The sequence below is a fragment of the Synchiropus splendidus genome, chromosome 1 (assembly GCF_027744825.2).
Source record: "Synchiropus splendidus isolate RoL2022-P1 chromosome 1, RoL_Sspl_1.0, whole genome shotgun sequence".
NCBI classification, from domain to species: domain Eukaryota; kingdom Metazoa; phylum Chordata; class Actinopteri; order Syngnathiformes; family Callionymidae; genus Synchiropus; species Synchiropus splendidus.
In genome coordinates, this window is record NC_071334.1 from 60,998,073 (window position 1) to 61,105,407 (window position 107,335).

The 107,335-nt window shown below is 42.9% G+C and overlaps 6 protein-coding genes across 12 annotated transcripts; 2 read left to right on the forward strand and 4 right to left on the reverse strand.

Annotated features, from left to right (window-relative positions):
- The first annotated feature begins 7,370 nt into the window (after window positions 1-7,370).
- Window positions 7,371-11,534, forward strand: adra1ab (adrenoceptor alpha 1Ab). Its single transcript, XM_053885584.1, has 2 exons — window positions 7,371-8,256; window positions 11,065-11,534. Exons 1-2 carry the CDS (start codon window positions 7,371-7,373, stop codon window positions 11,532-11,534), a joined length of 1,356 nt encoding a protein of 451 aa, XP_053741559.1.
- Window positions 11,535-21,578: 10,044 nt separating this feature from the next.
- On the reverse strand, window positions 21,579-40,990 carry dpysl2b (dihydropyrimidinase like 2b). 2 transcript variants are annotated; one of them, XM_053868899.1, is made up of 14 exons: window positions 40,521-40,990; window positions 29,319-29,407; window positions 29,058-29,242; window positions 27,585-27,749; window positions 27,436-27,497; window positions 26,910-26,990; window positions 26,466-26,534; window positions 26,180-26,300; window positions 25,946-26,102; window positions 25,743-25,884; window positions 24,818-24,988; window positions 23,688-23,867; window positions 23,448-23,613; window positions 21,579-23,368 (listed from the first exon to the last, which is right to left on the reverse strand). In XM_053868899.1, the coding sequence occupies exons 1-14, from the start codon at window positions 40,773-40,775 to the stop codon at window positions 23,277-23,279; spliced, it is 1,935 nt and encodes a 644-aa protein (XP_053724874.1). In that variant the 5' UTR covers window positions 40,776-40,990; the 3' UTR covers window positions 21,579-23,276. The 2 variants fall into 2 exon arrangements, with proteins under 2 accessions (XP_053724874.1, XP_053724883.1); XM_053868908.1 differs by lacking the exon at window positions 40,521-40,990 and adding an exon at window positions 36,588-38,370.
- A 2,790-nt stretch (window positions 40,991-43,780) lies between these two features.
- On the reverse strand, window positions 43,781-49,875 carry bnip3lb (BCL2 interacting protein 3 like b). Its single transcript, XM_053873092.1, has 6 exons — window positions 49,627-49,875; window positions 47,545-47,779; window positions 46,015-46,093; window positions 45,541-45,644; window positions 45,206-45,355; window positions 43,781-44,776 (listed from the first exon to the last, which is right to left on the reverse strand). The coding sequence occupies exons 1-6, from the start codon at window positions 49,676-49,678 to the stop codon at window positions 44,728-44,730; spliced, it is 669 nt and encodes a 222-aa protein (XP_053729067.1). The 5' UTR covers window positions 49,679-49,875; the 3' UTR covers window positions 43,781-44,727.
- A 390-nt stretch (window positions 49,876-50,265) lies between these two features.
- Window positions 50,266-58,263, reverse strand: ppp2r2ab (protein phosphatase 2, regulatory subunit B, alpha b). Its single transcript, XM_053853536.1, has 10 exons — window positions 58,037-58,263; window positions 56,517-56,585; window positions 55,100-55,197; window positions 54,837-55,002; window positions 53,447-53,559; window positions 53,011-53,188; window positions 52,493-52,657; window positions 52,219-52,388; window positions 51,832-51,923; window positions 50,266-51,639 (listed from the first exon to the last, which is right to left on the reverse strand). Exons 1-10 carry the CDS (start codon window positions 58,041-58,043, stop codon window positions 51,360-51,362), a joined length of 1,338 nt encoding a protein of 445 aa, XP_053709511.1. The 5' UTR covers window positions 58,044-58,263; the 3' UTR covers window positions 50,266-51,359.
- A 767-nt stretch (window positions 58,264-59,030) lies between these two features.
- Window positions 59,031-72,587, forward strand: gsna (gelsolin a). Of its 5 annotated transcripts, none has more exons than XM_053861339.1 (17): window positions 59,031-59,191; window positions 65,356-65,556; window positions 66,237-66,391; window positions 67,097-67,258; window positions 67,330-67,479; window positions 67,548-67,637; window positions 67,720-67,852; window positions 68,052-68,356; window positions 68,567-68,700; window positions 68,823-68,913; window positions 69,066-69,092; window positions 69,885-70,055; window positions 70,131-70,305; window positions 71,494-71,615; window positions 71,676-71,753; window positions 71,831-71,891; window positions 72,055-72,587. In XM_053861339.1, the coding sequence occupies exons 2-17, from the start codon at window positions 65,361-65,363 to the stop codon at window positions 72,222-72,224; spliced, it is 2,220 nt and encodes a 739-aa protein (XP_053717314.1). In that variant the 5' UTR covers window positions 59,031-59,191; window positions 65,356-65,360; the 3' UTR covers window positions 72,225-72,587. The 5 variants fall into 5 exon arrangements, with proteins under 5 accessions (XP_053717314.1, XP_053717323.1, XP_053717333.1 ...); XM_053861348.1 differs by having other exon boundaries at window positions 59,083-59,239; XM_053861358.1 differs by having other exon boundaries at window positions 59,133-59,290.
- On the reverse strand, window positions 72,570-85,627 carry stom (stomatin). 2 transcript variants are annotated; one of them, XM_053861370.1, is made up of 8 exons: window positions 85,457-85,627; window positions 83,523-83,555; window positions 81,420-81,529; window positions 80,854-80,926; window positions 76,164-76,246; window positions 75,899-76,102; window positions 75,052-75,186; window positions 72,570-74,987 (listed from the first exon to the last, which is right to left on the reverse strand). In XM_053861370.1, exons 1-8 carry the CDS (start codon window positions 85,506-85,508, stop codon window positions 74,799-74,801), a joined length of 879 nt encoding a protein of 292 aa, XP_053717345.1. In that variant the 5' UTR covers window positions 85,509-85,627; the 3' UTR covers window positions 72,570-74,798. The 2 variants fall into 2 exon arrangements, with proteins under 2 accessions (XP_053717345.1, XP_053717355.1); XM_053861380.1 differs by lacking the exon at window positions 83,523-83,555 and having other exon boundaries at window positions 85,457-85,626.
- Window positions 85,628-107,335: the final 21,708 nt, after the last annotated feature.

A 107,335-nucleotide genomic window follows, 5' to 3' on the forward strand; every position in this document is an offset into this window, starting at 1 on the left:
CACCTTGGTCGGCCTGATAGGTTTCCCCGTCAAATGAAAACTGAGAGAAAGAGAGTTTCAGAGGGATCGAGCCGCATCTACAGTAGCTGCAGTTGATCTCTTATTGAATTCCACCTCAAGATTGAATTATCTAAACAACCTGAATGCAGTGTCAATAAGAAGTTGCAGTGATATACACAAACTTTGATAATTATTTACACCATAAAGGAGTTCTACATTTGCAGTACTAATAATTTTTGCTTTGAGGAATTTGCCCTGAGGTTTGGATAAATCAGACTATCTCAATATGCTGTTTAATAAACCACCTGCAAAAACAAATGCATTATTCAGCGCTATTTTATGTTTTATTTATTTATTTTTTGTAAAAAGATATTTACCTTCCATTGTAAATCGCAAAAGAGTATGGTTGCAGATAATGCACACAATGTAGTAACTCATATCACACCAAAAAGCGTCAACTGATAAATCTTTATTTAATACGGAAACATAAATTCAAAGTGCCATCCACAAGTGACTTACATGGTCAGAGCACAGAACATCCCCAACATGTCAGCAAAGCAAGGAAGTCATGTGGTAGTCAAGACCACCCAACCAGAGACCAATTCAAGACCAAGACCGACCCATACAGAGATGAGAAGTTGAAGACTAAGTCTTCAAAGACGAAAGTCAAAGTCAAAGCCAAGCCCAATGAGGGGGAGACCAAGACTGAGACCAAACTGAATGCAGAATACATAACTCCATTAGTCATACAGTCACATACATTGATTTCTTATTCCAAAGAAACAGTAGTCATTTCTTTCAAAGGAAATCAAGAACTGGAATCTGGCCATTGGACCAAACAGGTAGCTAATTCTGCGTACGGTTTGGTGTCAGTCTTTGTTTTGGACTTGGGGTGCGTTCCAATTCCTTCACTAATCCTCAACCTCATCCCTCTAAAATGAGCGTTCTCCCAAAGAGCAAGGACTGTCCCAATTCTTAGACAGTTAAATGGAGGTACGTATCCTCCTTGTAGGGTTAAAGACTGAGCACTGAGGTTGAGGCTAAAGGAAGGAATTGGAATTCACCCAATGAGTTACACTACCTGGGAGTAACTCTAACTTCAGGGATGAAGAATCAAGTGCTTGAGAAAGAGTAACCAGAACTCAGACTTGATACAAACTTGACAAAGAGTCATGTAGAAGCATAAAATGTGGGCTAGTTTAAGAAAGAAGAGTTTTAGCTTTTAAGCATGGGGTAGCTATAAAGTGGGGGAAATGGAAAGAGGCAAGTAAGAGCTTTAAAGAATCCTAACATCAACTCTAAAATAAACAGGAACTTTGAAACTGTAATGTTTCTCGCTGATGTCGAGACAAGAGCTCAGCAACATTTGAAAGGGAGATCAAATGTGAACCCAAGACCAAAACAATGAGTGTTGCACAGTACTTGAGGACTTGACACCGAAGAATTTATATTGCTAGTATGCTGGCTCAGGGAAACGTTTTTCGAAATACTTCTCAAATAACTCAAAACATTTTTCACTCTCAAGACAAAACATATCGCGAAAGTGCAATGTTTCTGCTAAACTTCTAAATGAGTTGCTTGTTTCAGCTGACACCTCACTACTGTGTGTGCTTGATCAGTTGGAACAAAAAGCTGCAGCACCCTGAACCTTTGGGGAACAGTTTGAACACCCCTGATTTAGGGTACCACCCCAAAAACCATATGACGGTGTTGGTAATAGCTAACATCATACCCATAATGCCCGTCGTATTGAACTTTCTCCTGGCTTGCGTCCACAACAGTGCAGGGAGGCATTTCCTATACAATGCCATAAATGCCATGTCGCTGTTTGTTCAGGTCTCAAACCCCCAGATTTGAAGAGGCAAATGCCCTTGCTAGAGCAGGCATCTTGTCACTTCACAGCAGGAGCAGGTTTCGGCACGGTCCATGCACATCATGAATGCAAATAAAGATGAGGAGGCAGTCTGCAGAGGGGCAATTTGAAAGGTCGTTTGGCACACGTACACTACTTCATCATTTTGTCACATCACTGCTCTGACCCCCACCCTTGGAAAATGTGGCGCTGAACATGCCCCCTTGTGAAATCGTCCTCATCGGTGGTAATGCATGAATGAAACATCAAGTGATATGCACCAGATAAGTCTTATATCATAAATCAAGCTTCCGCCAGCTTCAGGGAAATTAAATTCTCTGTTAGCCATTTGCTAAATCGTGGGGGCCATTTTAACGTCGCTGCTGTCTGTTGTCTGGGCATCACCGAAGCACTCCATGACCCGTTGGGATGATAAAATGGGACCATAAGATGTTAGAAAGAGGGTTATACAAATTACGAGTCGTGTTATTTGAGTTGTCCTCAGTTCTCAGTTTAACATACTGGAAAACTAAACTACTATATTATCGCTTTGCTTGAGGATTTCTGTTGTCTGTCTATTGACTTTCCTTGGCCTTGACGTTCGCAGTATTGATTCACTGTCACACATCCAAACTGAACCCCGTCCGCTCAGGCTAAACAGAAGATCGTACCTGAGGTGTGGGCGGGTAATGTTGCGATTCAAGTCCCTATTTTGCCTCAGGCATCATGGTCTCTGGATTATGTAAAGAGCCTAATATGATCTTTAACACGGAATGAGCATGAATGACTTAAAATGCTAGATGGACGAATACAAATGCAGCAGATCAAAATCTAATGACTAGAAAACAAAGAAAAATAAGAAAACATCTGATAGCTGGAAATCATGCCGATTTTGTGTTTAAACCAATTACTGTAAACTAAAAAAAAAAAACTTAAAATGTTATTTACGTTCCTCATTCAATGGAATTGTATTATTTGCACTCAGTGAATACATACATACTCAATGACAATCATATAAATATTTAGACCGTCTCTCAATTTGTAAACTTTAGTAAATAAGTCTCTTGTAATGTCACCAATTGCATACATTAATGGCAATAAATATTAAGTTAACCGTTTTCAAAGGTTCACATAAATGTGATTAATAAAGAACAAAAAAAGAATAAAATAGACTGCGATTAATCTCATTTAAAACTATATCACATCACAAGTTATAAGGTGTTTATGACCCGGTCCTGTGCTAATAAATATAGACTTCATGAATTTAATTGTTCAGTTGTGTCAAAACCACGTATAAATGGTGGACGTTTCTGGTGAATAACTGAGCGACGGAACCCTTGGACTCAGTAGAAATGCCTTTCTGTATCTCAAGCTGCAGATGGAAGACACTTATGAAGTGAATCTAATCTGGTTCCTGGCAGTCGCCTCACCTCACAGGGAACCTCATTACATCGGAATAGGACATTTAAATATCACTGCATTCTGCAACGCTGCTGCAGCCATTCCCACTATACCATCTGCTTATTTCAGTCCTGACCCCAGTCACTGAGGCAGAAATCCCAACGCTGGTGTTTATTCAGGTGAATTCAGCTCTGCCTCGTGGTGGGATGTGCACTGCGCTCGAGCCTCTGATCAAACACATTTGACGAGTGTGACTCGGCTCTATCTCTGCTGGGTTTTCATGCGTTGACATCCAAGATCTCAGACACATACTCCGAGCACATACAGAGACTATTGGAGGTCTGAGCTCTCCCCGCTGTTGTGCAGTGCCCTCCCCCTGGATTAATTCATGTCGTGCCATCCGCTTGTGGAGCTGGAACTCAGGCAGCCAGCTCCTGCAGAATGTTTGCTCTTCAAAATAAATCATATCTCCTTGAATTTATCCCTGGATTTCCTGCATGGCTAGCTAGGCTCCTCATATACATAATTTCTGTTCGCCCACAGGAGTCATCATTCTCTCTGCAGTGTCCTTGTTCCTACCTCGGTGGGTTGTTTTGCTCTCCTCTTCTTTGTCCAAAATAATGTTTTTTTTGTTTCGTTTTTTTTTTTTTAACAAAATCCAATTTTTAATCACGGCTTGATAATGGCTCATTTATCCCCAGAATGATACTTTTGGGTTTGAATTTCTCTCCTGAATCAGACTCCAGATATCGCTGTAATGATACCAGGAGGGGGGGAGTCTTTGCCGTTTTTCTCCCAAGTGATCAAAACCAATTGGATGCGACGTTTTATTTCATTCCAGCTGGCGTGTGATCAGCTGCCAAATATTGATGTGACACAAACAGATGCATGCAGGGAGGAAAATACAAACCAAAATATCACACTGCGTGAATCATGCCAAATTTGTTAATTGTCAAGTTGGAGCTTTTGTTTGGATCCAGGAACATCAAGCACCACTTAGAACATCAGACAGCAAAGTGTGCCAATTACATCCAGGTTGAGACGTGCAATTCCAACATGAAAAAACTGTGAACGCCGTTCAGGCTTTCAGTTAGGGGGGGTGTGTCTGAGGGTCCTGAGGGAACCCTGAACTGCAACGCAGGACAAAATGAATGCCCAGTTTTTCTCAGCAGGACGCCCTAAATGTCCATTTATGCTTGTATGATGCTCTGCTCGTAGTGTCATCACACTGGTTTCCATGAAAAAGGCTCAGTAATTTTCCGAATATGATTGGAATTTGCCGATTGTCTAACTGGAGGAGTATTTTGGCATTTTTCTTTTGGCACGAAGGTCGCTCACGCAGAGCGGTGCTGTTCACTGCACAGCACACAGCGCTTGCCAAATGTGAGCAAAATAGCTTGATAGGGATCAAAATTCCAGTAGTTCTATACACACACACACCACACTCTCCGCAACTGTCACACGCCGGTGTCGGCTGTCAAACACCGCGCTGTCACAGTCTCGTCATGTTCATGAATGCAAGTCCAATGCAGCGAGTGCACTGTGTGTTTATCAAATTTATTGTGAGATGCAGAATTGTCATGGTGGAGATTGTTTTTGGCAGTGTATTGTGTATGATAAGTTATCGCCCATCCCTAACTAGTACCGAAGGACCTTTGCACTCAGACACCACCATACAACTCCCACACAGCTTCAGGCCCGTTTACAAGATGTATGGGGCAAAGTGTCTTGGAATAAAGTGCAACAAAAAACAAATAAAATAAAATAAAATAAAATAAATAGAATAACATAACAACAAGGCTGTTCACGAATTTAACAGTCTGATGGCCGAGGGGAAGAAGCTGTTCCTGTGACGGGAGGTTCTGGTCTGGATGGACCGTAGCCTCCTGCCAGAGGGAAGAGGAACAAACAGTCCATGTCCAGGGTGAGAAGGGTTGGCTCTGATCCGACCTGCACGTCCCTGGGTCCTGGAGACATACAGGTCCTGAAGAGGTGGCAGGCTGCAACCGATCACCTTCTCAGCAGAACGTACGATGCGCTGCAGTCAGCTCAGCGCTGTCGAGATGGCGCTGTTGTACCAGACGGTGATAGAGGAGGTGAGGATGGACTGGATGATGGCCGTGTAGAACTCCACCAGCAACTTCGTTGGCAGTCGTAGTTTCCGTAGCTGCCTCAGAAAGAACATTCTCTGCTGGGCTGCTTCCTGATGAGGGACCTGATGGTTGGCTCCCATTTGAGGTCCTCAGTGATGGTGGTTCCTAGGAAGCAGAAGGAGTCTACAATAGGAATGGGTGAACCAGCCAACATGAGAGGGGACAGAGGAGCTGTTACTCTCCTGAAGTCTATGACCATCTCCACTGTCTTCTGGGCGTTGAGTTCCAGGTTGTTGTGGCTGCACCAGGACACCAGCCGCTCCACCTCCCTCCTGTAAGCCGACTCATCTCCATCTGAGATGAGCCCGATGATGGTGGTGTCATCCGCAAACTTGATCAGCTTCACGGACTCGTGGCTGGAGGTGCAGCAGTTAGTGTACAGAGAGAAGAGCCATGGAGAGAGAACACAGCCCTGAGGAGACCCGATGTTGAGGGTCCGAGTGTCGGAGACAGTCGTCCCCAGCCGCACACGCTGACTTCGGCTGGTCAGGAAGTCTGTAATCCATCTGCAGAGGGAGTCAGGCACGTCCAGCTGGCGAAGCTTGTCTTCAAGCAGAGCTGGAAGAAACAGGATCCTGGCATAGGTTCCTGGGCAGTCCAGATGCTCCAGAACGAAATGAAGGGCCTGGTTCACTGTATCGTCCACAGATTTGTTGGCTCTGTAGGCAAACTGCAATGAGTCCAGGTGAGAAGCAGTGATAGATTTCAGGTGAGAGAGAACCAGGCGCTCAAAGGACTTCATGACCACAGACGTCAGTGCCACCGGTCTGTATCCACAGCACACACCCAAATGTCTGTTCATGGGGATCCATCATGCCAGAATCGTCACAGCTCCTCTACAGGAAGTCTGAGAGCCTCACATGGTGTGGTCAGCATTGTTCCCTGAGCTGAGCCCCATAGAGCACATCTGGTACCACCTGAAGCAGATAAAAGAGAAACAAAATAAACAGACAGTTTTGAAATGATACCACGGGTAAACACTGTAACTAGTGGGGATGACCCACTGAGCTTGATAGGACTAAAGTACCCAGAATGTAAAGGTTCCCAACGTCAGGTGGCTGTAGCTGGTCATCAGGACAAACCACAGGCCCCATGGCAAAATGGTTCTCAATAAAATGGGCCTGGGTCACAACAAAAGCAATGTCTGTGACTCCACCAATAAAGTGTTTTCATGTGAGATGAGTTGGCACGAGAAGCAAGAACCGAAAGGCTGTCTTTTTTTTATCACGGCTGGATCAAAGTTTTTGAATGGCATGCCCGGAAACTTTTGACTTTCAATAAATTTGTCCTTCACCCTGCACCCTGCCGATATCCAGCTGTCAATCATGTTCTACATAGAAATTTTACAATGTGCCCTTGATGTTGTATGCCAGCATCAGTCTTCTTCCAACTGATCGTGGAAAGATAAAGTATAGTTTTCACTTGATCATAATAGTAACGGAAATGTAAAAAAAACAAACATTTCAAACAGAGGCCAACAGATTCCTTCACATTTCTAAGAACAAAATAAAAATCTTAATAATGGCTGAATATTAGATCTTTGCCATCTGTAATATCTGAAGTCATTTTGCGCATTCATATCTGTGAAGGTCATTAAATACGTCATTTCTCTCCTCTGTGAACAGGTTGAAGAGGTTGATAGCTGCCTTCAATGGTGCAGGTCATCGACCACCATCCAGCCATGGCGCTCCAAAAATGAATATTTGTCAGTGCTAATGGACTCTGGGATATACTGAGGAGCACATCATGGTAGCTACTTTCTGCCTAAAGGTGACAGTGTGCCACAGAGCCCGAGCTAAAACTAAGTGATCGCTGATGCGCTGGCGTCTGTACATTAGCTGCAGCAAGAGCCTGCACGGGATGGAAAACTGTTGTCACCTGCTGGAGGAGCAGAAGAGAGAGGAATGAGACATGAAGATGTGGAAAGACGGTCCTTCGCCTGGTCGCTGTCTTCTAATGAGACCATGAATGATTTTGACACCCTGGAGAGCTGTCACAACTGCAGCTCCGTCAGCCTCCCACAGGTGGACATAGTGAAGGCAGTGGCTTTGGGAATAGTGCTGCTGGTATTTGCTGTGTTTGGAGTCCTTGGCAACATCCTGGTTATTTTGTCTGTTTTGTTACATCGCCACTGGCGATCGGTGACACATTACTTCATCGCCAACCTGGCAGCGGCAGACCTTCTGCTCAGCTCTGCAGTCTTGCCTTTCTCTGCCACCTCTGAAGCTCTGGGCAGGTGGGTGTTTGGACGGGTCTTCTGTGGGGTCTGGGCTGCGCTGGACGTCCTCTGCTGCACCGCCTCCATCCTCAGCCTGTGTGTGATCTCTATTGACCGATATCTGGCGGTCAGCTATCCTTTGCGCTACCCTGCCATGGCCACTGGGCGACGAGGCCTGACGGCAGTTGCTGCTTTATGGGGTCTCTCCGCTGCCATATCCGTAGGTCCTCTCTTTGGTTGGAGGGAGCCGGAACCCGAAGATGAAACTGTGTGCCGCATTACTGAGGAGCCAGGCTACGCTTTGTTTTCGGCGCTAGGATCTTTCTACATTCCCCTGGTCATCATCCTGGCCATGTACTGTCGAGTGTATCACGTGGCCAAGAGAGAAACAAAGTCTCGGAACAGAGGCAGCAAAGACGATACTGAAGGGGTGATGCTCCGAATTCACAGAGGAAACAATGTTTCTGAAGGTACATCGGAAGGCAAGAAGGACAATGAGCCAAGACGTAAAGGTCTCTCCCTGCTAAAGCTGTTGAAGTTCTCAAGAGAGGAAAAAGCGGCAAAGACCCTCGGCATTGTCGTCGGGTGTTTCATCCTGTGCTGGCTCCCTTTCTTTCTGGTGTTGCCCATCGGTAAGTGCCCTGGCTTAATGCACCACGCAAAGACAAGACATGAACGTGAATGACATGAACGTGAATGACATGAACGTTGAATGTTATGGTTTACTACTCTGCCTGAATGTGGGAGACAAAGGAGAAAAAGACAGAAAATCTAAATATAGCATAGCAATATGGTACCAATTCCTAAACCGAAAATGCACCAGACCAAACCTACCAAAATGAAATTTCTGTGCACCAATACACCCCTATCACTCATTCATTGTGATAGAAATATTACTTTTGAACCACATACCTGTTCATTTTGCTGGCAAAAGCACAGTTTTTTCAACAGAATATGAAAAAGGATCAGCATCAAATGTTTTTTTTTAATCCTGTCGAACATCGAGTTGACCGGTTGAAGAGCAGAGACATTTTTGTCCGACATTCTTCAAGATCAGTTTTTAGCAAGTGTTTGTACCTGTCCCAGAAAGTTGTCAATCACACTGAATAAATCCTTAAAGGGACAGAGGGAGGATGGAGGAAGTCAATAACAATGATCGGCGCCTGTTAGAAGTCACAACGATGAGCGGACATTGATAGATGTGGCACAGGAAAAACAGTTTATTCAGCTAGGATACAAGAAGTGTTGGAAATGATCCACAGCTGTGGAGAACAAATTGAGGGGGAATAAAAGGCTGTGCGTGCAGTGGCAGCATTTAACAGATCTTCCAGTCAGGCCAAATATAGACACATTAGTCATGCATTGCAGTTACATTTAAACTGTGCCAAGATCCCTGTTTCTAATTTTCACATTTGGATGATTTTCATCTGACAATACAGCATGGATCCATTGTTTTCTTTTCTTTTTCAATTAAACCCCAAAATAGCTCCTACTGAGATTTCCATCAGCTGCCTAGCTGATTTTTGGATGAAGCTTACATCCTCATGTTTATTAAGCTTTTTGGGTTATATATGAATGTATATATATATATAACATGTATAGATATATATATATATATATATATATATATATATATATATATATATATATATATATATGTTGAAATGAGTCAGTGGCACTGAGTCTGAATAATTTCCATATTAGCGTATGTGATGATGTGTTTTGTCTCTAAACATTAGCGTGGTCCGCCGCTCACCCCCCACTGTGCCTCAACGCCACTGGAGTTTCTCAGAAGGAATGAAGGAATTCAATTACCAGGCCCGAAATAGCGCAAATAAAACATCACATTGGAGTCAAATGAGCTTCTAGTGTGGGATGAAATTGAATGAACCAGAGCTTCGCTGTGCTTCTATGAATGCTATTATAGATAACAAACATGAGGCTTAATGGGCTGTAATGCTCAGACCCTCTGGAGTCGGTCGCTATTTTGTAAGTTCCGCATTTCAATGGTGACAGACCTTCATGGCTCACAGAGCACAGCTCATCCTCAATGAAGGACTGACAAATTTGAATCGGCACTTATATTCCAGACTGTCGCTAATGTTTCAAAGAGAAGATAAAACATCCTGAATGTCAGTCCAGTTATTCCAGAGGACAATATATATATATATATATACACAGTGGTACCTCAGTTCTCGACCATAATCCCTTCCAGACGGCCGTTCGAGAAGGGATTTGTTTTGTTCCAAGTCTTAAAGCAGGCTTTTGTAGGAGTGAATGTAGAGTGTGTGCTGCAGGTGGCTGTTCCTCTATGTGTGTGGCCGCTGCATGTGGGAGGGGTTGCCGAGTGAGTGATGTCTCTCCAGAAGTGAAGAGGTGCCCGGTGCGTGTCCAGCTCTGAATGTGCGCTTCTGTGCAGTTTGGCTGTGACAAAGTCATAAACCAAGTAACTTAGCTCTGTCCCAGACTCGCCTCATCCCTGTCCCAGCTCCAGCCCACAACAGGACATCAAACCCTGGAGTGAGCGCTCCAGCCTCGGAGGTGTGGAGAGCGAGCACCTCCCCTGTGACACTCTACCACGGTCCTGTGCGGAGACAGGAAAGGTTTTACAGCTCAATATCAGAATCAGAATCAGAATTTTATTTATTGCCATGGTCAGTGGGGAGCCCACCAACTAGAAAGTGTTGTCAGAAAAAAGTGCTGAGAGAAAATAATATATATAAATAATTAAAATAAAATATATAAATAAATAAAATAACAACAAGGCTGTTCACCAATTCAACAGTCTGACGGCCGAGGGGAAGAAGCTGTTCCTGTGACGGGAGGTTCTGGTCTGGATGGACCGTAGCCTCCTGCCAGAGGGCAGAGGAACAAACAGTCCATGTCCAGGGTGAGAAGGGTCGGCTCTGATCCGACCTGCACGTCTCTGGGCCCTGGAGACATACAGGTCCTGAAGAGGTGGCAGGTTGCAACTGATCACCTTCTCAGCAGAACGTACGATGCGCTGCAGTCGGCTCTTGTCCCTAAGGGTGGCGCTGTTGTACCAGACAGTGATAGAGGAGGTGAGGATGGACTGGATGATGGCCGTGTAGAAGTCCACCAGCATCTTCGTCGGCAGTCGTAGTTTTTGTAGCTACCTCAGGAAGAACAGTCAGTAAATGTAGCTAACAGAACACGTCTGCTCCCGCCTTCAGAAATATATTTTTGTGTTTATATTGTGTTTTTGTGTAGCCAGTCACCAGCTAGACACTGAAAACCAGACTGTTGGTATTCTGTGATAAGAGCTGATGACTTCACCCCACCAGAGAGGACTCTGCGTGCGAGCATCCACTGCCGAAATTTCAAGTTTACATTTTGAGCGGAGCCGAATGGTGTTTTCCAAGAACGGCACAGGGGACCATCCGCAGCCTGAATTTGCTCAACCTTTCTCTGTTTTCTAGGCTCCATCTTCCCCTCCTGCAAGCCATCAGAGACTGTCTTTAAGATCACCTTCTGGCTGGGTTACCTCAACAGCTGCATCAACCCCATCATCTACTCCTGCTTCAGCCAGGAGTTCAAGAAAGCTTTTCAGAACGTGCTGCACGGACGGTGCTTGAGAACTGTGTCACCACCAGCTATCAAACTGCAAGGACAGCAAACCGGCCATTCCACACGCGCCAGTCCCGCTCTCAACAACCCCACCCCAAATCATGGCCCCGATTCCTGGTGGGGCTGCTGTACGTCACTAACAACTTCATCGACATCTGTGGCAGAAGCAGCTCAATCTCAGAGGCCGGAAACTCAGGGGCAGCGAATGCTGAAGACCTGGTGTTTTTCAGCAAGAACAACGCAGGAAGGAAAGGAACCCTCCAACTATGGCTCAACAAAAGTCTTACACCTTTCACTGGGCATGAGTGGGGAGGCAGTTTGAAGAATGTGAGAGCACCTGCATAGGTGCAGACTGGCAGGAGAGATTTGTAACCTGCGTACTTCAGTTGTAAAGATTCTCAACGCCGTTGAGAAGATTATCAGCAATGCTTTGCAGCCATCAAGGACCCGGAGGGTTTTAGAATAGTGACTCAAAAGTGACACCATCAGTGTCTTTTCACATTAGCAAGAGATTGGGATTTCTGGCTTCATAAAATGCAGTGCCCACGTTTTCTCAAAAAGGAAAAAAAGCATGCCACAAATGGCCACTTTTAAAGAAACACACTTGTTCATTTTTAAGCTTTGATTGTGCGAGTGCTTAAAAGCGGCATAATTGCTTGAACTGTCACGGTTAAATGTGTTGAATATAATCAAGGCTTGGTTCGCTCAAATCACTTAAAAAAAGGCAGGCTGTTCACTCAGTTTGCTCTATTCCACAAGTGCATGAAAAGTGAAATCAGTGAAAACCAGAGGAGGTCCTTTGTTACCAAGTAGGTCGATGAAAAACCAAAATATTTTGCACTTTCTGTGGCTCTTTTGACTCTCCTCCAACCTGTTTCCATATTTATATATATATATATATATATATATATATATATATATATATATATATATATATATATATATATATATATATATATCAATGGCTCATCAGTTGATACATGATGAGCCATTGCTCTTCGGTGTAAGTATGAGAGCAGGTTCATGAGTAGGTTCAAGACTCACAGTTGTCAGAGCATTAAGGATCAGACAGTGCAGAGTCGGACCACAGTCGCCGCCACAATGGTGAATAATGATATAAAGCAAAATATTTCTGTACTGCTTTGATACGTTCCTCTTCATTCACGTGTGGTTGAAACCCATGGATACTGTCGGCTTCACAGCCCGTGACAAGTGAAGGTTCCGGCACAGCGGCGATATGTGCTCTGCAGAGTACCGACGACGCCAATGGTTGCCAGACTTTCAACTTGTCCTCCGCTCTTTAACTTTGCTTCACACACTTCTTATGACGCTCTTCATCTTTTGGTTAGAAGAACAGGCCTACTGTACATGCTCCCTGGCACCGGTAGCATATCCTTGCAACAGTATTTGCTCTCTGATATTGAAGCTAAAACACGTTTACATCCATTCTAGTACACAGGACCTGACTCTAGTGACGTCATTTAGTTTGGCATTGAAATTCAACAGGAGTCTCTTGACAACGTATGCTCATTCATGCTGCATATATATGCATAGTTACAGAGGCACGTCGGTGACTCTTTGAGTGAATGCTCATGAAATCCTGTCCCATGGACAGGCAGGTGAAACTCTCTATGGCGCTGACACAACTAACAGGTGGGGAGCTGGATCAACCAATAGGATGGATGAATGAGATGCCACGTGTGTACGTCAATGTGTCTTCATAATGTTTGTCGCACTGAAGAAAAAACAAGAATTAAACTCATGGTAGCTTCAAGCTGGTGTCCATTGAGTGCTACTGTATGGAAAGGGATGCTGGTGTTCCTGTGTTGTGGCTGCCTTTGTTATTGGTGGTTATGGTTATGGTTATGGTTAAATTACCAAAGCAGTGTTGAGTTCGTCAGCAGCTTGACCACAGCAGTGATCTTTACAACAATGAACACTCCATCAACGATGGCCACGAGTCACAATTTCAGTCAGAGAGAATGTCACAGGGAGGACGTGTCACTGTGCAGTTATTAAGGAGTAGCCTGAGTATCTTTCATCAGCTCCATTAGAGAGCTTCTTTCAATTAGCTGCCGGCTCCCAAGTGAAATCTCCAGCTCTCTGGCGGAGGACTGACACCGTCTTTCTTCAACGCACAAATTCCCTTCGATGAAGTTGTAATTACTGCAGCTTTAAACCTCTTATTTTCCAGAACCAACATTTACTGCTGGCCCCTTTATAAAACCCTGCCACAATACATTCATATCAAAGCTTTCGTATCAAAGCTTCCCCTGCATTTTCATAGATATTTCATTCGGAGAAGAAACAAGAACGTTTCAAGAGGCGAGCTCATTCTCGCACGTTTTTACATTACAAAACGCAGTCGAAGCTTGACGCATGTTGAGAGCAAAACGCTAACTAAAATAATTCCTCCTCCCTGGAGGAAGCATCAATAAACATCCGCGAATAAACACAATTATAAATAAATTCCTTGAACGCTTGTCGACGACAAAGATTGCGTAACTGAAAGCGCCCTCCGCGATGTTTAACATTTCAGCTTTAACTGTGGCGTCGTGTTTTCACTCGGGTGGATGCTTGGACTCTTGTAAACTCCCCTACACTCGGACTTTATATCATGGACGATATAAAGCTGTCGCAGGTAGCTAATAAACACACTGCCTTTTATTTGGAAAGTGAGCAACAGAAGGCAGAAAGACACTGCAAGGACCCAAGAGAAGGTGGGTGGGCTGTATTTTGGTGGAATAGATGAGTCAGCACTAGTCATATGAAGAAGAAACTGGAGTACAGAGCCTCAGAGCCTCTTTGTATGGTATTGTATTTTATATATATATATATATATATATATATATATATATATATATATATATATATATATATATATATATATATATATATATTCTTTTTTGCATCATAGCTAAATGCTACTTGAATTTGACAGCATGCTGGGTTTCATCAAGTTTTGCAAATCGTCGAAAATGTCTGTGGTTCCAGATGGCAATGCGAAACTCCAACAAAATTGAATCACTTAGTCCTTCATTGACATTTCTTGAATTTCACTTCCAAGCCAGCAAAAACAAGAGCTTCTTGGAAGAGTGCATCCAGCATCCTGACGCTGATCATCTTTAATCCTGTCTCTTCTTTCAGCCAAGTTGGATTGGTAACTATTAGATCTGAAATCCTCAAAGTATGCCTTGCCTTTGTAGTTTTGGGAAGTTAGACTTTTTTTTTCTTTTTTATACATCTTCAGTTAGCGCTTAGTCCTGTCCAGGGTTGCGGGGAGTGTCGGAGCCTATCAGAGCGGTCATTGGGAAACAGGCAGGAACACACCCTGGACAAGTTGTAGACCTCAGTCATGACAGGAAAATGAATTGCCTTTATGCTGCACAATCGCTTTACATAATACGAAAAGTCAAAAAAAAATAAATTCACTAAAATGTAGACAGCAGAGCTGCAACACATTGTATTCTCCCTGAAATCCATCAAATAGCAACCACTGGACAGTTAAATGAACTACTGCCTAGCAGAGTTTTGCATCACAAAGAAGACCAACATACCATAATTTCCATACTATAAGCCACTATTTTTTTTCTCGTGGTCTGAACCCTGAGGTACATGCAACGACATAGCTAATACATGGATTTTTACAGGGTTAAGAGCGTCATGCTGCCAAAACATAGAGCCTTGTCACATCCATCAGATGAAATCACAGACGTTCTATTGACTTTAAAGCGCTCAAAATGCGCCAACAGAGTCGATCTGCTACATCACTTCCACTTGAAGCACCTTAGTTCCACATATCGACTGGCGAAGGTCATGTGTTGAAGTGGTCCAGTCCAAGTCTGTGCACTGTTACACCCCTAGATGCAACTTAGAAGGCTGACTGCAACATCAACATTGGACTGTATGGATTCCAAGGTTGATTTTGTAGATTCTATGTGGACTCTATGTGGAAATATGTTCGCCTGGATGTATGCAAGGACAGCAGTAGGACACATGGACTGTGACAATGATGGAAGCTATCATCCCTAAATACATTTATATTTATGGCTCATGTTCCCAAAGAGCCAGGAGGCCGTGTCTTCTTCCATCATCTCACATATCAGTAACAAACCAGGGATGTATGAAGAGGCTGTTCAGTATGCTGATCTCATGTCTGTGCTTCAAATCAGCATCTGTCATCGTCCGGCAAACACTGCTCTGATGAATGGAGTCATTCCGAGTCTAACTTTGTGCTCATCACTTGACTTTGGGAAGTGGAGTTTCATCAGACAAGGAGCTGATGAATCATGATTCAGCAGAAGGCGGGACGCGTAACCACCCAAAAGGACTTCACAGCGCTAGCTGGCTGCAGAGCTGTAATGGAAAGTGGCGGGGACAAACTCAGAGTCTCATCATGTCAGACTTGAATGTGTCTGCATCTGTTTGCTTATCCATCAACCTGTTGGCTCCAGATCAATCTCCCGGCTCATGGTGTTTTCTAACATGATCATACATCGACCAAAATTGGTTTTTTGTTGACAAAATCAAGTTTAAATCAGGTTCCCTCCCTCCGTCTGAAGAGGCCTGGAAGCGCTAACTTCTGACTGTGGCGGAAGATAGAAAGAGCGTGTGTGGAGGGGCGTGATGTCACGTCCGCAACACTGTTACTCCGCTGTTGGTGTTCTGAATAATGTCCAACGCCACAGCTAACACGTCCACATCTCGCGACTGGGTCGCTGGGCTTCAACACAAAGCAGGCGTGTCTCACTGCACAGAGCGTCCGTGAGATCAGCTGAAAACAGTCAAACAAAAGAAACATGTTACTCTTCTTGATCTATTAAAAGTCCTCTCATGTGAACCAGCGGAAACACACACTTCCCCCCCTTGGCATTTCAGATGATTAAAGCGCAATGTGTGCGCGGACTAGAAATGACTGTTGTTAATGTTGGCAGCCTCAATTATAAATTAATTAAAGCTCCAAGCGGGGGAAGCGCTAATTCCATGTAAGATGCATTTAATTGTCTGTCAGTGAACATTTGCTTTAATCACTTTTGGCCGCTACAGAGGGGTTTAAGAAATCCCCTCCCGTCTCCACTACCTTCCGAGCTTTCAGTTATGCTCCGGTGACGCGCGCAAAGCTGCTCTGTCTGCCCACAGTCATTTTCAACACGCAAATGGTAGTTTCATCTGCTTGTAATATTCTCAGCAGTGAGGTTGTCATCTTTGTTTCTGTCTCCTCTTTCAGCTGAGTGTGGTTTTATTTGACCTGTACGCCAGGGGGCGGGCCGGAGCCCAGCCCAGCTTCTCAGGGCAGGAGCCACCCCGGACAGGTCACATGACGTTGCTTGTAACTGAGCCTTCCATCTACTGAAAAACATGCACAGAAGCGAAGTTCACGCTATTCTTCATGTCACCGTCTTCATGTTTGCCAGGTAATGCGCGCACATTATTCAAATGCAAATGGGTTCATTTGCAGTTCATTCTTATCATAATCATTTACTCGCATTCACTCGTCTGCTTAACCACACCACCAGAGTAGTCCGTCTCCTTCTGAAATATTCAGGGAAAAACAATGAAATAATTAACCTTTTTTACATATTCATAGATATTTACAAAACCAACACACACACGACGTGAGTCATGTTAATGTTGTGATTATGTTCATAGCAAAAACAAGAAGGCAGTGTTCACAAAAGCTGTTCTCTTGCATGCCTTGTCCGATAGTCGCAATTTCTTGATAAAGCCATGCACCCTTTGCTCCAGCTAAATTCACTGGATGAAGATGAAACATGTTTGTGTCTGTTGGCGTATTGATTCAAATTTCTTCCTGTTGACGTTTTGGGAAGCCATCTTGAATTGCATGCTCGGTATGGTGAATGGTGCGAGGAAATTCCCGAGCATAACCGTTCCAACTGCCCCCCGAAGCATCACCCGACGTTGGATTTTCAACGGTGGGAGAATTCTCAATCGCAATCCAAAATGGCTTCCCTTAGTTAAAAAATGAGACAAACTATTTACTTTTCATCCAGTGGATTTTCCTGTTGCAAACGGAATATATTTATTGAGAAGTTACTTATGTTCGGACAATCCAAGCCTGAGCTTAGCTTTTGTCGCCAGCTTCTTTTCAGACGTTGGCAAATGGAACGCACTGAACATGGCTGTGACGTCTTTCCCAGCTTGGACTTCCAACTCCAGCAGCAGAAGATTCAAACTTGGACATCCTGCATTGAATGATGACGTCACAGAAGGGCATAACTAGGAACTCTCACCCTTTGACGGTAGCACAAAAGCGCTTTGTAGCTCATCGTTTCAGCTTGCCCTGACGGGTACGGATCACTTACTACCGAGTATGTTAACAAAAACACAAATTCAATATCAACAAATTGTTTTCTCACCTGTGAATTGTGATATACAATATATAAATGGAATGAAATATGAATATAAATGAAATATATGGATACGACTTTGCTCTCAAGTTACCAGACATCGAACTGTAGCACATGAGAGAACATGCGTGTCGAGATCCAGCACCTGAAAGAATCAAAACATTTTACAATTACATTTAAAAGCAGACCTTAATAGCAAATCACCATTATCTATCATGTCTGTGGGGCATGTTTTTCTATTATTCATTGAACAGAAAAATCCACTCTCCTGTTTTTAGCTCATCGATTGCACAGCAACAGTTCTGGGATGATAAACTTGGTCTGTCAATATCAGTTGTAGCTAGATGTGAATCACACTGTTACTGTGCGGTTTAACTTTTTGTTTCATTGTGTTCTTATAAACAATCTGAATCGTGCAAAAATGGTATCATGCAAAAACCTTTTCCCCCCCAAGTCCACTGCCAAAAACAGTGGCAGGGCATGATGAACATATGACAATAGGACGAATACATTTTGCTATTTATGTAGATCATGTGCATTGCCATCAAAGTGATAAATATTTCAGTGTCAAAACAATATATTCTTTAACAGATTTTCTGAAAAGCTTAGGTGAAATAACTGATCCTGGGAGCAAGTAATCCTCCACCTCACAGATCAGGTCGTTCATTCTGAGCACTCACTCGTAAATCAAGATAAAGCGCCACACAGTCTTGACTGACAGTCCATCATTCTGGGCCCTGTATGTTGACTTTCACCTCTTAAATTGAGCATCTTTTTCTAATAGCCAGTCATCAGCAGGGTGGCAGCATCAGCTCAATATGTAAACTGTAACAGGTCCAGTTGTCTTCATCATTTCCCCCCCACCGCTCAGGGATGTTAGCTATTCAGTCCATCACCTCCTCTTCTCAGGGACGAGTTTGTAAACTGAAAAGATGAGTCTTCACAAGAGCAATTTCTGTCATTTTAGTCTTCAAGTCGAGCGAACAATACCTCCAGTTATGATTCGGAGTGAATACACTTAGCGTGTGTTCGCCACAAACTGGAGCTATTATAGGGTTCGTAGTAACAAAAACATCAGCCTAATCCCAGCGGTTGAACTGTTGTTTTTCGGAGCAATTTTATTTGTTGTTTGATTTATAGATCATGATTGCAGTCTCCGTATGAAAGACTGCAATGAGCCACCTGAGTGAGTGACAGCAGCATGAATCCCCTCGAGTGAAGGGCTGTCTCCTTCATCCAAAGTTAATCATGAACTCACTTTAAAAGCTTCCGCTTGGTGAAAGTAAACAGGCCGCCTCATACTCCCGAGGTGACCCCTCCTCTGCTCACCGCACCACCACACGCTCCCGCTGTTTGAACCTGTCGGCAGGAAGTAAAAGCCGATTCCCTGTCATGGCCTCTTTTATATATATATATATAGAGAGAGAGAGAGATATTCTCTGTCTTCTTCACTCACTTTCTGTGTCTCAGTTTTCTTCACATCTCCGCTAACTAATGAGCGTCTGTCTGCTGCTCACAGAGTCTCCGGCTCAAAGCCTTTTGTCCCTCCACCACCTCACTACATGTCTGAATATTTCACATTTGTTTATGGTCTTTGTCTCGGTTCTGCCACTGATTTTAAAGTGGTCTGTTCATCATCACATCAGCAAATAAGCCAACAATAGTCATCCATGTTTTGACCAGCTGTTGGTTTGTTTACTATATATATATATATATATATATAGTCCATCACATCCTGTCCACCTCCTTTTGTAAACTGAAAAGTTAAGTCTTTACTTCACTATATATATATATATATATATATATATATATATATATATATATATATATATATATATATATATATATATATATATATATATATATGTTGTTATATGTTTATATATATATATATAAACATCATTATTATTGTTGTTATTGTTTCGTTTGTACTATTTCATTTTCCTACAATAACCACTAATCATGCCATGACAGACAGATGGCGGCAACATATTTAATTACCATAGAAATACAATTTTTAGTTGGAGTCGATCTACTTTCGAGTGGCACTTGAGGTACAGTATTATGTATCAAGGCTGCCACCTAGTGCACCAAACTCTCATATATGCCGCACAGAGTTGAAGTAACTCGAGCTCATATAAGCGTTTAGTCAAACATGACAAACATGATTTTTTGATTAAAAAAACAAACAAAATAAATGGCTTTTTAAGTGCGTTTTGAAAGTAAATATGAGTCGTTTTAAGGTTTATCCATGAAAGGAAATGTCCATGACTTGCCAGTCAAGTGAGACTTTGGTTTGATGCTTTATATTTGCCTCGCATGTTTATACTAAAGAATATGATTTCTGTTACAGCTACATGTGCTTGGGGGAGGTGTCCATTGCTGCATGTGTGTGCTGGCTCTCCTCTCCACTGACCATGTGGATTACACACATATATTACATTTTGTGTGTGTGTGTGTGTGTGTGTGTGTGTGTGTGTGTGTGTGTGTGTGTGTGTGTGTGTGTGTGTGTGTGTGTGTGTGTGTGTGTGTGTGTGTGTGTGTGTGTGTGTGTGTGTGTGTGTGTGTGTGTGTGTGTGTGTGTGTGTGTGTGTGTGTGTGTAAAAGTAGTGTATTCTAATTGGGTTTAGGTTTGGTTCAGAGTCCCGGGTCGGTCATGTGTGTGTGGATGGTTAAATTCAGGGTGAGAGGCTGGGGAAAGGGTTATGTCACTGAGAGGTCCTGACAAAAATAGTAAAACAAACATGCGCGCGTGTGTGTGTTTGGTCTGCTTACAGACGCACGGACATGTTTCCAATAGCAACTACCAACTTGACAAATATTACACTATGAAATAAACGGAAAGTTTTGTAAGTAATTGTGGATGTCACTATAGCAACAGGCTAAAAAAGTTGTCACCAGAATGTCACTGAAGTTCTTTTAAAACGTGCAAAACCCTGTAAGGGGCTACGCTGTTGGTTTGAATGGCAGATGACGGCGACACAGCTGGTCAGGCCTTCTCCATGTGAGAACTGTTGGTTTGAATCGCAGATGAAGGCAGCATTCACTTGACTGGAGCATCTTAATTCATCTGCCCTATTATTCATGTGAGATGTAGTGACAGGCAAACATAGTAATTCCCCACCATTCATTTTGGTTTCTTCTGTATCAGTGCGTCTGATCAAATCTGATACGCTCTGGCCTTCCTTTAGGATTAATTTGATCCTTGCAGAGCGTCATCGTTGCTTTTATACGTGGATTATGACTTCAGTCTGGATTGAGCAGAAAGAATTGTTTCCTCTCATGTGATCCTAGTATTAAAGAGAGTCTGCTGTCTCAGAGAAAAGAGCTTCGCTAGCAGCATATTAGTGTTATGAAGTCATGTTGCCATTGAAAACAAGTAGAAGAATGGATCTAAACGTAGGAAAATGCTGAGTTTCAGTCAATGCTTTGTTCATGAGTAGCTTGACTGAAGTGGACCTGCGCTCACAGGCAAAACCATCTGCTACAACATGTTGCATGAGCTTCTTCTGCAACTGGGCCATAGAGAGTTGACTCTTTTGTCACCCTTTCTGTTCTTCTTGCTGAGGACAGAATGTCTCTACGAGTCTGGTTTGATGATCTCAAGGTCTCACCTCCTCTACAGTGAATCTGAGAGCATAGTTCTCCATTGGAATATGGTAAATCCTTCAAGTTAACTCCACACATTGGTACCAAGGGCCAGAATAGCTAAGAGATGACAGAAAAAATCTGACTTAGGACACAAAGACCTGATTTTTTTTTTTTTTTTGACAATTCTGATTCTGGTTCTGATTCAGACATGCATGACTCAAGTCGTGTTCTTGCTCCTGTCTTCAAGTGGCACAGTTTGGTCATAACTAACCTCCCAAATATGTTCCATAGCAACACGTTGAAGAAGAACATGGAAAGGTTTACATGGAAGTCAGAGAGCGCTGCCAGTGGAGGGAAGAAAAAGGAAGCCAGTGGTGGAGGCCAATAAACTCATACAGACACTCACATGGAGTCAGTTGCTCAGTTTAATGAGAACCAGATCATGCACAACAACTCAAAAAAAAAAAAAAAAAAGTAGGCATCACTGCTCGGGAGCAGCCTCCCAAACACATCAACACTAGCCACACGTACATCAGCGCGTGTCTACTCTCAAGCATAAATCCACAGTGCTCACTGGCGTCTACAGACCGACACTAAAAGCAGTTAGACAGCAAGATTTAAAATCCCTAAAGAACATTTAGACACATTGAGCATTCGTTCTCTTTACTGGGGCTCTACCTGCAGAAGAAGCCCGAGGAAAATCTGGCACCTTTGAATCGGTTTATCCTGGTTATCTTACACCACTTTTTTTTATTATTTTTTATTTTACATCCTTCACTTCACCGCAATTGGAACGACAAAAGCAAACTAACAGTAAAGCTACAGTTAGTCCAGGCACATAATAAGCAGAAAGGAATGTCAATGAGTAGAAAACATGTGAGAGGGAGATGACATTCTAGGAACGTAAATGCACTGGTGTGTCAGAAGCTTTTTAAGAGAATTTTGGACTGAAGACAAGGTAACTACGGAGCTGCATAGTGAAGGACTACTGTGTGTAAGTAAGGCAAAGAGTATGACAGCCACTCTTCATTCCCTCCAACAGCTGAGGTATAAGCTCCACAATCTCCACTTCCCTGCCAACTCTCAAGCCCTGAGTCAGCCGCCGAAGATGGAATGCCACTTTTGTATCTCACCGTAAGTGCAAATGAGCCCATGAATGCCTTTGTTTGGTGTTGCAGATTTGTCACGATTAAGGCCGCAAACATGGTGCAAAATGGAATGAGCTCTCAAGTGAACCCAGATGTGAAAATGGCCAGTCAAAAAAAATTACTATTAGGTAGATTTCGGCACCTTGGCACCACAAAATATCATTTTTATTAGTTAAGACAAGTTTGCCCGGGTCACTGGGGTTCTGAAACCATTGCCAGTACCTCTGTCATCGGCCAATTTAATCCATTAGATATTTTTTAAATGATCTTTAACGCTAGAACAGAGCAAGGGTCTCTTTGGTTATAGTCACAGTCCATGAGAATAGTGTGTATTTCCATGACAATATACTTCCAGATTTTGAACGCTGTGGCTTGTCCACATGTCAATGTTAAACCAGGAGAGCCAGTAATGGGCTTTGGTGCTAGATATTTTCACAGCTGGAGCATCACTGGCGAGCAGGTCTTTTGAGTGACACACAGGAAAGAGGAAAGAGAGGAAGCCATTGAAACGCAACTTCATATGAATCATTAATGACCAACAGCAGTAAGAAAGATAATATATTCAGGTGAACTGAGGAGGACCGTGTTCTAAAAAAATGCACAACAAGGAACGTTGGCTTGCGCCTGTGAGACAAGACAAAAAGAAACAATGTCAAATAAAGTACCAACTTTTGTTCACTGTATTATTCAGTCTGGTCTCAAACAACATCCAAACAAACTTGGCGAGCAGGGAAAACAGTATAAAAAATTAAAACAATGACATCAAAAGTGCTCAAACAAGAAGTTTTCTGTTTTTTTAGGGGCAGATTTTTCTTTTTTTTTTTTTTCATTTCTATCCGTGTCCTCGAAGTTGGGGTGGAAAAGAGTTGCAGGAAGCAGCCGGGGCGGAGGTGAAAGGTCAAGGATGGCCTCTGAGGGACGCTGCTCCTACCGCGCTTCCAGTCCTCCAGGAAGATTCTAACCCAGGCTGGTGATATTAGCCCTGCCACCAGGTGGCGCCACAATGCGCTGGGTGTTCCTGCGTGGAATGTTGTCATCGACCTGAGCGCCTGAGGGAGAGATTGGACCGGATCAGTACACAGATCTCTCAGACCAATCATCCGGGTGTGAACCTGAGGACTGACTTACCTGAGAGGCTGAAGCCCGACTGGTGCAGGTTGCGAACTGGTTGCCCCGCCTGCTTGGCAGGGGAGGTCTTCGCAGATGAGGCAGGTGTCATGGCTTTAGGGGTGACTGACACCTCACAAACAGGCCCATCATAGAGACCTCTGGGGACACCTCTCAGCTCAGCCAACTGTGTGATGGACAGCAAAAATACTTGTAGTCGTAGCAAGTATAATAAGACAACACACACAACAGTTAGCGTACCCTGCTGCGGGCCTTTATCCTTTTGTAAACGTAGTCGGGGAACGGTTTGCGGGCCACAAATCGTCCGGAGCCCTCACTGGCATGGATGGTCCCTTCCTCCAGGACGAGCTTGCCCTGGCTGATGACCACCAGGGGGCCACCACGCACCTCCACACCTTCAAAGATGTTGTACTCCACACTCTGCAGGTAAAACACACGACATGCAGAGACTCACACTTATGCTGGTTTGCAGCATATAAACATATGATCCAACAGACGTCTCATGATAGTGAATCAGCTGCAGGACTGAATGACTGTGTCACTTGACGTAAAATATCAAAGGTGAGGTTAAAAAAAATCAGTTATGGAGGAGAAACAGAGCAGCTCCAGCACAGAGCTACTGGCCCCTGACCTGAAACGGTTTCGCTTTAAACTCTGTTTGTCCACTTGGAGATCAGTCAAATCGGAACTGAGCCACAGATCTGTTGACTCACACCATCTGGAGTTCATGTGAGCAGCCGCCCTGTCAAACTGCCAGAGTTTATGAAATGATGTTCGCTGATGAAGAGCTTAGCAGATTGAAAGTGTTTTCACTGAAAAGATTATGGTTTGGGACAACAACTCACATGTCTGTGTTCAGTTTTCAGGACCAAATGAAAGATGCGGCTAGAAAGTGTGTGCGTGTGAGCGTGTGTGTAAAGCTGCGCTCTCAGGGTGAGGTCATGAATGAGATCACAGAGAGGACCAACAGTACGGACACACGTGTACACACACTCTCCCAGTGACTACATTCTGGTGTTTCTATCAGTGCAGGGCTGAGGAAATGTGCGAAGCAAACACAGCAACAGATCAGTCAGATGATACACACATCCACATGCTCACAATGAGATGCGGTCAGAACGGTCAGAGATGACAGGTTCCACTTCTCGCACAGATCTTAACTATGAAATCACTCACAAGAATGTGTGAGAACCAAGCCCAGTTCAGCCATCGGATAATAAACACCTAGTACAGTACGACTAGGCCAGTCACACGGTAGTCACACAGCAACACTACAGTTAGGTAAACAGGATTCAAAACACTGCCTCTTACTCTCTTGGTAACTGAGATTTGAACTCATTTTTTCCAAATGATGATCTTGGTTTAGTTACCGAATTATGGGTCTTGGCTGAGATGATCTTTGTGACGTCGGGGTCCCACAGCACCAGGTCAGCATCTGAGCCCACAGCAATGCGCCCCTTGCGGGGGTACAGGTTGAAGATCTTGGCGGCGTTGGTGCTGGTCACAGCTACAAACTGGTTCTCATCCATCTTACCAGTCACCTGACAACAACAGGCAGATGTTAGGACAAGACAGGCAGAAGTCTCACTGTGATGTGACTCAAATGTTGTGGATCCAATTCTCATGACTCACAACTAAACATACCAGACACCGTAAAGCTTTGATGCGGAACAACTTTTCTCCGTTTAATTTTTTTTTGTCATGTGGGATGTGGATCCTTTCATAAAGTCTTAAAAAAACATTGAAAAGGACCAGAACTGAGTGAACTAAGCGAAGCATGTTGCAAATCAAATGCTTCCGCGTCACAGTTAATATTAGAAAGCACAAACCTCCGCATCCTCAACACAATCTCCCAATGACAAAGTGTCCCTTACAAAATTCCTGGACCCAATATTTTACATGAACGTATCAAATCTATAGCATTTTGTCTGCTACTGCGTGGTAAAAGGGACCCCAATGATGGGGGAGGAAAAGGAATAAATAAATACAAGTTTTTCAGGTTAAAAAAAAAAGATCTTTTTTCTTATTTGTGTAAACTAGTGCTGTAAAACTTTTACTGTGATGCTTCTGGACAAATTCAGTACCAACAAAGTTCGATCTCATCTCATATCTTGATATCTGACAGAAGAAACATCCCCTCCAAAATCTAAATGAAGTACGCCAAACCTGAATAACAGGTATAGAACAGAGCATCCATGAACAAGTCTGGCTCTCTCTGGCAGTAGACTTAAACTACACTGAAAGCTCTTATTTTGTTTGCGTAGAGTTTGCTGCTTTCGTAAACAGTGTACATACCACACACTTGTCCCAGATGATCGACATCCTCTCCTCTGTGCCATTGACACCTTCAGGAATCAAAGTGAAATCATCTTTACCCACGGCACGCTGGGCAGTGTTGAACGGACAGTGGGCGCTTCCTGTCACCTGCAGGTCGCCGCTGTGAGAGCAACGACAGGATTAGTGCGACGTTTTGTGATGAGCGGAGTGACCCTTCTCACCAGGAGAGGAGAGAGTTGAGATAGTCCGGCGTGGTCGGGTCAGGACTCAGAGGCGGTGAGGTGACATAGGCCGCAGCTTTAGCCCAGTTTTTGCTCCAGTAGTGCGAGCCATCCGTCCCCAGACTGGCAGCGATGGGCTCGCCATAGACGACTGTGCCTAAAGGTCCAGGGACATTTCAACCTCATCACAATGCTGCATGGGCTTCCAGGTGAATCTGTGTTTTGAAATCTCACCCTTCTTCCTGGCCTGAGCGATGACATCAGCTGCACTCTTGCTCATCACCTTGGTGACGTAGAGCGGACAGTTGGTCTGATTGGCCACAGTCACCGAGCGGTTCACAGCCTCTGCTTCCACCTGGGAAAGTAACAAGTCAGTCACAACCCAACAATCTCCATTTTCATTCTGATGCACCTCACTTGGCACTCAGATAGTTATCAAGCAAGCAACAACAGGAACGTAAGATTAGAAGGATTCTGCAGCAGGAGAATGAAGTCCGGCTGTTCAACAGCAGAAACAAACCTCCTCAGGACGACTCAGCACGTGGCCCTCAGGTCCAGTTATGCCCTGCTCCAGCATCCGACGCTGCTCCTAAACAACACACATTTGAACGCAAATAAAATGTTAAAGCCAAAACACGATGGCAGCGCAATCATCCCATATTATGTAATAAGGAACATTCTTGTCAACATCTACCCTTTAACTACTGCTCCTGGTGCTTTTTTTCTTTTGACAAATATTGTTTTTTTATTGTTAGATTTTACCAAATTAATTGATCATATTTTGATATTTTTCCATATTTGTAATGTTATTTGGATTTCTTTGACACATTTTATTGTTTTAATATTTCTGATACAATTTATATTTTTTTAATGAATGTTTTTTATTACATTTAGATTAATTTCATATTGTTTTGCCATCTTGAAAATTTGCTCCACCATTTAGATCAACAAGTTTGTCACCAACCTCGGCTACAATGTCTCCATTCTCGGCGTGGACTTGAGCAATGGCCCCCAGATCTCGGATCACACTGAAAACCTCGTAAATCTGCAGGTATACAAAGTAAATGTAAGTACTCCTTGTTATTGACAGCAACAGTACAGCATCATATTCTGTTGGACATTTGGTTGTTTGACATTTTGTTAGAGAACTACACCCCCTAGTGGACGTATCGCGTCATAACACTTTCACCAATGTAACATGCAGCTGAATTAACTCATTCACTGTCGACATTTACGACTAAAACTTTTGTCGTAGAAAAACATATTTTACTACATAACAATGATATATCATTGAATCCAGCAACAATTGAGACAGCGACACATATATCGGCCTGTGCATAAAATATTCCAGCTCTTCACGATTCACCCCAATCATGTGACTAAACCCCTCTATGTAGCAGCTAAACCATACGTCAGTTAAGAGTCAGGTGATACCACCCTATATTACTGAGCCAAAACCAGCATGAAACTGTCGCATCGTCGGATCCTACCTGAGCATCAGTCAGCTGAAACAGATCCTTGTACGCCAGATACACCATGAACGAGTTGATGCCTGAAAATGAATACAGTTAATAGATTTGTAGTACTCTGTTGTGACACAAACAGGGATTGTTTTGTGTTTAGGTTGGTCGACTCGTACCATGATCTTTGACCAGCGTCTCCATTTCTTCCTGAATGCCTTTGTGCCACTCGGTGATGTCCATGTGCAGCGAGTAGTCGCAGCAGGACTTGCTGTCGGCCCACTCGCGCCACTGCTCCAAGGCAGAGATGAGGCTCACCCCTGGTTCTGGGACCACGTGGTCGACTGGGTTCAAACACAGATGTCGAAACACAAGAAGTCATAAATAGATGAAAACAAATCTGGCGCTGATTAATCAAATTACAGAGATTATATATAAGACCTATTGCAGTGTCGTCGATTTTTGGGTGAGGATGGATTTATGTCCATGACTTGTAGCAAGTAAACTAAAGTAAGAGTGAAGTGTACATGTGTGTAGACTTTGATTACACAAGGAATATTGTTGCAAGTGTGTTTTGAAGAGAAGACAAAAGTCATGTAATATCAGAATAAATCATGAATATAAACATACCAGTTTAGGATATTACAATAATGTGTGAAGATTCAAGAAAACAGGTTTATGTAATAGAAACACAAATGATTAAAAAAAGAAACATAAGTAAATTCACCAAATTCAACAGATATTTTCAAATTCATTGTAATTTAAATTAAAAGTATTATGTTTGAACCGTAAACCTGATGGTCATTATTGAAGCAGTATTGAGATGGGTCTCAGTCTTGTCTCGGTATCGACCGTGTTCAGATCTTGGACCTGGACACAGGTCCAGACTGGGACTCTGGATTGCTTTCTTTTTTTGTTGGGACCACATTTTTGTTAAATTTTCCAAGATCAAATGGCAGCTATGAAATTTGGAAAAACAGCCGGTTCACACCACGTGCTGTGTCATGTCATATTTCCCTGTTGTGTGCTTTTGTTCATTGTGTCACATTTTAAATAAAAACACCATTTAAAAAATAAATAAATGTCCAAAAATGAACAAGATTGTGTTTCTGGCCCTAAGGGTGACCACAACTATGAGCACACAGCCCCTAAAATTGCAGCGCTCAGCACTGAGGAGAGGGAGTTTGTTTGGTTGCCAGTCAAGGGAGTGTTTATTTATTTTTAGAATGCATTACCGCCACTAAACTAATGACCATCCCAACATCAAGTTGCTGTGGAGTAGTCACATTGCTGGAGATAAATTGAAACAAATGAGTGTTTTATCTGTCCAGTTCTGTAGAATCGCTTTTTTAATTTTTTTTCTTTGTTTTATTTATATAAATAAAACAAAGGGTAGTGTATAAAAGGCCCAAATAATAATTAATGTATAATATAATTTTAATGAGAGCAAACATAAAAATGTGACGCACCTGGCATATTTATGAAAACAACATGAGTTAATACAAATATAACAATAAAGTAATAAATGAATAAAATTTAATTTAAGCTTAAATTTAAAAAGCCATTTCAGGTTTCAATATGGCATTATTCAAGATAAATAGCTGGTAGTTAGACACCAAAATTGTGGTTGGAAGCTACGTTGATGGTCTTACTTATCATGGTGGTGCCTCCTGCCAGCGCTGCCTTGGTTCCCTGGTAGAAGTCATCGGCGGAGGTCATTCCTCGATCGGGCATCTGGAAGCGAGTGTGGACATCTATCCCGCCTGGCATCAGCATGCGGCCATGAGCATCGATGGTCTTCACCCCGCCAGGAACAATAAGGTTCTCCCCAATTTGTCTGAGGAAACAACATCATATCATAACACGCAACAAGAGGTTTTTTATTTTTCAACCTAAAATAGGAAGTCACTTACTTGATGACTCCATCCTCCATGTAAATGTCAGCAGAGAAGGACTGGTCATCGTTCACAATCTTGGCCCCTTTGATCAGGAGTCGGTCGCTCTGGAAAACCATTGAGAGCTGAGTCAGATGACAGGTGAGGGGGATTACAGTTCCATGAGGACGCAGTGTAGGAATGAGACACTGTCAGAGACAGTGTCCAACTTGGCAAGGACCAACGCTGCGTAAGACAGGTTGCCATGGGAAATGTCAGAAAAATATTTAGCAGATGAATAACATCAAGAACATAGGAAACTAAAGCTCATGATAGGGAAGTGTCCTCCTCAGATGGGATTAATATTTCAATAGATTTTGGAGTCTTTGTCAAGGTTTTCCAATTCTCATGCCAGACCAATCTTTTATCATGCTGTTTCCAAGGTTATTTTAGCTCACGAAAACGAAAGGAAAAATTTTAATTTTAGACCATTTTCAAAGAAATGGAATAGAAATGAAAAGGCTCGTTTTTTTGTCAAGACGTTTGACCTGACCTGACAACGCTGACTATCACAATGGTGGAAGTTGAGATAAAGCGTCATCTTGGCAAAATTTAGAATACTTAAAAAATGCTTTCAAATTAAACTGAGTTTTATTTGTGACCTACCTTTAGTCTTGTCCCAATACCCCACACTGAAGGGGGAAAAAACTAAAACTAATAAAAACTAGCCAACCCACTCTAAAACAAATTAAAAGTAACTGAATTTGAAAGTCAAAATTTCTAAACAAAATCTAATGAAGAATCCAAAACAATTACAACCTTGACTGCTCCACAACAATCATCATGCTGAATGTGTTTCCATTGTTAATTATTTTGGTGCTGCATTTACGTTTATACCAACCATTAACCAACAAGGTAAAGCTCAAGTTTTGCCCTACCAGTCTAAATAAAGATTTGTAATGTCAGCCATTTGCATGTCTATATCAGGTGAGTATATTTCACAGTCAATTTCACAGTATTTCAGTGAAATTAAGGTGGGAATCCACAGTAAAACAGCCTAGTCTAAAGAAGACCCCTGTCTCCCACAGCAGTGTGGAACCTGTCCCTACAGCAGTGGTTCTTAACCTTGTTGGAGGCACCGAACCCCACCGGTTTCATATGCTCATTCACCGAACCCTTCTTTAGTAAAAAAAATAAAATATGATACACTAACTGCAGACTAGACTGAGGGGTGGACCTCTGCGGCGGAGGCTCCACCGAACCCCTGAGACCGACTCACCGAACCCCTAGGGTTCGATCGAACCCAGGTTAAGAACCACTGCTCTACAGAGAGTGGAGCATGTCATCAATCATCCTGGCGCACTCCAACACCACTTAAGCAAGTCAAGGGGTTCTCACCACTTTTCATCATGCACCCCACAGAGTGCACCCCCTAAACCTCTCCCCCTCATGCCACCCCGACAGCAGCCCCAATCCACAGAGGGAGTGTCAGTGGTCACAAGGACACAGACGGGCGCTGCTAACAAAGGCCTCTCTGTGCGAGGCACCACAGAAAAGCTGCAGCCCAGGGAGTTCGGAGATTCGAACCACGAGAGCAACTGCTGCTTTCTTCCCGCAGAACACAACGTGACTCAACCACTGAAACAGAGACGGGTTATGGATCTTGATCTCAGGAGCAGGTACCCTCCATCTAGGATTTTCCCACATCCACACGACAAGCGTTTCACTACACTTCCCTTGAGTTAAATAACATCCTGACGCATTTTCAGGGCTTCTCTTTTTGGTGTTTGCTTTCAGTCACATGTTAAATGAGGAACACACATCCCTTTTCTACATGGAAATCAATGCAGTCTACTTATATATTTTCTCATACTGAAATTGCTGTGCCTGATGTTACCAAAATTAAAATGTAAAAAAAAGAAATATTTTCATGTTGCATGTGCCCCAGTGAATTATTATTTTATGCTAGATTTTCTTGCCGACAAATATAATCATAGAAAAACTACTATGTGAATTTATGATGTGATGTGGCTCCTATGTAAATAACTTGGGCTGCAACTGATAGTCAACTAATATACACAATGTACACTAGTGTTGAATGTTGTTTACTTATACTAACTTATAAGTGTAATTTCTCTGAATGTGGTTTGAATGGTTTGACAAATCTGACATCTCTTTAATGTGTCCATTATGAAAATGTTTCCTATACTCATGACTATTGCTCCTCTTACTGTGGATAGTGTTAAGTCACGCGTGGACAGAAAAGAGAGGGATGACGCCGTGACTCATGGACACATTAAGATGTCTGCGACTGACTTAACAGTCGATTATTCGATGCAGCTCCAGTAATTACCCACTTAAAATCCACGACCAAGACAATTGAAAAATGAAACATGTTTAAAACAGACAGAGAGCAGCTCTCTCAGTAAAGTTCCGCTCTGAAAATCTAATAACATTGTAATATCAATGTAATACTGGTCTTAATCTCAGTCACAGACTGACATGGAAGCTAGAGCACAGTTATTCTGCTGACTGCAGCAGGAATGAGAAGCACTTTGTGGTTGTTTGAAAAGTGCAGTGGTTTTGTGTCCACCGTACCGGTGCAAACAGAAGTGAACTCCGACAGACAGCTCTGGAGCGGCGCGTCTGGATCCAGCCGTCTGCTGGCCCGCTTTCATTCAAGCACCACTGAAAAATGCAGTGACATCATGCTCACCCATCGCAGCTGTCATTATCGCATTACGCTTCTTCCAAGAGTTCCGATCAGTGCACTGTTACAGGCAATACTCATCTTGTCCTTCATGAATCCATACAAAACAATGCTTCACATCCAAGCAGCAGTTTCTGTTCAACCTGAGCCAAACAGGACAATGACCTTTCTTTACTGGGATTCCTCCAGCCTCACAAACAGGATGTGGACAAAGCCTGGTAAATTCACTGGAATTTCACTCCTTTATTTACTATTCACAACACAAAACTCAGCCATGCACACAGTGCAACACGGTGAATCAGTCCAACATTCTCAATAGACTGAAATGTTTGAGTCTCAACTGAACTATTCTCTCAAGGGAACTCGACACAAATAGGACGATCTTGTGCCGATCTCGACTTACAAAAATGTTTCAGTGGGATTTTCTGCCACTTATCTTGAATATTTCACAGTTACGCAACTTATGTCTGGCTAAAATTTACTATTAAAAACTATTTTTAATAGTAATGATGGTAATAATAATTTAATTACACTTCCTGCCACAATGCAATAAACAATAATAAAAATAAGACAATAATATGAATGATAACAAATTATATTGATAAGAACACTAATGAAAATAATATTCATATTGATTTAAAAATATTGATATATTGATAATATGAATATTATTACAATAAAAGTAATTACAATTGAGATACAAATGAAATTATAATAGAGTAACAATAGAGTGAATATGTGCTGACGGCAATTTATGATCATTTTAATCAGCCAAACATGTATTTGTTGATAATATATTGTCGTGGTGAGTGGCCCTGTACCAATATGGCTGCCCTGTAGTCAAGTCACAAGAGCACTACTTAAAAAAAATAATAACACAGGAGGAAGGTTATACAGCCTCATCCTCAAGTCGGGGTTCTGTTTTCTGTCAGAATGTGAACCAGGTGTGGGTTTCTTCAACATGGGACATCTACAATGACTAATTCTGACTATTCCACCAGGTGCGAGTCAAAGACTGAGAAAAGGTGTTTCATATTAACACTCCAGGTTTAGAGCATGTCAGCACTAAAGTCCGCTTGAACTCGAACAAAACACAGCTTCAGTCTGAAACACTGTGTCACCCTGGAGAGGAGTCGATGGAATAAAACCGCTTGGGTCGAGTGAAAATAACTGCACAAGTTTGAGTCGTAGCCTGGCAACGTCTTGTGTTGTCATTCAAGAGGAAAACATTGAGGAAACACGATGAGGTCAAGGCAAGAACCCTGCCAAGTTGGATATTTAGCTTTTTGATTCATAAGACGTCTCTGATTAAAACAAAACAGCCAGAGTCACATATTCATGTTCGGACGAGAAAGACAAAAACATATGTTACCACTCAACTTCCACTTTCAAACAAGGGATTTTTTGAACATGTATATGGGGTGTTTCAGAACAACATTGGCTTCTTATTTGACTGTTCAAAACCCAATGTTGCTTGCACCATAATAAACATGTTGAAAGACAAGAGAGAACAGCATTTCAAGGACAAAAGATAAAGTGGACATGCTTTTTAAAATGTCCGCAAAAGGAATGAAAAAAAAAAAAACATAAAATCCAATTGTTTTTAGTGTCCCGGATTTCATAATGTAAATCAAGTTTTGAAAATTGCATAGTACAGTATAGTAAATGTTAGCACAATATGGCACATAACAGACTTTCAGGGGTTAGAAACTGAGCATCTGATATGACGTCACCTTCGCAGTTCAATCACTGAAGCCATATGTGCACAATTCCACATACAGTAGACACTGCATTAAGAAAAAAAACAGATGCAGCTTGCAGCTGGTGTATATCATGTGTATTAGTTGAGTATCGAAATTGTTGTTAGTTGCAGTCAGCAGCTGCAGCTGCACTCACGTTTGTTGCATCAGATTCGATTAGCATCATCTCCTCCCACAACAGACTGTGTAATTGTACACAGAATCCTGTCGTAAAATTTCCCCTCAGTGTCAAATACATCCATTCAGCTTTGTTGGAGGGATTATGAGGTAAAACTGTACAAGTTGTTTATCATCATTACAGCACCTTCTGGTACAAACACAATTTGCAGTGAAATACTGGGTTCAGACACAGTTAGGCTGCTGGTACTGTGGTTCTGGCAGTGGTTAACTACGACACAATATAACTCTTTGTTTAGATGAAAGTTCAGCTGCAGTTTAAACTTCCTGACATACACATACAGTGTTCCACACTCGTTCATGAATGGGTGAGACTTGGGATTGCTCTTATTGAGGGACGTAAAATGAAGCTCAGATGGTAGCTGGAAGAGTTGGTCTACACCACTGTTCCACTGAGGAGTGGAGCTGTGAGGAGTTTAATCCAGATGCGTCTCAGAATAGTGTCGGTCTAAGAATACCTTTCCAGTCTTCACGTCAAACACCTCCTCTCATGCTTTCTAGATTAAAGGATTTGCAGAATAAAATGTAAAAATAAACTCTGAGGATTGCATCAAGCCTGTATGGGTGGTAAAATTGAGAGCAGATTTCCAGTCCTTCACATCCAGGTGGAAGTCAGTCACAAGAATCACACACAAGAATTACAGTTTGATTTCTGTGTGAATTATATGGTTTGTTTTTCAAGTGAACTAATCATGCATGTCTTTAGTCACAGTTGAATTCTGCTGCGATTCCAGCCTCATTCAGCAGAGGAGCTCAATCTAACAGTCTGCAATGTGGCCAAATCAGAGAATCATTTCTTCAAACAGCTGGCAAATGTGTCAACTAACCTGAATGACCAACATTTGTAAAGAAGAATCAATGTAAGGGAACTTCTGCAGGGACAAAGTGCAACGTGTATTTGCCTCAAAGAGCTCTCGCCACACAGTGATGCCGTCCCTGCTTCTTGGAAAACAACCTCTCTCTTTAGGAAGTGCTCCCCGCTGCACCAGGTCCTTCTGCATGGACCTTCTACTTAGCCTGTTATATTTCCTAATTCTAGGGTGATGCCACTTGTTTCACAGCTTTAAGTTTTGTACAGACCCAATATCGTAAGAAAGTCAAAACAAGTGTAAATATATTTATGAATGAATCTCAACAGCACTAGGGACATCACTCACAACCAACCAGGAACTGTCTCCAATCCCAGGTGGAGAACTTCTGCAGCTTCATGTATTTTTAATGTTTCTAATGTGCATGCCGGCTACTCCAGCTGACCAAGTCCATCTGGTCCTGGCGGCGGCTGCAGCATTAACAATCATTACCCAGTCAGGGTTCCACCCAGAGGACTCTGCCATCTCAATGTGATCGTCAGAAAGTCATGAAACATACAGCGCGTCTCTGTCGCCGCGACTCGCTTTCCTGTTTTTACTGAACTCATTTCCTCTCCAGCTTCTGTTTGGGTTTTAATACACTTAACTGTGATCCTCTTTTCCCAGCGACGCCTGCACGGAAGAGTGATTCAGACTTACGAGTAGAGCTGACCTGAAGTCAACCACAGCATCATCCTAACTAAATTCATTCTTTACCCATTTAAGGATATACAATTTTCCTTTATGAAAACAAAAAGCAGTTTTACCGTTCTGATAAAGAGAAGGCGGTACATGAGCGCTGACCTAATCACTGCTGGGACTAATCCTCTGATCTCTGCAGACCGGCTGCTGCAGCTCAGGCACTACTGAGAGAGCTGACAGAAGATGAGGAGATCAGGTCACACTTGGATATTGCTACCACTGGCAATAAGATATGTTTTACTTGGAACACCTGAGATTATTGTCTCGGGAATCAATCAATGCTGTGCATCATTCTACAATGTCTTCATAAACTTGAACGCTGTTGCATTTTCAAAGAATTAAAGAGAGCTTCAAGTGAAAGAACTGCATAGCACGTCGACTGATGTAGCAGCTTTGACCTCCACGTGGTTCCACCTATAGGTACTCCTACATATAAGGTGACCAGAGGAGCTCAATACGTCCTACAAAATAAAGGTTAGCGCCACCTCCATGGAAAATAAAGTGTTCTTTCTTTGGTTCTTTAGACCCACGCCCCAGTAATGTTTTTCTATATTATTAAAGCCACTTTTTTTTCCACAGAGAAATGCCTTCCTTACTCACTTAGCATGTTTTACAGCAGAGAATGGGAGGAAATAGAAGGCACTGTCCCCTCCCTACACCCCTCCTCCTCCTCCCTCCACCCCCTCCCTGTATAGTCTCTACTTTCCATTGAAGCTCCATCCTCCCTGCAGCTATGATTTCACTGGGATTCATTTGACAGGGTGACACAATTCACCTGCACGTTCCTAAAAATACAACCAAAGAAAACACCTAGACTGTCAAGACTACTGTGGACAAAGAGAGTCAACGAAGCGCCTGCACTCTGTTCAGTACTTCAGTATTTAGGGGGGTGCAGCCCATACTCGGGTATGGACTGTTTTGGAGGGCACGTTGGACACTAGTTCGAATGCATAGTATCTGGCAGCATCACTCTTACGCGACACTGAGAACCGGGGGGAGAAGCAGCACCCACAGCCCCGCAGGCCCCGACCACCCGGCCACCTCACCCCGGGACACCACGAACAGGTCACCCTCGCGATAAAAAACCCCGCCCAGCACCCGGGTCACTCACTGTGATGCGGGGAATGTTCTTCTTGCCCTGGTATCCAGACATGTTCACCGGTGCTTCGCCTGGCTCTGCGCCGTGGAGCCGCGATCAGTTCACAACGACAGCGATGATGTGAGGATGATGATGGCGGCGAGCAAGATGGGGGTGAAGGCTGAGGCTCCCTCACCGGCAGTTTTGGGGGGGAATGTCCTGAAAAGAGTCAGCTAAGGCTCAGTCTCCCGGAGCTACAGTGGCCTTTGCTTCTCAGACGGATTCAGACAAGAAGAGGGGCGAAGAGAGGAGGGAGAAGGAGACAGGGGAGGGAAGAGCCGAGCCGCTTCCCATGCACTGAACTGCAACGCGCATGCGCCCAGCCTCGCCCTGCTCCATGGACGAGAGACTCTAACGGCATCAATTTTTGGATTAGGACAAAGACAGAGTTCGAACCGGACATATCTTCGCCTCTTTTAAAAATAATACTAATATATCGTTGTTTAAAAATTTATACTAATAAATAATTACAAAAAAAACCTGCCAGAAATTGGAATCTGATATGAGGAAGTTATATGATTCAAAGCAATGGAATGCAATAAATCAAAAGCAAATATGTCAAGCTCAATCACAGAGTTGGACGAAATAAAATACACAGTCCACGTCGGCAAACAGACAGGATGATATTGATTTTCCGGAAAGTGTCCAGATTGAATCAGGAAGACAATTTCGATGCATATAGAGCGGCATCTGCCAGTTTCTGTCTCCAGCTTCTTTGCTCTTTGTATGTGTGATATCGTGAACTGCTTTGAAAGTTAGCTGTGGTTTCATTCTGATCGGCAATGGTCGAATACTATGAGTTAAAAAGACAGTGTTCAGACTCAAACTTTGATCCAATTGACTCATGATTTAAGATTAGTTTAGTCTGTCGATGCTAACATCACCAAAATAAAGAAAGTGTCACCATACTCAGACACAACTGACATACAGGACAAATTAACTTCTATGACTTCAAAAATATAAATTCAACAGGAGAGCTGGACTGTTGCATACATACTGATGTCATATCAATGATCAGATACGATCGACTATAGACCAGGCAGACTTAAATACGTTGCACGGGCTAATGCACTGGATCAATACGTAGCATGACACCAGAGCACATCACCCGGGTTTAAAGCTCTCAACAGCATCCTGAGTGATGGAATATTCACAGACACCATCAACCCCAGCAGGCGTTAGCCGCCTCACTTCACCATCCACACAGACCACACCCCAACAGATTGTGGACCACCCATTAAAAAAATGTAAACATGGCTGATAAATTGATATTGTCCAGCTTTCATTTTTCACAATACAACTTTCAAGAATCTCAATGGAAAGCCAATGTATTGCCAACCATCAGGCTCTCCATGGTGCTCTAACTTTAGAAATACTGCTGCATTCTTCGATAGTAATGTATTTAAATACATCTAAATGCATGATTGTAGGATCTAAATATAAAGTACACTTGTAGGCTGTGTCACGGAGAACAAAGGACCGTAACCTGGAGACATGGAATTGCTATTGCCTACATAGTTGCATGGCACTTTAATGAAATAAAAGCTAACAGGACTTCACAGAGGACGAAGACTGTGTCTGACTGTCAGGGTGAAAGTTGCTCTTGTCTCTGTTTAGTAAAACAACTAAAAAATGGATTTCAATTCAATCTGTAGCAAAGGTGCACAAAAACAGTGGAGGTGCTTCAGATTAACATCCACAAATCTAGATGGTGGATCTAGATCCAGAAAATAGATATGATTATGACATATCTATTTTGTGGTAAACAAACAGTGAGCATATCCCTTGTACATCCCTTGAAAGCATCACAGATGAATTCCAAAATATGCCCCACAAAGCATTAAATCCAAAATATTAATATTTGAGGCATGATTGAATACCAAGGACATGTTGCCAGAGTCTGTGAAATAAAAATTTCTCTGCTTTCATTTCCTCAGGAGGCGAGGTGGTAGGGAGCGAGTCAATAGATGGCAGAACGCATCTGTGGCAACACACCCACACGTGGCATGTCTGGGGTGTAATACATACACAGAAACATCAATAAAACATTCAGAAGTTTTCACACGGCGTGCTGCTTTTCCAGTGACGTCACTATACAAAGTCATTTTGCAAAACTATTTCCACCACTCTGGGACAAAATAATCTCAGAACAAAGTGTTAGATAAAAAAAAAGGGGAAAGAAATAATGCGAATATAACTGCAACATTAGCTATAAAATAGGATATGCAACATGTCGCATGGTTTGGAAACAGTGGCACTGAGGAAGAGACAGGAGGCAGAGCTGGAGGTAGTAGAGATGAAGATGCTGAGCTTCTCTCTGGGAGTGAGCAGGATGGATAGGATCAGGAAGCAATAGATCAGAGGGACAGCACATGTGCTCAGGTGTTTAGGAGACCAAGTCAGAGAGGCTAGATGGAGATGGTTTGGCCATGTACAGAGGAGAGAGAGCCAGTACATTGGTAGGAAGATGTTGAGGTTGGAACTGCCAGGCAGAAGGTGGAGAGGAAGGCCAAAGAGGAGATTGATGGAGGTGGTGAAGGACGACCTGAGGTGTGTAGGTTTGAGAGAAGAGGAAGCAGAGGACAGGGTGAGATGGAGGAGGATGATCCGCTGTGGCCACTCCTGAAGGGAGAAGCCGGAAGGAAAAGAAGATATGCAACAGGCAAACATAAAAATACAACAATAAAAAAATAAACACCACTCGCAACTGTATTTTACATTTAGTTCTATGCACCAGAGAATTGACCGTGTCTTTACCTCTGACGTCATCAGAACAGCAGCTTGTCATGAGCAGACTCCTAAATGTTTGGTTTACATACTGTGCATATATTATCCACCAGATATCAACCATGGCTTGCGACAGATGAATTCTGCTGTATGAGGCATCATCAGTCATTGGTGAAAATGCCAGGTTTTTGAGAAAATAATTTACTGTTCACGGTCAGTGCGATCTGCTATCTGTTGCCGATGAGGTTGTAGATGCTGGATTAGCGCCATCCATGCGGTGGAGGCTGAGGTGTAGAACTTTGGTTAGTTGGTTATTTAATCCAGGCCTCACTTAATTTTAGCCGAGATTTTCTGATGACTCTTAATCACTGAAACAATTTAGCCCCAAAATTTTACTGACAGAAGGTGTTCTGGCACTTTGTTACTGCACAAAAGCTGTTCCGTGTATTATAAAGAGTAAAGTGCACTGTTTAAACATACACAAAAACCCATCCCCACAGTCAACACCAATTTTCTGCAGGAAACCCAGATTCTTGTTTGTGACTATCACTGATATATTATTTTGAAAAGCATAAGATTCTTTCTTTTTTTAGATAAGGAAACCAAGTAAACTGAAATAGCACTTATCAAATTGCAATAGATCAGAGTTGCAATACAATCAGCACCCACGTATTTAGACAACACTGAATCAGGACAAAAGCACAAACCTGCCCTGCTAAAACATGTAGGGCAATAATATGGAGTGTACGCCACAATAGGTGGCAATGAATCAGAATAAGAATACATTTTGAACTAATGCTCCAACAGACCCACTCATCTACCATGAATCCTGTCCACCAACATGGTGCCAAAAATCCACTGTAGAGTGTATTTATTACAACATCAAAGCTTCAAGAATTCCTCACATTACACCACTGAGTTGAATACGCCACAATCTGAATTCAGATTGTGCGTCTGTTCATGGAATGCCTTTGTTTTACAGAGTGATGGAAGCCTAATGATGTGAGCCACAGACCTGCCACTCCCTCTGTTTGTCGCAGTGCTTTCTGGGAAATGTAGGCTGATCAACTTGGATTAAACTCACTTTCATGACGCTGTACTTTGGACAAGCGCGACACCTTGACTGAAGTTAATGTACGACACCGGGTGGAAGCAGGTGAGGCGTAGATGAAGATTTACCCTGTTATCATCGAGGTTTTGCAGCGCTTCCTTCCCGACGCTCTGCCGGATCTCCACCCTCTTCGGCGGCTGCGAGACGTCGCTCTGCCGGTCAATGACTCTGCCGCATGTTGAGAACAGACCCAGGTCGTGGGCTCTGCCGTCCGAGGAGCTGTCCACGGGGCAGAAGACCCCGCAGAAATTCTGCCGGGACCTGGCAGGGCTGCCGGTGCTAAAGCCGCTGAACAAGGCTGGCGCTTCCCCGGTGCTCGACATCCTTCAGTGCCGCTGTGTGCGCTGTGGTCGTGCGTCGGCACTGACACCGCCTTCAACAGTCGCTGTCCAGAGCTGGATCGCAAAGCTCCTCAAAGCGTCACCAAGATTTTCAGAATGTGTCGAACGTTGCAAGTAAAGAAAGAAAACGCAATGATGACAAATCAAAGCAGTATTGTTGTCATTGAGAATTGATGTCACGTTACCTTGAGAGTTGAGGGGTGAGCTGAAGCTGGAGTCTAAATGTGCACTGAAGGCACCAGAGGGCCACGTCAGAGGGACACGAGGAAGGGACGGGACAAGATCAGGACCCTGGAGAGTTCACGCAAGTCCCACCCAGTCCAATCATGCGGGGGTCTGTGCACAAGAAGCGGCAGTGTCCATACTTCATGGGGACAAAGATGTGTGGGGACAAGGAGTTACATTTCCTTGAATCACGTAGAAAAAGGTGACTTAACTACTGCCTATCAAAATAGATTTATTGCGATTAAACATGTTATTAAACAGTATATTATATTATATTATATTATATTAAACATTAAATACCTTCAAATTATATGACATTTACCAGGACGTCACAGTCTTTAGTACCTGTAGGTAACACTCTACATCATGAAGAAAAAAGCTCCAAGACGACATAATAATAATAATAGTTATTATAATTTGCTGCAAATGTCCCCACTAAGCTAGCGATACAAGTGTGTGTGTGCGCTCATTAATAATCGATATCTCATCTGGTACATTGTTAATCTTTCATGTTGTTCAAGTGTGTGACCTTCATAGCAATGAAATGATGATCAAATTAAACAACCTCGAGTTTGTTTCACTTCAGTCAGTCAGTTTCCATAACAACAAGCAGGGCAGTCCATGGCTCTCAGTGTCCCGGGTGTGTGACAGTATGTGGATCTGAGTGGGCGATGGAGGTTGTCCAATCCAGCAGGACAGGAGCACTGAGGTGTAGCTGAAAGGGAGAGCTTTCAGACCCCCGCCGCTCCCAGCTGGCCCTGCCTCCTGCAGAGAGTTAAAAAAATATAAAAGAACTGGAGAGGAAAGTTGGCAGTAATAGACATGTATTTGTGTCCAAAAATAACAACTAACTAGATTCCGTTGTCACCATATGGCTGTTGAGCTAGCAGACACCAAGACACACAAGGTTCTCCCGTTGTTTGCTTTCACCCACTCCTCTCGAGCATTTTCCACTGCTGCAGGTGTTGGCTCTCACGTCACAAATGACCCCATAAGCAGAATGGAAGCTGAATGGTGTTCAGAATGTGTTGAGGGAGTTTCTTCTTCTTTGTTTTCATTTCAGCACAAAAAATCAGAGCCAAAAATGGCATCTGGAACAAAGGTCAAAACACTGAACAGGTGAGCTGAGGCCTGCAAGACACGAAGAAAAGTCAAGAGTGGGAAAGGAGCTTTCTACACATGGGGTTTGAGGAAAACAGGTGACAGCTGGGATAAAACAGTGCTTTCAAAATCAAATGGGGAGAAATGTCATAATTAAATATTTTCAGTAGTACTCTTAATGATTGTGGGGAAAATTAAAACGAGAAAATATAGTGACAAAACATTATTATTTCAACATTCAAATGCAGCTACTGTCTTTAAACCAGGAGTTTCAAACTGGTCCACAAAGGGGCCGCAGCCATTCCCTGCTTCAAGCTTGCAGTTGCGTTGTTTTCTGAAAATGTATTTTATAGCAATGAGCATAAATCATAACTTTAATTTCGCAAAAAGCCTTTCTTCTTCCTCTGCAACACTCGTTCTAATCTGCCCAAGAGTTGCAGAATTGTTACAGTGATGCAGCTGACTGTCAGAGAATGAAGAGGCAAGTCATGATGGAGAAGGAGCCGGCCACCACCCTGTAACCCATGGTAACACTGTCCGCTGCAGAGGGAGGAGCTGGGAGTCTCACTGAGTCTGGATTGGTCAGGAACAGGTGTGCTGAGGTTCCATTCAGGAGGGAGGAAGAGGAGGAGTAAAAATTAACGATTTTTTAAATCATATTTCCTGCCAGGGGGATTGATTGTTTCAAATAAAATGGTAGGTAATCATCATAAAATAAAAATATGTAAATTTAAAATCAATAATCTATAGATAGACAGGCTAATTCTCGTCAGAATGAAATAGAAATATTTCAGACGATTGTAGATATGATTGTCTTGCGTATGCGTTGTGGTAATAACGATACAATATACTCACCACTAGAGCGCAGTGTTTCCTCAGTCAAAGAGCAGAACGAATCCTATCAGCTGAAAGAGCTCTTAAAATAGTTACAGCCAGCCTAAAGTAAATATATGTTATGGTGTTAAAAACAAGCCCTTCAATCACCAGTTTCCACTTGTAATAGGGCTATTCATGACACGATATTTTTAGACACTGAAGTCTAGCCCGAGCTGAGAATTTTCCTGCTGAGCTCAGCGGAATTTTAAGCAGGTTTGGAAACAGGAGGGATTTCCTGAAAAGCCCGAGTGGTGCTAAATCAACCAAGCGTCTGTCAACGTGGGCTCCAACAGAACCAAACAACAGTTGTGGACGGTGACAGCTGCTGGACCAGACCAGACAAAAGAGCATGTCAGGGTCTATTAGTGGAAACTTTTCCATCGACACATACACGCGCTGCAGGATCAAACAAGCAAAACACCAACGGCTTCATTCATTTTTAATGACAAAAAAAGGTTTTGTTTTTTTTTCCATGTTGTCAGGGAAAATGAAGTACAAGATTTCAAACCTTCTCGGCCTGTTTCCTCCCGAAGCATGTCTTGCCATCACATTTTTGGGATGGGATCGTTCCTCTGACACTTTGCATCAGAGGTGACTCCCGCTCAGTACGCTCACAATCTTTCTCCAACATCGGGACACAACAAGAACAAATGTTTTTGAAAGTTACAAAAAGAAACACGACACGTGAAGACGACAAACACAAACGCTACAAACATAGCTTCCACTGATGATGGGTGTTGGTGGGAAGCACTAATGTATAAATAAAGGCAACTGCACTTTGGGAGAAAAGTATATTATTTAAAAAAAAAAAAAACGACTTTCATGGGACATTCAGTGGACTTTGTCCTTGAGGAGGAGGAGGGTGAAGCAGTTGGAGTTGCAGCAACAGATAGCATGTGGTCCAGCACTTTTTAGGATTGTCACTGTGATTGTAATCTGGTACACAACACCCTGTTACACCCTGTAATACGTATAAACACTGTTGCTAACACTGACAAATCCGGTTTGCTTCATTTGAAGATTGTGCATAACACTGGGAGGCTCGAATGGCAAATCAGCTGGAGTGTAGCTGGAGTAAAGAACACTTTAGCATCACGTCCTTGATGCAGACTGGTAAATCGGGTTGTATTTTAATTGTTCCATTTGAAGTAGGACAAAAAGACAAATAGGCCGGACAACTCACGTGGATGCAGCTGTTGATGACCTTTGACCTCTAAGTGGACACGTACGCAAACAGCCAGCTCACACAACTCTAGGAAATACATTCCAGTTTCCTCCCCTTTTTTCAACATCACAACATCATCTCTGCGTGTCGACTTGACGACAGGAAACCATGGTGTCTGTCAGAACTCACAGGAGTCTGAATAAATTAAAAAAAGACAACAAACTTAGCTAAATGCTACTTTGAAAAAGAAAAGGCAACGTCACATTTTCAGTGGCCGACTCTGAATTTAGGACCTCACATCGGTGGCACCATCAGTCCTTCGTCAAGCATTTTAACCAAAATAGCTGGTGGAAATTATTCATTCTTTAGAAAAAAAACTCTTTAGAAATGAGTGAGGGACATAAGAGCGGAGAAGAAGGTCGGACTAGAAAAGAGACATAGGTCCTGAGCACATCCCAAATCTCAGGCAGAAGAAGAAGAAGGAGGGGAGAGGAGGAGGAAGAGTAGCAGGCGAGACACAGGGAGGAGAGACCGCAAAGCTTCAGGCTACTTCTCAGGCACTTCTATTCAGAAGGAGCTGGTGGGAGGCGTGGTCAGCCTCTTCCCGATGTAGACTCTGAGGAGGAGAGCAGGGATACACAGGTTGATGGCATGTGGATATGTAGAAAAACACATTGAACTAAAATAGAATCCAAGCCACAGCAGAGCGAGCAACCCTTTTGAAACACTTTATCTGTCATATCATGAGATTATTAAGATTGTTAGAATGCTTCATATTGATACATCAGCCCTGGAATACTTCCATTTTCACTGCCCACTTAAAGGCTTCCTGGCCCCGGAGTTCAGAATCTACGCTCCAACCAAAACGTGTTTATATCTCTAAATTTGATGCGGAGGTGTGTGTGTGTGTGTGTGGGTGAAGCCGCCACCAGCAAATTGCTAGTCCAGTCAGAATGAGTCAGCACAGAGCTCATTTTTGTGTGTTGTGCCAAGAGAGTTGTGCGTGCAGGAGTTGGTCACACAATATAAAAAACTGGTCGCTCACCCCACTCCTAGAGCCAGGATGTGTGATAGCAGCAGCGATGGGATAAAAACTTTGAGAAACTCAGCAGAGAAGATGCCTCCCTTCTTCATCACACCCGTCTTTCTCATACTGAGCGTGACAGAGCGCCGGGGGTGACGGAAGTGGAACTCCCTGGCAAAGTCAAAGGTGAATTAACAAAACATACTGTCAAGTCCATGACAGCACGACAGACAAAAGATGTGAGTCATAAATAAGGACCATTCAGCTGATGGTTTCACCTCCTCCACTGACCGCAATCTTGGAGCAGCTGCATGTTTTGGGTTACCACAGGAACCGCAGCACAGTTGTTTACTTACTTGGGGGGAATGTTTTCCGGTCGACTGGACCAGTCTGCAACCCAATCTGCGTCTTTCATCAGGATGTCCATGTCTCTCTCCTTTTCCAGCACGTCCTCCTCGGACTGAGGACAGAACCACGAGTCAGCAACCTTGAGCCTTTTAACACGTAATACGTTTGGGGGACTGGTCAGACTCAATTCTGATGAATTTGCCGAGTGTTTTCTGCACATGATAAAAAAGTGGAGTGAACTAATCCCACGCTGCAGAAAGAGATGAGTGCGGCGGAAAAATAAATAAATAAAATTTCAATACTCATCAGAAGCTATTCAAGCTATTCATTGCTGAAAATATGGAAAAGTAATTATAAAAATCAACATTATTCACGCACTGGCTTGGTACCAGTTCCCATGGACATCAATGACATTGAATGTGAGCATGTCACCATGGCAACAGACTCGTGGAAGCTTGGAAGAGGCCTCTAAAGGTCCTTACTTGGCTGTCTCTTCTACTTGTCACGTCCACATCAAAGATGATCTGCCCATCGTCCTGGGGACTGTGGGGCCGCGGAGGGCTGAGGAGGACAGCACAGCACAGCACTTAATAACAACAGAATGTTCACATGACTAATGCTATCTGACGAAGGTTACCATAGAAACAGGCAAAGACATTTTTGGTTTGATGGTCACCCATGAGTTAATGAACAGTCGTGCTGCTGTTATTGATTTCTAAAAATATTCCACAGAGATTAAACAGGACTGAGCAAGAGCAACAGCCACGATGGACAATCCTGAATCCTTTTCAAATACCAATCAAAGATCAATGGAGGTGAAGAAGAGAGAGCAGACAGGGTGGAACAGGCAGAGCTGAGCTAGAAGTGGCAGAGTATCATGGTGTGGACGTGCTGCAACAAGAGACAGTAGCTATATTCGAGGAAGAATAGAGAAGAAGGGAGAAAACAGAGGAGAGGAAAACAGCCATGAGACAACCAAAGAGGTTCGTGAACGCAGTGCATGACAAGAGAACTAGTAAAGGTGGAATTGAATGACTAGCCAGTGCAACCACAGGTGACAAATGTTGGTCCTCTGTCTTCTCGTCCCACCGAATCAACACCTTCATTAAAATAAAGAGGTAAGAAAAAAATGATACACTCAAACATTGCAATACTTGACTGTACCAATATTTTAAGTGCATTTGAAGGATTTTTAATCAATGAATACTTGGATATGGAGCTGCATTTGTGATACAACAAACACTGTTGCCATGCCTGATACTACTAGCATTGTCCCTCTGTACTCATGAGTTGGTTTGTGGATAAAGGCAGCTGTTCATTCCTCTGTTGGACTGAAACTTAACTGAAGGCCTTATGGTACTAGGTTCATAACAATAAACTAGTTTTCACGTAATATTAAACGTTGTCTGCATTATTGTCTGCTGGTGTGGAAACATGTGAACAGGGAAGATTAGCATGACCTCCGGTGACTCCCTGACAGCTGACTGCACAGAGCGCTGATAAACTGAGCCCTGAGAGAGATTACACATGAGCACACAGCAGAGGTGAAGGGTCAGGATCATTCTTGCTTCATAAACAGAGGACACAAGGGAAATAAACAGAATTACTGAACTTTCAGACTTTTAAACTCTTGATCTTTGAAGGTGTATGTGGCTTTAAATAGCACAACAATGTGAACACCAACACAAGGCGTTTACATTTTCTCAGTGTGAAGGAAAACATGTACCACGTCCTCATATCACCTGTGAGAACTGTGTTCTATAATCTCCAGACATAGTTTACACAGACTATATACGACTCCCAAGCGCTCAGATGACACATTCTGCACATGCGGTGAATTATATTGCAATGGTCTAAAAAGGGACGGCGGGAAGCTCTCCATCAACATATATAACACTCTTGGTCAAAAACACATTCCCCATTATTTGTTTTCCCAGGGTGAGAGCAGGACTGGACTTGATGTTAAAACTAATCGAAGGAGGCATGACTGATACAACACACACAAGCTTCACCTGTCACAGGACGAGTTGCTACGGCTCGACTCGTGCTGGGCATCCAGCAGGATCTTCTCCATGTCACCATTGTGAATGGAGGACGAAGACGGGACATGCTCCAGCCCACCCCCCATGGCCTCCTCTTCCTCCACCTGAGGGAGTGGTAGTAGGCTGGTTGATGGGGCACCGGTGGATGAAGACAGGGATGATGATGCTGCAGCACCTCTGTTCATCTCCAACTCCACCCACGATCCTGTAGCAAAATTAGAAAACAAAGTCATCATTTATCATGATGCAGAAGACGCCTCTTTTGTGCTGTGAGAATTTGGCTGTGACCACACAAAAAAGGACATTGTTTAAAACAAATACGGTGCATTTCATACACTTTTGTGTGTTTATAACGACGCGGGGATTTCAAAGACTCTTGATTTCATCAGCAAAATACTGAGTGAGATTTTATTTGGACAGTGATCTGAGATGCCTGTGAACCAAAAAGAAATCCAGTCCCCATCAAAGAAAACAAGCTGCATAAATCACGTTAATCTCCACTGGGAACAGGGAGAGTTTGTTGCTCAGTCCGAAAGAACCCTAACTCACCAGTTTGTTTAGCCTTTTGGACTGGGAGACATGCTATCTGACTCGCCGCACGTCTGCTCAAGCACAGCCAGGGACGTGTAGCTGCGACCGTAGAGAGTATTAGAGCTGGGTCATAAATTTAGCAGAGGGGTATTGCCAGTATAAGTAGAAACGTTGTGTAACGTCCCCCTGTCAGTTAACACTGCCCCCCCTTTTTTCGATGTAAACCAAAGGCAGACCACTCGGCAGGCCCCATAAACCCCCATAACAGTAAACAAACACCATGCTTATATGTAGAGAATGGATTTCACAGTTCAGCCAACATCCAACCACACAAATGTTACACCTCTTTCCCCTTAGTGGCCTCAGCTCGGCCTCACTCTCTCCCCCAGTAGGCCAAGCCGCTGTCTGCAGCACATTGTCACTGATCTTTCGTTTAAATCATGTTTCCATGGCGTTTGTCTGAATGTTCAGGGGCTAAAAGTTGCACTCAGCTGTTTGAGACAGGCAGGACCAGGCTTTTGTTTTCTTTAATCGCTGCCAAGCAGAGACGTCTGCTTGCTCGGTGATACTATAGATACAATGAAAATGTTTACACCAAAGACTGAGAGCTTCTAGAAACACCCAAAAATAACACCATGTCTCAAATAACAAGCCAACTGCCGCAGTCGAAGAAATGCTGGGACGAGTCACTTCATGTTTGTGTTAAATATACTTGATGACACATATTGTGGAGGTTAAGGATCGCAATAGTCTCTGCTGTATTTATTACACAGTATACAATGACACAAAAACCTCCTGAGGACAGTGACAACACCTACTGTTTCACTGCCAGTCTGTTGAGTAAATTACCTGCTCAGATATGTAGTTGGCAACATGCTCTACAGTGATATATGCACACATATATATATATATATATATATATATATATACCCCCATCTCTAATAGTATTAAACATCTCCTTATAAAAGTAAGAAGTGAAGATAGAAGATAGAATGTTTGATTTTTCTTGTAAGGAATAACTCTTTTGGTCTGATGACATCAGTCTAATACAGTGAAACAAAGATTAAAAGTCTTGTTTAATGACATTTGAACATTTTGAAGCAGAAATATCGGGCAAACTACATATCATACAGCACCTGGTCCTGGTCCAAACACGTGTGAACGGTAATCATGTCATTCTAATTCATCTTTGCGTGTCCTAAAATGATATCGCTTTTTGGTTTAAATTCTTGTCTCGTCTTGTTGACAAAGCTTAACCCGCCTCTGCCTCAACGGGTGATACGCTGATTGGACACCACGCCTGTCGATCAAAGACTGAGCGGTCCCATTGGCCAGAGGTCTGTCAATAAACAAACTGAATATGGCGTCCACACTTTCCCCTTTACAGCGAGGGAAAAACACACATTCACCCATGAACAGGACCTCGACAAATGTCGCAGTCGAATTTCAAAAATGATAAATAGAAACCAAGAAGATGACAGGCAGACTATGACTGTATGCGAGTCGCTTTTCAAAGCTTACCGTTGAGACCCGAGTCCCCGTTGTTGTCTGTTGAAGTGTCGGTAGCAGACATGGTCGCGTCTGGTTATATAAAAGACTTTGTCAGTGCAATACCCGCACTATATTCTCGGCATACATTCAGAAAGAAAACAACACACTGTCGTCTCAAACCGTCTCCACTCGACCCTGGACGACAAAACTAGCCGAAACAATGCGCTGCTGCAGTTCGCTACTGAGCGCTCGGTAGTCTGGGGAACAGCAGCAGCCCTTTGAGAGCTGACGTCAACGGTTGGGGCGTGACGTCATATCAAGCCGCTGATAACAAAATTACATCCGTTACGCAACACAACCTCAAAACAGCTTTCGCTTTGAAATCACGCGCATTTATTTGATGCAAATTTCTCAATGTGCTTCGGTAATTTAAAGTAAAAAACTTGCACTGCAGATCAACGTGTATGCGTTAACTATGCATAAATTTAATGCGTAGTTTCAGCCTGATGACATTTGTTTGGCAGAACGTTTAGTCGTTCAACTGCAAAACATATGAACTCCATTGACTTATCTCCACTGGAACAGCAGTCCCCCCAGACAACCTCTGTCCCAACATGACCTCAATAAATCCATAATGAAAACACACACAGCAAAGAGGGAGCAAACCAATGCAAAAAGTAGTTCCTTTATTATCTTCGCTGTCATAGATTAAACTGTTGCTATACATTAATAGAGGCATCAATATAGTCCACATTAATAAGGTATGGAGACTGCAACTCCTTCTGCAGTACCATCACATACAGTAGTAATATCTTAAGTAGTGTAAACAAACACTTAAAGCGACTTAATGCCTCACATAATGTTTTTTTTTTTTCTAACTGCAGTCTTACAACAGACACACACACATACTCACACACTCAAACATCCAAGAACTTTTAGTTGGTGCAAAGTTTCCAGTGTCAAATCAAATAAAAACAACTCCCTGTTGTGAAGAAACTGTGGTACCCGATGGGAAGACGGTGTTTAGGACAAATTTGTAGAAAAGAAAAGGCAGCTGGACGGGTGTACGAAAGATGTCTCTTCTTTCCACTTAAATGTAACAACACTCATGTTTCTTGACAGGTTTACCGATATCTGACAGAACTAGAAAGAAAAAATACAGAATGCACTGAGGACTTTGAAGAAAACAAAAGATGGATTATGTTTCTCATGAGTGCACCGAGACTCCATGATGCTGCAGCAAGTGTGACTGTATTAGTATTAATAAGTGCCTGTCACAGATAGTTGGTTAGTTTTGTGATATGAGGCAGGAAGGAGCTTTTTTTTTTAACCACACAACAGCTGGATCAATAAAAGGATGTTGACACAACAACAACAAAAAAAAGGAGACAGCTCTTGAAAAAAAATTAACCACTACGATGGCACAGGACATAATCCAATTCTATTTTCATTTCTCTACAACAGAGCCACAGAGAAAGGATATTAAAAATAATATTACAGAAAATGAACCATTTGAGGGAGATGGCTTAAAAAAAAAGGAAAAAAAATGGCACAAAACAAAAAGAAGGCAGGTGTAACTCCGATGGGAGAGAGTGAGGCTTTTCCTGTCCCTGTCTGGATCGAAGTGGGAGAGTCTAGTCAGCCAGCAAAGAAGATCAGGGATGCTGGGCACCACCATGATCTCTCCGGCTGAGCCCGCGAGGCACCAGGTCGGTCACGACGATGCAACCTGGGCCGGATTTCGACAAGAGTGAAGTCTGTGCTTAGTTGACTTTGTCCTGGAATATGTAGAGGTTGTTAGTGGTTGCCACGGCGATAATGTTGTCCTGGGGATGCCAGGCAGTGTGGAGGATCTTCTTGTTGAAGTCTAAACTGTCCACGCTGATTTCGTCTTTCTTGCGCTTGCCGCCTGCACACACCTTGCGGGGCTTGAGGACCTGCATGGGCTTGCTGTTTTCACGGGAGGCCTCCAGGGTTACATCTCGGCGCTGAGCGCGGTCAAACATCCGAAAGAAGTTGTTGTATGAGCCAGTCATCACCGTGCTGCCGCAGAAGGGAAAAAGGTTAACATCTTGGTCTGAGGCTTGAGCTCTTCATTTTCACATCGAATACAAGCAGGATTATCTAAAGAGCAAACTGAAACCACTAATATTCCAATGTGGGGTGTCAAAACAGCAAACTCCAGACAAACCATGTGTAAAGAGCTTCCAAGTGCTGTTATGATTCTGTCCTCACCTGTCATTACCGTTCCAACAGCATTCAAATTTGTCAAAGATGCAGTCGTTCTCATACAGCGAGCAGAGCTTGCTCCTCAGATGCTCGTGAACCTGAAACGATCAGGAGGAATGATAAGCAGAGCCAACGAGGCTGACATTTATTACTCTTAAAACCATGACTATCAACATGAAAACGTGTCATGTATGGGACACTTTCATGAGTCAGGATGCCACCAAGTGGTCAATGTTGGAACTGGAAAAATGCACACAACGTGCTTTTCAAAATATAACCGTGACACTGACACTATGAGGATGTTGTAATATGAGGTCAAAGGGGAGGGAAAAAATGGCATGCTGAGGTGTAACACACACAAAACGTAAGAGATGAACTCAGTGTCTGTTGTACCTGATATGTCTCCACTGGTCTGTTCTCCATGTTCAGGTCCCAAATCTTTATGGACAGGTAGTCCCGGGTCATCATGTATCTACCATTATGGCTAAATTTTACATCTGAGATTGAAGATATAATCTCTGAGAAGAAGGAGCGGTTGCTGGGATCTTCTGGCTCCTCAAACACTGTAGAAAGATGCACGGCTTACCAAACAGAAATCCGAGAACTTTGATCATTGCAGTCCTTTTAAACCAATTTGGTTCAAGTTCAACAGCTGGTTTAGTCTTACATTTGGAGTGTCTGTCACATAGTGCTGAAGCCCTCATGTCACAGAGGCGGATGGTTCCTTTGCTGCTGCTATAGACAAAGATGTTACACTGGTGAGGATGGAACTCAGATGCTGTGATCACCTCTGTCAACTCTTCCATGTTGGCAGGTTTGATGTCAACAATATCTGGAGAACAGGAGGAGTTAAGAAAAACACAGAACAGAACAACCAAAATACCAACGTGACGACAGTGCTGTGTCAGCTGAGGCACTGACAGTGAATGCAGCACCATTGCTGAGGTATAAACATCAACTGAACACAGATCATGATCATTCTGGTTTCTGACACTGACAATCCTGAAGACGTGAACAGACACAAAGGAACAAGCAGTGTCTTAGTAGCATTCACTAAGTAAACGTTAAAATGGTGTCACTAATGTGATGTCATTATTTTATTGATTATATATATAAACATTCATATGGACAGAAGGTTATTGACCATGTTCTGCAACATAGAAACAAGTCAGTGTGAAAGGATACTAAAGCTGCGGTCAGTGATCTCAAGGTGCCACATGTTGATGCGGAGGTCGTCAGCAGACAAATAGGTTTCATTGTCACTGTTGACCGAAATAGAGTTTATATGGTAGGTGTGTGCGTTGGCAAACACCCTCCGCGGACTTGCCTCTACCATTAGGTCCATTGGTATCAACACTGGTACCTGTAGAATGACCAAGAATGATTGTTAAGTCCATGGCAGTACAATGCAGGGAGACAAGGTCAAATCACATAGGAATGAGCTGGAAAATAAGAAAAGGTAAGGTAATGCCATTGAGATAGTGAAGGTAGACAGATGAGAGAGTGAGCGAGAGAGAGCAAGAGGGCGAGAAAGAGAGAGACCACCAGCAATGGAAAATGAAACTATACATTGGCGTTTAGCAGCACAACAACTGGAACATCTAATCCATGGCTGACAGACCCGTAGTGATGTTATACTGTTGGGATCTTTGTAGCGTCCGTCCTCCTCTTTGAGGTTGTAGCCCTCTGGTCTCCTGTCCCGTTCACTGATCTTCCATAACTTAATGGTCTTATCTGAAGCACAAATAAAGGAAAATGTTTTACATGCAATTTTCATGAGCTGTGTTCATTTATATATAGTGTATATCACATCAACCCATTTAAAAAGTTGTCCACAGGGTTATGATTAACCTCAAGTTATACCCTCAAGTTGGTGTATGTATAGCTGGCAATATGGGCAAAAAAATTTAGAAACTCACGCTAAATATTGACAATTTGGCAAGAGCGATAATTCTCATGATAAATACATTTTCATACTAGGACATGATCGGACACACCAGTCGCTCTTTGAACCGTTTTATGATGAAACATCAACATTTGTTTATGTTTGAATATAATAGTTAACCAAGTGTAGAGCTGAGCAATTCTGTGTTAAACGTTTCTTGTGGAACCCTGTCGTGTTTGTAACTAGACAGGCTGCTCTCTCACTTTTATTTAGGGGTTAAATTGAGCCGTCTGTCTGCTGTCCCAAATAAACCTCATGTCTCATAACAGTTTACTTGAACTGAGGACCCATCTGGACACAGTTCCTAGATGCTGTTGAAGAAACATTAGAAAGAATGGGAATAAATGATCAGTCATATTATATTCGTAAAAGGGTAAACTCTCAGTCTTTCACCTAGTGCGATATAAAATATTTATGCTATTCATTTTTTCATTGACATTCTTTGAAGATTTCACTAATACTTTGACCGAATCAGAATTTGTTGATGGCCCGGAACTGATGCTGCGATGTAGCATTTGGGCTGCCAGACAGTGCGTCCGCGATCGGCGTCATGGAAAAGGAAAATGTCACAAATGCCGGACCGGCTATCTGTTGAATATTGAATATGCAGCATTTTTTTCCATGATGCTTTGCCAAGGCAGCAGCCAAAGTCCACCACAATCTCCATTGGTTTCATCATATAAGTATGGAAGTATGCAACGGCAATGCAGCGAGTGTGTGCCAAGTGTTTATCGACGATAAAGAGATGCAAAATTCTCATTGACTTAGACTTTGACTTAGATTATACAGAAGGCCAATGGTCAAAGGTGGAGCCATGCATCAGTACAGCTGAGACGTGAATGAAGAAACGGATATTATCCAAGAACTGCTCCTCCACAACTATTTCTTCTGTTACTTTGATCCCAAGATATTTTCTCCATACTCCATCTCATACTGACTTTAATTAATTATTTAATTAATTTTATAACTTAATTCATGTAATACAGTCAGAGCGAGCAATTAAACGTACTTACTTGCACAATGAAACATTCCATACTATAAAATCGCAAGCGTCCGGTGAACATACCATTAGTAGACAACAGGAATTGGGCAGCATTTTTCTGAGGAAGCCAGCGGATCTTGTTGATCTTCTCTTCTATTTCCAAACTCTTCAAGTAGTCAAATTCAGGCTCGTGACTCTGGAAAGTGCTGTAAACGTTGTACTCGCTCCGAAACTGAGGCAAGCTCTTATTCTGCGGGAGGCAGTTGACATATGTGAGAAAAATAGTGAGGAAGTGAGCAACATTTGGAAACACAAGTTGCCAAAAAAATACATTTTGAAACCTGTACCTCAACTTCCTGCTGGAAGATAACAACACGGCCGCCTTTATCTCCGGTGGCAAGCAATTCTCCAGTGTGGTTGAACTCAACTGTGGATATTATATCAGCTGCAAGGAAAGTCAAACAAAAATATTCATTTACAACTTTATGTACTCAGCTTTAACATCATTACACATTCTTTATACAGACACTATGAGGCGTTGCAGATTTGAAAGGACTGAATTCATGGCAGAAAACCTGAAGATCTTCAACACAATCTGTGTTTAACTTTTAAACTGCTGGTTGAAATGAAAGTTACGATCTAAAGCAGCATGGACTTTTCCTAGTCAACATTCAGCCTCATTTCCCAACTAGCATTTCAGTACTTGCTTTAACGTATTCATTTATACCCGTTACACAATCAGACAGGGGGGGAGCAAATTCAGACAGCACCATAACGATGGCACTCCAAGCGCAAATATACTGTCAATAGATCAATACACTTTGACGTTCTGTCAGTAAGTTCAGCGCCTAATCCTATACAGCAAACACAACATCAACAAAATCTGACAACACAGACCAGAAATACTAAACGCCTAGGTGAGTAAAGTACTTCAAGGAAGACATGAAGGCAGAAGAACATGACTCAGTTAACAACCATGAGGATTTTCCTGATTGACTTCAAGATTCCTGATTTGCCTAAGCAAGAAACAAGTTCAGACACGAGACAAAATCTGGTTTTACGCTCATGCTAGTCACTGAAAATAAATATCTGCCAAACTGAATGAAAAGTTTGTGTCTTCCAGCCATTGATTTTGCAACTCTGGTGGTGGTGTGGAAAAGCATCAGCCTAAAGTGGTTTCTTTAACTCAGGTTGTTAAAAGTATGAGTATCAGGTTTATCATATAACACTAAATGACACAGGTGAGCAAAAAGTCAACTTTCAGTTCATTTTCTGTTCCCATGTACCAGGATCATGTGGAAAAATAATGTTGTAACGTTGTCCAATAAACAATTATCACGCAAGGATGACAATGAAGAAGGGCTGCAGGATGTCAAAGCAAGTACACGATAACTGTAGCCTACTTTCTCGTGCCTGAAATTATAAACAAGCTCACATTATCAATGGAAGGTCTTGACACACTTATGCAGCATTGTTAACTTGAGCACTTAGCCTGCTGAGGCATAAAGAGAATACTCGCTATATGGTGAATCATTGCAACTGTGGTGAACGCCATGGGGCTAATGTCAAACCGAGGACAAGAACAGATGACAGTCTGGTATCTGATGTTCTTGATAACAAACAACAAATAAGCAGCGTATTGGCAGCTAACTTGTGATACATATCCCGAAACAGGATTGGTGATATGATGCAATGGAATACAGTAATTTCAGCGATGTATTGTACACAAAGTCCGTGAGTACAAGTGTTTGGGCAAACAAATACCTTCGGCAACATCATCATCAATAGCTCCTTTCACCTGAGAGAAGCACCACTGCATGTCACCGCCAGGACCTGTAAGATGGAAAGGATGAAATGTTCACAATTTACCAGACATTGAGATTGAGGCTGAACTGCATTCAAGTTGAACAGAGGCAAATTGGCATCATGCTCAAGTCAAGTTTGTCTCCCCTTACTAAAACTCAAAAAAACACTGCAACAGTTACTAACTGGAGTGCTGCCTCAGTAGTGAGCAAGTAAATGGTGGTGGAGTTCCACTGCATAATAAGAGTCATTGCATTTCACTGGATGGAATCAAAGGGTGTGTGAGTGGATGACAGGATGAACAAATAATTGGAGCAATAGCACATCCTTTGTATTGTTGTGAAGAAAATTGCCTGCAGCAACACAAGTTCCTCTTTTCCAATCCACGAAAGACACTAAAAAGAGCTTGTGTTTTGGTTCAAACAGCAAAAGCTGCTTTGATGAGCTGATGAAAATGCCCGGCCAGTGGTGGAGCATTTGTGCCGCGGAGCGAAGGACATACATGAGTCACCATGGCGTCGTCACTTTAGATGAGATGAATAACAAAAGACGGAGCGGGGACAATGTTGGTACTCGCAGGAAAACTGGTTGTTCCCAAACGGACATTTCAATATAATCATCACTTACAAACCTGAAAAGAATTAACTGTACAATGTCACATCAATTCATTTTTAAAAAGGTATTCTTTAACCGGCCTTCTAAAAGAATCTTGACACGGTCAAAGCACAAAGGATTTATTTGTGTTTTACTACTTGTAAACGTTTAATTAAGAAAGCCACATGAAAGTGACTACATTGTCCTATAAGGTGCCCTCATGAGGAACTACACAAAAACGTTAAAGAAATCAATGAGTGGATTTTAACTCAGTTTACAATTGGCCTTTAAACAAACTCCTCAATGATTTAAAGAGAGGGTTGTAACAGGTGGGAGTTTTAAGACTCCGGTTTAATAAATTCAATGCAGTCGACAATGTTGTTCCCCGCGCAAACCTGACACATTGAAAGGTACATTTTAAATAACTTGATGGGTTTAGGGAGGACTTAACGTTATGAGCATTGGACAGCGACCACGGTTTGGAAAATTCAAGTTCAAGACAACAGTAAAATGTCAGCTCACTCTGAAGCAGGCCCCGGTGCCTTAGCTTGCATGTGGTCAAAGTTTGAGCGAACGAAGGCACAACAGAAAAAAAAAACAATTGCACGAAAAGGCGCCATGCATAACAAAGATAAGCGAGTTATTCATGCTAGTGAACAATACCTGCACACTATCATTGAAATGAATACGATGGCGGTCGAGGGAGTGTGTATTTAGCAATAGCTAAGTGTGGCTAGCTAAAGCTACACCCAGCAATGCTGAGTACCGGAAGCCAACGAACCCAACGGGTGCCTCGTCTGATAGATAGCAGCCCTGCTCGCGTTTTATACACACAGAATTCATTGAATAAATGGGTACGTTTCCTCACGATTGAGAGACTGAATTACCTGCCATGATGAGACAGACAGTGGGGCTTGTCTCAGCCAGTCACGATCCCGCTTCCCACGCGCTGCTTGGTGTGATCCGAATATATGCTCTAACAATTAATGTCCACTGTTCTTCTGCGCAGAATAACTATGTCAAAGCGGAAGCTGCACAGCAACAATGTCTTTATTTTTTGCTGCACTCCGGCTCTTTCCCGCTCCTCAGTGACTGAATGACAGTCGCTCGTCTCAGGAGACGCCGGTGACTACATATCCCAGAAACCACTTGGACTCCACACCCCTCTGCGCCGAATGTGCCCAATGAACGCGCATGCGTCATGTTATTTCAAACCCGTTACCAGCATTTAATGGAATAAATTAATACGATACGAGAGAGGACGACATTGGTTATGTGAAACGGGTACAATAGTTCATGGCATAATGGAGTAATGCCATTTTGTTAATTTAGTTTATGGGGATGGGTAGGTTAATAATAAAATGTAATATAACAAAAGAAAATATTTATTAGTTTCAATAACTATATTTTAAATATCCTCGTTGAAATTCTCAAAGCTGCTTTCTTTTCGTCCAGTGAGTATCAGAAACTCCACGCGATAAAACAAATCAGTCGTAGTAAACGTGATTTTCTGAAGTTAACACAACATATTTTCATACTCTTCCCAACAACCGGAATCACGAGAGATGTCGATAAACATCAGGGTTTGAACTTACTTAGTACAAACATCGTCGTGTGAGAAGCCGTTAACACAAGCGCAGTACTGACACCCAGTGGTTCAACAGTGCATTGCATATTTGAGTGTACGTTTGACACCGGAAGTGCATGAATGTGTAACCGTTATTTCAAACAAGTCTTGTTAGGTTTGCTAGTTAAAATTAACTTAATGATAAAGTTACGTCAGGTACAAAAATCTCAGGTAAATGACTAAACAACGACTTTCCTTCGTGTGTGGCATGACTGATTTGAGCGTGTGCGCGCTCTCGCGGGACAGGCGGTGGCAAAGGAGGGCGTGTTCTAACGAGGAGTGTCCCGGGACTGAAGCGCCATCAGCGGTTCTGCGCTCTTCTGCATTGCCGTCTCCAATACGCTTTGACCGGCTGAAGCTCGGATCTCCCCCCGCCGCTCCTTTAACTCCACGCCGTCCAAACCTCGGCCTCCAGGTACATCCAAGGCCCGCGTCCTCCCAGCGCAGCACAGATTTCAGATCGGTAACTTAATCCCGTCGATACGTTGATACAAGAAGCCGCGACTTCAACCAGGTAGAACCATCTGCTCCGTGCTGGTCGCATGTAACGTCCGTCTGAGTGAACTCGTCTTATTGTTGGTCAGAAAGTGGTGCCTTCATTGTTGAAGTCCAGTCGCTGCCATATATGGACTCACTTTTCTGAGTCCCCGTATCTGTCGATCTCCTCTCTCCATCCCTTCATCACTTACTAGAAGAGTGAGTTTGAGCATTTCAAAGTTATATATATATATATATATATATATATACCCTAACTTTGAATGTGTTGTATCTCTCTCTCTCTCTCTCTCTCTCTCTCTATATATATATATATATATATATATAGATATATACATATCTATATATATATATATAGCTAATATTGACATCCTGTGTGTGTCTGGGGGCAGCGATGACGCGAACATGTGAAGACGCTGTGATGATGTTCATTCTGTGAGACTGATTGAATTTATCTGACACAGTCATGTGTTGACACATAAAGGTGAACCCGCCCCCTCTTATGCTCAGATATGAGCCACATACAGCTGCATTCCAGAGTCGACTGTGTGGATTCAAAAGGTCAAAGGTTGGAGTATCTCACAAAAGTGAGGTCACCCCTCACATTTCCCTCCTCACGTTTCATCTTGTCTTTCTGTGAGACAACAAAATTACACTTTGTATAATCGATGAACGGTGGGTTCCCAGTGCTGGCAGCGCTCATGCATTACAAACTGTGACGCTCCCACCACCGTGCTATTAGACTGTACTGTCTGATTGTACTCCTCACCTGGATCCTGTGACACATGCTTGACACCTTCTGAACCAAATACTTGCTCTCATCAGACCATAATCCATGTCCTTAATCTTAGCCAATCTGAGCATCATCTTCAGCAGAGGCTTCCTTCTGTGAGGACAGCCATGCAGACCAGTCTGGTGCAGTGTGCGGTGAGCACTGACAGGCAGGTCCCCCACCCCCTCAACCTCTGCAGCAGTGCTGCCAGCGCTCGAATATGTCTATTTTCCAAAGACAATTTGGACCATTTTGAGGCCTGTTCACTTTGGACTTTTTCTCGTAGAGGTGTGCCCCCTTAGTTACCAATGGTTTAAACATCAGTGGTTGTGAGGTGAGTTATTTTCAGGGGACAGTAAATTTACTCTGTATACAGGCTGTACAATCACGCAGAGTCATTTCTTCAGTGTTGTACCATGAAAGTATATGAATATATTTGCAGTAGCGATAAATATGTCACAGACGACTCTGGAATGCAGCTCTATGTAGCTCATATCTGAGTGTGTCTCATACTGGCACAAGAAGCAGCGACTTCAACCAGGTAGAACCATCTGCTCCGTGCTGGTCGCATGTAGAGTTCGTCCGAGTGAACTCTTGTCTTCTTGTTGGTCAGAAAGTGCTGCCTTTATTGCTGAAGTCCAGGTGCTGCCATATAAGGACTCACTTTTATTTATTTGTACCATGAAAGTATATGGAAATATTTGCAGAAATGTGAAGAGTAGGCAATGAGATAGCAATAAATATCTCACAGACGACTCTAGAATGCAGCTGTGTGTGGCTCATATCTGAGTGTATCGATGGGTAATAAGAGAAATATCCTACCGAGTTTTCTGTATGTGCTGATCTGTCGGTTTCACAGCAGCGCTCGAGTGTCCGGAGGTCTTTTCTTCAGTCAAACAAGCCTTTAATTTCCCTTAACTAGCAACTGTGTCATGAAGCCGCTTTTCGTATGCACACAAACAGAGAAGTGAAGCAGGGGGGTTATTAAAGAGCCGAGTGTTGTTGGGCAGCTGCACAGAGTGGCATGTTTGGAGATTCTGAGTCATCTAAAACGCCCTGACCCCAAGGAGAAATCTTGGATTTCGAACGTTTCTAAGCTTAGATTTGCTGCAGGAGAGAACATTCTGGTTGCTGACATGTCATATGAGAGCAGGCATGGCGTTGGATGATCAACCTTTACCTCCAGCCTGGAGCCTGTTGGAAGAAACTCCTAAAAAAGAGGCACTGAAAGAAGTGTATGGGGGATGGGACTGTTCATTTGAGGCTCACTCCTGTTTGTTTGGAGACAGGAAGGCAGAGCGTAAAGGGGGCAGACCAGGGGCTTTAAATCAGTGACCTTGCACAGAATATCTTTCAGCAGGATAAATCACCTTCTGGCTTTGACATATAATCAATGAATTTTTAAAACTGAAAGGACTGAGTCCATTGTTCCTTAGCAAAAAGAGGAGTATACTTATTTTATACTACAACTGAGGAAGTATGCTTGAAGTTTGCTTTTGACATTCAACATTTTAAATACTTAAAAGGTGCACACTGACGTATATTTATACTTATACCCAAGTTTACCCAATAAAGTTAACTTGAAGTAGACTACTTTTCCCCCAAGTATATTATTGGGGCACTCCAGAAGCAAACTGTGAAAAGGATCATGGGAGTGGGTGACTGGAGGCAGTAAAAAAATACTTTGATACTAGGGCTGGGTATCGATTCTAATTTCACGAATCGATTCGATTCCGATTCTCATGACTTAGAATCGATTATCACGATTCAATTCGATTCGATTCGATCCGATCCAATCTCGATTCAGGTTAGTATTTAAACCATTTTCTGAGCTGTTGCCATAATCACATGACAAGTTACGCAACGTATTAATAGTAGTATCATATTGACATTCAACAGGAAAGTAATGAAGGATTGATAGTAAATGATAATAAAGATCCAGACACAGAAGGCCAGATGTGACTGCTCATGGGACTGGTGCATTATTACAAATATCACATTAAAAATTCACCCAAAAGATGCTGCTGTTTAATACTAATGCATTTTTATGTTATTGTCAAAATGAAAAAAAGATATTCTCAGCCATTGAAAATGTAAACAGAGTGCTGGTGACTGACTTCACAGCAACCTGACGGTCATTGGTCAGTATGTAAACAGTTCTCTGTGGTCTGTAGTACGTGTGAGAAGAGGTCCCACTCCTCATCAATATAGTGAGTTGTCAGATTCGCGTAAGATTGCGAAGATGTCCACGTATCACTTGTAATGCCCACCCTGACTGCTGACTGAAGCTTACTTTTCACGTTTTCTTTTACTGACCGGTGCATGTTTGGGATAACAGACGTTTGCGAGACACCGTAACATAGTGAGGCTCTGTTACTTTCATTAGCCGCCTGAAGCCCTCGTTTCCAACGATGGAAGACGGGCGCATATCTTTGCAAATTAAGCCCGCAATCGCTTCAGTTACTTTGACAGAGCGTGCAGAATTACCCGCTAGTGGTAAAGTTCGCTCGAGTTTCATTTGTTGTGGCTCGGTGGATGGCTTGGACAGGAGCGCTGGATGATGTCGCGTCACGTGATTCGTGAGGTCGTCAAAGGGGTTGGACTTCACCCGGAGAATATATGAGTTAAAACGTAAATGAATTAATCCGATCTTTGGACCTACGAATCGATTTTATGGAATTGATGTACGAATCGATTCAGAATCGGAAAATCGATTTTTTTAAACACAGCACTATTCGATACTTATGTACTCTTATTCTTTTGTTCTCATTTAACAGTGGTTGATTAATACTGCCACTGAATTACTACACAGCTGTACACAGCTGGCGGGTGACTGTGTACTCCTTGGGAAGGTGTACATGTTTTACATATGTTTTTGATCATAAATAGTGTGAACCATTACAACCTTTCGACTATTTGAAATGTGGATGAGAAGTAGACCTAAACCAAAGTCAAAGTTATTGAACAGCTGGTTAAAATCAGTTCTCATCACTGCATGGTGAGATGTGAAAGTCTATTTCTGTCTGTTCACTGACAGCTTTGTGTTGTTTATGCACAATAACAACTGCAAATGTCAATGTTACTTGTACTTCATGAACTACTTCAATTTCTGTTCACATTTGTCCTGTATTGCAGTCTCAAAGGCAAACAGTTGAATGCAGAAATATTCTGGAGCCTTGAAATATTTTTCCTCTCCGGCTGTTGCATAACAGGAGAAAAAGGAACCCCACATTTTACACAAACCCCAAACCACTTCCCCCTCCGAAATGCCTGCCATGCCTGTGGGCAGAAGAATGGACGGCGCTTGTTCTCGTGTGATTAGTCATGAAAGTATATCTGCAGCTGCTCGCATTCTTGTGGAGGAATAGATCCTCATCATGAAGAATATTCAGGACAGCTGAAGTGCTGCAGTGTCTTCCATGGTGTGAAGTGACTTGGGCGAACTTAGGGCGTGTGAGCGGCTCCTGTAGGTGGGAGGCAGATTTCAGAACACCACTCCATTTAGCGAGTTGTTGACGCTCACAAAGACAGTCTTGTGGGTTGTTTTCGTCAGGCTGTTTTTCCCCGGCTCTCTCTCGCCCTCCGTGACCCTGTTTCTGAGTTAAGTCGCTTAAAATACTTTTTCTCAACCCGTTTTAGCTGAATTTCTTGTCAAAACAGCTACATGTTTCCGTTCTCAAATTGTTAAAGCCATATTTTCCTTTGTAGTCCTGTCACCCTGGCTGGAAACCTCTTCTTCAGAGTAGTGGATGTCAAAAACCTCCTTTTAATAAGTGGAAAATGCACAAAATAATACTCAGTTTTGCATCATGCGGATACTTGTGATTCACTTAGATTAGTTTCTCCAAAGACTGTGGAAGCAGCGACATTTATGTTGCATGTGACATGATCTCGATTATTCATCTGGTCACATGAAGGACCATTTACCTGAAGTGTGGAGCCTCTTTGCCGAGTCCGAAACTCAGATGAATCACTTCACACTTCACTTCCTTCAAACGATTACGCTCTCACTCACTTGAAGCACTTGATTTGGCGCCAGACGTTTTTAGATGGCCAAAGTCGAGTCTCAGCGTCTGGAAGTGTGCGAGCTACATGCAGTTGTGTTTATGTTCTCTGTGTTTTTTAGTCAACGCGCTTAGGGGCTGCTACACAGAGATTTTGGTCATCACTGTTGTTTTTTTATGGATTTGGAGCAAAAGTGTGACTCATATTAGTCGCTCAACCTCATCCACACAAGGATACTTGTTTAAGCTCTGGTTTTAACTTATTATTAAATTCACAGTCAAATGTTTTGATGGGCTTGAAAGAAAACAGTTGATATCATGGGCCATGCAGCTTGTGGTTTTTTTTTTAGGCAGAATTTTCGACAGGCTTTACATGTGTGTGTGTGTGTTTGGATTATAATGCTATACTTTGCTCTCAGCATTTTAGCTAAATACAAGGCAAGCTGGAGCAAATTCATCGATTCACTTGACTAGAAGTGTGTGAGGGATGGAAGGTGTAGTGTGAGCGAGCGTGAAAAATCTCATTTCCGTGAGTCTCAGACCAACTGCGTGACAGTTGGTTGCCCTGATTCATTATAAAGACGTGAAGTCCGGAATCGCGCAAAGTGACAGAGACCTGTGGAGCACCTCTATCTGGTGGCTTCAAGTGTACTGTCCTTGTATAAATAAATAAAATAAAATTGACAAACGGCTTGACAAACTGTGCTTAAATAGGCATGTCTGAAGCGCATACTAACACAAAGAAAAAAACAGAAAATATAAAAAGTGTAATAATAATGATAATAGTATTATATAATAATAACAAGAAGAAGAAGAATAAAACAATTTTGAATGTAAAACGTTCTAAACTAAATGATGACCAACTGTCCTTTAATGTAATTTCTGGTTAAAGGATATAATATAAAGACTGATATATTTGCTGCACATTGTCTATTGTCTCGACGGCAGGATGCAAGCGCCAGCCTAAAATCATCCCTTGTTAGTCTCTACCAGTATAACATATAATCTTGCTGTTGACTCATTATTTGTTACACAGAAAGAGTGTCTGCTGTTCCCTGCTTCCCATTTGTGTCAGTTATGATTAGAACTTCCTCTTCCGTACCTGTGACTCACCATCTTGTGTTATAATATCTAGCTATAGTGGCAAACTTTAACTGTGTATCCATGGCAGCAGCTGAGACTGAATGGGAGTGGTTTTAATGTTTTTTCCAGAGCAGATCCAGATCGACAGGCCAGTCACACCACTCACCCTCCGCCTGGCTGGAAGCAGTGAGAACAGCCTGCGTGAAAAGTGTGTCTTTGTTTCAGACAGGATGGCAGCACAGCACCCTGAGTTCGAGCGGGCCGGGCAGAAGCCCGGTCTTCAGGTTTGGAGGGTGGAGAACTTTGACCTTGTTCCGGTTCCTGAGAACCTCTACGGTGGGTTCTACAACGGCGACGCCTATCTCATCCTCAACACCATCAAGCAACGCTCCGGAGCCCTGCAGTACGATCTCCACTTCTGGCTGGGTGAGTTTGTGAACAACAGGAGAGAAGGAATCGATGTGTGAAACATTCTATTCCCATGAGGGTACCATTCGTCAGTTTTGCTACTTTAATTGGCCATGTAACGGAGGGACAGTAGCGCTCAGTCTGATCTCTCATGGGTGTGTCTCACCTCTTTTCAACTCGGGCTTCTCTGGTCTCTGGTGACCTCGCTACTTGCTACTGTTGCTACTGTTATTTTCTTGTTGTTTTACTGACTGTTTTCGTTCAACTGTGTGGTGATTTGCTGAGAGTTGACCTGTGGGGTAAACAAAACGGGGGGGAGGGGGAAATTTCAGTGTCGCACTCTTTACATGTGGCAAAAATGAGCAATTTCAAGATAACAAGAAAATCTTCTTTGCTACTGGAGGCATGGCTGATGTTTTTTGACTGTCCCGCTCTCAAATTAACTAACAAACATTGAACAACGACACAAAAAAAAACAAAAAAAAACATAGAAAGTCACATGATTATAACTAAGTGAAGTTGTAAACACAAATAGCTAATTTCTAATATATATCTTTATATGTTTGGAGTGTTTTTTTTCCTCTTCGTAAACACTGGTGTTGATCATTGTTTAGTTCCTCTGATGTGACTGTGACACGTGCTTCTGGTTCGCTCAGATCACAGCAGTAGACAGTAGCGTCCGTCTGTCTGTGCTGCAGGTGATTTCTGCACCCAGGATGAAAGCGGTTCTGCCGCCATCTTCACGGTCCAAATGGACGACTTCCTCGGGGGGAAGGCCATCCAGTACCGCGAGGTTCAGGGACGTGAATCCAAAACCTTCCTCGGCTACTTCAAGTCTGGCATCAAATACATGGTAGGAGTCTGTGCTGAGTCATCGGCACAATGTTAAAATCTATTAAAGGGTGATCTGTTTCATTTGCTACATAACGTGTTGATCATAACAGAAATTAAGAAATTTTGGATTTGTCATCAGAGAAGTGTAAGAAAAAGTAACATGAATGAATGTGCAAATAGAAATGGCTTACTCTTGTTCTGTTTTGGATCAATAAGTAGCATTTTGTATTTTTAAAAAATTTAAAAGTACTTTACAGTATATTTTATGAAATAAATCTAATTTTTTGCAATGAAATATGTTTATAAATTGTCCTTTTCTTATGAAATGTGGTCGATGTTTGCAGGATTATCTGAAAAATAATATTATATTATATATATATATTATATTTTAGAATTAAAAAAAACACTATGCCAGCAAATTGTCATCTTTTTTATACTTTATCTGTGTTTATTATCACCGACCTATCATCTTAATAACTCATCTCAAAAAACAAGAATGAGTGTAGAAGGATAAATGTTTTTTTTGACTCCCTCAGCCTTATGTCAATGAAGTTTTTTTTCTCACCTTTATTAAAGTAAAATTAACCAGTCAACGTCAACACATAAGCATGTAGTCAAAACGTAAATAACCTCATGATAACTTAATGAAACCCTTTGAAAGTTGAGCAGTATTCTTTTTTTGTGGCTGTTATTATAATCTGTCTTTGTTTTCATGCTCAAACAGAAAGGGGGCGTGGCTTCTGGCTTCAAACACGTGGTCACGAATGAGGTGGTGGTGCAGAGAGTGTTGCAGGTCAAAGGTCGCCGTGCCGTCCGTGCCACAGAGGTGCCAGTCAGCTGGGACAGCTTCAACCAGGGCGACTGTTTCATCCTGGATCTGGGAGACGTGAGTCGGAGTGCAGGTAGTGCAGGTCTGGTAAGAGGCTGACAGTTATTCTTCCTGTTGCTGTCACGTAGGAGATATACCAGTGGTGCGGCTCGCAGAGCAACCGTTTTGAGAAGCTGAAGGCCACACAGGTGGCCAAGGGCATCCGTGACAACGAGCGCAGTGGGCGCGCCCGAGTTTACGTCTGTGATGAAGGGATGGAGAGAGGGAAGATGATTGAAGTAAGAGGAGAAGAGACTCGTTGAATTCTGCCGGGAATGTTGGTGTTGATTTGTCATGTCCTCTTCAGGTCCTGGGTGATAAACCCGACCTGCCTGCTGGGTCCGCTGACGACATCAAAGCTGACGCTTCCAACAGGAAACGAGCCAAACTCTACAAGGTGAACAAGAAAGTCACAGTCAAGTTGACACTCCATTCACTGAAGTACATCAATGAGTTTTCTAAAACTGCTCAATCTGCAGGTTTCCAACGCCAGTGGCGGGATGACCATCGCGCTGGTGGCCGAAGAGAATCCGTTCGCTCAGAGTGCTTTGGAGTCTGGCGACTGCTTTATTTTGGACCATGGTTCTGATGGAAAGATCTTCGTCTGGAAAGGTGAGAGCAGCAGCCAGGAGGAGAAACCCAAGTGGAATGAAAATTTGAGTTAAATTTCCAGTCAAATGTCCGTCTGAAAAACACAGGCGTGAACTTTATCTGATGATTCAGAAACGGATCAAAGTGGGAGTAAAAATGAATGAGTAAAGGCCTGCGATACTGCACATGCACATTCCAAACCTCTTTTCTCTGATCTCAGGCAAAGACGCCAACATGGACGAGCGCAAGGCAGCCATGAAGGCGGCTGATGAGTTCATCAAGAAGATGGGCTACCCCAAACACACGCAGGTCCAGATCCTTCCAGAGATGGGCGAGACGCCGCTCTTCAAACAGTTCTTCAAGAACTGGCGGGACAAGGACCAGACGGTGGGCCTGGGCGTGGCTTACATCGCTAACAGCATTGCCAAAATCGAGAAGGTGGCCTTCGATGCTGCCAGCCTGCACGACTCGCCCGCCATGGCCGCTCAGCACGGCATGGTGGACGACGGCAGCGGTGAGAAGCAGGTGAGTGGAGGACCAACCAAATGTTCATTTGACAGAGCAGGCTTCGGGGGTAAAAAGTTGGTGGTCAGATCATGATGAATATCTCAATGTGGATGCTAGATGGAGCAGCGCCATGGAGGAGTTTGCTCGCAGGGTCATGTTGGGACCCTGCAGTGCCGCAGGTTCAGCCTGGTCAGAGTCACTTACAGATTTCCATATCGGCCGTTATAGATCTGGCGCATCGAAGGAGCGGACAAGGTGCTGGTGGACCCCTCCACTTACGGCCAGTTCTATGGAGGAGACAGTTACATCATCCTGTACAACTACCATCATGGAGGACGACGGGGACACATCATCTACATGTGGTGAGTGACGACCAGAGTCCAGCGTGAACTGGCTCCAGACCAGAACTGATCGCAAACTTATTCTAACCACACTAGTGGTTGTTGTCTGCTGGTTGTGTAACGGTGTGATGTTTGTTTTGCAGGCTGGGAGCTGACTCCAGTCAGGATGAAATCGGAGCTTGTGCACTTCTCGGGGCTCAGTTGGACGACGAGCTCGGCGGCGGTCCGGTCCAGGTAAAAGGATGGACTAGCTTTTAAGCATCCCTTGTTTCTGTTCCATTTCTTCTTTTCATTTCCGTCTTATATCTACGTTACGTGCTTCCCTCCGTCCTGGCTCACGGTCCCTTCTTTCCCTCTGCTCAATCTCTCCTGCTGCTCCACATCAGGTTGTCGGTGCTCCTATAACCACCCAGGTATTCTTTCTGAAGCGGCAGCAAAGTGTTGAGTCCACAAGCATCTCACTTGAAGTCACAAATATGTGCTTTTGGCATGAGAGAAAGTCATGATCCATGCTGCCACTTGTTTGGTTATTCTGTCTGTCATTGTCATGACTTCACCCCTCTGTCCACAGTTGCATGACTTTGTGTTCGTGTCCTATTCTGTGAATGTCCACAACCCTAAGTGAAAAAAATATATTCACTAATCTCACTCACTTTGTTTACACTTCTGTGACAAAACTAGTGAATATCAATCGTCAGAAATTAATAAAAATAAAAAAGGAAAAATACTGTCTTTTTTTTAGTGTATAGAGTATAAATACATCACAAATGTAGTGACCTCGTTTTTGAAAATAATATTCATAATATACAGGTCATCATGGCACAAAAATGTGCCGCATTTATTTACACATTTATTCTAGCGAAACCCACAATTTCCAACAGTCATGCCCTTCACCAGAACAAGAAGTCGATGTTGCATGTTTCAGGATGAACTTGGCAATGGATGGCGTTCGTCTCTCTGTTGCCATCTAGTGGTAACATTTGGGAATGCATTGATTTGTATGAAAAAGGGTGTATTAGACATACATTTTTTCTGGGTGTGGAAATGAATTCAATTAATTTATTTAAATAACATGAAGGAATGTAGACTGAATTATTTAAAAAGCCTGAAATGGACTGTTCCTGCTGAGGGATTTGGCAATGAATGACGCCGTGTTCAAGGTGAGTCAGCCTGTCACAGCAAACCAATGATTGTTTGTGTGTTAGGTGAGGGTGGTGCAGGGTAAGGAGCCGGCGCACCTGATGAGTCTGTTCGGAGGGCAGCCTATGGTCGTGTACAAGGGAGGCACCTCCAGAGAAGGAGGTCAGTCGGCTCCCGCGGAGACCCGACTCTTCCAGGTGCGCTCCAACTCGGCAGGACACACTCGAGCCGTGGAGGTAAGACCACATCCGTCACACCGTCGCACACTTGTGGGACAGAGTCACGTGCCTCACTCCACTCTGAATACCCAGCTGGATGCAGTGGCATCAAACCTCAACTCCAACGACGCCTTCATCCTGGTGACCCCTGACGCCTCCTACCAGTGGGTGGGCGTGGGAGCCAGCGACACTGAGAAGCAGGGCGCTCAGCAGCTATGTGACATTCTGGGGGTGTCCTCCACCGAGCTGCCAGAAGGTGGCGAGACAGGTGAGGCAACGCTCAGGCAGGATGTGGTGGGTATTCCTCAACCTCAAATTGAGGCCTATTAAGACTCTAATGTGGACTAAATATTTTCATTTGATTCCGTCTCAGCGAGCTTAAAGGCTCATCTATTTTTCATCAAAGCGCCGCGGTTGCATCAAAGTAGATGTTTGCAGACGTCGGCTGATATGAAGCCGCTCTGCCTCCAGTTTTAGAAAAGCACCTCGGGGCTGCTACTTTGTGGATTGATATTTTATAAACAGCAGGCTTCTTCAAGCAGCTCCTATTAGAGATATAAAGTTCAACTTCACGTCAGATCAGGCGTCAACGCAGAGGAGGAACTGCAGAAGATCCAAGTGGGAGAATAACAGATTCTACCTGATCATTTCTTCTCTTTAAACTTTGCTTCGAGATTTTAGTCTTCTCCGGCTGTTACCACACTTCTGACTTGTATGTTAAGCACAGGCCAGATCAAGTCTACGCTATAGACAATAGACAGTACTTTAAAACGCGTCTCTGGCCTCCGCATCGCCAACACCAGACCTTTTGCACTGACTGGTTCTGGTTAGAATTTTGAACCGGCCGTCGTGTTTGTGTTTACGTCTGCCAATAATAAAACACACACTTGTTTCATGGCTTCAACAACGCAACCATCTTCAGTGTCTCCTCATCGTCCTAAGTTGCTCGACTGCTGATGGAAACAAATGCCTTCAGTGAAAGAGGAATATCATTGGGTGTGTTTAGTTCCCGCTTTAGCCCCACTTCAGTTCCGCTTTTACTTCAACGAACAAGGGCTGGTTCGCCATAAAGCACCATGGATCTGAGAATCCAGAACAGTTCCCGACCCAGAACCTCACTAATCCTGTTTACTTGTTGAGATGTGGAGCAGAACTTGCTCGCTGGCTATGGAGGGGTGGAGTATCTGGATCATTTATGGCACATACAGTATCGGTGGTGAAAGTGAGGTTCAAGGCGGGTCAAGTTCGGCCTTTTACCAGGGACTTGGGGAAGAACTGGTGCCCCCTGGGATAAAAGGGAGTGGGTCTGACCACTTGGTTCTGCTTGACGCCTGCCTTTTCTAGAGCATGTGCCCCACTGAAAACCACACTTTCTACGGCAAGATTTCAACACAAACCGCAGACAAGATATTGAAAAATGATAAAAACTCATTTTTTTTGGATTTTCCTACTGCAGATGAGTTCTGGTCAGCTTTGGGAGGAAAGACAGAATACCGCACTTCAACCAGACTCAAGGACAAGATGGACTCTCACCCGCCACGACTCTTCGCATGCTCCAACAAGACTGGGAACTTCATTGTGAGTAAAACAATGATCTCTCACGATTAACACCCATCATTGACTCATTCCTCCTGGAAGATCGAGGAGGTGCCCGGGGAGATGACCCAGGAAGACCTGGCCACTGATGACGTCATGATCCTGGACACCTGGGAGCAGGTACACGCTCAGTCTTGTGTGTGATCCACAGCTAAGGCGAATGAGTCACGAACTGTGCTCTCTAATACTCTATATAGGTGTTTGTCTGGATCGGAAACGAGGCTCAAGAGGAGGAGAAGACTGAGGCCATGGCGTCTGGTGAGTCACAGTTGTCTCAATTAATACAGCTCAGATGTGGCCCAAGTACTTCATGAGAGCTGTTCGAATCCCTATCAGTTATACTTTTGCAAACGTTTACGTTTCTTCATCACATGACCACTGGTACCAGCTCCCTCTCTCTCTCTCTCTACATCTTCTCCAGCGGTCCGGTACATTGAGACTGACCCGGCTAACAGAGACAAACGCACCCCCATCGTGAAGATCAAGCAGAGTTTCGAACCGCCCACGTTCACCGGCTGGTTCCTTGGCTGGGACCACGAGTACTGGACCAGCGATCCTCTGGAGCGGGCGATGGCTGAACTGGCCTTGTGAGCTTCCAACCGAGCCGTCCTGCTCCTCCACGCACCCAAAACCTCTCATGAGACTCTTCAGTTCTGTGAGCCGCTAGCTGCCTTTTAGCAACGTCCAATAGCAATAAACACACACACCTGACCTGTCTACTAGTGACCATGCAATTATCAAAGGAGCTTGCAAACAACCAAACATTATGAATTGAAGCCTTCAGGTTTATAGGGTTTCTTGATTTTGGTACTTTAATAGATTTTTAAAAGATTCCGGTTTGTTTTTATTATTTATTTTCTGCTACTCATCACCTAGAAACTGCTTTGTTGCTTTGCTTCCTGAGCTACTTTTGTAAGCGATTCCCTTACAATGAATAAACCACACCTCAAAACATGTTGGTGTTTCTGTTTATTTGGAGCATTTAAGCATAGCTTTGAAACGACACATGAAAAACATGAGTTTTAGTTTGGTGACATCTAACACTGAAAGTAAATTCATCCACAACCGACATGGTAAACTTGAGGCCTGTAGGTCCACAGTGTAATTCCCATAATGCACCGCAACAGTTAACTCCTATAGTAAACATAAGTAATGGTTCTTTTTTCAGTTACTCTTTGCATCAATATTAAGGAGGGAACAATCTGGGGTAGCATTCTGAGACTTTGTCAGCATTAAAACAAGATGAAAATAAAAGAGCTTCAAAAAAAGCATCACACAAGCTGCAGCATAAAGATGCATCACAATATTCATCACTAAAATATAGTATATAGTGCTACATCAGACTTGACTATACATCCAAAGTGCAAATTGTACTGTCCATACACAATTTACTCTGGAACGTAAATGCTACAAGCAATTTTTGAAGTTTTAAAACTAGATTTTTGGAGTATAATTTGTGGGAAAATGCACTTGCAGCTGAAATATAACTCTATTTCAGAAAGCAGCTCTGAGATGTCTGCCTAAAAATGAAATCACTGTCAGTTGAATGAAAAAATTCAAATGTTGGAATAACAAGAGTAAAACACACTTCAGTCACATTTCCAAACACGTGACACTTTGCTGCACGGTTAGTGTGAGCCAAGCAGGTTAATACAGAGTGTGCGATTGCATAGAGATGAAGTAGAGAAGAGAGTACGCGGCAGTGAGTTAAGGCTTTTGGCTGACTGTTCAGCAGAACGTTAACAGTGTCAGGGTTTAGCCCTCTTGTCTAACTATGACCTGTTGTATCCAATAAAGTCAGATACAAGTTATAGAAGAATGTGCACCTGGATAGAAAAGTGTGTTTGTGAAGAACATCGTATGGTTGACAACGTCACACATCAAATGGAAGTGTCTGCACTTGCAACAAGACATACAGAGCAAACACCGGTGACATGATGTGTTAGTGCAAGTTATTTACCACAAGCCTGCATGCGTGTTTATGGGCGTGTATGAATAAGTATGTGTCTGTCAGAGCTTCTAGGCATTACTGTACACTGCGTACAGGTTTTTGAGTGGAGCAATGGTTACATCAAGGTGGGCAGTCGATTTCCAAAAGGGCCACGTTATATCCTGAGACAAATGCAAAGGCCCTCAAGCTAAAGACAGATCACTCTCAATGAATGCAACATAACTTCTATTTCTAAATATGGGAAAAAGTGTAAATGCGCCCAGACATTATATGCTTAAAACATGGGATTCCATTATATTTCATTTTTATATACAGTGGTGGACATCTTTAATGACACAATCTCAAATATTATCATGATTTCTTTTCTGTTTGAAACGGTGTGGCAGCATTATACAGACACAAACTGATGCAAATTTTATATATAGTCTTATTTGCAACTAATATTCAGTTTCACAATGTCAGTTCTCAATATTGTTGGTATCAAAGTCAACAAATAAAATAGTAGTCCAGCCATTAAAAAGTTTCAATAATAAAAAAAAGTACTTTTTAAGTGGTGAATAGCTAGGTAACATAACTATGGGTAAAACATATGTATTTCTAAATTACAAAGTGTTTCTGTCAGTGTATTTTAATGTATTTATTTTGAAGTAAAAGAAATACTGCTCTCAATTACTCTGTAAAATATAGATTTGAAAAGAACAAAAACAAAGTGGAAAGAAAACGCCACAACAATATCTAAATTACACATAGACTTAGTGATGAATATTGAAAAAAAAGTAAGATTTTTTTCATAGTTTTTAACTCATGAGGGCCACGTTAGTACAGAGAAAGGGCTGAATGTGGCTCAAATGCTGTGCTGCTGCGGGGATGTGTTAGGGAGATTACATGGGTGTGGATAGGACACACTACGGGGGGTATATAGCACAAGATAGGACAAAGCTTGGGTAAGACAGAAAGATGCCCTATTGTGTGTGTGTGTGTAAACACCAACAGAAGCAGTACAACTGTGATGATGTCTAAGGCCACTGATGCTACAGGCACTTTAATCGCTGACACTTATGTGGAGAACGACGTTTGGCAAGCTTTCTTCTTTTGGTTAAAGTCTCAACTCTTCCTAGAAAGGATAAACGTGCGTGTGATCATCTGTGAGGAAGTTCAGTGCAGACCAGTTTTACGCTGATGTCTGGTGCATGTATGTGTGTGTGCGTCTCCAACTATTGTTTGACGAAGCCCTGCATCATCTCCAGCGGCAGAGGGAAGATGATGGTGGAGTTCTTCTCAGCGGCGATGGTGTTGAGGGTCTGCAGGTAGCGCAGCTGCAGGGCGGAGGGAGACTCCGCGATGACCAGGGAGGCCTCCTTCAGCGCACGAGAGGCGTTCATCTCTCCCTCTGCAGCGATGACCTGCGCACGTGCAAACAGGGAGTGAGGTGGACTGTGACCCGCGACGCTCCAATGGGAAACTCACCTTAGCTCTGGCCTCACGACTGGCCTCGGCCTCAGCTGCCATGGCTCTCTGCAGCTGCAGGGGCAACTTGACGTCTTTGATTTCCACTCGCTCCACTTTGATGCCCCAATCGTCCGTGGCGTCATCGAGGGAGGACTGACAAAACAGGGGTTCAAATAATGCATTTCCATGCGAGCTTCGCAACGACAGTTGAATGGAAAGGATAACAACTAGCAAACTAAAACCCCAGTTCCAATAACTCTCCATTAGAGGGCAGCATGCAGCATACACATTGGTTAGGTCATACAAAAACAATGCAAGAACAATGGGGTGAGGGGGCTTCATGTGATATAGTTGGCAATTCCCTGTAATGTAGTAAAACCTGTAGAACAGGATCCTCCATAAAAGACTACAACTCATCCCACAAATGCCTGGTGTTGAGGCATCTGCAGGACTAAAAGGCTTTGTGATTTTTTTCTGTCATCCGGTCCATCAGATGTGGTAATAATGACAGCGTTTGGATGACATTAATATCAATAATATTTGAGTGATTTGGTGGTTTTGCACTCCAACCAAAGGACATTTCAAGAAAAAGCCTAAATGTCATCCATTTGAAAATCAAAAAAATCTCACTTTGGAGTAGTGGAGGAGTGGGTGCCCTGTTGGGGCCACAAAACTGCATCCTGAGGGCCTAAAAATCTTCATATTGAATGTGTAAGTTTAAACCTTAAAATGCACCCTGAAATGATAAGAATTTCACAAATCAAAGAAGTGATTTCTAGAAGGCCGATTGCACATTCAGACTAACAAGTGATCATTTGAATTCACATGAAATAATTTGCAAGGTGAAACTTGGTCATGTGGGCACCTGCATGCTGTGAGCGATCTCCTCGCGGTCAGACAGGATCTCAGCCAGATTCTTGGTACCCAGAACGTTCCTCAGGGTGGTCTGGGCCAGCAGGCGGGTGGCAGCATCTGCATTAGTGATGTTGGCCACCGCCAGAGTGGCATTCTGCACCCGGTAGTAGACCACGCCGTCCACACTCACAGTCACCGAGTCTTTGGTCAGGACCTGAGAACGGGTTGGCGGGTGAGTGGAAAGAGTCAGGCTTAAACGGCCGTGCGCGTAGTACCTCTTGTGGAGGGATGTCGAAAGTGATGGTGCGCATGTCCACGTTAATGAAGCTGTCGGTGCACGGAAGTATGAAGAACAAGCCTGCGGAGTGACAAGAACACAAACACAGAAGACTGAATCCAGTGTCAACACAATAATGAGGAAGCGTCTTCACAAATGCTTGAAATCACCGGGATCAATGGAAACCTGGCAGAAGGCCGAGTCGGGTTCCTCGTAAGTCTGCAGCTGTGAAGACAGCCAGACTGGAAGGCACATATTTTCGGCTTACAGAAGCCCGTTTAAAGCGACAACCGCTGAGCGCGGTGCATTAGACGATATTGGGCACATGGCTGAGTGGAAATCGTTTAGCAAACATTAACACCACACCAGTTATGGAGAGCTTTTGTTTCCTGTCGGGAAATTGTGCGTTCAACTGATGAGATCACAACCATCTGTTCTGCAGTGAACAGAGAGAGAGATCCTGATCATGTTGTGAAAACACTGGACGAGACAAAGATGGGTAAATGTGCTCAACAAACTGTTTGTGGACACCAAACAAGTGGTAGTACGACGATGAAAAGTGAAAACAAGGAACCGGTAGGTTGTTATTAGAGAGGAAGAGCAGAGTGGAAAGGCGGTTTTACAAATCAGACCAGCTGTGTCATTTCATGTGGCCCTCAAGGGATCTATATTTTCCATGGAACACTTTTTTCTATTGTAGTGTCACTTGTGCTATGATGTTGAGTTGGTGGGAAGAGATGCTAAACAAAACCACTCAGTTTACACTGAAGTTTCCTGTTAACTCTTCATTATCATTCTATAACAGCATGACTTAGACAGCATGGGTTTGAAATCGACACCTCAGTTCTGAGCTCACTACATTAAGCCAGTGTTTTTCTACCTTTTTCTAACCCTTGGTGCACTCAAAACAATCCAGGGGCCCACCACCAAAGGAACCTCGGCCAAGGCGCACTTCTGCTTAAAGCCCTATAGAAAATCCCTATTAATTTGTGGAAAAACTGTAACTACTGACAGCCTGTTTTTGTTTTGCCAGGCCATTTGCAAAAACAATTTTCAGAAATTGTATTTGTTTCAAATGTGTCCAGAAAGGGGTGGGGCAATATGGCAAAATAGATCATGATTTAAATAATTGTTTCGATTTTATCACTTCTCATACTATTCTTTTTACATGATTTTATTGTAGTTTTGAGTTGCCAGACAAACCCTTAGCATTCTTTGCCTGAACTTGCTTAATAAAAACAATTATTCTTTCTCTTTTCACATTTTGGAGCGTATTTATTTTGTTGTGCATTTACTTTTTCACCAACTTTTAAACCACAAAGCGATGACTCCTTGAGTCCATGAGTATCAATGAAGTGAGCCGTCACGTTAGCCGTTAGCTCAGTGGCGCAGACAGTCTTTGGTCGCTCCATCTTTCTGTCGTGAACGTGCGTGGTCAAATTAGAGGCGCACAGAGGTTTAAAAAACAGCTGGAAGTTGCGCATTTGACCGGCTCCTTCGCTGCGAGTGTGTGGGAGAAGAGGAGCGCCGCTCACCACAGCGGAGCAGCTTTGAGTGACGGACAGATCAGTGCATCAACACACTGTACTGTTGAGCAAGAATGACAGGGAATCCATGTGATCTCCTCACGGTTGCTGAATGAAATATGCTCTCAGCAAAAGAAAGTTTCTTTGCGATTAATCTGCTTAATCTGAACTGATTCTTTCTTTTGACTGTCATCAATGAATTAAAATAAATCACTTTAATCTCCAGTCCCAATAAAAACACCAATCAAGACAGAAAGTTGTGCACTTTTGTGTAACACTGTTGAAAAAAGATCCAAACATAGTTGCAGCAGCCCACAGCTCCCAGATCTGGTCAGAATCAAAGAGCTCCAGCGGACAGAAGGAAGGAAGGAGGGGAGCGTCATCCATCTTTAGGTTAAGTCAGTGGTTGTGACGCAAGGGAAACGTCCTCAAGGACCATTTATGCATCAATATCATTGTTTATGGCACAAAGAAACAATAAAACACAGACAATTGATCCTAAAATACCTTCAGTGCGTCACACTGAATAAAAGTATGCGGGAATCTGCGTAGCAGAAAGATGGTGTGACCAGTCAGCGAGCATTTGGACAAAACCAAACAGTGAATTTGGCACCAGCTCCTCCTCGTCCTGGAAAATGTGTGGTCTGCTACTAGGGAGCTATTATTATACCCCTCCCCGTCATAAACAGAGTCACGGCAAGGAGTCACGTTTCAGCGTTTTAGCAGGACACAGCCTCTTCTTTCCAAATGAGACGATGTACATAAAGACAAAGCTGTGGAAGCCATGTATGCAAATGGATCCTCATGGGAGTTGGTTATAAACAAATGACTTTCACAAATATACACGATAAGATACACATGCAGACGTGAAGACATATTTATATACTCATGGTGGCAGCTCACAACATGGGGCTCACAGAGCTATTGCCTTTGCCCTGTCCAAAGGGAGACTTTCTCAGTCGGGGACGGACCGTTTATCAACACAGATCCAGCGTTTTTTTTTTGTTTTTTTTTTGAAAACATGAAATTTCAAAACACTGGATGTGTGTTGCAGTGTGCAGATCTTTTTGAAAACAATGATGTCACTGCCACATCTCTCTCTTAAAGTCGACCCTACACAACAATAGTGACTGACCGCGGAGTGGTGCTCATTCTGCAACATCTCCACTCCAGCAGAGATATTTTCCCAGTATATGGGGTTTTCTACTTATTTTTGTCATCATTTAGTGAAGTGTAACTCGCTATGTCAGCGCTTTATCACTGTCAGGCGAGTAAGTCTTTTGAGGGAAATCGTTCAGGAGGTCTGGATTGACTTGTAATAACAGTGAGATCACATTGTCAGTCCACGCTAATGTCTCTTGTCGCATTCCATTGGTTTTTGCTGCTCTGCTAACGCTAATACACAAGCTTCATATGTGTGCAGCGCATCGTCTTCTTTATTGTTTGATCATTACAGCGCCCACTATAGGCCAGTACTACACTGTTTATGTCGTCTTCAGTGGATTTCTGTGGATGACTGAAATGGCTTAACGGAGAAATCTGAAGAGAGGAAAATGGTTGTGTCCGTGTGGATGACGCCCTAGCCCTGTTATTGCTCCTGTGAGAGTGCGGTCACTGTGTCGTCAATGACATAAGAATAAAACTGAACACAGTGTAGAAAAAAATGGAATACTTAGCAAAATAAATAAAGTGTTTCATATGAAATAAATATCTTTTATTCTCTTTTAAATGGACATATCAAACCCACAATGTGAACTTCACTCATCACTTGTTAAATAGCTGAATATTGCCTAATAACACGACTACAAGTCCGGGGAATGAGTATCTGGGGTCCAGGAGGGCCATTAGCTGCTGAAAGCTCTGGTCTTCAACAACAGAACACGGCTGCTTGTTCAAAACAATAAACTCCATTAGCGTTGGTTTTGCCTACGGTTCGCTCCGGAATAGCTTTCGCTTGGTTAGCCTCTTGGTTGTGCTCAAATTCAGTCACGTAACATCATAAATACCAATATCGGCGCAGATAAATCGCTATCGATATCCTGTGCACCTGCAACTTTGCTTTACGTGCAAATCAGAATTTGATCATGTTTTGTAGCAATTATTTCTAGCTCTCAGACTGAGATGTAGACTAACATGCTCAACATCATAATGACTCCGCCCACAGATTTCATGGGAAGCCTCATGAGACCAATGATCCCTGGATCCTTTCACAATGCCTTCAGGCAGACTCAACACGAGATGTAACACAAGCTCTTTGTAATGGAGGATCACTCTTCATGTAATGCAGGCATGAGTCTCTCACACACACACACACACACACACACACACACACACACACACACACACACACACACACACACACACACACACACACACACACACACACACACACACACACACACACACACACACACACACACACACACACACACACACACACACACACACACACACACACACACACACACACACACACACACACACACACACACACACACACAACAGGATCAAAGTGACGAGGCCACATTTGACTGGATTGCATTTCTCTTATTGCAAGACACAAACCTGCTTAATTTAAACGTAATGAATGTGCCCTTCTCCATCCATTGCAGAAGCACAATAAACGAAAAAGGGGGGCTTTGAGACAGAATGAGCTTGTAAAAACTTAAACATTTGTTGACTAGGAGGAGAACTAGATTACAAAGCCTTTTAACAAAACCTAAAAATATATCATTAGATTTAGTGTTAAAAAAAGACAAAGCTAAAAAAAACAGTCAGTGACTGAAACCTGGAATTCACTTGGTGCCAAAGCCCTTTCCTCACGGAAGGAAGCTGCCGTCATAAACCATTTCCATCTTCTTTTAACACAATAACATTAACATAAAGTCTGATAGCCATTTCCTGGGTTAGGCCTCTTTGTTCACATTTTATGAACATTTGCTTAAAACCCAGCAGTAGCAGCCCTGTATGTATCCATTTAACGTTGGTAGAATGTGATAAATCCGCACCCAACTTGCTTTTCAGTGTCAGCAGTGATTTAATCAGTCATCTGCTTTCTCCTCCCACAGATGATTTGTTTTGCCAGAATCCCTGAACGTGCGTTGGAGCGAGGAAAAAAAACAAAACAAAAACAATATGCTGCTAAAAGAAAGAAAGTCTGACCTGGTCCTTTGGCTCCTCCTCGCAAAATTCGCCCCAGGCGGAAAATAATGGCTCGCTCGTACTCTTTCACGATCTGTGTACAGAGACAAAACACATAAAAGCTTTAATATCAGGCTTTTGTTCTTTGTGTTTGACATCCAGCAGATGTTCCCGGGACTGTTCTCAGCAGCTTCAGAGCAAAGCGGAATGTCTCACCATTGTCTTACACCACTGCGCAAGGCTGTATCGTATGATGCACATGTTGTATTAATATGGGCGATGAGAAAATGAGTGACTACTGATTATTATGCTGCTAACTGCCATAGTGCTGCAACAAAACAAAATCATTATGACCGCCTAGGCTCATTCTGTCCCATCATATATTGAGAATATTAGGATATTATTTTGCTTGGCTGTTTGTGTGTGCAGTGAAACCTAAGCGGTGTCCAAGTGCAGGCTCACTTCCAATGTAGAATGGATGACGATGGGAAGTACAACTCCAGCAAAGCATGGTTAGTCGGACAGTGCCAAAAAAATGATTCAAAAACTTCAAAAATCTTTCATACTTTGGATACTTTGGAACTGACCTTGATGCACATCCATATGGACAGGGGAAGGGTGAGAATCATGAGGAGGAGGGAAAATGCAACCAAAAGTCGACCACATATGCCGATGTCATCGTCCACGTTCTCCAAGGCTGAAAAACCACACACAAAAACCATAATGCAAATTGAGAATTTATGACGATTATGACTAGAAAAATCATATCAACTAAGAGGCATGGCCATTCTTGAGAGCAAAAAAAGCAGTACTACTGATCAATGAAATTATAAGGACAGTGGGGCAAGGTGAAAACTGCAGAATTGTTTCCTGCGCTCCTGTAAGACGACCCAATGTGGCCTGACCCAGGAAAATAATATGCAGACAGACGTGAAAATAAGTGACGACCACCACAAATAAACATAATGCATGAAATACATGCAGAATATTTTTTTTTTTGAACAAAAAAATAAAATGTCTATGCACAAATGTCATCCATATTACACAAATATAACTTGCAATTTGTATTTAAAACCCAGACAATTTGTCATTTGACTTTTCTATGCATTTACATGTGTTTCCTCACCAACTAGATATAAAAGGCACAAAGATGATGTACATAATAGAGCTGTCATCGCTTCATACAATGAAATGGTGAGCAATGTACTCATGTTCTGAATATAAAATTACATTCTGATAGAAAAATTTAAATGCTGGCAGAGATGTCAGGACTTACTTCAGTTCATCAGTTGGTGATAATAAAGAAGACATAAAAGTCACTACAAGAAGTTATTTTTCAATCCATTAACAACTCTCGGAAGAGATGCATAATTTCAGCCCAAAGTATTCGCGACTGCTGTTAGCTCTTCTCTACAGAGAAAGGCGGTCTGATCAGCAGAATATTATTAGTTTAAAATGAATTAGACATATGACATAAGAAGACAGGGGTACACACAATAGAAACTTTTATTTATGAAAGACTCCACATATAAATATTGCATTGATTATGGCGTCTCACGTAACACACCACACCACACACATCAAGATTCTGTCCCATCACCGATCTAGAACTTGGTCCTCCAAGCCAGGAATCTCACGTGACATAACGAAGGAGAAATATCACAATTAGAAAAAGCAACAAGGAAGTGGGAGGGATGTTGGTGGTCTGTGGTGTTTTTTATTGGAAAAAATCCTGAGAATTAGGACTTAAGAGAGACGAGGTAATTGGGTGTTTGCCATCCTTGGTCAAAAGGGGCAAAACCTGTCCAAAAACAGCCCTGTATGACGTGTGTACCCCGCTTTACTCTACTGCTTCAACGCAAGAGAGAGTTCCTACGATAGACGCACTAGTCGGTAGCAGCTAATTGTGGAAAGAAATGGTTACAAACCACAGCATTTCCTTGATGTTGCAACAAGAACCACAGCATGTAGATGCGTGTGCTACTGCACGCCACTTCCAAGACATTAGATTAGCTTTTTATTACTTCCTTTATTAATGCCCAGGATGATGGCAGACGCTAAAGATTAAATCTGACAGGAATGATATTATCTGAGGTTCACTTTCACTGCAGGAAAACAGAGACCCATGGTTTAACTTACAGTAGTTGAACTTATCGCAAATATATAGATCTGTTTACAGTAAATATTATATCTCTATGTGGCAAAGTGGACATTCACTAAAACTTTGTTGTCAGATCTGCACGAAACAATAGCTATAGTTTCACACTTTTGGTTATTGCTTTATTATTCTGGTCACAAGATACAGTGGTTCACTATGGGTATGAGGTTTCAGGGAACTGCTGTCTAACCATTGTATATCACTCAGGAATTACATTTTTTCTTCAGCTCATGTCCCTCAAACATTCCCACATCTACAACCACTCCCAAAGGGACCAACAACAGTGTTTAAAAATACTTAACTATCTCAAGCCTTCTCACACAACTGTCTGTTGTGAATCTGCCAGAGAGCTTTCTGTTTCACATTGTTTCAAGTTTATCCATGTCTTATTTAAATATAGTAAAAGAGGCCTCCGTTAAACCAACGTGAGTCACTGAGCTTGGAGATGATACTGCCACCCACAAAGCTTAACTCCAGAAAATAATTAAAAAGCAACATGCAGCCTTTTGGCGGAGGAAATCGGTTTCCCTACCTTCCCCATCATGAAAACCATAATTGTTCGGACCTACAGACAAAGTCAAGATGTCAACATGTTACGACATATGAATCAGTAGCCATTTCAAGAGAAGAGAGTCAAGTCAATCCCCAAATTAGCCACACGCCTCGCAAATGTTGACTTATGTTCATTTTTATCTTTATCTTCATTGGAAATTATGTAGTTGTATCCCAGAAGATAATAGAGGGGTTTCACAGTACGTCATCACCGCGTCATCCGACCTGGAAGCCGCCATGTTGGAGATACTCTTTGTAAACATGTGAATGGAGTGCGATGGAAAAACGCAAAAAAAAACGCAGAAAGGCTTGTTGAAACGAGTTAGGAGTGACAGGACATACAGAGAGGGACTTAATGAACAAGAAAATGCGCGACACTTGGAAAAGTTGAGCTTTGTTGGTGGTGCAGACCCGTACGAGTTGGCTCCGTCACCGTGGGTGAACGATGACCCGGACACTCTGCCGTCTGTGATATCCTCAATTACCTGTTTTTTTAGCCTATTTCATCCACCGCCGAGGATCATAAATGTCACCAGAGTTCAGATGCATATCATCAGATGGTGTATGGATGGGTCAGGGAACTGTTATGCTGAGTAATCGACGACATTTGCACCTTATATGAGAATGTGACGTATTTAAATATTTTAATGAGTGTGCGTGTGTGTGTGTGTGAGAGAGAGCGATAGCTTTTTAATGGAACATTCTGAAAACTGTGGGTTGGCATTAATAAACATGTTCTGATGAAAGTTCTGTGTACTCTCTTCCACGGCAATACAATGCAAATTAACATTGTATTGTAATTAACAGTCATTTAGGCTATACTTTTCCTTTTTTAATGAGCACAATATTCGGATGTTATCCATGGTTTTGCTTCTGGCATTGTTCTCCTTGATTTGTCTTGATAAAATTCCAAATGTTTTTCACGATCGGAACGATTCGTACAACCCAAAACACGACCGTAATGACCGTAGTGAGTATCTCCAACATGGCGGCTTCCGGTTTTGATGACGCACTGTGAAAACCCTCTATAATATAATGTACAAGTCAAAATTTGCCAGCCGTTTGAATAATAGTGGGCTTGTCTGCACATCCACCACCGACATGGAGCAGACAGAGGACAGAGTTACATCAACACCAGTCTGAGGTAGCTACAATACTGAGTGGTTTCCAAACGTCTGCGACTACCAAAGACCTATTAATAGACATGACTGTTGTCAATATTTTGGAATGGCATTCCAGGCCGGGCAGTTAAGCCAGGGAGCTGGGATTGATCCAGACTCTGTGCTCCACCCATTTTCTGCAGGAAAGACATGTTTCCAATTCATTAAAGAAACTTTACTCGCATTTGTCCCTTACAAGACAAAAAACAATGTATAAATATTTGAATTTAACTACGCACAAAACGCGTCAATAAAACTGGTAGTCATTACAGAGGATAAAGACAAAGTGTGAGCGTGTCAGTGAACGACATTTAACTTTGCTCTTAGCGTGTTGATTCAAGACATGTCGCGCAAGTTGAATTAGATAACACAGACCGCTCCCTTAACCACGGTATGGACGGATAACCTGGTGACTATTTTAGCCGTAAATGTAGCAGTTAATAGCAAAGCACACAACTAAAACGGACTCTTCTTTGTCCAACATTAATAAGGCTTTCATGCATTAGGTGGACGGTTTGGGCTTGGGAGGCTTGGTGACGCCATTTTGCTCGTAAACCGACGCTGACAAGCAGCAGCTCCTGTTCACGACCCCGCACGCGTCTGATACTGACTTTTATTCTCAGAATGTTTCGAACATTTCCAATGAGAAGCAAACAAGAAAAGCCCATGTTCTTCAGATACGTTGCTTCAGCTCTGCTGGGTCGACCTTCTCATGCGTGCAGGAATGAAGCTCCGCGATGAAAACGTCATTTACCTGATTGACGCTCGCGCCTCTTTGCCTCCCTCATACGAGCTTCTTCATCCATATTTGATATTTTATTGAGCGACCGAGGCGGTAGAAGCTGAACAGTGCGTCTGTTTACAGCCAGAGCAAGCGATGCAGGCAGCTCGAGGGGCGGAACCCCTTTTCCCAGAGTTTGGTCTGCAAGGCGACCAGACGGAAGCGGATCACTGGGGGGGAAACATGGCGCTTAAATGAAAGGCGAATATATGCATCGAAAAATAAACATTATCCCCTCTACTGAACTCTTTAACATGTCACATTTTGAATTTCCACCATACTGAAGAACATATAAATGGACTTTATTATTAAAAATAAACGCTACATTAATTAATTAATTTACTTTTGAGGCAGGGCTTTTACATCTTTTATTGATGTCCACCTCATTTTCAATTTTTAGATCCATACCTTCCAAACTTCAACTTGCAGGTTGAGAGCAGGGTAATAATTGAGCGAAGCCAGTGCAGCAGCTGACCACTAAATCCGTTTCACTTACAGTGAGCTTTGATCCAATCTGCTATTTATAAGACTTAACTCCGAAGTAGCTTTTAATATTTCAATTCATCTTTGTCCATAGTGATGCAACCGCTTTCACAGCATCAGGCAAGTTGAAGTGTACCCCAGAAAAAAGTATGATTTACAATGACTAGAACGACTGTAAGGACCATTAAACAGTTGATCGTGAATTAATAGGTCTTCTTCTTCTTCTGCCACTTATCCGGGGTCGGGTTGCGGAGGCAGCATTCGGAGCAAGGAAGCCCAAACTTCCCAGTCCGCACAAACTTCCTCCAGCACATCCCAGGGGATCCAGAGGCGTTCCCAGGCCAGACCGGATACATAACCTCTCCAGCGAGTCCTGGGTCTTCCCCAGGGTCTCCTTCCGCTAGGACATGCCCGGAACACCTCCCCAGGGAGGCGTCCAGGGGGCATCCGGATCAGATGCCCGAGAAACCTCGGCTGGTTCCTCTCGATGTGGAGGAGCAGCGGTTCCACCCTAAGCTCCTCCCGGATGGCCGAACTCCTCACCCTATCTCTAAGGGTGCGCCCAGCCACCCTGCGGAGGAAACTCATCTCAGCCGCTTGTATCTGCGATCTCATCCTTTCGGTCTTTACCCAAAGCTCATGACCATAGTTGAGGGCGGGAACGTAGATCGATGGGTAAATCGAGAGCTTCGTCTTGTGACTCAGCTCCCTCTTCACCACATTGAACATTCTCTGGATTTCGGAACATGGAATGTCACTTCGCTGAATTAATAGTGATCCCAGAAAACATCACAAATCACTGGTTGAATAATTGAGGAGAAACAACCTGCATACCCACATGTCAAAATGAGAGCCCAAGGAAGGGCACATGGGATACTGGCATACCTAGTTTCTGCTCATTGCCTTTTGGTTATATTTAATGTAAAACAAACATCAGGATCCTGAGCTGCCTCGTGGCCTTTTGGAAAACATGGGTGTGTAACGTTAACTTAACACATTACACTTAACATTTAACTGAACAATTAGTTGCAAAAAAATGACATTATGTTACTGCAGTTATTTCCTCCAAAGTTGTGTGAAATCCACAGATGCATGTTCATGGCGAGACATGTCATTTCCTAAGTCATTCATACAGGAGTGAGCGTTGGAGATTGGCATCTAGGCTGTGAAAAGAGAAGCTAGCCTCTCTCCATCCGTTTGGGACGAGTCATTACCTCGATGGTGGTCACGAAATCCAGGCAACTGCAAGTGGTGATGCATGTTTGAGTGGTCCAGTTCTGCTGCCCCTCTAATCCTCTTTTAATTAGGGCAAGGGGACGAGAAGGCCCTCTGCTGGATTATTCACAGCACAGTGACAAAGCACCAGGCTGGGACTGGTCCGCTGGTGACAAGTGGTGTCTCTAAACCCTCTCAAGTGGGAATAAATGCTCTCTGATATGTCCCTGCTGTCACCTGGACGACCCCACAGTGCTTCTGGTGGAGAGAGAGGATCAGTCACAGCCTTTGATTTGCTCATTTCTTTTTCGATCTTACCTCCCATTTGTCACAAAACTACTGTATTTTCCACTTGCCCCCTATTACCCAGCCTTTTTGCTAATCCTGCAGGGTACTTTGTTCGCCTTGTTATCTTTCTCAGCCCTTAACTATCTATCTTCACCGTCTGCCGTCCATTTTTTCTTCCGCTGCCTTTTTTTTTGTGTGACAATAATGGGGCAATGGTTTGGTGCTGATGGAGATTAAGTTGAACAAAAGAATCAATTTGGATGAAGTTTCTGCTTGGATTCCCGCAAATGTAGACGCCACATGAACTTTTCTTGTGGTTTTAAAATTGACGGCGTCCATTTCACATGGTTATTAAGTCAATGTAAAACAAAAATGACATTCTCAAGACCAACTTGATTATTGTTCTTACTGTTGGAACAACATAGCTTTAAAATAAAAATTAAAAAGAAAATGTATGTACACAATATACAACTAATTCGGCAGGTGAAAGGTCATCTGTGCTCCTCTGCATGACAAGCACGAAAGCACGAAACATTCAAGAGAAGATAGAATTTGCCAATGGAGAATGTAACAATTTCAACCTTAATGCAAAGTAATGCTGATTTTTGGATGTCCAAACTTCAAGCCACAGTCAAATAAACTTGTGGTCAACTCAGGATTCTTTGAAGGTTTGAGCTATGCTGCTAACTTGCAAGGTTTGTCATTAAACCGATTGGAACACCACTTCGATGGTGTGAGCTGGTGGAATGGTGGAGCAATAAAGTCATCCAGCTGATTATGATCTGTTAGTTTACCTATTCTGCGCCATGGAGCAGAAAATTCCCTTCCATATTCCGAACCAAATTACCGAAGACAGCAGCTACCAAGTCTTTATGGAAAAGTCCTTAGTCCTTAGTCCTTCTAACCAGTCTTAGTTGAAGTGTGATGATAGTGTCAGAAGTGGTCAGCAAATATGAGGAAGAAAGAAATGGAAGTGAATATTGAAATGTTGATGCAACACAGGTCTTTTCCAAAGCAAAACAAACACACCAAAAACATTCATCCTCTAATTTCCTCCCACTGCATGCCTGCAAGTCAGTATGAGGGCAGAGATTGCACAGGCTGCAGTTTCTGCTTGGAGTCATTGGTCTTATCTAATTTAATACTCAGATGAGCAAGTCTGAGTGTGAGACAGCTGAGAATTCTGAGACACCCTCTGTATGTTGTTGGACTCTGAGAGGAAACATGAGCGTCCAGAAATATGAGGAATGGTCCTCAATTTCTTCACCTTACTTCTCGTGCTCGCTATCTCTTTATGTTGAATAAAAGTGTTGGTTTTATTAAGAAGCCACATGTTGAGGTATTTTCTTGTATGTATCTGTATGTATGTATCTCTGTACACCCTTAGTTGCTGAAACGGCTGCCTGAATACTGAACCCAGCGGCCCTTCTCCATGGTGGCCGGACAGCTTCACTCAACAATCATCTGATGTGTTCCATCTGGTATCAGAGTCATCTTGTGAGTTGAAGTGTTACATGCGTACTACAAACAGCCTTTAAAACATTAAGAGTCATTTGATAATATAAATGCAGAAAAACTCTATGTGAGAGTTCATAGCATAGTGTTTAAACCATTGCATAGTCACTATGTGATGACCCTGTGTATAACTAACAATAAATATATGATAAAAACAACATGTATTGAAATATATTAAAAAATGTAATCAATTGAAGAATGAAGGAGGGATGGCAGCGCAACAAAGTCCATAAACTAAACCGTATGGCCATCCCTAATTCTTTACAATTACTGTCCACCAAATCAACGTCTGACTCATATTATAATTATGAAAATGGTTGTAAAACACCAGTCACTAATTGTGTTCTGTTACCAATAACTTTAAGCCACAGCCATGAGGGTCGGAATTTAATGTGTGAGTTCATCATTTCCCCATGATTAGTTATGAGAGGTTCGCTGCTCCGTAAATACACATTTATTACAACAAAACCAACTAAGCAATAGATATGCTGTTGTTAAAGCTTTGACTCAAAGGGCTAACAAAGTACAGATCGCCTTCATACTTAATACGGAATCAGTATTTTCTGTATTTTGTTCATGCACTTTGTGCACTGGCTACTTCAATTGGCTTTTTCTTATACCATACTATACTATACTATACTATACTATACTATACTATACTATACTATACTATACTATACTATAGAGTTAGTTGCACATTTGACCTTATTTGGCCCCAAATAGGGCCACTTTCTATGAAGTGACACACTGAATGTTCCCTAGACTAGTAATATTCTTCAAACGAAAAATTGCAACCTACAATTTAGAATGGAGGAAAAATGTTCTGACATGGCTGGAACTCCACAGACACCGTACGGATCACTCCTGATAACACTACACCTAAAATGCAAAGTGACTTCATAGCTCCAAAAAGTGCGCTCCAGGGACCGCCTACATGCGCCACTCTCTCTCCCACTAGGTGGCGTACTTAACAAGAGGATATACACATCTCCCTCCAGCTGCCGTGTCTCCTGGGTTTCTCTGAATAGAAACCGCAATTATTTAACCCCCTCAAGTCGATCTTTATATTGCGTTTACAATTTGCTGTGTTGAGCAGTATGTATTATTATTATTGGAAATAAATTATTTCATTTAACGTTTATTTGATGACACTTTCCAGGAATGTTAACAAGTGATCATTATTCATGTATATTTTTTTTTTTAACATATGTATCACCAAAATTAACTTGCCACAAAAAAAAAAAATGTAAGCCACTGTTGACCTCTACCTGACCTGAAATCTTATCTCAAGGGTTTTTACGGCATTGTACTTTTGGATTATGCATTTCAATATGTTCAGAAGGAATTATCGACTCTGCATGAAAGTCCAATGAGGGTCAATTATAAAATCACACTTTGCCATTCATGCTTAGATCTGGCTACTGCAAGGAAAGTGTAAGAGAAACATCTATTTGCATGAGCATCCCTAATACCAGATGATCCAAGGAAAGTCTGTAACAAGTGCAAATAAGCCTCCAGCCTATCATCTTTCGCCAAAAGTTCACAGCCAAGATGGAGGTCGCGAAGGTCACGGCACAGATAAGCTAAGAACTTGTAAATCCTGTCAATCTGTTTTCAAATTACGGCAGTAACAGCATGCGAGGTGTTGTTTCCGTGTATTATGGTAATGTAATAGCTGAGGCAGGCCTTGGTCTGCCACTGCTGTTTGTTCGCAGGTATACTGGTGTGTTTGGCATTCTGCTCCACTTCTCCCACTGAAATGAGTTCTCTCTTTCTCCTTCTAAACTTACAGAGGATGCGGCGCCCACACAGCTGTTCTCCCCTGAGCTGGCGTACATAAAACATAAAAGGCAGGCCTATATGAAAAATGCACAGAGCGCTGGAATATAATGTGCTTGATACCCTGCTGCTGTCGGGCAGGAGAGAGATAAAGAGAGAGGCCTGCCCTGGATAGATTTCTTTTCTGCCGAATTCGTTTGACTGCCGGCTTGGATGACTGCCTGTGCAAACATTTACTCGCCGTGCTCAATCTGTGGATCACATTACAAAGATTGATTGTTCACTTGCCTCTCACCCTTCACTGTTTCATTGGCCAATATCAAATCAAATGGGATTCTTGAAAGAGGAAGAATCAAAAAAGGAGTAGAGTTGTTATGCACAGAGGCTGCTGAGGAACGAATGCGCGCGCCTGTGTAGCAAATTCCTGCCATTGTTCATGTGTATTCCAGATCAATTGAAATGCCGAGTGCCAGGCGGCGAAAACAAATCAAAATGATTGTCGGAGTTGAAAGAGTGGCACATTGCGCCTTGTTTCTCGCCCTCACATCGCCGTGTAAATTAGCCCAGCTCCCTTGTGAACTTGCAAGGCAATTAATTCGCGACACGCAGGTGCCTCGCTACCTACCGCCACGTAATTGCAAAGTTCACAAAATTAAACAAAGGGAATGGAGAATTCTCTTTGGAGAATTCACAGTCCAATTAAAGCTCTGCGGGCTGTGGCGGCACACTCATTGCATCCGCACCGTAGGGCCAAAATAATTCAACAGCAATTGCAAAATATTTACAAAGTTGCTCCCGGCCTCATGTATCGCTGTGGTGAGGTGAGATTTCAGTTTTTCTCAGAGTATCTCAACCAAGACACGGCAGGCACAGAACTAAAGCTGCACTGTGACGAAGAACCACATTTGTGTTTATTTCAAGATTTATTATATAAATATGACTCCATCTATATTAAAAACATACATTGGTTCAGATAACACGAGCTCCTCATTTGGCATGGCATTAACATTGGTTTCAGAAAAACTCAACCTATGTCCAGTTGTTGTTGAAAATCTAATTCATCCAAGGCAGGAAGGTTCAGAGAAGAATGACATAAGTGATACTAAAGAACAAGGTCTTCATAGAAAAGGTGTGTAATGCCATCTACCACAGACTTCTAAAGCCAGGTTCAACTTGAAAATGTGTCTTAAGTTGGATAAAAACTTCAAGTTGACAGATTAATTTCACAGAGCTACATAAAAACAAAAATATAAATCAACTAGTAATTTCTTTGTAGTATTAACTAATTTTTGTGTCAAGAAGAAATGCAGAAAAAGAATTATTTGTGGTTTTATTTGCAATGTTTTGGTGGCATATTCAGCCTGTTTGAGCCATGAGACCCCTGTGGCAGAAGACACATGGCAGTTGACGGAAAATCGTGTGTCTATAATGATGACTAATGAGTGCTTGTTGGAAAACAGTCAAGCACAAATAAAAACTTATCTTTGGATCCACCTGTAAGTCATCACCTTAAAATATCATTTTGTGTCAACATTTTTAGCTTGCAAACTGTTAGTATGATGCTCCTTGAGATCCATGCACTGGAGTTGGTGGCTGTATTATCCACCACTTCTTTTGGAAGAGTCTTCCTTGCTGCAAGCATTCAATGGAGAAGTCATGTGCCTGTCTTGATCCATGCAAGTAAACAGTGCAGACCACAGGCTTCCTTTAATTCTTTTTTGTTCATGCCCGATATAGAGCATTCAGCATACTCCTCCCAGCGTTTGATGACGAATGGCGAACCTACATTGTGCTCCTACACCGTTTAGCTTTCAGTTATGGTTGACAATTCTAGTCCTCACTTGAGGCTTGTTCACCAGCATCATAATGTTCATACAGGGGCTGTAACTGAAATACATGCTCTCTATTCCTAAGGCGGGGCCTTGATCTGTGTGTCTTTTGCTTAGAGATAAGAGCAAAAATGTGGGTTCCTTCTCTCACTTCATCCTGGAAGCATCAGCCTGATGCGTTCCGTGTTCATGTTTGCTGTAAAGACCATGTCAAACCACCATGTACTTTCACACAACTGAATTCCTGCCACTCGATTGCTTGAAAACTGCTGAAATGAGAAGTTATGACTTAATATGATGAAGTCAATTCCAACGCCACCATTGCTTAATACAATATATGAGTTTAACTTTAAAGGGTTGGGATTCCAAATGCAGTGAGAGTGGACAACGCAAAGATATCTGAGATTGAAAACACGCACCAGGACGGCGCCATTCTTTTGTTATCTGTTATTGTCCTGCTATCAACATTTCCTGAAAATGCAATTGGAATTTGTTCTAAAATGAAGCCGTTATTTGGCTATTATTTTGTATTAGGTTACGGTTCATCTTTCTTCCAAGTCTGGCAAAGATTGGGCTTTGAGAAAAAAAATCCCAAAATGTTTTGATACTTGTCTGAAGTTTGAAGCTGGAAGAGGAAATACTAGTAATTCTTCCAGTCCCCCGATGCATGAGTCGATCGAAACCATGCGAGTTGACCTGCAGCTTTTACCCTGGACTTTTCCGACCAACTACACCAGCCCAAGTCGATGAGAGCTGTAACAGGTAATTCATTGCAGCAGGTGGTCTTGCTCTCCTTGTGTTTTAATCAATATAAAGTGAAAGCAGCTTAGAATGAGCAGAAACTGAACAGCTCGAATGGAAGTAAAGAGCCAAGATCAGGTGTATTGACCCCTCAGAGAGGCGGGTCAGCCGTCGGATTCTCTGACCTGCTTCCAGATAACCGCGCAGGCCGAGAGCAACAGCAGGTTAGTCTGTGTCCTCCCGTGCCGCCACTGCTCGTGCTCTCTATAGCATTTCCCGTCACCCCCCCCCCCCTCCGAATCGGTCGCCCCCTTACGTCGTTAGCATTTAGATAGTTGAGAGCAGAGGAGCTTGGGTAATAGGCTTTTCTCTTTTTGCTCCATCCCTTTTCCCTCTTGCTCACATCAGCTGAAGTAAGAGGGATTAAATCAAAAGAACAACAATGATGAGGAGGACGACTGTGAGCAGGCGAAAGAGAGAATCAGGGGGAGGTGGTGCATAACGCTTGATCGGCTGTGAGCTCATTAACCCGGGCCTTGACAGAATTGATGTTAGAGGTGATTGGAGATTATCACATTTAGGAGATACTTCATCCCCTCATCTCTCCCCCTCCTCTTCGCCTGCGCTCGCTCCGCAGCTTTCTTTCTCTCGATTTCATCCAGGTCAGCTGTCCCCAGTTCAATTCCCCCGGTGTGAGAAAAGGGGCCAGGCGGATACCATCAGCGGCAGCTCCTGTGTCAGCTTGATCTCCTAATTCTGCTTCATTTAAACTCCATCAACTCTTCCACTGGACCGGAAGCAGAAAGAATGAAAACAGCTTGTGTGGAAACAGCCTTTTCTCCCTCGATCCATCTTTTTGTTGTGCGATCTGCTTACACGGACACATGCACACACATTTGTTTTGCTGTTTTTGTCAAGACCTCTCATTGACATAATGCTTTCTCCAGCCTCTCACCTTGAATTTACCATTCAAAACAAATGACTAACCTTAACCGGGACACTGAACCAAACTTGCTCCTTCTAAACCTAAAGCAACATGTCCTCACAAGAAGTGGTACTCACAAGTATGGCAAAACATAACCACCCACACACACATGCACACATGCAGCAAAAATAATACAATGTTCTTAAGTTTGTTTGGAGTTGAACCCTTTGACAAATAATTTAAAAATCTGTTTTGTTCATGAGCCAAACATAACGCAACCTCACCTCAAACCTCTCGGGCCAGGAGACAACAAACTTTTCTGAAACTTCAAAAGCCGAAACTCTGATATGTGCCACCTTCAACAGCACTGGCAGCAACTTTTTACAACATCCACACAACAAATTTCTGACAGAGTGCAAACTGAAGGATTTTTATGATCAGTATAAATCTGAAATGGCTGAAGCATTTCTGTTGTATTCATTTCCTACCACCTATTTTGCTACTTAAGGTGAATGGCGGTGTGAAGGAGTAGAGTAAGCTACATAATGTCTACCTGGATTTCAATGTCTCCGGGTTGCTGGGCTCAAGGCCCTCAGACACATGCAGCCAATCCCAACATGCTCCGTCACTCATATCAGTGAGTGTCAGGGGAAGAGGAACGGTGCCCAGCCTCCAAATTATTTATGCTAAACAGTTGTTGATCCAACATTTGTGTCAGCTGTCAAGGTTGACAAGTCACCGGTGACATGAGGTGTGCAGCAAACATGGCCTCCGCCGCTGAAGTTGTAATGAACACTTGAGACTACCAAAGACAACAATCCTACAATGAAGGCCAATGCTGCAACAGAAACCTTGCTTGAGTGTCTGTACTGTCTGCAGGTGCGATCAAACAACTGGAATCGGACATGAACAGATGCAAGTCAGAGTGATGAGTCTGCTGACTCCAGTGTTGTCTGGTGACTGTTTCAACAGATTTGTAACCATACTTGCTCAGAAAACTAGATGGAGTTGATGCAATGAAAAATGCTGCCATTTGAAAAGTAGTGACTGTCAACTGACGACTGTCTACCATGAGGGGTGGTCACCCATGATCTAGATAACTGACTACTACTCTGGGCTGTATGTGCAAAACATACAGAATTTGGCCATGTCATGGTGCTCATCATCTCTCCATTTCAGCAAGGGCAAATCAAGCTTCAAGCTGTTCCTGGAGGAGCGCTCTGAAGCGAAGGGAGGGGTCTCCTCCTCCACTCTGAAGTCAGATGGCTGAGTTGGGGTGAGGTACTGCAGCGCTGTCTTCCCTTGCTGGGTGCAATGAAAGTTTTGATGGAAACTAGGGGGAAGAATATCACTCTATTATCTGATGCAATTTTCCGGCTGAGTTAAGTGTGAAAAATTAACAACCTGAACCTACCGTCACAAGGCAAAGACAAAAACCGATCTGATATGATCACTGCCTTAAGTTTCCAAGTATGTCAAGGTTTGGGCAGGAGTTTCGACTTTGAAAAACCTCAGCCCACGGAGACATTTAAGGCCAATACCTTCATGAATATAGACCTAGCTATTTTTTTCTGTGTTCGAAATCATGAAAATATAAACCACAGGAGATAACTGAGAATCGGCACCAAGGAGAGAATATCGGCTTTGTACGTTTTGTGACATTAATCTACTTAAGATTTGGAAAAACCAATGGATGAATGGGGAAAAATGGCTGGACAGTCTTAGGGCTACAGTCAAGGCCACAATATCTACTGTCACTGTGGTGAGGGGCCATCATGCCAAAAGACAAAAGACAGATGACAAAGAGTCTTGAATTTAACTTAAAAGGACCACTGTATGGTACTAAAATGAAAGTAGCTACACAACAAAATAAAATGTTCAATGTTTGGAACCATTTAAGATAATAAGTCAGCTAAAATAAACCTGTTCTTAATAAAAAATCAGTTTAATATGTGAGTTAACGCCAAAACCACGTGATGCCACACAAACTCCTGATGCTGATGGTAAATGTCTTTTAATGTAACTATGGCTAACATATTAAAGAAGATACAATGGCACTACTTTGCATTTTTTTCTAATAGCTTTAATTACTTTTCAATATATATATCCATTTATTTTGTAGTAGTGTTCCCTGTGATGGACTGGCGACTTGTCCAGGGTGTATTTCTGCCTCTCGCCCAATGAGCGCTGGGACAGGCTCCAACACTCCCCACAATCCTCAACAGGACTAAAGCACTGTTTAACTAACAATCTATGTATGTATGTATTTTGTAGTATTGCTCTGACCTCATGAGGACTGAGTAAATCCGTGCAAATGCATGTGGCCCCCTGCCCACACCTTGCCTGTCTTTGGTCCAGAGCAGTGTTTTTTAACCTTTTTTAAGCCACGAAAAAAAAACAAAACAAAACCCAAGGCTCACCACCAAAGGAACCTTGGCCAACGTGCAATTGGGCTTCGTTGCAAGTCCTGTAGAAAATCCCTTTTAATTTGTGGCTATTTGGGCATGCTATATATTTGTTTAAAAATGTCCCCAGAAAGGGGTGAGAAATGTGGCAAAAATATATCATGATTAATTAATTTTATTATTACTTACTTTAAGTAATGGTTTATTATTATTATTATTATTATTATTATTATTATTATTATTATTATTATTATTATTATTATTATTATTATTATTATTATTATTAATATATATATATATATATATATATATTTTTTTTATCACTTCTGTTTTGCATGATTTTCTTCTAGTTTGGAGAGTTTCCAGACAAATCTTTCACACTCTTTGCCTCAACTTGCTTCCTAATGACAATCATTCTTTCTCACTTCACATTGTGGAGCGCATTTATTTGGTTCTGCATTTAGTTTTTAGCTAACTTTTAAACCGTGTAGCAAACTTTGCTTGTCTACAATTGTCAATACAGTTTTGAAGTGAGACGGCATGTAGCCATTAGCTCACTTTGGTCTGCGTCGCAGACAGTGTCAGTGTAGTGTGTCCGACAAGAAAAAGTGATTATATTGCGATGCTGTCTGGTCCAGTTAGAGGCGCGTCAGGTTTTAAAACAACTGAGAGTCGCACATCTGACCGGCTTCTTTGTTACAAGTGTGTGCGAAGAAGAGCGCCGCATAAATTGAGCAGTTCAGCAGCGACTGACAGACGAATCACCGCATCAACATAGATCACTGTATAGAAAGAATGTGACCAAATTCATGTTACCTGCTCCCTTTGGTAGATCAGTCAACAGGTTCTACTTGTTCATGATTTAATGCCATCATATCGGTCACCTCTGTCTCCCGACGAATGAGGTGAAACTGGATCATTTAGTGCGCTGCAGCACACCGGTTGAAAAACGCTGATCCTTCTAGAAACAGTATGAGACACTTATCATGGAGCATGAAACCTGCAATGGAAACACAGTGGCTTCCATGAGAATCTCTTGAACCATGCTCATCCGCCTCCATGTCTGATATGGTGCCATTGACTCAAACGTGAGCGTTTATTTCATTTCGGAGATCTGGTGAGTTTATAGATATTTTTTGCTCTGCATTCTGTTGACAAAAGGAACATGGCCTTTAAACAATACAAATGTCTTAAACACTGGACACAAGCAGTTAAGATGACAGAAATAGGTTTTAAATTAAACCTCAAATCTTGTTTGAAGTATTTTTGACTGCTAAATACAGAGGTTCACTGATTTAAAGCTTTAAATACCTCTCTGGAATTTGATTTAAATTTTTGGATATAACAGTTTATTCCCTTCTAGTATAGTCGTAGGAACCCTCTAGTGGTGCTCGAGCACCAGCCTTTTTCCCTGCATAAGAGAAGAGCCCCTTCTGGAGCCACTTCTTTTCTTCATTCTTAAAATCTTGGAAGAAAAAGGTACTTTCTCACAGTAAAATTCATTCATTTAAAAGATTAATGCCGGCCGCGAAAAGCAAGTCTTAGTTACCCGAGAATATACTACGCCCACTATGCCACAGTGCAGATGAATGCAAGAGAGTGCTGAAGTTTGGACATGCACAAGATATTTCTCTCACACCAGACACACCATCAGTGATACACTGTCCCAACACCAATAATGATATGAATATTTTGTGCAATGGTGCATGTGCCTGCTTGGTAAGACCTAGCCAAAACCATTCCTTTTGGAACGTCACACTTTTGATCCCACAGTAACACGGAAGCCTGACTTTGGCTTCAACATTGGATGCAAAAGTCCTCTTGAAAATAGTTGCTATTTGACTCATTGGGAATCTGTCATTGTTAACATGTCCAAAAAAGCTTCATCCTGAAGAAAGACGGCTGCCTTTAAAAGCTGCTTCTGATTCAGTAGTCAAATCGACCCTCAACGTCACACACTCCATACCCAACAGCAGACTAGAAAGTGACCTTCCTCCTTGCACCTGCTGACCTATTGACACTCTCTCCTCGGCCGGATCGGAGACCTTGGACATTTCCAAAAATGTATTTGCACAGGTTAATTCCTGTTGACCGCTGAGGTTCTTTGTATGTTTTTGTGTCGCTCCCAACACCTCACGCTCATGTGCACACAGAGAGTGCGGGGAATGTCTCTAATCCAATGTGCTGCGGACACAGGGAAATATACCATGCCTCCTCGGCTGAGGCAGAAAATGAGATTACTGTATTTAAATGACTATGGTAATAGAGAGCATGCTGCTGGGCCCCTGAAGGATAAAGGATTTCTGCCGAGCTCATTGTTAGCAGTTTTGCAAAGTGCCATCGTCCTGCTCTGGCTCACAATGGGGATGTCATTTAGAAGACATTTCTCTTTCTTTTTCTCCCCTCAGTTCCTCCTGTCAGCACCATGTCGCAGTCCCCAGGAGGCCGACTTTCCGGGCATGAATGTGTCGACGTTCCCCACTCACCAGTCCAGACATAAGGTGAATATTTTTCGTTTAAAGCTCTCCAGAATGATTCGACACGCTCAGTCTGCTTGTGAAGAAATAATGCGATCTATGACTGTAATCAAGTCTTCTCTCTGAGGACCAGCGCCGGCGGACCCAGACAGCTGGACAGAAGGTGGAGCATGCGTGGACGCCACCCTCACCAATGTAGACAGAGGGATTTCATCTGTCTCAGCCGTCCATTACATCTACTTTTATGTACGAATCTTGCAGTCTAAAGCATATTTCGGGCAACAGCAGAAGTCAACACATGATTCCTCTCACTACCATCAGAAAACGTCAATGATGGACAACACACAACTGTACTGTAGAGAGTTGAGTGCCAGATAAGTGTCAGAATACCAGTCAAAAATTGCACGGCGTCCCGCATTTGGGACTTTTCGGGCGATTACAGCGGAACGGTATTTCTATAAGACTGAGTGGAAATAATGAACCCAGAGGACGCTGGAGAAATGGAGTAGAACATTGATGAAGAATGTGCTTAGCGGGACGACGGGATGCCGAATGAGAGTTGTGAGTCGCTGCTGCTTTTCCTTTGCGTCACAAAGCACTTCATCATTGCTGGGTTTTTCTCCTGGTCCCCCTCCCGTTCGGGTCTCCATCCTCCAAACACTGTCCCTCTTTGCTTCTCGGGCCCCCTGCCGCAGACCTGATCTATTGGTTTTCAGCTGCTAGTGTGGCAATAAATCACAGGAATGGGTGCCGGCGATGATTAGGTTAGGGGTGCAGCGGAAGAGGGGGACGGATGGATTCAAGAATGAGGGGTGAAGGTGGGCTGCCTGGCGTACTACAGACAGGTTACTGATGGTGTTTGTTTCTCGCAGGCCTGTACCTGTACAGGGGGCACATCCTCCTGGGTGTTGCATAAAGAAGTATGGGTCTGCCGGGGGCCGGCGAGGACACATAAACTGGGGTTGAAATTACCCAGCAGCTCATATGGATATATGTAATATACGCAGGGCGCCACAGCTGCATTGCATATCTCGGCCATTATTTCAGAGAGAGGAAGGTGCAGAGCAGAAGGCAGGGAAGGAACATGAGCCCTGGGGAGGTGGAGAATTAGCACAAATTCTACAGCAATTAAAAGTTCATTTGTCTAATTGCGTGGACTTTAGCCTCATTTAAGCCTCTGCGATTTGTCAGGCGGGAAAAGTGACCGGAGGAAACTTTGCAGTGTAAGACGCACTGGTGTTGTTGGGTAGGAATCGGGTAGTTACATCCTATTTTTTTGGCCATCCCCTGATTGAGCCGCCTGTCAATTATTGATGCCCCCCTTAGAATGCGATTATATAAATGTAGGGAGGTGTGGTGATGAGATTTGTCCACAGCTCGCTTTAGTGGCTCATTGGCAGAGATTTGCCAGTCAAGCAGCCTTTAGCCTGTCACTTTTCCTCAGGTAACAAATCCCCAACAATGCACCCACAGCTGCCATGTCTCGCCGCAGAGACGCCTGGAATAACACAAACACAAGTGAGGATGATAATGAACAAGCCGCATGTATGTTGGAGAGCACCATGTGCCTCCTCCTATCACGTTGTACCTCTTGTTTTCACCGCTCACCCGTTTAATGGCGGCTCCGTCTTACTGTACGTTTCATCAGTGTCGCCGGGTGGCAGGTGGGAGGGATCGCGCCTTTGGAGAAGCGGCGAGGGGCTTTGTTTGCTTTAGTTTACATGCTCGCTGGTTGTTTGTTGCGTGTTAGCGAGCCGAACTCTCTGCTGTCAGCTCCGTTATCATCGAGCCTGACAGCCCCGTTGTTTCAAAAGGGAGCGAAGGAAGATGGCACGAGAGAAGAAAGAAAGAAGGGGTTGTTTTAACATCACCTGCTGCGATCTTGTTTCCCTTTAAGTGTCGCTGGTTTGAAGTTGGGGATGAGTGAGGCAGTAAACGAGCTAATGGGGGTGATTGTCCTCGTCTTGCGGGGTGCAGGAGGAGAGGAGGGAGGCCAAGGATTACAGGGATGATCCCGCCATTCATCCCAGCTCCAAACAGAGCCCCGTCTTCCCTCCCCAAACCCTGCTAATTCCCTTTTGATGAGGCGTGCTAAATAAATCCCATTTCCACGCCTTTATTCCCACCCGACTCCTGCAGCGGAGATCAGGGACGCAGATTTTACAGCTTCTGTCGCCATTCGGGACAATTGAGTCCATCTGTATGGCGGCCCGCTTCGTCCAGTCGCACTCATTATGTTGACACCACACAAGAAGGCCTCCCATGGCAAAGCCGCTTCGACTCACACGTTGAGGCCTACGTATAGGGGCAGCACACCGGAAAATACAAGTAAATAAACGCGTGCTCACATAACTTTAATCGAATTTTTTTTTTGTTTGAAAGTTCAACACAAATACATAAAAAAAACCCAGAAAAAAACTCACTTAATTGTGTGTTATGTGTGTTTTAACCTAATTTCATTGACTTATTCATGTAACTTCAGTGTTTTAAATGTCATCCATCACATTGGGCTCAGTGGGACAGTGGGAGGCGCTAGTGTTCTGGAACTTGCTTGCACATCACACTCAGGAGGCTCAAGCAAGGATGGAAGAGCGACAAATCTTCAAAGGTTCCAGGCGGCTCCAGAACACCACTAAATTAAAATAACAGTTCCTTGTCCCCAAATCAACAAATCCTGAAAAGCTAATTGAACTCCACTCACCCGATATTACAATTTAAGGATCACACAACCTCCTCGAAGTCAGTTTGTGAACATACGCCCCGTTCGTACACACGTACGGAACACAGTTCGCTCAGTAGCTCGGACGATCTCCTCCAGCAGACAACACAAACAAACCTTAAAAGTGTGAAAAGGTCTAGCAAGACAGTGTGAAGATTTACGGACATGTACTCAATTAAAATGAAGCCCATATCTGCTGCTACTGCCCTGACACACACACCACTGCAGGAAAGTCACATGAAGCATCCTGTTACTTTTAAACCACAATTTGAAAGCACCTGACATGATGTCCGGCAATTTCACAAAGCTGCAATGACATGTCAGTGAGGAATATAGGTGCGAGGGTGTGTGTGTGTGTGTGTGTGTGTGTGTGTGTATGCGCCACATCTCCCTCCTGTCCTCGCGGCCCTCCTCTCTCACATGCTGAGCCCCTGCGCTGGGCTATGACGCTAACAAGCTCCTCCGTCTCTGCTGCTCTGTCTGCAGCGGGGCCTGGTTATTAATGGGGACCAGCTGGGAGTGGTGAAGGTACATGCACAGCCAGACAAAGCCCCATATATAATCATAAAGTCATAACAAATGACCTGATGTAAATGAGGATGGGCTGTTTGGGGAGAGGCTGGCTTTGGAGAGAACAGGGCCAGTAGAGAATTGGATGCTGGAGAGGGCGCTGAAGATTGAGAATCCAGATGTCATCTGGCATCAAAATGGCCAGTGCCCTCTTGGATGGCTATGATGACGACCTGGCTGCTTGACCTATAACCCCTCCTGGACATGTCAGACTCGGGGTCAAGTCTTGAGAGGCGTCACTGAGTGTCTCGCCGACAGCTCATTTCTCCCACCACCAGGCAGTTAGCCTGAGAAAAGACCAGGCAAACAGAAGACAGCTTTCCACTTTCTGCTCTCCCAGCTTGGCCTCTTTGATATATGAGTGCACTATAACACGAAAAAAAATGAGACTGAGGTCCTTTTAGTCTGATAATGATGTATCCTGGTCTGCGCTTCAGCTACGGTGGGGTTTATCAAGGACACATGCTCCCTATTAGCCTGGCTTCTGCATATAAATGCTTAATACATTATCCCCTGCTCCAGGATCAGCTGCCCATAAAGACAGTTAACATGTCAATAACTTGCAGAAGTTGCATGGCATGAGGGAATGAAAAGGAGAGTAGGGTGACAAGGCAGAAACAAGCTGTTTTATTAAGGAGGAAATGGTTGCCATTGTCTATTATACTAACAAAGAGAAGAACTGAGATTACATGTCATAAAAATGTCCATTTAAGACTGCAATCTAGATAAACTTCAAGCAAGCGTGTCAACAAAAGTGTGGTGTTAGTGAATGAAGAATTTGAGTTTTAGTTGAGCACAGCTGAGTTGAGTTGAGTACGCCATCATCACCATCATCGTTTCATATCAAAATGAAGGTAATAAATCAATACAAATTTGAATTTGCTGACTCGTCATTGTCAAAAGCTATGCGTGTGCTTCTCCAATGGACTGGTGGTTTGTCCACGTTGTACCTTGGCATCCATCCCAAACTGTTGTGATATGATATGAATGAATGATTTTGAAGTTTTCACACAAAACACAGAAGCCTGGAACAAAAGAATAAACCACAACATGTATGTATGCCACAAAAAAACTATGCAGACACAATATGAAGTTGAAAAACATAACAAGGCCTCATTTTCGCCTAATGTCATGGTCTGACATTTATGATATCTATACAGTCAGAAGTCATTTCAAAGATTCATCAAATATATTTGATGTCATGAAGTAAAACAAGTAAATGGGTTGAGCTCATGCCAGACTTTGTGTAAGACAGCAGTGGTTGCAGAGTCTACTGGATACAGATGGGAGCAAAAATAATGTTGAGTGTGTTTCAGATGAATGCGGTTTTGAAGACACTGAGAGGAAGTAAAGTGGGACTCCTTGAAAATGCTGAAACTTTTGACTTCAACATGGGATGTGGAGCTACTGATGACCACCTGGAGGTTGTACGACTGCCTCTATGGATCATGTTGGCTTAACATTTCCAATCAAAAACATAAAACTAAAAAAGAAACAAACACTTAAAGCTCCTTCAAATTTTGAAAGTTTAAGTCATGAGTCCAGGTACTTGCTAAATATCGATAATAATTTGATTTTTAAAACAAGATTTAGATTTAAAAATTATATTATTATATTATTATCATTGTTGTTGTTGCGGGATATTACAGACTTTTTATAGACTTTTTTGGCTGCTACAATGAAATAGTTGTGAAGAATAGAAAACATAACTCGATGAGGGCCGACACATGAAACAAATGAATCAGTTGATTTATCCCATCTGATGCTGAACACAAAGCATCTGCCATCATGAAAGACTAAACCTGCATCCTCCCTGGCCCCTCAGTGGACTGTCATTGTGGATTGGCGTGGATCTGCGGGAGGAATACCTGTTTAAGAGGACGCAGGGAGGGAGTTAAGCCGGGAGGAAGAGCCCAGCGTGATAGACACTTGTCCACATAACAGCTCTGCAGAAACGCTCAACAGCACTCTGCTTCACTGTCGATCACCGAGACGCTCAGCAACACCAGCTGTCACCTATACATGTAATATAAATGCAATCTCACTTTTCCTCTCTGATATTTCTACGTATAGAAGTATCGACCATCTCTGAGGGCCAGACAGACACTGACACACATGCACACACGCCTCAGCAGAGCACCACACAGATAGTCAATAACAGAATGGGCTGTGAGATTATGCCTAAGCCCACCTTCTTTTCATGTGGCAGAGCAGCCGCTGCCCCGAGATCTGGCACCAGATGGCGCTGTACCAGTCGGTGCCAGGAGATAATCGGGACAGATCGGGCTGCATTACTACCCATTATCTTCTAATTATTCTTGTGTGAAGCGCTGATCCTGCCGTTTGTGTAAGTGGATGGCACAGAGAGGCTGTCGCCCCCGGCAGCACGAAAATCCTCCCTGCTTTCCTCACCCCCTCTGGGGATGGATCAGCCAGGGGAGGGGAGAAGGAGCTGCGGCTGCTGCTGCTGCTGCTGCTGGGTAAGGAATTGGATAGAAGAGGCTCTCTTGTAAAATATAACAGTGTCCAATCATCTTAAAGTGATATTCACAAGGAGAGATTGTCAGGAGCATGATGGCCTGCGACCTTTGCTGAAGGTCAGCGTGTTGCCAACAAACAAGGTGAGAGCTGCTACCGCTCCCTCGGATGACGCTATAAAAGTGTGATAAGGACACAGTTCAAATCTCCCAGGCGCCATTTCTACGGCAGCGAATGGGAACGGGCACCGACCGCCCCCGCCTCAGCACCCCGAAGGATAGCGCTGACTGCGCATAGGCATATGGCCTACCATGTGCTCGGTCCCACTTGCACACTCTAAAGCGCGACTCTACACACAACATCTTCGCTTAATTATCAGCATTTTGTTCAGCATCCTCCTATTTTGCATATTAATATCTGTCAGCTCAGCGTGGAAAATAAGAAGAAGAAGGCCCGTGCTTTTCTGATATACCTCCACAATTGCCCAGCAACAATATGAATGTTCTGTCACAACGACTCCCGTGGGTGCAGAGTCCGGTTTGTGGCTTTCTTGATAACTTTCCAGCAAGTCTCAAGTGAGCAAGTGTAGATGCACAAGCGTGTGTATGTGTGTGTGTGCTGCTACTGTTGTTCAGCCTCACAGTGTCTGTGGTCCAATAATGGGGAATCAGGTACACCAAGATGCTTATATAACAAAGTCACAGTTTATTTACATATGTGTCCTAATCTCACATGTGTTTTATGTGTGTATATATATATATATATATATATATATATATATATATATATATATATATATATATATATATATATATATATAATCCTACCTGCCTCATTTATTATTATTATTATTAAGTATTTCAGCTTCCATAAAGGTTATCATCTGATTCAGAAATAATACTGAAGTTTAGCTCTGAAAAATATTCTTCCACATTATTATTGATTTTAAAGTGAGTCAATAAATCATTTTCTGTTTTTAATGAAGCAAAATATATATAATATATGGGCAGAATTATTATTATTATTATTATTATTCGTTTGTTTTTTGTTTATTTATTTTTTTACTTGACAAAACTGTGTTGCATTTCATTCAGTCATTGACACGAATTGCTTACATTTTGAAGAACATTAGATGTTGTCCCATAACTACATGTTAAATGTAGTTATAGAGCTTGTAGTAAAAGTGCAGGATGGTGGAAGGGCTCTTGCTCACTTGGTGCAGACGGGCATCATGTCATGGGAGGCCCGTACTGACAGGAAGATAGACATAAAATAAATACATAAAATACATTATTTATGTTTTTAAATGAAACCGATTATGATAATAAAAAAACAATGTCCCTATGCCTACAGTTTTATCTCAGTCTTAAAGTCAAGATAAATCTAAACTTATAATGATTGTGGTTAGTGTTATGAACATCACTGTCTCAATCAGCTTATATTAGCGTTATAAACAAAGTCTTGATGTACAAAGACAAAAAGATGCACAAATGTGTGAATTGACAGGGTGGATTCTGCAAAACAAGGCTGGTTGTCTCACGGTCGCACGAGCACATGGAGGGCTGCACAATTCATTGTATTGCCGTGAACGTGACTTTGGCTGCTGTGCTTAAACTGCACTGATGGCTGTTTCAATGAACAGTGAACATGAATTCAGAAGTTGTTTAATCGATTTATCCATCTTTAAAGTTTCATTATACTTTCAAGTACGGTATTAACAAATGGAGATGTGTTACTATATATATATATAAAACTTACATATAATGATGATGTAAAGACTGTGGTATTCGCAGGGTCGTAACTAGGCCTTATAACTAACGTGTAATAAAACCTACCATGCGTCGTTGATCAGTTTCAGCTCGCAGGCCGCACAGCGAGGACATGCAGATGCAAATGAGAACAGCCACTATCAGGGTGGGGGTGAGAGGCAATTGCTTGTGATGACAAAGTATCTCGGAAAGGGGGATGCAGAAAGAGGGCAAGAAGAGGGAGTGGGGATTGTGATCGACTGGGAACACAGACTGATCCAGCAAAAGCAGGGACAGCAGGCATATTTACCGCCGGATTTGAGAGACGAGTTTATCTCCTCCAAAGTTTTAAAGTCCAGGTTAAACATTCTAATATCCACTGATACGTGCAGCGTGTGAGTGTTTGTCTGCCTCAGCGTGTGTGTGTGTGCGTGTCTGTGTGTGGCTGCATCTGAAAATCCACGGCGCTGTGATTAAAATGTAAGAGAGGCTCCGGTTAAGAAGTAAACCATTCTCTGCCAAGCGAAGGGTCAGGTCAACTGATCTGGGGGCCACTTGGGCAAATCCCAAACACAAACATGAAGAAGAAAAAGCCAGAAAGCGCACAGAGGCCTGCGGTATAGAAGACGGATAGAACCCATCCATGGGAAGATGAACAGCCAGGGAGATCATGAAGGGAG

Coding starts and splice junctions, on each gene's coding strand:
- adra1ab (XM_053885584.1), top strand. CDS start 7,371: ATGAATGATTTTGACACCCTGGAGAGCTGTCACAACTGCAGCTCCGTC. Junction 8,257..11,064: donor CTTTCTGGTGTTGCCCATCG/GTAAGTGCCCTG, acceptor TCTGTTTTCTAG/GCTCCATCTTCCCCTCCTGC.
- dpysl2b (XM_053868899.1), bottom strand. CDS start 40,775: ATGTCGAGCACCGGGGAAGCGCCAGCCTTGTTCAGCGGCTTTAGCACC. Junction 26,103..26,179: donor CGCTCAGGCCAGGAAGAAGG/GTGAGATTTCAA, acceptor CTGGACCTTTAG/GCACAGTCGTCTATGGCGAG. Junction 23,614..23,687: donor GGATAAAGGCCCGCAGCAGG/GTACGCTAACTG, acceptor TCCATCACACAG/TTGGCTGAGCTGAGAGGTGT.
- bnip3lb (XM_053873092.1), bottom strand. CDS start 49,678: ATGTCTGCTACCGACACTTCAACAGACAACAACGGGGACTCGGGTCTC. Junction 47,780..49,626: donor CGGGGACTCGGGTCTCAACG/GTAAGCTTTGAA, acceptor ATTTTGCTACAG/GATCGTGGGTGGAGTTGGAG. Junction 45,356..45,540: donor CCGGAAAACATTCCCCCCAA/GTAAGTAAACAA, acceptor TGACTTTGCCAG/GGAGTTCCACTTCCGTCACC.
- ppp2r2ab (XM_053853536.1), bottom strand. Junction 55,003..55,099: donor TCTTCCAGCAGGAAGTTGAG/GTACAGGTTTCA, acceptor TGCCTCCCGCAG/AATAAGAGCTTGCCTCAGTT. Junction 52,658..53,010: donor GATCACTGACCGCAGCTTTA/GTATCCTTTCAC, acceptor CCTGTTCTCCAG/ATATTGTTGACATCAAACCT.
- gsna (XM_053861320.1), top strand. CDS start 65,232: ATGGGAGTGGTTTTAATGTTTTTTCCAGAGCAGATCCAGATCGACAGG. Junction 67,259..67,329: donor TCATCCTGGATCTGGGAGAC/GTGAGTCGGAGT, acceptor GCTGTCACGTAG/GAGATATACCAGTGGTGCGG. Junction 71,754..71,830: donor TCCTGGACACCTGGGAGCAG/GTACACGCTCAG, acceptor TACTCTATATAG/GTGTTTGTCTGGATCGGAAA.
- stom (XM_053861370.1), bottom strand. CDS start 85,508: ATGGATGAAGAAGCTCGTATGAGGGAGGCAAAGAGGCGCGAGCGTCAA. Junction 81,530..83,522: donor TGGTTTTCATGATGGGGAAG/GTAGGGAAACCG, acceptor GTGGTTTTTCAG/CCTTGGAGAACGTGGACGAT. Junction 76,103..76,163: donor TCGACATCCCTCCACAAGAG/GTACTACGCGCA, acceptor ACCCGTTCTCAG/GTCCTGACCAAAGACTCGGT.